The sequence below is a fragment of the Pithys albifrons genome, chromosome Z (assembly GCF_047495875.1).
Source record: "Pithys albifrons albifrons isolate INPA30051 chromosome Z, PitAlb_v1, whole genome shotgun sequence".
NCBI lineage: Eukaryota > Metazoa > Chordata > Aves > Passeriformes > Thamnophilidae > Pithys > Pithys albifrons.
Window position 1 is genome coordinate 15906724 of NC_092497.1, and position 144179 is coordinate 16050902.

General features: G+C 37.7%; 1 protein-coding gene across 1 annotated transcript; it reads right to left on the reverse strand.

Annotated features, from left to right (window-relative positions):
• Positions 1-24172: 24172 nt before the first annotated feature.
• On the reverse strand, positions 24173-93445 carry FGF10 (fibroblast growth factor 10). Its single transcript, XM_071581251.1, has 3 exons — positions 92816-93445; positions 30975-31078; positions 24173-27225 (listed from the first exon to the last, which is right to left on the reverse strand). Exons 1-3 carry the CDS (start codon positions 93144-93146, stop codon positions 27028-27030), a joined length of 633 nt encoding a protein of 210 aa, XP_071437352.1. The 5' UTR covers positions 93147-93445; the 3' UTR covers positions 24173-27027.
• Between the last annotated feature and the right edge of the window lie 50734 nt (positions 93446-144179).

Genomic DNA, 144179 nt, shown 5'->3' on the forward strand with positions numbered 1-144179 from the left:
AACTCAATAGAACACTTCTGCCAGAGTGGCAATAAAAATGACTGTTAATTAAACACATTTATGCTGTGTCTGTAGCACTGAGTGAAAGTAAAGGCAGTATTTGTTAAGATACTTTCACACTGGTGAAACTACAGCATTGTCAAGTTCTGTGGCATTAACATATTATTGATTTACTTTCCTAATAAAATACAGTCATAAAACTAAAGAAAGGTCAAACTAGAATTAACGAAAAAGGAAGTCAATTCCTCTAGAGGATTTTTTGGTAGGTGGCAAGGATTTTTAATGAACTAAAATATTTTTAGCTATCTCTCTTTGCCATGTTCATCTGAACCTGAAAATTTCTGATCAAATATTTCCAGAATTTCCCTTAATTTCTGCAGAGACCTTTGAGTCAGATCTTGAACTAGTCTTTTTCAGTGTGGGATTACATGATACACTGGCATGCTACAGTGTAGGCAGTAGTTACAATTTTCAGAGGGTGTTTATTGTCTCAAATACTTTATTTTAACACATAAAATTATGCTTGCACAAGTTACTAAATCAGACAATTAGTGTCAGATGGTGTTTACTCTCATCACGTTAAGTTAGATATATGACTGTGCTAAGCTAGTTTAATTTCTTGTTAGAAAATTTTATCAGGACATAAAATAAATTATATGGTTTCTGCATATAAATTTGGTCAATGCTAGCTAAAATGGGCATAAATCATTGGAATCTGCATGCCAAGTAGAAAAGAGGAAGACTTGACCATCAGATCATTTCCTCTTTTTTTTTTTTTTCTGAAATCTTTTTAGCCCAGCATTTTCAGCAGTTTCGCATTAGGGTGTAGCCTCAATAGGCCACAAACTTAAATGTCCTCCTGCTGGTATATCTGCAGCCTACCTTTTGTTTTATAGCATCCTTTCCATCATTGATCCTATTTCCAGATCTAGGTATTATGTAGTGGAGCAGAAAATCCTCTACCTCTGGTGTTGTTTGAAACTCACAGACCCAGAGCCAACATGGTAAAATACTGTAATTAAATATGTCTGGAGTTTTTCTCAGATGTCTCAAATGAAACCACTTTTTATAGAATTATGAACTGGAAATTATTGAAAAGTATACAAAGACTGAAAGCAAGAAATAGTAATTGTATTAGCAAAATTAGAACATATTTAAATTGTACTTTAATATGTAAAGTCTATATCTCTGAAAAAAAAGGTTTCTAAAACAAACTACAGTAAATAAGTGCTTTGTGCCTTTGTGTTCTTTTTGATACATTGTAAGAATCCAGGGGTACCATAATTAAGCACCACTTGCCAATATTTTCCAGCACTGTGTAAAGTTAACTGCACATATAAAACATATTGTCTCCTGATGTTGACCCTGTGTCTGTATTAAATGCTGGACTGGTATGCTTAAGGATATAATTTTGTGCAGGAAACCACAATAAGTTCTGTGAATAATTGCAACACAAGATCAAGATTAAAAGATAAAATTTTGCAAAAATAATTTGACATTTTTGTCAAAAGGATTTCTTTAAATACAGTAATTCTAATGATCAGTTCATGTTTAAAGATAAATGTGAGTGAGAGTAATTGACAGTTAGGCTTGATGAAGCCATGACATTACTTTGTCATCTGGCTCAACACTCAACTTGAAAACAATTCTGTTATAATGTTTTACAATTCTTTGAGCCATGAACATTTTGGCTTTTGGTATTAGATAGGAATTCATCTCAGTCTTCCACCAATGTTGAAAAAGTTGTTCTTGAGAACAATTGCCAGCCTTGAAGATCTATATAAGACATGGTTGAGCGCAGCCTGCTTTCCAGTATAGTTTGTTCTAATGAAGAGTTTCTTTCTGATGTACGAGGTCAGAGAAAAAATTTGTTTTATTTAGGCGGCTTCCCTTTGTTTTATTCAACAGGACTCCAGTCCTCGATACAAAGTGAAAGGTTACCAAGACCCCCATGACCCTTGCTATTTTGTGCAAAATTACCTTTGAAATACTTTTTTCTTTTTCTTTGAGAGGGAGAAGAATTGATTTATGGTTCAAATGTTTCACAGACAATTCTAACTGAGTCCACAGCAACAGAACAAGCAACATTGTAATCCATACAGCATGTGCCATCTGTAGAGGATGTAATTGCAATAGTGTTATAAGCTGTTCTCTGTCGGCCAAACATGTGGAACATTCTCTAGATGTTATGTTCGGCTGAAAATGTTTAATGCCGTGGTATTTTGAAATGGGATGAACATCCCGTAACAACGTTCTCATCCTAAGCACTAAACAACAGTATCAAACAAACTATTTGAAGAAGGGCTTGTAAAACACAAAAACTTATAAACCCCACACAGATCTCCTTGGGGTCAGAATGGAGGAGCTGCACTTTAGAACTTTGGTATGAGATTCATGAAATATGTTGAACTGCCTTTAGTTAGATTAATCACATCTTGATCTGAGGACTTAATTCATACCAGTGAGTCGAGCTGGACCAAGGAAATAAAAAATGAGCAACTACTTTCTTTTGGTAGAGGGCAAAGAGCAGAAAATATCCATTAGTCCTTTTGATATTAAAACCAATTGCTTAAAATAGTGTCTAATCCAAGAGAAGTCATAATTTTTAGTAACAACACTTTAACTGGTATTTGTCACCACATAAGTTCCTATGAAGATTATGGACTTTTTGTGTAAGGAAGTAGCACATAATAAAGACTGTACCTTTCCTGAAGAGATTAAAGTCTGCAGACAGTTCTGTCAAGATTTAGCCTTATAAAAGTTAGTATCTAGTCCAAGCTGATACCCAGGCTCCTCTGGTGCCCACTGGGGAGACAGCTGACTTCTTCAAGACACATATTTTAGGCTGAGAGGACATTCTGCAAATCTCAGTGTTAACCTGTACAGAGGTAACTTCATGGATATTTATTCTTAGGAGCCTTGGCTACATTCTTGATGATTCTGCCTGTCACAGGAAGAACATGTTGCAACATGGGAAGAACAGATTAGTAAGAAAGACTTAAACTTCTTAGACGGTTTAACTCTACAATTTCAAAGGAAATCTTTACAGCCTAGTAGATGATTCTATAAGAAATGCCAGTCTTTTTTGATGCACAGAACAATAAAACAGAACAGATTTGAACACAGATTTTATACCTCCTTGGCAGATGAAACTATCTGTAGTTTAGTTTGTGCAGCAAGTTAATGATCAAATGGGCTATAGGTGTGTCTTGGTGTGAGGGGAAAAAACCAAAATATTTACCACAAAGCAGAGGAGAGGATTCCTCCACAACAATCCCGTCACTCTTTATTAAATTTAAGAAAAGGAAATTTAATTAGAAAGTGAATATAAGAAGGATAATCATTCTTAACTTATATATATATGTGTATGTATATGTGTATATATATATATATATATATATATATATATATATATATATATATATGTAGGTATAGATATAACGGTAAACAGACCAGAGCAAACTGCTTCCACAACACCACAAGTAAAAAAAAATACAACAAAAGAGAACAACCCCCAAACCGGTAGGTTCCTCCTGGAGAAAAGCTGTATTTATGGACAGAGTCAGTGTCACACCTTGGCAAGCTGCAGGGTGAGTTCTCAGTCATTTTTTCCAGTGAGGCAGACAAGCGTTGAGCACTCAGATGAATTCTGTCTCTCTCTCTCTGTGTTTTGTCCCAAACGAAGAAGGACAGCTGGGAATGGAAAGCCGCAGCATGTCCCAGAAAGCAGCTGTGACTGACTCCTCTCTCCCGGGTCGCTGCTGCGGTGTGGTGGGCAGCCGTGGCACCACCTGCGACGGAGAGGCCGAAGGGAGAGGCTGGGGCTCCAATGCCGAAAACCAGGAGAAACAGCAGTGGCAAAGACAAAAAAAAGGAACCACCTCACTAAAAAGCAGCAGCAGCGAGGAGCAGGAAAGAAAGGTTTCTCTCGGACAGCCAGCTCATGTTGCTCCAACGTTTCCCCAGAGCTGTGTGTTGCCTCCAAGAACAAAACAGACAGTGCAAAACCCGTTTCTTGCCACACCTTACCTCAGCCTGCCCCCCACCCAAACGATCAAGCAGTTAACTACTTCTTTTGTTAACTAATAGCACAGGGAATTAGTGGCAGGGAGAGAATTTACATCATTTCAAAACTACAAGGTGGGTCAAGAGCACTGAAGAATTTTGACACTAGTCAGGGACAACTAACTATTTTGAAGTACCAGAAGAAAAAATTTACAGCCAATTGTTACTTTTTAAATTTAACCAGTTAAATTACCGTTTAGTTGTTTCTTTGCAATTATGATGTGACAGACAGTGGAGGTTTTTCCCACAAGGGTGGATGAATCCCTGAAAAGGTCATGCTTACAAAAAGTTCTGAGAACACTGTTCTGAGTGACAGATAAGGAAAACAACTCTGCCAGTCAAGGTGTGACTGGGAAGATGTCAGACATTATTTTGTTGATTTGGTTTTGCTGATGTAAGATTAGCTGCCCAAATCCTCAGCTCTTATGAGTTCCTCACACAGAAGAAAAGTATGCTTAGGAGGCAGCTTGAGAGTGACATGGATAACAGTAAGAGGTGCAACACATACCATGGTGGTAATCCTGAGCAGAAAGAGAAAAGTGCCTATTGAATTTGAGCAGTAACCAAATAATGAGGTCACCTATCATCTGCCACAGATATGTCTTGTATATTTTTATAGACATTTCTATTTAAATCTAGCTCTACATATTTTCCCAAGGTTCTATACAACCACTCTGGCAGCTGAGATTTGAGGTCAGAATTCCAGTCCAGTGCCTTATCCACAAGATTATCTTCAAGCTTAGACAGTAGATACATCTTTTGAAAAGTTTGGTCTGTGGTTAAGATTGCAAACAGATTTCCTGTCTTCTACAGTAAGTATTTCAAAGAGGTACAGCTTTTGGTTTGAGATGACACAAGGATCTGGCACTTAACAATTGCCCTTCAGAATGGGAGTGTAAGGTTGTAATAATATATTTAATATAGCATTTCCCCTGCTCTCTCCAGCTTAGGCTAGAAAGAGAGTTTCTTTCTGCCAAAACCAAATAAAATAGAACTTTGACATTGTTTAACCTCCTTCCATCATAGGAGGTTCCTCAATGTTTCAGTGCTCACATGACTAAGAAAATGCTGAAATACAGTTGAAAAACTGGGGTTTCCTGAGTCTCTAATTTCAATATTAAATAATTAAAAACCTAAAGAGTTATTTTGTAGTCAAAGACAGATTTAAATCACATGAGGGCACCAGACTTGACGTCACAGTTACAGCATCAAGCAGGTTTCAATAAGGCACTGTTTATATTCACTAGCCTGCTCTTAGCACACACCAAAACATCAGAGCCTCTGTAGCCTCTGCAGATTTCTAGTCTAAAGATAAGCTGGTCTTCATACTGCTCATTTATCACCCAAACCAAATCCACTGTGTTTTAAAGATCTGTCTCACTTCCAATCCCTTCCAAACTGTATCATGAGTATTTTAACCTTTTGTTTTATTGGAAGAGTGGCATAAAGAGAATTCCAAACTTCATGCAGTGGAAATGTAAGCAGGTGTATTTACAATGTTTTCTAAAATGTCTTGCAAAAATGAAAGTTGCCTTCTTTTTAATTATAAATCTTGCAAAAAGTTAAAGACCTTTCAACTGAGGACTTCCTGCTTTTATTCAGTAGGTTAAAGAAATCTCCTAGATATCTTTTTAGAGTGAAAAAGAATAGTCTATCAGTAAAACCCAGAAAATTAAGAAAATGTTTTTTGTCTGAAATAGTATTTCTTTTGTTTGTTTCTGTGAATAAGGTGAATAGATAATGATGGTCTGTCTCTTCATGTGTGGATTACACTGAAGGATGCAAGGGTAGAAGTGTGTGGGGTGTGAGCTTAAAGTAAAAACAGCCAAATATAACATCACTTATAAAACCTACTTACTAGCTACTCTCTTAGTTTGAGGGAAAAACCAAAATGTTTACCAAAAAGCAGAGGAGAGGATTCCTCCAAAATAATCATGTGACTCCTTATTAAATTTAAGAAAAAGGAAATTTAATTAGAAAATGCATATAAGAAGGATAACTGCTCTAAACTACTATATATAGACATATATATGTAGATATAACTGTAAACAGACCAGAGCAAACTACTCCCCCAGCACCAAAAGTAAAAATAAAAGAGAAGAACCCCCAAATGGTAGGTTCCTCCTGGAGAAGTTATATTTATGGACAGTGTCTGTGTCACACCTCAGCTGGCTGTGAGGTGAATCCTCAGTCTTTTCTCAGCAAGGCAGAGACAAGAGGTGAACACTCACATGGACTCTCTCTCTCTCTCACTCCTTGTCCTTTGTCCCAAATGAAGAAGGAAAAGCTGGGAGTGGAGAGATGGTGATAGTTCCCAGGAAGGAAAGGTCTGCAGCATGTCCCAAAAGCAGCTGTGACTCCTCTCTCTCTCTCTCTCTCTCTCTCTCTCTCCCTCTGGTCCCTGCTGTGGCGGGGTGGGTGGGTGGGCCACAATGCTGTGGGCGACGGTGAAGCTGGAGCGGTGACCAGGCCTGCAGTGCTGAACCAGGAGGACAGCAATGGCAAGAAAAACCAGCTCACTAAACAGCAGCTGTTATGAGCAGGAGAACTGCCTCTCTCTGACAGCAGCACACACAGCTGCAGCATTCAGCCAGAGCTGTGGATGTCTCCAAAAAACCAAAAGAGACTGTGCAAGCCTGTTCCCTGCCAGACCTTCCCCCAGTATGCTCGCCACCCAAAACCATCAAACAGGAATTTGTAGCAGTTGACCATTTCTCTTGTTAACTAATGGCATGGGGAATTAGGCATTTAGTCTTTGAGTTCTGCAGTGGCAGGGAGAGAATTTTTCTTTAACATCCTCAAACTACAACACCACGTAATGACCAGTTCTGAAAAATAGGTAAATAAGCTAGGTGTTCAAACTCATTCCATTGGCCTCAGCTCATTGATCCAGTCTGTTCATATTCTTTCTGCAGAGCCCTCCTGCTCTCCAACAGTTCAACACTCCCACCTAGCTTGGTGTTGTCCTCATCATTCATAAAGACATTAAAACAGAATTGCCCCAAAACAGAGCCCTGGGAAACACCAGTAATGACCAAGTACAAGCTGGAGGAGGCTCCATCCACCACCACTCTCAGGGACCAGCCATCCAGGCAGTCTTTTACCCAGTGAAGTGGTCACCCATCCATGTCCTGAGCAGCCAGTTTCTCCAGGAAATGGTGCAAAGAATTTACTAAAGTCTGGTAAGACAATATCCACACCCTTTCATTTACTGAGTGGATAATCTTGTAGAAGAAGACCAGGTTGGTCAGGCAGAACCTGCTTAGGTGATTCTTTCTGAAAATGTCCTGGCTGAAAATGTCTTAAGTACTTATCAATATATATTTTATGCTGACTTGTCTCTAGATATTTTCTCTTGTATGTGATATGTGAAAGAAGAGCCATGCAAGGCAAATTGATACAGCTATACTAGCAAGTAGGATTAGTAGATAAAAAACCCCCAAACCCAACAAGAATGTATGAGAATAATATGGATATGGTAGAGAAAATGCGGTGCCTATATGAAAAACCTATGAATTAAGTATTTTATTAATATACAATAGCTGTATGTTATGATGCACCATTCTTTCTAAGAAAGAAATGTGTAGTTTGAGCATGTACAGGCATTTCTTTGTCCTTATTTTATTCTCTTTCATCATGAAATTTCTGTTTCTTTCATGAGATCAGTATAGTACTATTGCTGGAATTTTGACTCCTGTGATTTCTGATTTCTTAATAAACACCAGAAAAAACATGGGCATGCTGACGAGCTTTAGAGGGAGCGTTTCAGCAACATGCTCCATCACTTCTGTCCTGAGGCACAAATGCAAACACCTTATAAGCTTTCTAATGCTAAACTTAATTAACTACCTGCTCATAAGCAAGACCAATATTCTTGATTTTTCTTTATTCTCTAATATTAGGAGTACTGTTCAGAAAATGACCAGTTACAACAGACAGGCTAACTACTTACTCAGAGATATTTAAAACACAATACCTTGGATATGTAAAATAGCTCTAGACTGTTATAGATACGGTTAGCTGTCAGACATTGAGGCTTGGCAAGTGTTAGAGCAACATAAACATGTTACATGTGTTACATGTTAGAGTAAAATAACTAAATTAAACACTTGTCTATATGAGGTTTATATGAAAACTGAGCCAATTTAGCTTGACTGTTATATTCTGGATCTCAAGAAGTAAAAATAACTAAATTGTTAGAGCAAGAGTAGGATAGGAAGTAGATAGATGCCTAGATGTCTGTGAAGAGTAAGGTTGGAGGGCAGAGAGAGAAAAGCCTTAGTTCATACAAATTTTGGCTCTGGGTCTAAGTTAGTATTTATTGGTACTGGTTAGATGCTTTCCATGCAGTCCGTGATAAGCTGTGGACTTATAGTGTCAGTGAAACTAAGATAAATTGAGGTCACTGGTGGTTGAAAATTATCTTACCAATTATTAACCGACTACATGAATTGGAAATGGGCAAGGACTGGCTTGGAAAATGCAGGAAAGAAGCTGGAGACATATATGCAATTGAATGTCATTTATAAAAGAGAAAAATACCACTCCAGAATGTTATTTAAGACCATGTCTCTTGTTAGATTTAGAATGTGTTTATTTCATGCTACTGATTGTACTGGTGAGCACTTGTAGGGGAGGGTACACTTTTTCTGAAAGAAGAGAAATTAGAGATAACTTTTAATACATATTACAGATGATAAACAGTTTAGAAAACATGAGTTCTAAGACAGGTATGAAAGAGTTTAATTTGTTTAGTCTGGTAAAGAGAAAAAAGAAGAAGGGCTATGATAACAGGTTTCACATACACAAAAGATTATGGCAAAGAGGATGGTGACCAAATGTTTTCATCTCTGTAATAGGTAGAATGTGAATTAGTTAGATTAATTGATAGCAAGGGTCATTTATATTAGATATTAAGAACAAATTTCATATCAAAAGGCCAGTTCAACACCCAAGCAGACTACCTGAAAAAGCAGCAGAATTTCCATAAACAGGTTGAAACTGTTGGATGAATTTCTGTCAGAGATGGTCTAGATAATGGATCATACCTTAGACAAAAGGTCCAGAATAGAGAATCATCAGTTTTATATCTCCAGCTTACTGATAAAGTGATGTAGTAGTAATAAGTACTAGGCAAACAGAAAATTTTCAGAGAGATTCAGAAATTAATTTCTTGGATGTTTTATTGAATAAGCTGTCAAATTTTGTATGTCACTCATAGTTAATGATTTATAAGGAACAAAACCATCATGGATTGTCTTATTTGCTATATTCCTGCAGTAAACTATGGTCTTCATGGTTAGATGACTAATTTTCAGTCCATTTGCAGGTTCAATGGAAATAAGGACAAGAACTTTTATTCAGCAAACTAGGCATATTGATGATAGGTTTGTTTTTCTTAATGCTTTGGATTCTTTCTGAACGATCTACACACTCTATATTCAAAATTATTGAATTAAGCCATATCCCTGATACAGAGCGTACAAAACTGCAATTACCATCAGAAAGGCATGTGGGACAACCCTGTGGTACAAAAACCAGCCAGTATTACATAATTTCTGGTATAACAATTTCTCTGGTGAACCAGAGAATGAAAGCATTGTAATAGCTAATAGGCCTCAAAGGAAATTCAGACTTTATGAAGTAAATTAGATTTTCTCTAATAAGATAACAAGTTTGATAGATAAAAGTAACTGTGCAGATGCACTATATTTTATAAACTTTCCATTAGGCATCATATCATATTGCAGATAAAAAAAATCAACATTATGAAGTAGCAGTAAAACACATGTTAAATGATATACTGATTGGCAAAAAGTAGTAATCAGAAAAAAACCAACTGAACAGACAGGAGTTCTCTATTAGACCTGATGTCATTCAGGATTTTAATCACTGCCCTAGACAAAAACATCAATTTCTTATATATCTGTATGAACTACCTTCATAAAAAAACATTATGTGGCAGAAGATGAACTAATCTCATGCTCAGACTTTTAACTACGGATGAAAAGACTAGAAATCTTTTATTTGATTCTGCCTAGTAAGATACTCAAGATAATACAGATGCTGCCACAAAAGAAAAAAGTGTCAAACATGATCAGAGGAGGAGAAATGTGAGCAACTGAATGAATTTTCCATGAGTGAGAAACTGGAAGAATTTTTTCTATTCTCAAACATTAAGGGTGTCTTGATTTTGGTCCTTTACAGAGAGTAAAACACTAGCTATCTCTGTGTTTTAGCTATAGTGGAAGAAAGAGTAAAACTGAAACTAGGTTGGCATTAATCCAGAAACCCACAAATTTTACATAAAGCAGTAACTGAGACAGAACTGGACTCATGCTCCTTTCAGATATTCCTGTCGAGATAAGATAATTTTCAAGACAACATACTTTAGTTGAACACAAATTAGGCCATAGTAATTTACAAGCTGAGTGAGGAAATATAGCCACAACAGAAAAATTTGTGAAGAGAGATTTCTTCCTAGTTTCTTGCCTTTTGGGTACATGAAGAAAAACGAACAAGATGATTGCCTTTTTTGCAAGTGCAATTACAAAAAATTTATATAACTGAATATGTATAAAAAACTACTGTTCAAATAATTACTCATGATCAAAGGCACAACAGACATGGCACTGTGGAAGCAGTGGTTCATTAAACAGCGTGAAGTGTTTGCAGTGAATTATTAGATTGTTTCTTGGTCTCATGATCACAGCAGACAGTATGTTAAAGTACAGATAATTGCACTAAACCATGTCTGCCAGTCCACTGTACAGTCAGCTTCCTGCATTTTCTACTTCAACTCTTCTTTGATCTTGACTTCCATTATTTGTTTTTAATCTTTACTCTCCTCTTGCTTTTATTGGTCTTCCTAGGAAACAATATTTAGAGCAGTGGTTCCTTATCTGAACATATGAAACACTGACTACATGAGCTCCATTTGGCCTTTTCACACCATGTTAACTACTTCCATTATGGCTTAAAGTTGCTGTTTCTGCAAAACGTTGTCTGATACTCTGAGGCAACAGAACACCTGCCAAAGTGAAGAACTTCTTCCCTAATGGATTTTCTAAAGCATGTTCAGTGATAGAGATCTAGTTTACTGTGGGTGCTAAACTGTCTCAATGTCCCCTGTAGAAGTGACTGGGTTGACACAGGCTCTGTATCACTTAGCCAGATAATTACACACTGCTGCATATGCCCACAGCCAATGCTGTGGCTTTGTACAGGTTTATGCATTTGCAGGGAAAAGTAGAATTGAGAGTATGTCTTGTTCAGTTCTACCTAGGTGGCAGGAAATCTGTTGTGGATTTCATGCTCAATAAAAAAAAGACAGGAAACGGCACAAGATTTCTATGTACTGCAATAGTACTGCCAGCAGTCCTCTGTTTAATTAGGGCCATCCTTGTTACATGGATCTTGTTTAAAATGTGATCTGGCTCAGGTTAAGAAAATTCTCCATATTTACATAAAACACAATAATGTTCCCAGTAAAATGTTTACAATGTGGACAATCTGTGGGGGACTGAAACAAACAAAAATCACATTTAATTTAATATTTAGAACCCAATAGTAACTTGTTTGGAGGACTGATTTTGAAGAAAACTTGAACTTCTCTCTAAAGCTCAGGAATTGTCCAAAAGTTAAACTGAAACTTTGCTGTGAGGTTCTGCAAAGTTTATTTGACTCATTCTTTCCAATACTTCTTATTACCGCTGCTGTATTTCCATGTGTAATCACGTTTGAATTTTTCTGTTGCTTTTGTGTTATGATGCCTGTCCCAGCCTAGCAGCTTCTTGAAGTGATCCCCTATTGATAAAACTGCTTGAATCACCTTGCTGCATTCAGAGCATACCTATGAGTAAGGATTAAGGCTCTAATTTTGGTCTACAATGTTGATACGATCCTTTTTATTCTCATGTATTATAGTTTTGAGCTAACAATTTGCTAAAATAAGTAGATAGAGGTAAAACATTTTCAACGAGTTTTGTGTGGCCCTAGATGTATCCCCCTCCCCTTCTTGCAAGTCTTAGTTGACACAGCTGATCCTGCCACTCCTCAACAACACTGAGCATTTATGTTGGTCATTAAAGTGCATTGGCAAGAGTTCATGTCATGTTATTTCTCTGAAACAAATTTAGTATTTTCTTCTAAAGCACAATGGTATTTGCACAATTACCATGTTTTTCTCACTGACTTTGTTTTCTAAATTAAAATAATGAAGCCTTGTTTAGATACTATCTTCCAAATGTGTATATATCAATTTACTTCTAATTCCTTCCTTAACCTTTTCAGTAAGAAAGATGTGCCTTATTCTGGAAAGACCATCATGGTCACATACTGCAAGGATTATGTCTTACTGCTGTTTAGCTCAGATGGCAGCTGCACTGAGTCCTTATTATGAGTATTAAGGATATGGCTCTCAAATCATTCTTCTATCACTGAGCTTGGCAGCCATTCATTGTTTTTCTCTCTTTGCCCACACATAAAGAAGGGGGTTCCATTGCGACCTTCCCTCACAGGTCTTGCATGACTTACTGGTATCATGACATTAGCTCTGGTTGCTACTTCTACCTTCAGTATGTCCACAAAGGTTTTGTTCACATTCCTTCCTTTGGACTAAGGAAAACAAAGTAGTCTGAATGAAAATTGGTATAGTTTCTACTTTATTTTCTAATAAATCACTCACTGAACTGTACCTCTTCAATAAGGACCATAAGCCCATCCTTCATAGTATGTTTAAGAAGTATGCATCACAATACTTTGATGATGACATTCTCATCTACTTATTGTTCTCTGTCATATTCCAACATATTAGACAAGGGAGTTCTAAGCATACTGGATCATTAATGTGTCTTCTATTGTTTTGCACCTAAAACAATTGAGTTTTTATAACAGTAGTAGCTGTATCTAACAATTTTACTTTTGCTATGGATATCAGACTGATAGCTGCTAAATATACAGAGAAATGAGAATACCTCTCTTAGTGGCTTTGAGGTACAAGACTTTGTCAGATGGAATCGTTAAGAGTTGTGAACTTTAGAGATGTGTATTATCTTTGAAGGTTGCCGATTAAGCGAACTTTCTACTTATGTTGTAGAAGAAACACTGGTGCTCCTATGGGTCTAAAGAAATAAAATCCATCGAATGAGTTTGGCAGGAAACTACCAAGGCTACAAGTCTCTGCGCTAGTGTGTGTTATTTGTAACTGCTGGGTAAAAATACTATTCCATTGTATATACATTAACATGGACTGAATTAAATGAAATGGCATTTAGAATGTGCTACATATGATGTATTTTATGATATATCAATATCTATTAGTGCTACAATTGACTGGAAGAAAGATTTTCCACTGTTCTCCTTGTATTTTAGTTATGCTGAATACAGAGTGTGAGAAGAAAAAACTGGGTCATTGAGCTGTCTCCAGAATAAATAAAGGGCTGTAACTAATGAAGGGTCAGTATACCATTTTATCAACTACCACACTTTCTTTAAAAATGAATGTAAGAAAATAAACATGAAATTAACACTATAAATTATAAGATGCCATCAGATCAAAAACTTGCATTAAATATGGCACATTTGTGGAAGAAATTCTTCCCTGTGAGGATGGTGAGGCACTGGAACAGGTTACCCTGAGTAGTTGTGGATGCCCTAGCTCTGGAATTGTTTAAGGCCAGGTTGGAAGGGACGTTGATCACCCTAGTCCTAGTGGGAGGTGTCCCTGCGCTTGAGAGGTTGGTTGGAACTAGTTGATCTTTAAGGTCTTTTCTAACCCAAACCATTTTGTGATTTTATTTACTGTTTAATTTATAGTGCTGCTAGTTAAAACTGAAATAAGTAATGTTTCTTGGACAGTATCCATAAGTTAACTGATATTAGGACATAGATTTTGAGGAGGAGTGGGTTCATGGAGAGGTTTATTCACTGTGGCATTATTCTTGCAAGAACCACTGACAAATATTGCAATAATCTATGAAAATTATCTTTCTTTTTTTGGTGTAAGTTACTGAATGTCAAAGGGAGGTGGATACTGAGCTTTGCATATTTTAATTTCTCTTGTCAGTCTTGTTTCCTGCAATTAGCGTGCAATGGAAGCTTGAGTCAGACCCAGACTGCATCTCTCTATAATGGTTAGTAAGATGGGACCAGATACCATCTTGCTGATGTTCCCTGGAAGAGTTTGTGCCCTGTTGAAAAAACTTTTTCTTGGGCTGCTTTTGGTCACTCTAATTCCTTTTATTTAGAAAAAAAAATAACTACTTATTTTTCTTTCCTGTTAAGCACTGTTATACACTTATGTAAGTGAGGAGGCAAGGGTGCAACTGAATGGCTCTGGGTAATGTTAATAGAATCTCTGCATATTACTGGTTTGATTTTGAGCCAGTTGCTAATAACTGGAAGTTATGCCTGCAACTAATTGCCCTGCATTTTCTATGGATTCAGTACATGATTAGTCAAATCATAGAAAATATTGCTGTAAGGAACTTTGGAGGAGATCTACTCCTCCTACCTGTGGCAGAATCAACAATATAAACAATTTCAGATAGCCCTTACATGCTTAAAACTCAGTAAGTTGTACAATTATGCAAATAAATTTCCTTCAGAGTTCTTAGTGTGTAAGAGACTATTCTGTTTTTAACTTGATAATATGTTTTTACATTGACTGGGGCAGTTTTCATAATGTAATTAGTTGCTCTCATCAATGCATGATAAGTGTTAAAGGGGTAATTAGGTGCCCTAGGGAAAGCTACTTTGAAACTGTTTAACTCCACACAAGCAGCAATCAGCTGTTTCCATAGCCGAGGCATGCCAAATGGACATTTTGCAGCTTCTAGGAGACCCCACCAAGGCCAGGGACTGAACACAGTGGCGGACACTGACTTCAGCTCTTTGTAGGGCTGTCTTCACAAACCAAGGAGCCATTTTGGGCTGCTGGTTGACATCCTGGGGAGCCCTTGATGCAAAATTGATAGCAAAACTGGATATTTTCCTGCTTTGGCTGAGCCAGCCTACCTGGATACCAGCTCAACCCACCAACATCATGGAAAGGTCTGCCTGGAGCCACACTGGCCAACAAGCCTCACCAGAAGGAATTTAAGACCATGTCCAGAGGTACCCAGTGGCCCTTCCAGCTCGGGTTTACGCAGGGTATAAGCCCAACTCTTGAACCCACTTCTTGTCTCTCAGTCCTACTGGCCTCTCCTCATTCTCATCACTTCTCCTCATCCTTGCCGTGCTTGCTCTTCTCCTGTCTGCCTCGTCCCTTGTCAGCTACTGTCAATGCTTTGGCTGAGGCCCTCAGAGACCCCTCCCACTGGTGGTGGTAATACACTGTACCTTCCCTACCTCTCTCTCTCCCCTGCATTTCCCCCCATTAATTATTGTAAAAATAAAGCAAGTATCTGATGTTTGAGACTTAACATCAGGAGAGGCATGCCTTAGACTAGTCTTCTGAGTAATTAGTTAAAAGAACAGTGTTACTGTTTCTGATTGGACTGCAACATAGTGTTAATACAGTATTTTTCCAAATATTTAATTTAAATTTCCCTTACTTCATTTTGATAATTTTGTTCTTAACTATCTGTGGTGAAAATAGGGATATTTTAGTTATAAACATAATGGAATTTCCAGCTCAACATGTATCAAAAATCATTGCAACCAGTTTTGACTGGTCTCACCATACTTGAAGAACTAATTTAATTTAGTGTTTCTGAAAACAAACAGCTTCCTCAGTAGTTTTGAGGTACTACCTCAAAACCAGATGAGGTGACATGTACAGGCTGATGTGGAAATGCCCTCCTATGATGATCACAAGCATTGTGGTTTTTAAGAAGAGTTCATTCTCTAGGATTATAAATCCAGGATTAGTTTTCAGCATTTTCCATGGGATACCTCTTTCACTGCAGTTTGAAATAGTAATCTAATCATGTTGGACAGAATTGTGTAAGTCTGTTGTAGTGCCGCAGTATCTCGATTTTCTTGGACATAGATATTATACGTAGAGTATAAACTGAGGGTCTGGCTTTTTGGGATATGTTGTATATATTGTGTCTAAGGTTTCACAAATGATTTATGTGCATGGTCCGTCTGAATGGAGCTGGATGTGTCCAGCTACTGCAGCACTGCTTAAGTGTTGATCTGCATAAGGCCAGTTCCTGGGTGGGCAATTTTTGAAAGTTTACAAGCCAAAATGGAATTACTGACTTGCCAAATATAGTGTAAGAACAGCCTACCGTGCAAGACTAAATCATATTATACAGAATCACAGAATGGTTTGGGTTGGAAGGGACCTTAAAGACCATCTAGTTCCAATTTCACTGTGGTTAGAGGTGCTACTCCCTAGATCAGGTATCTCAGAGCTACATGCAGGCTGGTCTTGAACACCACCAGGGGTGAGGAATCTACAACTTCTCTGGGCAGCTTGTTCCAGTGCCTCATCACCCTTATAGTAAAGAATTCCTTCCTAATATCTAATCTAAACCTACCCTCCTTCATTTTATGGCCATTCCTCTTTCTCATATCACTACATGTGCCTATGTAAAGCCTCTCCCCAGCCTTAAGTCACCTTTTGACATGGGAAGGCTGCACCGAGGTCTCCCTGGAGCCTTCTCTCCTCCAATCCATTCTCTACCTGGTCTGTACTTGTGCTTGGAATTGCCCTGATCCAGGTGCAGGATGTTGCACTCTGCATTGTTGAACATCATGTCTTTTGCACAGACACACCTCTCAAGACTGTCAAGGTCCCTTTAGATGGCATGTCTTCTCTCCAGTGTATCGACTGCACCACAGAACTTTGTGTCCTCAGCGAACTTAATCAGGAGGCACTTGGTCCCACTGTTCATGTCACTGACAGAGATGGTAAAAAGTTCTGGTTCCAATACCAACCCTGACTAATGCCATGCATCATTGCCCTCTACTTGGGGCATTGAGCCATTTTCTGCAAGTCTTTGAGTTCAATCATTCAACTAATTTTTCTTTTCTACTGAGCAGTCTATCTATCAAATTCATGTGTCTCTAGGTTAGGGACAAAAAAGTCTTCTAAAATTTTTTGGCTCTAAGAGTGAGCATGAAAGGGCAGCTAGACCGATAAGCAGAATAATGGAGAATTTTTATAGTACTTCCTTAAAGTACACTTCTAAAGTTCAGCACTAAGAAGCTCAAGTATTTCTTGGGCCAAAACTTTTGTCTTGTATTAAAAGTCCTGAGTGAACAAACTGAGATAACTGAATCTCCCTGAAGTAATTTATAGCAAAATAGTTGAAAAGTTAGAGAAAAATCTAATGCATGTAAAGCTTGACCCCAAGCAGACTACCTGGCTCATAAGTGTTGAGTACTCTGTTCTTACATCTGATCCTGTGTGTCATAGATGGTTTTCAACAATGTCTGTTTGCATGGTGCCACCTGAGAGTTTCCACTTGACTATTTTCACAAGTGAATTATCATCATTATTTGGTATACATAGGATGTGGTGTTGCAAATCTCATGCTGTACCGCATTTCATCTGCAATGAGGAAAAACTATTTGTGTCAGGCCTCTGACAGGAAGTGCAGGGTAAATGTTACAAGAATGGAGGGGAAGAAACACAAGATTGCCACAGATGACTTAAACTCAGTCTCTGTCACTTTCTGACCATCAATAGAATTTGTTTCACATTCTACATGTGTACCTTTGATGTGATTCAAGTTTGTGTGACTTTAATGGGAAGCATGGTTAAGACCCTAGAGCCAAACATAGCTTCTGTTTAACTGCCTTCCTCAATCTGGAGGCTAAGGCATTCATTTACAACTGGATTGCAGCTTTTAATGTGAATATAGGCTAAACACTGCTGCAGGATTATGTATAGAAGAACTTTAACCATTCTGACACTGTACCTTCCCACTGCATCTCCCAATTATCATAGAAAAGTAATAATTATGACTATCAGCATGCCTTTTCTCTCACACTATATCATTCACTTCAGAGCATTTAAGAAGTAATTAGTTAAATAAATGAATGAATTAAATCTTATCTGTCTCTGTCAGGCAAAGGATACAGTACTCATTTAACATGATAAGCAGAGCCATATCTCTTCTTCCAAAGCTGGAATCTTATAAATTAATTTATATTTAAGTGAGCACAAACTGCATGCTATATCAGTAGCACTCAATAAGTCGAATAGGCTGACCATAAGGAAGAGAAAGAGACTGATCTTTCCTTTACAAGGTATTGCTGATATCTCTGTCTCATTTCATCACAGAAATAAGATTCAGTCAGAGACCAGGGTAGGTCATGTATTAGCTACCAACTAAGACAAAAAATGAAGATTGTAAATAATAACAGAGTCATATCCTTTCATTTCCCTTTCCTAGAGTGAACCGTGAAAAAGGAAAGAAGTGGGAAAATATATTTTCATTTGCAATGTATCTTGTGCACAGTAATTGTTATAATTGCCAACCTATCCTCACAGTGCATATTTAACTTTTGAACCTAATTTGCATGTTTACTAGTAAGTATGTGAGTGGATTCAGCAAAGTCAAGGGTTATCAAAACATTTCAGAATCATCTGATCTCGATGTCATTTTCTAAATAGAACCAGAAATGAGAATCCCATGTTTCCCTCAGTGAAGCATTTATGAGTCTTGCTGCTATATGTTAAAGAAGGAAGAAATTACAGGAAATGACCATAACTGGACAAGAAATACAGTGAACAGAGCAGTATGAGTGATGTAAATTTTTGAAAACACAGGCAAGTGAGACTTCAAGAGTATTTCTAACCTAAGAAAATATAAAAATTAGCTGTGCATCATGAAAACAATGGATCAGAGAGATTAATTTTTCATTCCACTCACTGTATAGGACAAGTTCCTGCAAATACAACACTGAATGTTGTTGTTTCCAGTTATTTGTATCTAGAAAACAGAAGCAGATTCAAGTGTAGACCAGTGTTTGTCCATGCTTCTGCAAAGACTCCAAGCAACTGAAGGGGTTAAAAGTTCATTAAGAACCTAGTAAAACAGCTGCATAATCAAAAAAAAAATCATATAATGTAATTTAAATGAAGTCATAGAGCAGTTTGAATAGTTAAATGCTACTCATCTGAAACTTGGTGCACTTCACTTTTCAGTAGTAATAAAGAACCTTTAATATCTTGATTTGCAATTTACTGCATTATCACAAGATAAAAAAAGAGTCTGAACTTTGATGTAGCTATAGACTTCATTTTTATTCTAGTGCGATACATTATCTATATGCTATCAGTCCCCTCAATATTTTGCACAGAACTATAGAGTTGGGTACCTTCTGTGAGTTTTTTTTCAGATACTGCAATTCTCATAGCCTCATATTTGGGCACTGGTCTGATAGGATGTGTACCATCAGCATATCCACTTATCCAATTACATGAGTTAGTACTCATTGACAGTGGAATTGAGTGCACCCTCAGCAAATGTGCTAATCATACAAAGCTGAGTGGTGCAATCAATGTGCTGGAGGTACGGGATGCCATCCAGAGGAATCTTGACAGGCTGGAGAGGTGGACCAATGCAAACCTCATGAAGTACAACAAAGCAAAGTGAAAGGTCCTATCCATGGATTGTGGCAATCCCAGACACACCTATAGGTTGGGTAGAGAAGTGTTTGACAGCAGTCCTGTGGAGGAAGACTTGGGTATGACAGGTGTTGAAAACTCAACATAAGCCAGCAGTGTGAGCTTGCAGCCCAGCCAGCCAATGAAATCCTGGGCTGCATCGAAAGGAGTGTGACCAGCAGGTCGAGGGAGGTGATTCTCCTCTTCTACTCTGCTTTTGTGAGACCATCACCTGGAGCACTGCATACAGTTCTGGTGTCCCCAGCATAAGGACATGGAACTGTTGGAGCAAGTCCAGGGGAGGGACACAAAGTTGATAAGAGGTCTGGAGCAGCTCTTCTAAGAAGACAGGTGGAGAAAGTTGGGGCTGTTCAGCCTGGAGAAGAGAAGGTTGTATGGAGATCTCAGAGCAACCTTCTAGTATCTGAAGGGGGCCTACAGAGAAGCTGGATAGGGACTCTTCACTAGAAACTCTAGTGATACGGCAAAGAATAATGAAAAAAATTGAAAGAGGGGAAATTTAGGTTAGATATTAAGAAGGAATTTTCTACTGTGAGGGTGGTGTGACATTGGAACGGGGTGCGCAGGGAGGTTGTGGATCCCCCATGCCTGACAGTGTTCAAGGCCAGGTTGGATAAGGCCTTGAGCAACCCGGTCTGGTGGGAGGTGTTCCTGCCCATGGCAGGAGGTTAGGACTAGATGATCTTTACAGTCCCTTCCCTTTCCAACTCCTTAACATTGTGATTCTATGATTCAATCACTTAATGATTCTATTTCACATTAATGAGATAGCATACAATGTCACCACTAAAGGTTCTGGTGCAGAATTTCAGGAGTGGAAATTCTCCTCATTTATACTGCTGTATATACTGCTTCCATATAATTTACTTGAGGTTTAATCATGGTTCCTTTATTTTGGTTTTCACGGGAGCATATTTTCATACACTGTTTGCGTGGACGTAGAACATAATTTTTTATTTTAAATGGGATTAGCAAGTGAAAATACATCAATCAGGTATCTGAGATTCACTGTGTTTCATCAGAAAATCCTAAAATTATTCCAAGAAATCTTCCATATAGTTAAACATGAGATTCAAATAGTTGGGGGTGTAAGTACAGTTATAAATCATGATGTCATAGGTCCAAAGCCAGTTAATTTTTTGTAATCTCTTTCTTGCTTTCAATGCCATGGGAAAAAACTTTTTTTTGCACATGTTACTTGAAGTTGCATTGAAACTTTCACTCAAGGATCTTGTTCTGAAAAATACCATTAGTAATCATACATTGACTAGCTGCAGCAAAGTTTGTTATGTGTTGCATTTTTCTTTCTCCAAAATATTAGGAAATTAGGAGGGCGAATTCTGCTACATTGTCTAATTTACTGAACTAAATAAGGATCTTGATATTTCAAAAGGAAGGCTGTATTTCTGACTAGTTTCAAGGTCACTCCTTGAAACAGTTACAACTGCTTGTGTGAATAGAGACAATCAGTTTCAGGAGAGGTATGAATTATAAAGTTGTGCTCATATACTTTTAAAGCTTACTAATCTCTAGTGAACTTTATAACCTGAAATGTCTTTTGCATGAAGTCTGTTCTGTATCTAAAGTTTACTTTAAAAATATAACTACATGGTCTTCTTCTTAACCTGCCTCATTCTTTCTTCAAATACGCTTCCTCTAAATTCATTGCTTCATTCCACTGTATAAAAGTAAAGTGGATTCAAATACTTATGGGAAGAATCTGAAGTATTTGGTTGTTATTAGTGTGGAGATAGTGTACTCAAAGATGTAAAATACTAAAAATATTTAGAAATGTTCAAGTGCTTTTTGCTTTGTTTGGTGGCTATACAGCATGAAAACACAGTCTGTAGTATATGTAATGGTTTTGGCCAGGTGGGCTAATTTTAGGTTTTAAAGTTCAGACTAGGCCTGAAATTGTCAGCTGACTTGAGCTGAGCTGGGCTAGCGAACAGCTGACTTCTTCTAGCCAATAATATTGTATTCTATACCATATTACATCATCTCAAAAGGGGTAAAATCCAGTGTGTGGGAGTGGCTTGGTCAGTGGCTTCACAGCTGTGGTCCCAGCAAGACACTCTTGCCATCCCAGGAGGGATGGGGAGACCCGAGCCCAGAGCACCGGCTTACCGTCATGTTATCTTAGGGAAGTAAAATATTTTTTCTTAGCTTTTCTCTCTGCTTAAGTCTGTCTCTGTGAAATTGACTTCTCTAGGATGATTTGTAATTAAAATGGTAGAATTTGTGCTTACTGGGAAGTGGGAAGTTATTTCTTGTTATAAATAACTTGTGTGTGTGTTATATTGTAGTTTTCTCTTACATTTTCTCTTTTCTGTATAAATACATGTAGTTAGTTTCAGCATAAACCTGTTTAGAGGTTTTTTGTTCCCTCTCCCTCTTCTTTTTTCCCTTAGCTGGTTGTGGGGAGGAGGAATGCTTCCTCTCTGTCTTGGACAGTTGGCGTTTTGCCAGCTCAACCCAAGACAGATAATGGTGGAGATGCTGGGGAGAAAATGAAGGATGCTGCTAAGTGTCCCAGAAGCTTGGCAGGGTTCCCAGGAGCATTGTTATAGAAACATTCCTTGATATGTGCATGGTTTTGGTACATCCAGAACAAATAAGATAAAACAATGTTCTCTTGCTACTGGATACTCGTTTTATTCCTTTTACTGACTGTTTTTGTGAGTTCAAACAGCTTGACTTGTACCTGCTGTGAATGTAGCCACTGCAAGGAGAAGCCTTACAGCCAAAGCAAGCTGTCTTTCTCTCCTGCCTCACCTTGACAAAGAGCAAACTCCAAGTATGAGTCATGTGGTGAACTGTGGTCCTTCCTTTGTTACCAGGGGAAAGACATGAGGAGGTGGGACAGTGCATGTACTTCTGTGCTTGAAGTCCAGCTATGGAAATCAAAACGTAAGAAAGCTAATAAAAAGCTGTCCATATGTTGAAGCAGAGATCCCAGAACAGCCAAGAACAGCAATTAAGCCGCCCTGCCTCCAGCCAAGAGGAGAACAACTGAGTCTACTGGACATTGCTGAACCAGAAAACTAGTCAAGACTGTACCTTTACACTGACCTGTAGATGACAGCCAGTGCCCCTCTGAGGGTGTCTGGACTGATAAAAGAAGATTAATTGAAGCATAGAGAGGCCCATGTGGGCTGTTGGCGTGTGGCAGGACACTGCTGCTTGAGTAGTGTCTGTAGAGATTCATCATGTGGATGCTCATGTGCCCAAAAGCTGAGCTAATGAGGAACAACACACCTGGACTGGCATAAGGGAGAGTTGTTCCTGGCTTGATGGGCCCATGATGCCTCAGGCCACCTGTAGGTGGACGAGGCCGAGGGATGGATTTAACCATGGACATTATTTCCCAGGTTATCCGCTATTGTGAAACCCCTGAGAATGGGATAGTGACCCCTGAGAAGGGGAGGGAGACCCCAGTGTGGGGCCAGTAACCCCAGTGTGGGGATGGTGACCCTAATGAGGGTATGGTGACCCCTGAGAAGGGGATGGGATAATCCCAACGTGTGCCTCAAGGACATTTAACCTTGAGAAAAAAAGGTAACTTGCATTTTGAGTTTTGTGTTGCAGGACATGAACCATCAGATGAAGAAGACCTGAGCTGAACTGGTGTTGGTGTCCAATGATGAACAGTTTTTCCTGCCTGAAGTACCTACCCCATCCTAATGAACTACTGCCTACAATATGGAGGGGTAGAAGACGGCCCTGGAAAGAACGAAGACTGTTTAAGCACGGGAATAGATAGATTTAAGATATGAGTAATGTAATATGGTATGGAATAAGGGGTGGAATGTTATGGGTTTAGCCAGGTGGGCCTAAATTTAGGCTTTAAAGTTCAAACTAGGCCTGAAATTGTCAGCTGACTTGAGCTGAGCTGGGCTAGCGAACAGCTGACTTCTTCTAGCCAATAATATTGTATTCTATACCATATTACATCATCTCAAAAGGGGTAAAATCCAGTGTGTGGGAGTGGCTTGGTCAGTGGCTTCACAGCTGTGGTCCCAGCAAGACACTCTTGCCATCCCAGGAGGGATGGGGAGACCCGAGCCCAGAGCACCGGCTTACCGTCATGTTATCTTAGGGAAGTAAAATATTTTTTCTTAGCTTTTCTCTCTGCTTAAGTCTGTCTCTGTGAAATTGACTTCTCTAGAATGATTTGTAATTAAAATGGTAGAATTTGTGCTTACTGGGAAGTGGGAAGTTATTTCTTGTTATATATAACTTGTGTAAGTGTGTGTTATATTGTAGTTTTCTCTTACATTTTCTCTTTTCTGTATAAATACATGTAGTTAGTTTCAGCATAAACCTGGTTTAGAGGTTTTTTGTTCCCTCTCCCTCTTCTTTTTTTCCCTTAGCTGGTTGGAGGGAGGAGAAACACTTTCTTTCTTGGACAGTTGGCATTTTGCCAGCTCAACCCAAGACAGTATAACAGATCCTTTCACTTTTTATTTTTATTGTGCAGTGTAATTTCAGGTTAATAAAACAAAGACAATGGTTTTATTCTCTAATCCCCACATTTTATTATTATTATTTAAATATAACATACTATACATCGTTGCTCAGTGATTTTTGTATCCCTTTTCTTTACTAAACTCCTCTCCCTGTTTTCCTTTTACTCAGCAGTCTGTTATGCTGAGGGTGACAGAAAACAGAGCTTATGGTTGAGGATCTGGGATACTCTAAAGTCTGCAGTTTGCTCCCACTACAGTGGGTATTACAGTATACCAAACACACAGGAATCATTGATTCCTTCAAGGGTTTTTTATTTTGGTTAATTTTCAGAAACCACTATTCATGTCACAAATGGCTCCTGACTACCTTTGGAAAAGTGGTATTTCCTGATCTTGTCGTTTGAGCAGCATGTTGTTTTGAGTACTACAATAATATTTATGCATAATCCTCCCCTGACCAAGTCATCTAGGTAATTCTGTCAGAAGAGAATTTCATTTGTACTCTAAATGTTCTCTAAGTGGTCATTCAATACTGCATTTGCTCAGGCTCATACTGAAGGTTCAGTACGGGTGGTCCACTAGGACTTGTCAGTTTTAATTACTGATTACAAATATAAACAACAAAAACTTGCTTTTATCATGGTAGTTGTTTTGCCATGAGCTGCAATTACATTTAGAATCTGAAATTCTTATTTCTCTTTCTAGAAAATGTCATTTGTGAAGAAAAAACCTGGAAATAAAATAACATGAAATACAGCGTCAGCTATCAATTAAAAATATGTTGTCTCTCAATGAATTCCCAATTTTAAAACAGCTGACTTTATTTAAGGACAGGAAATATAATCTGACCATTTTGTATTTTATGGGAAAACATTTTTTTTTCCTTTTTTTTTTTAAAAAAAAACAGCTAATATTTAAATAACAGATTAGGATTGAAGTGCTGGTTAAACATTGACTTAAATAAGTTATAGAAGATTCCAACAACACCAGCCTTTATAGAGGTTAAACATTCTTAAAAAGACACATTGAGCAAGGCTCTCCTTTGTACCAAAATACAGTCTCCAAACAATAAAAATAAAACCAACTTTTTCACAAGAAATATTGAAGATAAACTGCAGCATCAATATAATCTTATAGTTATCACTTAAAGTATTTAAAACAAAATAATATTATACTACTTTTGTTTCTTACTAAGACACTGCAAAGGCTTATTTATTTATTTAATGGAATACAATGTGAAGACAGTGGTACAAATTGTTTGAAGTACTGTTTTCTATTTATCTGTTTTAACAAAATGAATCTCAATATGGTTACAATGGTGAGCTATCCAGAGCTCTCTAAAATTACTGAGTAAAGCAAAATGTAAAACAAACTTTATGTACCTTTAATTGAACAGACTTCATACTATGCTTAACTTTGTTATACTGCAGTTGCTCAAGTTAAGCCATGGGACTACAAACACTTCATAAAAATGTGCTGGATATTATGTATTTTGAGCCTTCAGTTACTGTGGTGGTTATGAAAGGCATGCTAAAGCTGGAAACCAGCACATCTTTTCAGTTGGCTCTCATATATAATATACATGTGAGTAATAATCTCTGAAAAATGCATGAGCATAATTTTGGATCTCCTGTCTCTCTGTCCTGAGTTAGATATTGCTCCCACTGTATGCCTGTGATTCTGCAAGTTGGTACCAATGGCAAATAGGTTGAATAAGAGTATTAATTGAATAAGGAGTGCAGGACTATGTTACCTTCTTGATTACCTTTCATAAGCCAAATGTTATACTTAGGAATTACAGACTGCTGTTTAATTTTAACATTTGCAATTTCAGTGACTGTAGCATGGCTGTCCACATCTAGGTTCCAGCCCAGTGTGTGCTGCAGAATATGACACTGATTGCAATGGATTAGATCCTAGCTCCAAAGAGAAATCAAAATCAGATGAATATACACACGGATGCACTGACATCCAAGTACAGATGTGGCCCTTTTTCTCAGTTTCAAAATAGCATTTCATGAAGTTTGTTCTTGAGTGCTGGTAAGTACAAAAATTTCTCCAATATAAAGACACTCAATACCATAAATCCAAGCACTGCTTATTTGATCTTTTGCTTAAGTGCAAGATAGTTCTGGAAAAAGATGTATTATACACTTTAAATTCTTCCTTTAAAGCCTTGTCTAATACATGTTCTCAGAGTACTTTTGAGGTTTTGACATTTTACTCTATCAATCTCTCTGTGAAGTACTAAGAAAAAGGGAAAATAACACAGAAGCAAGTGAGGAAAATCTTTCAAATAAAAAAGATATTTAACATCCTATTAAATAAATAACTTAGAGAGAAATAAAAAGGAATGAATTTAGAACATACAAGCAAACCATACTATTCATTTTGTTAGAACAGTTATACACTACTTTGCTTATCCTATCCATTCTTCCACAAGGCTTCTCCAGAAATGTCATTCTTTGTGCATATGACCCAAGTGCTTCCAGTAAATGCCTGCGTGTCTAAGTGTTCATTGAATCATTAGGCTTGAAGGAGCAATTAAGGACTTTGATATGAGTTAGTATTCCATAAATAGCATTCCCCATGAAGATCACACAACAGATTGTCTTATGTCCATCAAGGTCTGTTGCAGTGATTTAAAAAAAAAAGTTCACACTGGCAAAAAATTCCATCCCCTTTGATCCAGCTTGCATTTTGATTATAAGATATGACAATGAACTAAATAAAGGTATTTCATGTGCTAGCAATAAGTACAAACCCTTCAAAGGCTTCCCCTGCTCTCATTTCAAACATGCAGATGTCTGTGCTATTCTCTGCTTTTATCCTTTAAGAGAACTACCAAATATTCTTGACATAACAGCCTTTCATTCAGCTGCATCAAAAAAGTAGTTTGTTCATCTATGACATGACTACCATGGGAAGAAAGTGAGCTGAAGTGTTTTTCCTTCTTGTTTTCTGTCCTCTCTTTGTGGTTCCCCTCCCATTCAGAGCCACAAACATTTGCCTTCCATTGTGCTTCCAATTTAAGGATGCGTATGTGTTATATCCATTTTCTTCTATTCTTTCCTTCAATTTGCAATCACTATTAAACTCCTTCTGTTAAAAGAAGAAAAAAAATACACATTCAGAACAAACACATTTTGGAATTGAAGCATACTGAAGGCAAATACTTTCTAAAAATGTTTTAAAATGTTTCAATATATTGTATGTGACCTTTTAGGATTTTACAGTGTGTTTAAATGTTTCACTGTGATCACATTATTTAAAGCAACTTCAGTTAGACTGCAAAAAGTGAAACTAACAAAATATATAATTAGCTATTTAGTGCATAATTATAGCAGTGAAATGATATAATTCAGTCAGAGCTGAAACTAAACTTCTCTGTGTTAAAATATAGCAACAATATTAAATCAAATTCACAATCATAAACTCAAAAGTATGAGTCAATCTTAGAATCATTAATCATATTTCAGTTCTAACAAATATAACTCTTAAATATTTTGAATGAGATTATTGATACCATATGTTAAACAAAATATATGTGGCATAGGCCTATTTCTTATTTAAAATAAGATCCTTTAAATCATACTGATCATGAAAAAGGGCTTTGTTGTATGTGTGCAAATCACTGTTACACTGCTGTTACAATGAACAGCCTGTGTATTTTGCTGATCTGAAGGGCGGCTCAGACTAAAAAACAATCATGTATGTATCTTATTGACTACAGAAACTTGAAAGTAACTTTTTGTATGATACTAGGAATTAAAGTTTTCTGGTTTTAAAGGAGAACCAGCTGTCAATTTGTTAGAAGGAATAAAAATTACAAGCATGTGGAGACTATTTTTTCCTATGCTGCTACATGCACTTTTACGCAGATCTACTTTCTACCTTGAAGTCAAGAACACTTTGTTTTCATAGAAAGTAATTCCTACATATAAACCATTGATTTTTAACAAACTGCTTATATTCCATTTAGAAGGCTTTTAAAACTGGAATGTTTACAACATAATTAAATTAAAATGAAAAATTAGTATTTTGTTGTTTCTGCATTTCAGAAAACAAGATGTCATTTTGTAGCTCAGAAATATATCAGAATTTCAGAGTATGCTACACTAACTGCATGCCCTATTTTTAATATATCTATGAACAAGACAAAAAATAAGTCTGAATAATAAAACAATTTTCATTGTACAGGTGAGTATTTCAGAGACATTGTATCTTTTATTACAATCAAAATCCTTAGATATTCAGTTAATAAACATATAGAAAGTATTCACACTAATAAATAAGGATATAAGACTATTTAAAATATACTTTCCACATCTATTAATTTAAATTAGAATTTTGAAACTGGTTAATTTCAGTACTTTGATCCAGTAAGAATTTTGTGCGTATGATTGATATTTTAATCAGTTGCCTACAAGACCACAGTATACATGCTTAATGGAATTGCACATATTTGCACTTAGTTTGCCTTTAATTTTAGGATTAATAAGCATTTGAACAATGTTTGTTGGGGAAGACACTATCAAGGGAAAACTCTCTACAAAGTGACTATTGGTATTGCCTGTATTCACAAAGCTACATATAGATAATTTAATACTTATTCCCTGTAATATGTCACCTCCAGCATCAAGGTATTAAAAAGGCAGATGGCTATCAATCACAGTTCTAAACCATAATAATTTCTCCTATCTGCCAGCATCTTATTTTGTTAGAGAAACCAAATAGTGAGTATTCCTTTGCTCCTTTCTTCCAACCAGTCAGTCAAAAGGAGAAGTATTTGGCAAACATAAAAGCATTCTTGTTTGACTTGTTTTCCTAGATGTAGAACTGTACTCAAATCCAAAATTTTACCCCTATTCTTAGATAGATAACAGAGAGAGAAGAGATGATGTTGTGATGTGGTTAAGAAGTCTTATTGGCAGGCATCTGAGTGCTACCCAGGATTGTCCCGCTCATTTCAAACAAGTTTCAACATAGTCCTGCACCAATGACTATTGTGCACATGCTAAAGAGTGTTTTTACAATTTTTATTGGTTCTGGTATTCATAGCCATCTGCAAGCTGCCACACTGTAGTAATATGAGGCTAACTGCAAACTTTGGGAATATGGGAAAAATAATAACAGAAGCATTCTTGAAATTGCAGAGGTATTATAGAACAGGCTTTGCTAAATCATTGAGTTTTTATGATGTGAATATTGAAGAATTATCTCAGTCAGAATTAAAAGAAAGGCTTTCCACATTCGTATCCTCCTGTCAACACTATTTCTAATACACTATGAATTACTGAATCTTATGGCAGCAATTTCCACCTATGGTACATGAAAGCTGCTTTGACTTCTTTTGTACATATATAGGGTTGTGATCGACTCTCACTATGGCTAACAACTCAGGTAAGAAAACTTGTCTTGGAGTGGCCCATCACAAATTACTAAACTGCACTTTGTAAACTGAGAAATGTGAATTGAAGATGGTGATTTGTGCTAAAACATTCACCTATGTACAGAAGCATACCCATGATCAACAACTGTACTGAGCAACTCAGTATACAGTTATAACTCTCAATGGAGCAGCCCTAAGTACTGAGCATCCTATATTTCTAGCCAGTGTAACACTAGAAATTAAAATGTACATTCACAGAAGTTTAAGAAACATTAATTTGTTCCGGTCTTTCCTTCATGTGATTCTATAACACTCTCAAAGTGTTTAGAAAGTCCCTTTTGAACCAGCAGTGATTAGCCACAGTGCAGATAAGGGAGGACAGTTTTCACAGTTTGTATAAACTACACCCACTCTAGAAATGTTTCCTTAAAAAGGAGGGCCAAATGACTTCAGGCTTCTTGAATCTGTTAAGATTAGCGTTACTTCATTATTTTCACAGAAGGAGGAGGCTTAGCCACGTTACTCAAGGATAAACCCAGTCCCTATCTTGACCTTTTTCTGTAAAGTCTATGGATGTTCTGAACACAGAGCAACCTGAAGATTGGCTCATAACTTCCCCAGGAAATGATAAAACATTGAGAAATTACAAACCAAACCACGTGTAATATTAGAACAATCTGGTGTTCATGTAGTCATGTGGATGTGTGAGGACACATTTGTGTTTAGTTGTCAGATGTATAGATCACATTGCTTTCTATTAAAATATTTGGATAGTTACTGCATTTTCTTGAGTTGTTTTGGTTTTGTTTGTTTGATTATTTGTGTGCTTTTTATGTTTATTTTCTTTCCCCTGAAACTATCAGTAACCCCAAATTGACACAAATACAAATACAGTAAACATGAAAAACTTCCAAATGCTACCCAAATTCTGCTCCAACTAAGCATATCTGCTGATTTGTAAGTTCAGGTCTCCCTACACTGCCCATAGTCTTATCTATCAATTTAAAAAGTCAATTTAAAGTTGACTACTCTAGAAATCTTCTTGAGAGTTGTAGTTTGGTGATTTGATGTGTTTACTCCATCAGCTCAAGTTTCCATGATTTCAAGTATACTTTATCCACCCCACACTTATGGCTACATGTGACTGCACAGCAGTAAAACAGGGAAAACAAGCCTTAAAAATTACATTTTGTAGCACCCTCTCCACTGACCACTCCTTACAAGAAATGTGACTGAAGCAGTAAGCACAATAAAACCCAGACGTTTTGATATGATATGATCTCAGCAAACAAGAGGAATGCTTGTGGAGAGGAGTGATCCTGGTTTATCAGAGGATGAAATTTTGATGAACAACTCATTTCAGCTCTAATTAATAGTAATAGACGTGGGGTTTTAAGTAGTAAAGAGAGGGAACTGTGCAGACTTCTACAAACCATTTGGAAAGTAAAAGGGTACTTACAGAGCCGTAGACTTTTCCTTTTTTGTTCATGGCTAAATAGTAGTTGCTCTTAACAGACTTAACTGCCACAACTCCAATTTCTACAGATGTTATCTCCAATATGCCTAAAAAATTAAAAATTAAGCTATTTAATTACTTTTTTTAGAGGATTTTGTCACTATAGAAGAGACACATTTAATTAGAAGCAGCCAAATTCACTGCTGAAACACACCTGAAAAATGCTAAACTTGTAATATTCTGTCTGGACAAATTGACCAAAAAACTTTGACAAAATTCTTTAAATAATTGCAAGAAAATACATAAACATTGTTTCAATTAACATTTTGTCAAACATGCATTTTAAACCACATACATACTAAAACAGTTCCATTCTTCTTAGCATAGATTTTCCTAAAGTTTATCAGAAGAGACATTGGAGCCAGAGCATTAAATTAAATATATAGCATATGTCAATAGAACGCTATATTTCTCCTAGCCTTCAAAACCCTTGGTAAACAACTAATTCCTTGTAGGACATTTAGATAAACTAAATCTGTTGGTTGCACTGAGCTGATCAATTCACTTTTGGCAAGCGTGTTGACAATTTAGGATACAATAGGTTGAACCCAAATGGCCATGCTATCTTTTTCTTTCAGATATCAGAAACATTTTGTAATTATGATTAATTTCTTTTCCTTTAAAATGAACTGTTTCTGGGACACTGGATAGCTCAAGGAACCAGTAATGGCAGATACAGCATTTCATCTCTGTTTTTTTGTCCAGGAGCATGCTGATTTGAGAGTAATTGAAGTTACTACTAGTAGCAGAGAGCCCTCTGACATCTGGAGCTACCTAAATACTACCAAGCAGAAAAGATACGGCCAGTTATTTAAATAAAAACTCTACACACAATTTCCATAGTTACTTGTATGTAATGTTGGTTTGAGAATTAGCAGAAGATGCTTAGATGGAAATAAGAGGAGCTGATCATAGGACAACTCTATAGTCAAGGAAAACTCAGCAAAGGTAAGGTTAGCTCAGCTGGTTAAAAGCTGGTTGTAATAATGCCAAGGTCACGAGTTCAATCCCCTGTATGGGCCACTGACTTAAGAGTTGGACTTGATCCTTGTGGGTCCCTTCCAACTCATAATAGTCTGTGATTCCTTGATTCTGTGAAGAGTCTGTTAGGACTTTTGATCTACTTAAAGGAGAGGTTCAGGGGGCAACATCATTGCTCTCTACAAGTACCTGAAAAAAGGAGGTTGTGGTGAGAGGTGGGGGTAGGTCTCTCCTACCAGGCCTGTGGTGAGAGGACAAGAGGAAATCCTCTTTAGCAAAGAGAGGGGAGATTCAGGTTTTATATAAGAAAAACTTTTTCATTGTTAGCATTGTCAGGTATTGGGATAAGTTACCCAGGGAGGTGATGGAGTCACCGTCCCTAGAAGTGTTTAAGAGATGTCTGGATCTGGCACTGGGGGATGTTGTTTAGTGGTTTAGGGGTTAAAGTGGTGGTGCTGAGTTGACAGAACTGAATGATCTTGAACATCTCCTCTTCCAACTTAGATGATTCTGCGATCTTCTGTGAACCTTTAATGCTAACTTGTCTACTGTTGCAAAGGAGCTATGTATCATTTTCCACATGTAAGTCAAAGAGAATTATCTCTAATCTCAAGAAAACCTGTGAGGGCTCCTTAATTAGCTTAGATATACCACTGTCATGGCATTGATAGAGACAGATCAGTGAGTCCATACCAGCTGAGGCCTATTATCTTTGCATTATTCTTAGAATATTGCTTATTTTGACAGCAAAGAAATGCTGAAGTTGCTTTCCAAATTTTCTGTGAGATCGTTGTTACAGAGCACTGAACACCTCTCCCATGGAAGATCTGATAAAGTATTTGTGCTCAAAATTAAACAGAGTTAAGTGGACCACCTAAAGTTTTGTGGATGACAAACTATTAGATGGTAAGAATGTGGTGTGAACATTGCTACAACACCATGAGTGATAGAGTATTTTTTGTATTTTCCATGTCAAAAAGTGATGAGAAAAATTCAGTTAATTCTTTCTACAGAATTTTATTGCAGTAACTTGAACTGTGGTACCAATAAAACTAGTCTGGGTCCATTTTCAACATCATCAGTAAGAAGGCAAAAACCCAAACCAAAATAAAACACAAAGAAGCAAAAATTATACTAGCATAACATGTGCTATTATTTTTATGTTGAAATGGATTAAACTGAGTTAGATTTTGCCATACTATCCTTGTAACAGTAACCATATTAGAACATTTCAATTGACTATTACAATTGCAGCCGAAGGAGAACAGTGCTTACACAAGAAACTTATAGTGAATTAACACATTTTTAGTGTCTTGCACTTGAAAGATGGACACAATTCTCTTCAGTACATTACTTAAAGCAACAGAAGTAACCAAATAATTAAAGAAAATTTAGTCATTTTTTTCTGGTAAAGTTTGTTAGCTGTAAGGAGGTCATGAGGAGAAAAGTTAATACATTTACATTATGTTGACAATAGCTAGATTGATTTCACCTAATTATGGTATTTAATTGTAGCCAACTATAGCAGAATTCTTCTGAACTATTATAATTTTGTTATTATCACCACCAATGATCGTGGATTTATCCTCACTGAGTCAGTTCCACATATTTGCAAGTTGAAAAATGTATAATTTTTGTTTGCAATTTTGCATATTTTAAACTCTGCAGTATTTTTACTGGGGGAAGCTGAAATTTTAAGGGATGTCTCTCTTTAAAATTAATTTAGTCTTGATTTGTTACCTCTTGGAAGATGAAACTGATTTAATATTTTGCTACCCTCTGTACATCCCCAAGACTTAACTGTAGTTACATGCTAGTTACAAGCACAGTTACAATCTAGATTTTACCTACATTGCAAATTATTCAATGCTATTTACAGATTTACTCGGGAAAAGAATCTCTCATTTGATAGAAACCTATTGAAGGCAATGGGAATCTTCTCATTGCTTTCAGTGATATAGACACAAATTGCAAAGGTCAACATGAGGTCACCTACTCATCTGATGTGAATCTACAAGAAGTCCTAGAGACTTCCCACAGCTTTGAAGTAGACTGAATTTAAATAAAACTAAATAAAATCCATTTGATGTGAGGGTGAAAAAATGCATTTGATTATTCTTGAAGCATCATTAAATTCAGCAGGACTACATTGATAATGGAAATGGAGGCACAGAGTATGAAGCTTAAAACTACAGTGTTTTCACCATATAATGAAACTCACTTCTTTGAGGGCACAAAAATATCTGTATTTTCCTTAACGTTTATGGAGCAGAGACATGGGCTGTGATTGTACTCCTATACTACTTCAATGAAAGATATAATTTTCATGGGATTTCAAGATTAAAGGTAAAATTTCATATTCTACAGCTCCTGCAGGCTTGGAGGTAAAAGCCTATTTGCACTCATAGATAATATCACTGAAGAGTTGCCAGATCACTGTGGGGACTCCACTGGCCCTATTTAGGAAGGCTATTCTTGACAAATTTTTGTTCTCACAGAAATTCAAAAAATAAGGTTCTGACCTTCCGTGCAACCTGTTCCACTACCTACATCAGAAAGTATTTTGGCATCCAATTTAAATACCTTATTGAAATTTGAGCTATTTAATTTTTTCTTAAACTGTAAACTAACAGAAAATAGACATTACTTTTTTTTTTTTCCTTTGTAGGAACCTTCTATGTATTCAGGAATTATTAACACACCCACCTATCAACTTTCTGACTTTTGATCTCTAAACAAGTCCAGTTTTAAAATACTTTCATTAAAGATTTCTGGTTTTCTAGGCTTTTAAACACTCCTGTTGTTTGTGCCTGCAGCATAGCCAGAGTACTCCTATTTAAATCTTACCAGTGTTCATACAAGAAAGATAATTTCATATTTCCAGCAAAGGATGCATGTTGGAATTTTATATGGTATTTCACCTAAAAAGCAAGCCATATGCTGAACTGCCTATGTAAATTAGTGCTGTAGCCTTAAGAACTAATTAATGAAATTAGAAATGGCTGCTGCCGACCTTCTCAGCAGATGTGCATGGTCAGCCAATTATGAGGGGCTTTGTAATGTAAACAGCATTGTTAGCCAATAATCAGTGCCAAAGTGTCATCACCTGTGGAAGGTTACAGTCTTAAAGATGTATATAAGTGTGTGTGCATATGAATAAAGTGGCCTGTTGCTGCTAACTCCTGTGGAGTCGTCTCTCAGGTCCAAAAACCCGTCTCCCACGGTTACAACTGGCGCCCGAACAGGGACCTAGCCGCTTTCGCAAAATCTGACAGGACCAGACGTGCGATTCCAGTCCGCAAAATCTGAAGAATCCAGACGTGTGGACTCTGTCCCGCAGAATCCGGTTACTTGGACGTGCAGGACGCTGACCCACAGAATCCAGCCCCGGATGGACGTGTGAGTGCCCTTGGAAGAGGAAGGAGTTTGGGAGAAAAGGTCGTCGCCATCAAAGGGCTGGCCGGCACCCCGGACGTGCGGTAAGCTGTAAACTCGCATAATGGAGAACGAAGCAGCTCGAAAGTAAGTTTTAGAATTCCTCACTAAGCGAGAGCGGCCAAGTCCACCGAAAGGCTAGTGTATTGCTTAAGTGGGCTTAAAAAAGCACAATTGCCTCATTGCTCTTAGAAGTGGCAAAAAAGGCGAAAAGTAAGCAATAAACTTGAAAAAAGAACAGAAAAACAAACTGTTAATAAAAGCCAAGAGGCAAAGGAATTAAAGCCAATCTAGCAAAAAGTCATAAACCGCCTTAAGCAGGATAAAGTGGCGAAGATGGTAACAGTCGCGGCTTGGCAGCTGTTATATAGACGCAAAAAGCCGCAACAGCTTTTCAGCCATTGCCTCTGGCTCAGGGGAGGAAAGAAACTTGGCAGTCATCTGAAAACTCTGACAGCGACCCTGTTCCCAGCCCCCCAGCCCTGGCCGCTGCCGCTCGAGTCCAGTTCCCGTCGCTTTCAAGGATCGCTGCACCCCCTCACCGCTCCCGCTCGCCCCTGCTGCCCTGCCAAGGGTTGCAGCATTGGTGCAAAAAAGAAAAACAGCACAAAACGAGAAGTAAAAAGAAAAGCTCTGTATTAGTAAAATAGTATAGCCCCCATCGCACCACGTGGGCTTTGTTTGTACCATCTCTGAGCTCTGCGTGTTCCTTTTCAGCCTGCAAAGTGCTGTAAAGTTGCCGGAAACTGTTGTCTTGACTCTGTTTTGCTTGGTTTCCATCTCTAACGCTGCAAAAGTATTTTTTCCAGCCACACTCCAGCTTGCGTTACAAAAGCATTTTGTGCTACGCAATTCAAATATGACACTTCTTCTCTAACGGGGAGGAAAAGTTCCCCCCCCGGCTCTAAAGCAAGGGGGGAGAGCTTCTCGCATTAGATCATCGGCTATTTCTGTCATGCGCAAGTCTCACAAGGCATTCTGGGAGTTGTAGTTTGGACAGGTAAAGCTTTGCATTACGTCATCAGCTCCTTGCAAGGTCGTATGGGAAATGTAGTGATCTCACAAAAAGCCTTGAGAATTGTGGTTCTAGCATACACCCCCGACGAACTGCAAGCCTGTCTGTTGCAAACAGCAAGTAGCCTCAACGAACCTTCCTTTTGAGACAGCGAGCCTCAAACACCTGATGCCTTCCAGTCACAGCCTTATAATACATCATGCAAGGACAGAATGCAGTATCTTTCTCCAGCAATTCAGAGAGCAGCAAAGAAGTCTAGAAGAAATTTGTTGAACTGATTCTCTGTTAATTTAGCTTTTGTTAAGTGGTTATAAAGTGTTATAAGCATTTAATAATCTAGGGAAAAGTTTCTATTTTTCTCTCCACAAGTTGAAGTCAGCAATGGATAAGAACAACCAATTTCCTCTGACTGAATCAAGATCAGTTACCAGAACATTTGAGCAACTAGTTGAAGCTTTTAATTTGATCTCTCAAATTCAAAATTCATAACACCTGGTAGTAATTGATGTGTTTCCATTTGTTAGTATTAAGCATTTTCCAAAAAGCTCTTTTAAAACTACCAAAGTAAATTAAAACACATAATGATTTTAGTTATACAGCATTAGATTAGTTAAGATATGTTCTTCTTGATTAAAAAATGCAGTTTATAGAAATACTGTTGTGTAGTATTGTTATATTTCTGTTAAAGTTTTAAGTTTCTTTTGGTGCACCAATGACAATGCCTGCAGGAATGTTTTTTCATTTGTTAAGAAAATTAAGTTGTTAAGCTAATAAAATAACTTTTTTAACTTATTAAGCAAATAAGGATTTTAAGTAAAATTAAATAGTGGTTTTAATTTGTTAAAAAATTAAAATATCAAGCAAAATAAGTTAAAGTATTAATTAAGTTATCTAAGTAATGTTCCTTTAGTCCAAGTTTAAGTCATTAGAATTAAGTTACATTTATAGCTCAGCGTTAACTAGTACCCTTCCTATATTAAGCTTGCTACATTACATAACAGCAGCATTTAAGTTACTAGTTCTTATAATTAAAAAAAAAAAAGGAGGAATACTAAGTAAATGATTAAATAAATCTTAATAAAGAAAAATTTAAGTCACATAAGTTGTCATCTGCAAAAGCAATGGAACTGTAAATGCTGTTTGTGGTTCTGCTGTTATGAATGAAGGTAGCTTTAATCTACTGCCAATTCAAGACATTCAGTTTACCTTTGTCAATGTAACCAGAAAGCAAGATCTTTGTGTTAGCTGATCTCAAGTAAGAAACCCTTTTAAAACATGTTTAAGCAGCATTCTAAGTTCAATAGTTCATCAGTGCCTTATAGCATTAATAATGCCAGTATTTTATCTGTTTTAGCAACTGGTGTGGATAATGTTTCTCTTTCAAATTCTTAGTTCAATTCCTTAGAATTAATAAGTAGCTCCGTAATTTAATTAAGCAAGTCTTATTAGTATTATTGCTGTGTGTGTTAATATTATGCTATTAGGATGTTTAAGTGTATTAGACAAGCCATTCTGTAAGCAGTAACCAGACATAGGCAGTTCAAAAAAAAAGGAGGGCATATGTTGGAATTTTAAATGGTATTTCACCTAAAAAGCAAGCCATATGCTGAACTGCCTATGTAAATTAGTGCTGTAGCCTTAAGAACTAATTAATGAAATCAGAAATGGCTGCTGCCGACCTTCTCAGCAGATGTGCATGGTCAGCCAATTATGAGAGGCTTTGTAATGTAAACAGCATTGTTAGCCAATAATCAGTGCCAAAGTGTCATCACCTGTGGAAGGTTACAGTCTTAAAGATGTATATAAGTGTGTGTGCGTATGAATAAAGTGGCCTGTTGCTGCTAACTCCTGTGGAGTCGTCTCTCAGGTCCAAAAACCCGTCTCCCACGGTTACAGATACATGCATACTCATACATTTATGCACACTTCCCTTTTTTAACAGCATAGAATAAAAATGATTCATGCTTGATTTGTGATGCACAACCCTTAGATACATGGGAAAAAGTAAAGCTATAATTCCTCATTCTATAGCAGTGAATTTGACTGCTCCTAATTAAATGCCATACTTTTCATGTGTCCCAGTCAGTGGGCCTCTTATTTATTTTACATTTTCTCTAATTTGCCAATGTTGTTTTGGGTTCTTATTCAGTACTGCAAAATAGTTATGACTATTCCAAGTTTCATAGCAGAAAATGTTTTGAAAAGACCCTTCTGGAACTTGATGGCTCTGCTCAGCCTGGCAGTGAAGTGAAAACCTCCTAATCCCTTTTCCATACTATAAGACTTTGGCATCATGATAGTCGAAAAATACATTATTTTGTTAATACTTTTTTTTTTTTTGAAATTCATAGATTCATAGAATTGTTAAGGTTGAAAAAGATCTCTAAGATCATAAAGGCTAATGAGAAACCCAGCATGACCAAGTCCACAACTAAATCATGTCACTGAGTGCCACACCTACATATCTTTTAACCACCTCCAGGGGCTGCGCAGGCTGTTCCAGCACCTGAGAACCCCTTCCTTGAAGCAATTTTTCCTAATATCCAGTCTAAATCTTCTCTAGTACAACCTGAGACCATTCCCTCTTGACTTAGTGTTTGTAAATTGGGAGAAAAGACTGACCCCTACCTGGCTACAACATTCTTTCAAATAGTTGTAGAGAATGATAAGGTTTCTCCTGAGCCTCCTTTTCTCCAGGCTAAACACCCCCAGCTCCCTCAGCTACTTCTCATCAGACTCATGCTCTAGACCCTTCATCAGCTCAGTTGTCCTTCTCTGGATGCTCTCCAGCACCTCAATCTCTTTGTTGTAATGAGGGGCCCAGAACTGGACACAGAATTAGAGGTGTGGCCTTGCAAGTGCCCAGTACAGGGGGACAATCATCGTCCTGGTCCTGCTGGTCACCTATTGCTGATTCGAAGCAGGATGCCATTTGTCTTCTTGGCCACCTGGTCACACTGCTGTCTCATGTTCAGCTGCTGCTGACCAGCATCCCCAAGTCCTTTTCCACTGGGCAGCTTTCCAGCCACTCTTCCCCCACACTGTAGTGGTGCATGGGGTTATTGTGACCCAAAGGCAGTAACTGGCACTTGGCCTTCTTCAACCTCATACCACTTGCCTCAGCCCATCAGCCCAGCTTGTCCAGACCTCTCTGCAGAGCCTTCCTGCCCTCCAGCAGATCAACACTCCAGTCCAAATTGGTGGCATTTGCAAAATGACTGATCCTGCACTCAATGTCCTCATCTTGATCATTAATAAAGATGTTAAATGGGAACTGCCTGAAAACTGAGCCCTAGGTAACACCACTTGGGACTGGCTACCAGCTGGATTTAATTCCATTCACCACCACCCTCTGGGCCTGGCAACAAGCCAGATTTTTACTCAGAAAAGTGTCCATTTGTCGAAGCCATGAGCAGCCAGTTTCTTCAGGAGAATATTGTAAGAAATTGTGTCAGAGGTTTTACTAAAATCTCAGTAAACACTAACAGCCTTTCCTTCACTACTAAGTGGGACACCCTGTAAGAGAAGGATATCAGGTTGGCCAAGCAAGACTTGCTTGATTGGTTCTTTTGGGTTGAAAATTTCTTAAGTGCTTATCAGCTTATATTTGATGTTGACTTGTCTCTAGGTATTTTGTTTTGTTTTGGGTTTTTTTGTTTTGTTTTTAAGACATATTATATTTACTACCTCAGTTTTCTGAAGAACTGCTTTTCTCACATTTTCAGAATAAGTCTCTAGAGGTTTGTCCAACCTATTCAGGGGAGGGAGTAAATGTTATCAAATGATAATCATCTAGCATATCTCTCCTCTCCTCTCCTCTCCTCTCCTCTCCTCTCCTCTCCTCTCCTCTCCTCTCCTCTCCTCTCCTCTCCTCTCCTCTCCTCTCCTCTCCTCTCCTCTCCTCTCCTCTCCTCTCCTCTCCTCTCCTCTCCTCTCCTCTCCTCTCCTCTCCTCTCCTCTCCTCTCCTCTCCTCTCCTCTCCTCTCCTCTCCTCTCCTCTCCTCTCCTCTCCTCTCCTCTCCTCTCCTCTCCTCTCCTCTCCTCTCCTCTCCTCTCCTCTCCTCTCCTCTCCTCTCCTCTCCTCCCCTCCCCTCCCCTCCCCTCCCCTCCCCTCCCCTCCCCTCCCCTCCCCTCCCCTCCCCTCCCCTCCCCTCCCCTTCAACAATTACAACTAATCTGCATTGACCACATCCACTGTAAAAGCAGAGCTTTCAATACTCAAACTATTTCCAATTAATTTTAATTAGAAACATTTCAACTATCAACTTGAGATTTGTCCTGTAGCTATGTATGTGCTCTCTTTAGAGGTCCCAAAGGCTTTAAATATATTCCCAATAGAACCCAAATATATTTAACTTCAATAAACTGTATTTTTATAGTTTATAAAAGTGATTATTATAAATATGACAAGGCAACAGAAAGTCAACTGATTGTCTTGCAGAGAGACTGTAAAAAATGTAAGTGAAAAATTGCACTTATAGGATTGTGTATGCTAATTCCAATGTCCTATGTTTTTAAAAATGCTGGTAATAACAAGTAAAAAAAATACAAAATATCCTAGAAACTGAGTGAATTTATGTCAAGCGTTGTTACGAAAGACAATTTGACATAGTAACAGATCTGTTGTCAAGGTGTTACTGCAGTGTATCCAAACACACCCTGCAATAAGAAACAGTTGATTTTGGGACCAAGTTCAACTTCTTTGCAGAATGAGGCCAGGATCATTTCTTTGTAGTTGTGTCGTTTGTGTAATAAATTCTTATAAATGCACTTTAAACTTCTGCAGTCCTCTCAATGTTGAGGAGCAGGACCACTGTGCATGTCCTTACACCTTTCAGAGATTATCCCATATATGTGGCAATCCACAGACAATCCCTCCCTTCCTTGTCTTTTCTTCTGTTTGCGAAAATATTGCAGATGAAAAGTTCAGCTGGATGGACTGGGGCAATGACTGAGAGCTTCTGAAACCTTCCACTTCCCCAAATCGTGACAAGAAACTGCTGGGCCTATGAAGGCAGTGGCAGCTCCTGGAGAAGACAGAGCTTGGTGCCATTCCTCTAAACGGACTTTTCAAATTTTGGCCTTGAGGGACCTTCGCTGAAGGGATGCCTTTGACTGGCTTTGGCTTAAAACAAGTTGGTGTTTAGGCATAAAGCTGAAGATATGCTAGTTCAAAAATCTGGTTTTAGTAGGTGGCTTGAAAAAACATGCTTGGAGGAAATTAGAAGATTATTTGGATGTGATGAATGAGTGAGGTACTAAGGTATATGAAGCCACTGCCTGTTTCCAGTCTGTTTCACTAACAACACCTGTGCAAAAGCAAGCTCAAAATATCCCCAAGGACAAGTTGTATTATATTTATAGAACATACTAGTTGTATTTGTGTTTATTGGTAACAGAAGGAGGAAGATGGTGGGGTAATAGATAAAACAAATGTAGGCAACTGAAGATGTCAAGTAAGACTTGCTGTTGAAAGCTTTTTCAATGAACCTAAGTAGTTTCACTAAAAGGCAATCTTACAGACTTTGTGCTTGACATTGGAAGGCAGCTAAAGACACAAATCTCACAATGCATAACATCACAGTTATGGGCAGAAATCTCAAATAATAACCAACCCAAACCATAACATGAGTTTTGACTTAAAAATAAAAATTTATTTGAAGCTAAAATCAGTTCTGTGGTTTTTATTATTATTTAATATTTCTCAAACTGCCATCCTTCCTGCTCTAAATAAGAAGTGAATGTACTGAAAGACCACAAAACAATCTGCTAATGTGTCATATTTAGATCAACTATAGCCAAAATGTGAACTTTCATGTCCAATTCCAACATCTAATGCATTTGGATAATCCTGAAATACACATCCGAACTTCTGAAAGGTTGCAGGAACAGGACCTCTGAGCCTTCCTGCACTATGCTGATAGCATAATATCAGCATAAGATATGAATAAAGATCACATAAAAGACTAATTGTTAGAGCCCATTCTCAGATCCACATGGTCTGCTTTTATGGCTTTCACTTCAGAACATGGTATAAACCACTCAACCAATGGTTCTCTGTAGACCAAATAAATGGGAGGGTGACACCAGTAGTGTACATGTGATGAGCCAATGTTAAAGTTGAAACACAGGAAGGTGGTGTTGGGAGGAGCCCCCTCAGAGAATTTTTCTCACCATATCAACACAAAAGGTTTAGGCTTGGAATCCCAGGACTGAGGAGAAAAGATAGCTGATGACTTTCAGATTTGAGCTTAATAGTGGGGTGGAGGCAAGAAAACAGAACCCCAGCACTTGGGAGTGGGGAGAGGTTTTTCTTTCTTTGCTTCCTGTGTGCTGGTTTGACTTTTTTGGGGTATTTCTTTGGGCAGCTGTAGAAAAGGAGCCACTGTTTGCTCATGAGAGCTTTTTTTTTTTCTGGTTCTGCTCTTTGCTTTCCCCCCTCCATCTCTGGACACCCTGAGCTTCAGAGAGAAAGAGAAAGAAAGAGAGAGAGAGAGAGGAGAGTCATGGCTGCTTCGAGACAGGCTGCAGACTTTTGTTTTCTTTTCCTGAGGACTGATTTAGACTGCAAGGAGATTTCTGGGGATTATCACTACTCCTCCACTCCCAGCCTTTCCTTCTTCATTTGGAACAAAGGACAAGGAGAGAGAGAATCCACGTGAGTGTCCACTCCTTGTCTCTGCCTCGCTGGGAAAAGACTGAGAATTCACCTCGCAGCCAGCCGAGGTGTGACACTGACACTGTCCATAAATATAACTGCTCCAGGAAGAACCTACCATTTGGGGGTTGCTATCTTTTAGTTTTACTTTTGGTGCTGGGGCAGTAGTTTGCTCTGGTCTGTTTACAGTTATATCTATATCTACATATATATGTATATATATAGTAGTTAAGAACAGTTACCCTTCTTATATAAATTTTCTATGTTCCTTTTCTTAAATTTAATAGGGAGTCAGTGATTATTGTGGAGGAATCCTCTCTGCTTTGTGGTAAACATTTTGTTTTTTCCCTCAAACTAAGACAGCCAGCCTCTTAGTGATGCAATAGTTGGAGCTGTTGGTTAGCAAAGGAGCAGTTTAAGTCTAGCTACAAAACTGGCAGGAATCAATTCATCTAGTATACATCCTGACATGTAACAGAAACAGTTCAGGATCACAGTTAGCCGACATTTTCCCCTCTTGTCAGTGAAGAGAGGCAACTTCAAAGAACAGTTCTAAATGCAACCACTCCTTCTGTTAAGTTTCCAAAATTAGATCAGTTAAAGAAAAGGAAACACTGGAAGTGACTTGGAGGACACATCCAATGTGTTCAGACATTTCCTCACAGACACCTTGTCTGTCACTTTCATCACTAACGTGCAAACATGTAATCAGATTTAGCCAAACTGTTAGAATTTTCTTGCAGGAGGGAATGAAAAAATGTTTGCTTCCCTTCACATGGATTTAATTCATGTTGTTGAGATAGGATGGCTACACATAGAGCCAACTGTACCTAGTTCTGCTAATCAGAGCTCAGATTTCTTGAGCTCTGTATATTGAGCCAAGATGGAAAGACATATAAACAGCTGCATGAATGTTGATGGAAAAAGTAAGGGTCTGAACACCTCAACATGCTGTACCCTAGAGCTGCAAGATTTAGTAACTTGTATATTGGACACAGACAGTGTCAAAATTAATTAACTGATATGTTTCTGGGACAGAGGGGTTATAAGTGACAGCTCATACTGACCAAGGAATAATAGTGATTCATATGCCAAGAGAAAAAATGGAAAACAAAACATTCCCATCCCAACCTAGTACATATAGTTAGATGCAGGGTTGTAGTTATATGAGCTGTTGGATCTCTTGACAAAGATGGCTTAAGGAGTTTCAGCCCTCCCTCCCCTCCCTGTGATATTTTTTTTCTAGCCTCAGTGCTGAAGTTCACCAACCCCTCAAATATAACTGTTTGTGGAGCAGCACTATAAACAAAATCATTGGAATTATTTGGCTTGGAAATAATTCTCAATAGAAAACAAATCAACCTAAAACTCTAAGGACTAAACAATCCAAGTTTTTGCAGTCCTTTCTAGTCGTATATGTTTTCTAGATCTCCTATTGCTTTCTTTTTGGTCTCTTTCCAACTGGCTAATTTTTTTTTAAGTGAGGTGCCCAAGACTGGACCAATGTTCTAACTAAGGTCTGATGGGTACTGACTTGAGCAGAATGATTACTTCATGTGTTTATAAGGAAACTTGGATCCCAATTCAAATACTAATCGAAACCTGGCAGCCTATGTATGTTTCCATTTAGTAGAGAAGACCAGGCACTCAAGATTTCTGCCAAATCTTAAATTTCTCTGTCTTCACAGAAACACACAGGAGAATGGAAAGCTTAAAGTGACTAGTACAGCTCAGTAAATTTTCTCAGGGCTGTGTAGGCATGCCTGTTTCAACCTGAGCGGAATACTAAGTTACCTTTCACATTTATAATTATTATGTTCACCTCCTGCATCTTACCATTTGTATAAGATTCAAAGTGAATAACTTCAGCTGGAAGAAATTGGAGAGAGGTAAGGTTGTTTCATGTAATGTCCATCCTGACAGATTAAGGAGAGATAATGCATAGATGGTTGTAATGCAGAAGAAACATTCAAAATGCATGATGACTGCCAAAAGAAGCATCTGCCCATCACCTACAATCTCAGAAACAGCAGGTCTCCACTGCTCAGGCTGTCAGCTGCTGCTCAGTCAGGTGCTTCTAGCAGATACAGTACGAATATTTGCAAATGGGCTACAAATGACGATTCAATGGAGTCAACCACTATTAGGGCATTGAGAGGTATGAGCAGATGGAAGTGCACCTGGGCATTAGAGTGGTCAGAGCATGTAAAAACAGATGAAAAAAAAGACTGTGAGGTATTGTATAGAAGTTGTGATACAGGAAAATCAGTATGCTGCAGATGTCTCTGCTACTTGTCGCTCAATAATTTTTTATCCAAACAACAGGTTTGTCGCCTCCTGCTGAGACTGTCTTACACATAACTGAGGCTTTTCTAGTTAAGGCTGATCAGCTGTACATCAAAATGGGACAACAGTTTCTTTTGACAGTTACATTTCAGCTTGGACCTCATCTCATGTTATGATGGATCCCAACTTGACTCCTCTTTGTGCAAGAAAACAGGACTGGAAAACTATGGTCTATCATTAGTTCATCTCAAATACTTGAGTAGGCATTACATTGCCTGTTGCTACTAGGATCCTTTCCTAAATCTCTATGGTCCTAATGACCTAGTATTGGGGTAAAACAGAAAAATCACAACTTCTACAGGCTCCTCTTTAAAATACCATGACTAATGTTTTTCTGAAATTATCAGATGTTTTAGTGTTTTGTCTGCAAATCAAAAAGTTGCCAAACACAGCAATCCACAACATTAATTAGTTGGTTCTAATGGTTCATGTCTGCCTTTGCCTTACATAGGAATCCATGGTATTTTAAAATATGGGATCCACATGTTTATAATGAAAGAATGCTCCTGGACAGCTACAATGATCACTCTTTTTCACATAATTCCATTTGGTGGCAGTTATTCATCAACAGTTTCAGCAGTTTTCTTTTGCAATGCCACAAATATTACTAATATTACTTGATCATAACAATCACTTTTTAAAATAAACCTTATAATGACTGTAGGAATGGAATGAACATGTGAGAAGTGTAGATTAGGGGAGCTGTATGGTATGGGTGATCATTATTAAAAAAGTGGATTCAAACTATTTCACTATATCTTAAAACTCCCATCTGTTTTTTGTCCCATGTAGCTTTTTTTCTCCAGAAAATTTTTTTCTTAACTGGCCTGGGCGTGATCAAGTAAAAGGCAGGTCTCTGATCTTAATACTTACATTTACATAGTTCAGAGCAATGCTATATATGATTTAAGATGACGGGTGATAGTGAGTAGTTCATAGCCCGATATGTACTTTGCAAACAAACTACTGTCTAAACTTTTTCTGGCAAACATTAATTGACACATGACAATTGTTATTGAACAGCCTTGGAGCAAAGAAAGGGAAATTAATTGCAACTAGTTAGTATATGAGAAGACATTAAGGCCAGCAGTTTAGCAGTTGAAAAGAACTCAATGACCTCTGATCACTAACTCATCACTTTATTAAATAATTTCTTTTGCTTTCCCTGGCATAAATAACTCCATGCACTTAATTAATCCTAAATTACAACCAATCAAAAGGAAACAATTCAGTAATTGTATTATTCTTGTTACAATGCTATGTGACTAGCTTCTCAATTTTTAATGCTAGATTTATACTTTGTCTTACCTATTCTGTACACTTCTTTCTTCATCAAAGGTATTTAGTAAAAGTCTGTAACAAGGTCTATACTCTAGCTCATGTAGGTAAACTACAGCCTGCTACAGCGCAAGCACCTGATATATGTCTTTCACAGTGTTTCCATCTTTAATACTTGACTGTCTACTAACCTAGTCAGACCTGATCTCTTCAGACTTCTAGTACAAACAGTTCTTTTTAAACTTTGATGAGCACTGATAATTGCTGTCTTCTTAAGCATTCATTCAACACCTCATCAAAAAGCAGGATGACAAAATCGTCAATCTTGCACAGAAACTTAAAAGGCTGCTCTGAAGAGCACAATCACTTCACACCCTTCTGCTTTCACTATCTTCAAGTCTCCTTCTATATTGTATCCCATCTTCCTTGCTGACATCTTCAGATAGCAGCGAACAAGTGTGTTTTGCACACAGGATTAAGTGATCTAATTGCATGTGCTTGCAACCCATGTCTCGCCCTTTTATACAAACTATGGTTCCCAGGCCTGTGTTGCTGGAATCTTTTTGGTTTTCCTTTTCCTTAACTATGTAAGTCTTGTGCACAAATACTTATAACCTACGCATGGGACATGTCAAAGACAATATGATTCAGAAGGATTGATACATCATTTCCACTTTTTCTATAAAGCAATCTGTATTTAAATTGGCATTTCTGCTCACTGGAGTTTAATGGCACAAAAATCACACTCAGCCAGCCAACCTTAACCAGAACCTCCCATCTGTATGCACTTCTGTGTCAGTCTCAGAGACACTTTTGCTTATACCAGTTGCTAACCTTGCGAAGAACACATGTCCCCAGGCCATTTAATGAAAAGTGTCTGACAATCATACTCATACCTTCTTGGGCTGGTCTGGTGCATCCCTGAGATTGCATGGTTCAGTTTTCCTTAGACTGCTACCTCTAGAGACTTTACCCATATGTCAGACACATCTGTGGATCCTGTGTTCTGACAGTCTAATATATTGTGAAGTCTGTGTGGTAGCACACCAGTTTGTTGTTAGCATATTGTGATGCCAGTGTCAGGTAGACATTGCCTTGAAATATGTGGCTTCAGTGTTGAAAACCAAAGGAACTAAGACTGGCTTGGTGTTGTCTATATGGTCGCTGCAGTGAATTATCCTGAAAATTTTGTGGAACTTGATCCCAGAAGTAATAGTTCATGCTAAAAAGGTAAGTGTACACTAACATCTGCGGTGCAAAACAGGAGTCCTGGATCCAAAAGCCACCTGGACAGCTATGTTATTTGACAGTGTAGACCAGTGGACAGCTATGAAGAGGAGCAGCTGAAGAACTGAACTGCCATATTTCTGTATGATCAGACTTTGCATGTGGAGACAGAAACTCCTGAGCAATGTCAAAGCAAAGGTGCGCGTGGTCCTTACACAGCCTGTGCACAGACATTAAATGTAAAACTATGTATAATGTCTTATTCCTTGCACACGAACAAACTCTACAGTTATACTCTAGGAAGCATTGATCTTCTATACACATGTTGTGTGGATAGACACCAATGAATGAATGAATGAATGGTTAGAAATAGTGGGGGAAACAGTAGTAATTTTTCTCAGGAAAGTAATTAGTGAAGTCCTGGCATTGACTGTGCTCAACATATTCTTTAATGGTTCACAGTAATGTTATGACAAACCCTGCTGATTATACTAAATTATTCAGGGTACTAAAGTTGAAGGTACTAAAGTTGAAGAATCTGAGAATAGCTGCAGAAGACACTCAGAACTGAAGTTTATAAGGCAATAAAATACCAGATAAAGCTCAATGTAGGTGAATGTTGTAAAGAGTGGTGCATACATCAATAATAATGTTAGGTTTATGAACACAGGATCATAGAATCATCTGGGTTGGAAGATACCTCTGAGATCAAGTCCAACCCTTGATCCAACACCATCATCATTAATAGATCATGGCACTCACTGCCACATCCAATCTCATCTTAAAAACCTCCAGGGACGGTGAGGCCACCACCTCTCTGGGCAGGCCATTCCAATGCCTCATTACTCTCTCTGGAAAGAATTTCTTTCTGATATCCAGTCTAAACCTCACCTTGCAGAGCTTATGCCCGTGCCCCCTTGTTCTACTGCCGGTTGCCTGAGAGAAGAGACCAACCTCCACCTGGCTACAACATTCTTTTAGATAGTTGTAGAGAGTGAGAAGGTCTACCTTGAGCCTCCTCTTCTCCAGGCTAAACAAACCCAGCTTCCTCATCCTCTCCCCACAGGACTTGTGCTCAAGCCCCTTCAACAGTGTCACTGCTCTTCTCTGGACCTGCTCCAGCACCTCAATATCTTTCCTGAACTGAGGGGCCCAGAACTGAACACAATACTCAAGGTGTGGCCTCACCAACACAGAGTACAGGGGAAGAATCACTTCCCTGGTCCTGCTGGCCACACTATTCCTGATACAGGCCAGGATGCCATTGGCCTTCTTGGCCACCTGGGCACACTGTTGGCTTCTGTTGAGCTTCCTGTCCCTCAGTCCCCCCAGGTCCCTTTCTGCCTGGCTGCTCTCCAGCCACTCTGTGCCCAGTCTGTAGCGCTGCATGGGGTTGTTGTGGCCAAAGTGCAGGACCCGGCACTTGGCCTTATTGAACTTCATCCCATTGGAATGTGTTACAGAATGGCCTATGGTCCAGCTCTCTTATAACAGAGGTCTTGGTCTTATGATAGATATTAAAAAAAAAAAAAGAATGTACAGGAGAGGAGTAGGGAATGTTTACGAAGTGAAAAATACAACAACAAATTTTAAATCCATCTGCACGTGCATTTTGAACATAAATGCTACCCTAGTCCCTCATCTCATAAAAGATGGAACAGAATTAGAAAAGGTACAGAAAAGGACAACATGTATGATCAGAAATAAGGATTAACTATTGTTTGAGCAATAACTAAAGTGTTGGGCTTCTTTAGGTTGAATAGAAATGGTTTCAGTAGGAGGAATTTACAAAACCACAGGTAACCTTGAGAATATTAAGAAGGAGCATCTATGCACTGAATCTTAAATGAAACTATTGGCCAGAAAACAAAAAAAAAATTAAAACAAAAAAAGTGAATTTCTTTTTGCAGTTACTAGATTTACAGCAGGAATTTCAAGATGTCAATTGAGCTAAAGAGCAACCAAAGCAATTAATTCAAAAAATGCATTCCTAGGACAAGGAAATCAATACTACCATTAGCCTTTGAATTGCCTACTGATGGAGACAAAGGAAACAAGAGTAGGCAGTTACCACTGTATACGTGTTCTTCTCCTGTTCAGGCTTCTGCTACTGTTACTGTCAGAGACAGGAAACCAGACAGACCTTTAGTATGAAGCACTGGAATTGTCCTTTTATTCTTACATATACATCCCTCCATACAGAGAAATGGAAACAAGCAGAGAAACAGCCAGCAAAGATTTGTCAGGAGCAAATATAATTAAATCTAATTTCATTTTATAACAGCATATCAGATCATATCATGAGAAGAGCTGTGTAGGTTTTTGACACAATCAGATCACATTATCATAAATACACTTGTTTCATATAAATATATTTTAAGTAGGGTGAAAACAGGCAAGAAATCTGTATTTAGAGAATAGCTCTCAACAATTCACTGCAAAAAAAATGGAAAGAAGTGATGAGGAAATGCAAATACAGGATGAAGAAGAATGAGATAACCATTCTGCAAAAAAGTGTCTGGGTGGCTAGTGGTGTACAATGTGGGCTTGAGGGAACAATATGAAAAGTAAACAGCTTCCTAACATATTTAAACTTGGTGTAAATGCAACAGAAAATCCTTCCTTCCATATAATCCAGCATTTGGAAGAATTCAACAGAGCTCTATGTTCATTTCAAGGTATGTCTAAGGAGAGCAACCAGCATGGTGATAGACATAGAAAATAAAATTTGTAATTGAAAGATAAGTAAAGTTATATATACTGTGTATCTTAAGAAGATGAGGTTTGGGGAAAAAAGTGCAATAATAACTTTCAATTACTTAAAAATTTCTGGGAAGAGGAGGGAATGTTCCATGAAAGAGACAACAAAAATAATGGGTTCAATAGCACAGAAGAGTAAGAGACGATGTTAAGAATAATAAGATTTTAATAATGGTGGTAAAAACTCTATTCATTAAAAATGCTTTGGAGTGTGTGCAGTGTTTAAGAGCAGGTGATAAAAGTGTCCTGCTGAGTTGACCATACATATGCTGTGGGACAAGGGGATACATCCCATGATCTCTCGAGAATTGTTCCAATCCTATAAAACTGTGATTCCACACATAGGAATTCAATCAATTGTATCTGCAAATGTTGGCCTTACACTATAGTACACTATTCTGTACAGTATTTCCACTTCAGGAAACGTATTTGCAACATGCATGGTGTGTAACTGATTTTTGGCTACACAGAAACCAGTCAGAACTACTGTATGGTATTTTTGACCAATGTATTGGAATTCCAGAAGAAATATAAAGAACCAGTAAAAGGCCTAGCCAGCAGAAGAAGACAGTTCAGATATGTGGTGGCCCTAGGCAACAGTAGAAATGTGATCATTTAGACTTTTCTCACAAAAATTTCAAGACCATAATTGTTTCACAGTGCATTGTCTTTATAAATTATTCATATTTTGAATGTCTTGCCTTTAAATGTTAATATTATGCCTCTCATCCTCATATTCTTTATATGCTTATTTTGTGCTTATTGATCCTAATTAACCTGATTAAGCGCAACACTAACCATATTCCCTTTTTGTTTTATTAGAAAACATTCAGACACTGTAGTCAGTGCAGTTTATACAAGAGACATTGATTTCTGTAATGAAAAGCATAATTATGACCACAGTACTAGGCCTGTTACACTGAAAATTGAGGGGCCTTCTACTTTAAAAGAAAATAAACAGTGAGTTTGCATACTGCTAAATCCAAGAGTTTCCATAGTGGGAAATCCTATAAACTTGAGATTCAGCGTCTGAAAACTGGACTCCCAACTGTAGTCCCTAAAAGACTTACAAAAGATTCCTAAAAGACTTCTTTCAGGCTCATAAAGAGTAAATATTTTACAAAGTAAAGCATGATGATACCACGTAAGAAAATTTCATTCTTAATGTCCTTGTTCCTCTGTTCACCTCTATTGAATTATTTTCTTTCTATTCTTTACTCTCTGGTGCCTTTTTTTTTTTTCTCAAGCCCACACTGTAATCTCATCCTCTCTCCTTGTACACACTAACACAAGAACGTGATAGAAAAGAGTAAGTTGAAACATATGACAAGAGAATCACTTCCTTTAATCTTTCAGTCTATTTATTTAGTTTATGTATTTTGCTGTTTTAAAATATGTGTGTGCCAAGACCATGCTTTGGGAGCTCCTTGCTGTGTTTAAACTAACACAATAAACAACAGTTACAACAGTGTTGAATCTATTATGCATCTGCCCAATTATAATTCACTTTCATGCAACTACAGAGCAATTGAACTGCCTGACCCTACTCAGTCCCACCAGTTACACTGGCAGTTGCCTATGAAAAAAGAAAAGCCTCCAGAGAAAGCAGGCAATAAAAATTCATTCTCTGATAGGAAAGATGGAAGAAAGTTTTGTACCAGGATAGAAATTATATTGCAAATATTTTCTTTATTGTAACAATAGAGTACTATAATTTGGCACTGTTTGTGGTGATTTTTAATTTCCACATCCCACATATTTCATGTGCATAGTGATCTGCAAAATCATTAATAAGACAGAGATGATGAAATTCCAATTGGCAAACTACTTTCTCAGTTGTCTACCATCAAAGTGGAACAGTTCTGGTACAAGGGAATCTGGCATGTTGCCTGAAGGATCTCAAAGCTTTCGGTGCCAGTGCTGAAAATGTCAGCTGACAAGACCCAGAGCCTATTGGCCTTAGAAATCCCTTCTAATTGATCTTAAGTCTTTAAATATCAATCTCTGATGTCCAATGAAACAATTCCAACACTATGGAGCACATAAAAGGAGATCTGTGACCACATTCCCAAAGACAGGTAGGATACCCACAATGAAGATGGTAAGTTTCCAAAGGCTAACATAAGTTTGTGTCAGACCTACCCTTCCTATTTAAATCCCGTTTCAACAGGATATGTCAGAGAAGTTAATAAGTGACCAATCTGTCCCTGGTCTGTCACACTAGTCTGTCACATTTGCAGCTGCTTCACCCTTATTTGCTCAAAAAACATCCTAAGTCCAATGCTCAGAAATAGAAAGATTTTAATGGGTAGTACACTCTAATTAATGAAGCCTTATCTCTTCTTAGACGTGTAACATGTAGAACAGGTAGAACATGTAGAACAGGTGATCAGTACTATCACAAAATATACTGTTAATAATCCACTGGTTCTTAAGCAATTCCTTGTTTCTGTGCTACTACTAACAAAATATAAATAGCTCTGAAAACTGCTCAAAATACATTCAGGCACATCTGTAGCCTGTGGTGGATTAGATCTACCAATTTTCTTAGCACAGAACTAAAAATTTCTCACTTCTCTGATTGCTTGTCTCGTATGTCATAGGAGCTACATCTTCATTTACATGAAAACTCTGAGCTATAGGTTAACAAATCTGAATGAACATTTCCAGCATATACAAAAGGAGAAGACAACTAATACTTAAACTTCATTTATTCAAGAAACCTGGCTCATTGCTTAGTAACAAGTGGCTAAGGGAAATCACTGAAGGATTTGTTATAATGTCTTCCCACTCTACCCTCATAAGCATTTTTTATTATGTATACTAAAAGCAGGCTATTACCTGTTTAAATGTTAACAGACATGCCTCTGAATGACATTTCCCCTTATTTTTTATATACTAGCATGTATATTGCAACACCTGGAAAGAGTGTAACCCTCATTCCAAGACCATTAGCTATCAGAGCCAAGATCAGCTTGAGAAGCCAGTAAACAGTTGATTCAGAGAACTGACTGCTTTGCAGCAGTGACCTAGCAGAGTAATAGCAAAGCCATCTGAGTTCTATTGTCAGTATTTTATACGATGGAACCATGATAATTAATACAAACAAACTTTCCTAATTATCTTAAATTATCTGAATATCAGTCTGATTCCCAGTTTAATGATTCCAGTGTTGTGGGATGTAGCAGAGATTTCTAGATGCCTTTTCAATTCAGACAGTAATTTAGGCTGGAAAAGATTTTGGAGGTCATCTGGTCAAAACCTCAGAGGCCAAATTAAAAGTGTTATTATGTTGTTCTATTTCTTCTTTTTGTTATGTATGTTATCTCTGATGTGGCTGTCTTGGGAAAGAGTTAAGGGACTCCTTCGACTAAAGATACTAGAATTCATCTCAATCAATGGTGCCTCTCCAAACTGGGTGTGCCATATGCAGACTGAAAACTCAGTGGAAAGCACTGTGGTGAAACTGGCATCAGATTCAGAATCTGACCCCAATTCCATTGTAAATGAATTAGAAGTATTAGGCTCAGAGAGGACCACTGACTTTTGACAAGGTGGCTAATGGGGCACTGTAAAACATATGCAGAAGACAGTGACAGCTGATTCTGATTTCTCTTCCAACATGTGGATTATGTTACACTCACCCAGGCACTAAGCTTTCATCTCAAACAGTTGTGAAGGTGAAGGCTTCTGAGGGTCTCATTCTCTAATTATGCCTGACTTAGAATTCACTTAACTTAGACTAACACAGATAGGAAGTCAAGTTCTGTTAGCTGTTCCACCTTTCACCTTACCACACATCTGGGAAATATTCAGATCAAGATCATAACCTTGCATTTTGGCATTAGCTACCTAAAAAAACATTAAGATATCACCAACAATTTGCCTTTGACTGGGAAAATTAGAAGCATATTTGAGATGTAAACACTGTTGTGGCATTAATATTGCTGGTAATGATTAAAGGCTGCTACTTTAACTGTAATGGAATAAACCAAAGCTGACAGTCTTAGTCCACGCCCATTTTCAATTTAAACAAGGTCAGGAAATCCCAGTGGCATATCATATTCTGAATGAGGAGGAAAGCCAGGAATATTTAGAGATGAGTATTTTCAATGAAGTCTACAAATGGAAAACAGTATGTGTGAAGTACTGTAACAAATTTATGGTTATAAAGCAGAAGTGAGGATAGTACCCATCTTTCTGCTGCAAGAGGCCTCTCTACCACTTGAATTTCTAATTTTTAAACAGGCTAGACCTATACACACCCTTAGAGTTGCTGCAATAGAGGGCAGCATTGATTAGTGAATTTATTAGACTATCATGACGATAATTATCACTATCTTTCAAGGAAAGATATTAGAAATCAGAACCTGATAATATAAGAATTCAAGTGGAAGAATACCTTGGGCTATCCATATGCAGGAATGGGGAGACTCAAACTCCCTTTCCTCTACTGCTTCCAAGTCAAACTACAGAATTGAAGTCTAAGCTGGACCCAGGTTGGGTAGGACTTGCTCTTACAATCTTACTGGCAAACCTTGCTCACTTGTTTAGGTTTTATTATTAAAAAACAACAACAACAACAACAAAAACCCAACAAACCCCTCAAACAAACAAACAAAAAAACCCAAGAAACCCACAAAAACTAAAACAAACTCAAACCCAAAATATGACTTCCTAATGTAAAATACTCAGAGATGTAGCAGTGAAGCTAAACTGTAGAAGCTAAAGTCAGGACACCTCATTAAGAATGAAAGCACTTCAATCAAAAATTTTATTTGGGATTCAGTACCACCTAACAAAACAAAAAAAAGGAAGACTTTCTAAATATTGATGTCTAACACAAGATTAAATTTTATCTGGGTATATGATTAGCCAAATATTACATAAGCTAAAAGTGGAAGTTTGCAGTGTTAACTGTAGGAAATGAATAGGCTGTAGTAGGAAATGAATAGGCTGTAGTATTTTAACTGTCAGACTAGATGTCATTCACCTTTCTGTACAATTAAGAACTTTAAGAATTCTTGTATAACAGCCATTCATTGTCTATTTATTACCTTTTCTTTTTTCTCCAGATTTGTATTTTTAAGCTATAATTCTTGATAAAAATGAGATTTCCTTCTCGAAACAAATGTTTCTTACTGGAGCAAATTTTCACATTAATAAGCAGAAAAACAGTAATTCTGTGAAATCATGAAGGTGTATATGCTGCTAAAGATTGTGAAATGAGATACAGTAGACATTAACAAAAGCATCTGTCTTACATGTTTAGTTTCTGAAGTCTTTGATGTTTTTCAAGTACCAGGAGAGCCTTTTCCTCCTCTTCCCCATTGCAGTACAAGTTCAAAGAAAATGTAACAAAAAAGCTGAATTGTAACAAAAGCTTTTTAGCAACTTTGAGCTGCCACATACAGTTTAACAATTATTAGAAATTATATAATATCTGAGCTAAGTTTATTAAATATTTTTTGTTAATTGTGTCAATTTATCTGCCACACAGTGGTGGGAAAAAACTATAGATGTTTGGGGACATCAGGAATATACAGGCTGCACACTGAATATAGGATTTACTGTGAATAAAAAATTTCTATAAATCAAATGTAAAATCCCCAAGTTTAGGCAGAGAAAAGCAGAAAACCCTAACCCTAAGCAGGTAAAAAATTTGTTCAAGATAAAAATACCTATCTTATCTACAACCAAATTTGAGTATCATTGCTTCTCATGAAAGTGATACATATAGCGCATGTATGAGGGAACTACTAAATAGAGATAACACTCTAGAAAGCGTAGAAATAGATGCAAAATTTGAGGTAGGAGTTTGCATGATAGACAGAAATTAAAATACCACATGTAAACTGAATACAGACCATCTGAATCCTTGGAAACCATTGGTATCTCGGACTAGAGAAACTTGGGTAACATCACTTACCAGAACAAGTAAAACAGAACTACAAATATTTTGCAACAATTGAGGTAGCAGAGAGACTTTTTTAAAAGAAAACATGCTTTATCTGCTTTTTAAGACATGTCAGAGTATGCAAGTGCAAACCTAACTCTGTGAGCATCTAGAAATCACAGAATGGTCAGGATTGGAAGGGACCTTAAAGATCATCTAGTTCCAATACCTCCATGGTGATAATATCTTTATGCTAAACACAGTAAAAGTATAAAATAGGAGAAACTTTCCTCGGAAAAAAATGTGATACATATATACACAATGTAAGTATGTAAAAAGTATGTGTGGATTTATGAAACATATAAAATCAAATATATTATATACTGGTTTCAGGATTTTTGTATCAGATACACTGTAACGCCTCTATAAAGGCATTACATTCAAATTGAACAATTTAAATAAAGCTCTGTGGGCTCCAAGCCTGCATAGGAGTTTGTCATCATGCCAGCGTGTTAGCTCTGCAGAGTGATTCAGCCCAGAGGCTTGATTGCTATTAACTCTTAGGCTACCTTCTTCAAAGCTAGTTTAAAAAGCTTTGTAGTACCACAGGGAAGAAACACTTTGTCACTTCTCCAGAGCAAGGCTCACTCTTTCTATTTGACTAATTCCCTCTCTGCATTAGATGCTGTCTTTTTGTGGGCATTGGTACTGTTGAACAGTGATGTTTCAACTTCCTATCTTATTGTGTCTTCAGACAGTATTTACAGATTTGTATCTGGTTGTAAAGGCTAAGTTGCCACAAACACTTGCACATGATGTGTTACTTACAATACATCAGAAAAACAAATGGCTTTTAAATTCAGCAACAAAATGTAGCTGATAGAGGTCATATCTTCAGCTATGCACCTGCAAGTGTCTACATTTCTCTTGTTCATGACATTAAACTGCATGTAGGGAAAGGTTTTTTTCACATGTATATTTCTGTATGTGTACTAAACAGAAACATATTAAATATTGCATATATATGTACCTTATTATGTCTCAGATGTAAAACTACAGACCCGACAATATGAATGCTAGCTAATGATTTAGTTTATGAAGACTTTACTGAGCATTTCACATGTAATTTAGAAATAAAGTCCTAAAAGCTGAAGTACATTTAACTGGATGCAAAATCTGTGGGGTATTTCCCATCTGAAGCCAAATCACTGCAAAGCTATCAAATCATTCATACTCTCAAATTGTATTGAACTCGCATAAACTAAACTAGCTAGAAGTCAGGATTTTTGATGTAGAAAATTATGTAGAAAAAGAACAGTTAAAGGATTCTACATGCAGCAAAGTGATAGTGACCTCCTGTAAATAATTCTTGTAATCCAAGGGTGCAGGGTGAATTTGTTTCCCTTAAAATTTGATATATTTCAGCATAGGCGTGAGACACCATTCATTTTCCCTTCTTTTATTTCTACCCACAAGACAGATGTCAATGTTGCCTAATGAATAGATCTTGTCTAAGCTATTTCCCATCTGGAAGCAGGCCAAGCTGAAGCAGTAGCAGATAGAATAAGAGAATTATGTTTTTCAGAAAATATTCCAAGCTTTTCACTAACTATGGTCATCTTTTCAGCTTAGCTGTACTTAGCCAACTTTTAGCAAACATCTACGAAAAACATGATTTGTTCTTGGTGACATCAGGTAACATGTATGTTTACATCTATATATCCCTAAGACAATAATATCTACTACTAATAATGTAGATGACTATTATGCTCTTTAATATATTTTTCATCTTTCTCCAAATGATAGAAATTGTCTGCCAGATGTCCCAACGTATGATTCTCTGTATAAGTAAATAGAAACATCATCAAGTGACATAGGAGAGAATAAATAATAAAAACTGAAATTGATGGTCTGTACTCCAATGTGCACTTCAGCACAGGGCTGAAGTGTATTGACACAGAACGCTCATGGACTTACTGCAAATATACCACCAATGCACCACCAAAAAATAGGTCTCTACAAGAGACAATTCATTAAGAGATCATGATGAAACATTTGGCTGACTTTGTTGAAGAGGAATTGCTAAATGTAGTTATGAAATGTAGTGTGTGACAATGGATGCACAAAATGGCTGGAGTTTATAGATTTTCTTCCTGTGAGGCACAAGTGGGCCTGGGAAATACAGAGATGACAGCAGTTTTCATAGAGATGTGTCAGTTATAGTAAAATCTCAAGTTTGTTCTCTGACTTCTCCACATAAAATACTTTCACTTTGCAGCCTGGAAGTCTTGCCAACACTGGAAAAAATCTTACTTGAAAAAGCTTCATATTCCTGAAAACGAACTGAGTTATAAAAATCAGAATCAGAATTTAGTGCATATTGCAGCATTAGTGGATAATATAGTACACAAAAAACATTTACACTTCATCCTAGAATTTCCAAGGCAATATTATTTTGTCTTGTTTATTACAGTAATATTCCACTTTGGGCAGAAAATGGGCACACAAGATAAATGCACAGTGACTTTTAAGACTGGCCTAAATCTAAACAGTTCACTCTTGTGCTAAATCTATTACCACTAAAGTTAATGTGTTATTTCTTTCAATACGGTATCCCTCTATCCCTTTAGAATATTATGCCTCCTTGGTATCGGTATCTACTGATTGAACACTTGGTTCTTAGGTATATCAAGACATACTACTTTGATTGTAGTGGGGTATACAAGTCTAAATGCACTGTTGAAACTAAAATCACAATATTATATGAAACTGCACTTGCTAATGATGTTAGGTGTCAAAGACTTGAGTGGCAAATCACGTAGGTGAAACACCTTGCATCAGAGTTTCAGCAGAGAAAACCAATTCACCATGATTTATTCAACTTATTCACATCAGTAAGTCATCCATACAAAGTTAAGAAGTGATTGGCATTTTGAAAGACAATGGAATTTGTAACACAAAACAAATCAATTACTAAAAATAAGTGTCAGAAGATGAGTTCTATTACTTTTTTTAAAAAGACAGTAATCAGAATCAGCCAGTTTAGTACACTAACTGCATACTCTTCTTTTGCTTAATAAATTAGTTAAAACTAAATGCAAAGCATGTTTTGACAAATTTTTATGCTTGCAACATAATGTGCTTTTTATGTTTCCAATATAAGGTCGTTTAATATAATTTAACTAACAAAACAATGTTAAATTATTGGGTTTGAATTTTTTAGTTACATGCTGATCGCTTTCCAAACGTAGCTTGACAAAAAACATATGTAATTTATTATCTTGCAAATAACTAACTTATCATCCACCATTTTCTAGCAAAACCAAAAAGAAAAATTATGAATTTAAGTAACTGTTCATGAAGTCATACAATTATGCACAATACCAATCTACAGATACTTTGTGGTTAGCAAGAGGAGTAATAAACAGTACCAAGCAGTGAGAATCAACAACATAACTAAAACAACAAACACAAAATTATTGTTCTTAAATTAAGCATTGCTGTTCCATGCTTAAAATCACAGTAATATAAAGTAGCAGTGGCAGTAAATCTGAGCCAAGTTACTTGTTGTGTGAAGCAACTGCATCATATAATTATTTCATAAATGGATAAACCTTAATTCCTGCTTAGCTTTTGTTGAAAATGCATTTCAACTTCCTGATAGTACATTAAAAAAATAAATTTCAGCAAAATTTGTAAAGGGTCAGTTTTTTACCTATTTTCTTCCTTATCATTAGTCTCTTAGTGTAAACAGTCATCTTGTCTCTTTCCATATCTATAGAATTACTCCTTTTTATCTCCCTGCTTAGATATATTAACAGAGAGGTTTTAAACCCTCTTTCAGCCTTTCTTTCACTTGGTTAAACAAGCAAGTTTTTTTTTCAGACTCCCTGCTAAAACTGTCTCTCCACTGCAGAGCGATCCATAGCTTCGTGTCTACCTCAATTCCCATTTCTGCCTTTTTCTTGACTAGAATAATGGATTTTATTTCAGATCATCTCTTAACAGTGCCAGAATGGAACAACCATTTCTCCACCTCCACAGGAACTCTCTAACACAGAACACTGTGGGTTTGTGTTTATATTTTTCATGGCTGCATGGCATTGGAAATTCTTATTCATGGTCTGATGAAACTGTATGCTGAAATCCTGCTTACAGATTATTTATTAATAATTGTCTGTAATGAATATTCTTGTAGCTACTCCATAATAGTATGTGGAGTAAATTTAAAGGGTACAGCTAAGAATTATAATGTGGTTCAGCATACATAAAAAGGCTGAAAAGGCTGGTGACTGTTACATTCCTGTTTCTTAAAGTACCCCAGAAGATCCCCATTCTATCTTTCCAAGTTTTAATGAATAAAAATTATTGTATGCTTGGAATGGATAACAAAACATCAAATTTCTTGTTTTGCCTCAGAGAGAAGCATGCATCCTCCTGAAAAATTATCCTGATAGCAATTTCAACATGACTTTGAACTCATCCTTGCCAGCATCTTAATCTGAACACAGTTTTATCTCAAAAGGCCCTACTGGACAAATAGCTGTCCTCAAAGATTTTCGTCTCTGACATCTGGAGGAATTGCAGAAAGCCTTGTGTATATTAAGTTCAGACGAAACATAATTACAAGATAAGAGGAATCATTTTGTCTCTCTCTCTTTTCTTTTTTTCCCCTTGTCTGTATCATCCCCTACTTGCATGTGCATTCACCCTGTAAATTTCACAAAGACAGCAAGGTTGTAATTTTATTTCCATCTGCTGATAAACAAAGACAGACTGTGATTCTTTACAGTGTCCACTTGCTTGCATAGCACATTTTTTTTCCCTACAACACGAATTAAAGCATTTTTTTCAGAAAAGCACTTCTTGGTGAGCTGTTCAAAGGACATAAGGCCTTATAAAAGCAGCTTTTATTAAAAAAGTGGTGTCATGAGACTTCTGTCCTGTAGTAGCTGGCACACCTGCCTATTACATGTTCTTTACTGAATGTAATCAAAAAAAGAAACGGGATGCTTTACCACTGGCTATTATCAGGGGGAAAAAAAGGCTAAATTTTATAACAAGCAGTGTTGCGATTTCCTTCTGATTCAGGAAAAGGAAGACTACTCTTAATAATTCTGATATAATGTAAAAATCATAGTAAAAAACTGCTCTGTTCTTCAAAATTTACTTCAAGTGCATGTAAATAAATAGAAAATGGCACAAAAATTTAACATACATTTTCCGAAAGGCCATAAGGTTAGAGTTATCTGATAGCTTTTTCTTTGATGACTGGTAGGGGTTTTTTGTGGAGAAGGAATATAAATGGGATCTCATCTATCTGGCTGGACTTCAGGATAGTTGATATGTTTTCAGTGCTTTCAAAAGTAAGTTGGACAACAAAGCAAATTAAATTTGATTGTGAGACATTGAGAAATCTCAGACATAAAAAGCAGTAGTAGTATTTAGGAAGCATTTTATGAGACTGGCAAGTGGAGACGTGGGAGGTAATTTGATCTTTTAAAGAGGATACATTTACATTTGCACATCTGGAGTACTCTAAGAAACTGTACTTAAAACAAGTATTCTATCAAGACAGCCACATTATCTGGAACTACATTTAAACCTGATTTTAAAAATTGCATTTAAAAGTTAAGGTAAAAAGTAGCTCTTGAAAACAAGAGGCTTAAAAATAAAATAAAAAAAATAAAAGTAAGCTCTATGAAACTTTTTTCCTTCTCCTCATGTCACAAAGAAATACCTGCTTTTTAATATCCCATTATCAATGTAGGAACAAATATCACCCATCAAAAATAATGATTTACATGGGAGAACTGAAATTCTCACTATGAAATTAACTGTTATCCTCCAACTGTGAATCCAGAGTACAGGGCAGTATTTTTCAGTAATATGAGAAAATAAGGCATCCTCAGTTTGACATTCAATAGGGACCAGATTTAAAGTTCACTGGAGTCAGTGAAAATGTTTCCATGAACTTCAGTCTGGATCCTTTAACAGCACATATCTCAGTGAAGCCCATTTCCTCACAACTCAAATTCAACTCTCAATTAGATATATATTACTTTATCGCAATCTGAAAATATACACACAACATAGAAAATGTCTGTAAGATAAAACATAGCAAAATTATGTATTAATGTATGTTGATGATCAACTATATCTGTGCCAGATACACTAAACAGTTGGATTTTTTCAATCTACAATGAAGGACATATTTTTTCTTTGAAGAAAAAGATTATAATCACTCTATCAACAACTCTCAGCAAACATATACAAGGGGACATTTTCTATTTGACCCCTAAAAGGGAAGTATTTGAATACCAAAAAGAAAATAGCAAAATATTTCCCATTTTCAAAGACAAGCAAAAGCTTGAGTTACTCAGTAAATTAAAGAGATCAAAACCACATCTACTTGATATCAAAACTGCTTCCCTGGAATCAGTAGAGAATCCTCTTTTATACCACTACAAGTTCTTATTCTGTTTATTAATCCTTTTTGGGTAGTTTAAAAAGTTTTTTGGATATGAGGTTGTTTTGGAATTTGTGAGTGGGATGATATGTAAAGGCATTGGTGGTATGTAACAGCCTAATGAAATATTTGATTTCTGGAATTTCAGTGATTTAGTGACTTTGGGATTCTCGCAGCTTCTGTCATTTGTTGAACATTGCTAGTAGTCCACAAAGAACTAATGATCAGAAAAATGTTTTATTTCATTATTTCTGTAACACCAAATTAAGAGGCTACTTAAAAACAAAAACACACACACAAAAAAGACCTCAGTAATTTCAACCAAACTAAGCCTGAAGTCAAGGCACACAAGAATCAGTCTCAGATTTGTCAGTCTGCATATTGCTAGGCTATTGTAGTAACTATTTAAAATAAAAAGCCCCTGTAAGAAAAAAGTGAAGGTTTCCCTTGCTGCTAATGAAGTAATCTCTACTAAGATATGCTATGCACAAAGACCACCCTTGGGATGCCCCTGCTGTGACTATGGGGTAGGGGATGGGTGCACTATTTTTTTCAGTGGATTATTATTTCTGAGATAAAATCTGCATGACACTTTTAACACTTGAAGATTGTCAAAGTTAGTTCAAATGTTGCTTTAGGAGTACCATTATTCAGAAATCAGTGCATTTCACTCTAGTTAGATGTAAACTGGCCTTAATCCCACTAAAGTCTATGGTAAAACTATAGCTCATTTGAAGGACAACATTATCAGGTCCTGCAATTCCAGCTGCTACTTCTCTCTGTGGTGTAATACAACAAACAGATGCATAAAATTTGCTGAGGACATGATATTGACATTGTCTCTTTTAGAAAACTAACTTTTGCTGACTTAGGAAAGAAAATTAAACAAGTATATTTTGTTACTCTGTCACTGATAAGAAATTGCATCACCGTGTCATGGAAAGATAACTTTGATTTACATTATAGAGAAAATGTTTGCCTTGGATTTAAGAAAATGTTTTCTACAGCTTCCCACCAAAAAACCAATCAGAACTATGCTTATTGCTTTCTCTTTTAAGGTTTATCCTGAAAATTTTCTTTTGAAATGAAAAGCACTAAAATGTATGAACTGCTGAAATTTCTGCTTCCCTTGCAGCCAGGTGCAGTATTTAATATACTGCCATTAAATTACTCAAGCAAAGAGAGGGTCAAGGGTCTTTTCTATTGCATTTCAGTGTTCCGTTCCCTTCGTTGAGTCTAACTTTTTGAGTTTTCTCCAAAAACCAGCCTGATTTTATGCCTTTTAACAAACTTGGCAAATGTGCCTGGCGCTCAGCTTCCCTCAGAGCATGTTGCAGTTGTTCTATTCAATCTTCACTTATACTAAACATATAACTAGAGAAGCAAAACTTTTGTTCATAAAGCAGGAACAAATTCCTCATTTTGTAAGCTTAAGCTCTTACAATTATTATAACAAATTCTAAAATCCCCAGTCTGATGAGAGTTCATGACATATCCTCTTACTGCTCCTGTCATCCCTATTGTTTCTAAAGACACAGGTGAAAGGCTTTACTTGTAATGAAAATGTCTTTTTAAGTGCTTGTATAGAACCTCAAAAACCAGCTCCTGTGCTCCCAGAATCCAGATTATTTCTATGAAGAAAATTGCCCCAACCACTAAGAAATGAGAAACCATGAAAGAACAGCCTGACATCTTTTAAGTGTACTTTCAAAAATATTCAGTACTTCTTTTAATGAGAAGACTGAACCAAGATAATGGAGAACCTTCCTCAGGTCTTTAGCTTACAAAACATACATATTTTAAGCCATTTTTCTTTCAATTCCAGCAGTAGAAAATCAAATTCTTTTACAGGTTGTTTACTTAGGAATTCAGTTACATGCACTAAGTGCTGTATTATGTACTTTAGGTGGGAATGTTGACCTGTTGGAGGGTAAGAAGGCTCTACAGAGGGATCCAGACAGGCTGAGGACAACTATAAGAGGTTCAATAGGGCAAACTGCTGAATCCTGCACTTCTGTTACAACAACCCCATGCAGTGCAACAGGTTGGGAAGAGCTGCTGGAAAGCTGCCCAGTGGAAAAGGACCTGGGGGTGCTGGTCATCAGCAGCTGAACATGAGCCAGCGTGTGCCCAGGTGGCCAGGGCAGTATCAGCAACAGTGTGTCCAGCAGGACCAGGGCAGTGACTGTCCCTCTGTACTGGGCACTGGCAAAGCCACACTTTGAATTCTGTGTTAAGTTTGGAGTCCTTCACTCCAGTGAAGACACTGCAGTGCTGCAGCATGTCCAGAAAACGAGCTGGTGAAGAGTGTAGAAAACATGTTCTGTGAGCAGCAGCTGAGGGAACTGGGGTAGTTTAGTCCACAGAATCGGAAGCTCTGAGCAGACCTCACTGCTCTCTGCAACTTCCTGAAAGGACGCTATCCACAGGTGCAGGTTGGTCTCTTCTGCCATGTCTCAAGTGAAAAGGCCCTCCCTAGAACAGAAGCGTTATCAATCTCCAGGAGCAAGAAATCAGCCAAGGAAGGCAGGCAGCCAATGTGGCTTAGCTGGGACATGCCAATCAAACTAGCGAAAGAAGCAAATGCACAGACAGTGGAAGCCAGGACAGGTGACCCCAGGGAGAGTGAGATGAAGTAGAGATATGTGGGGATGGGATGAGGAAGATCAAGGTGAGGCTGTAACTAAACCTGGCAAGGGACATAAAGAATAACAAGAAGGGTTTCAACAGGTATGTTGATCAGAAAAGGAAGGTAAAAAAAAGATGTAGCCCCCCTCGCATCCCACTAAGCAATGATGGAAAACAATAGATAAGCCGAAATACTCAAAAACTTTTTTGCCTCAGTCTTCACTGGTAACCTCTTCTCTCACACCTCTTGAGTGGATGGACAGCAGGATGGAGACTGGTGTACCAAAGTCCCTTCCACTGTAAGAGAAGATCAGGTTCGTAACCACCTGCAGAATATGCATAAGGCTGTGGGACTCAATGAGATACATCAGAGAGTCATGAGGAAATTGGCTGATGTAGTTGCTTAGCCACTCTCCATACCTCAAAGTCATGGCAGTAAAGGGAAGCCATAGGAGACTGAAAAGAGGAAACCTTCTACCCATCTTTAATAAGGGTAGGAATGAGAATGTAGGAGCAACCTAGGTGTCAGCTTTATCTCTGTGCCTGGAAGATCATGGAGCAGATCCTCTTAGAAACTGTGCTGAGGCACATAGAAGACAGGGAGGTGACTCAAGACAGCCAGCACAACTTCACCAGGAGACAGTCCTGCTTGACCTACCTAGTGGCCTTCTGTGCTGGAGTGAACACATCAGTGGTGAAAGGAAGGGCTACAGATGCCACACATCTGGACATCTGTAAGGCCTTTGACACAGTTCCTCAAAACATTCATTTCTCTCTAAACTGCACAGAAATGGGTTTGATGAGTGGACTGGATAAAAAAGCGATTGGACAACCGCATATAGAGGGTAGTGGCCAATGGCTCTGATTTCCAAAGGACATCAGCGACAAGTGGTAACATCAGTGACAAGATGTGAGGATGGTGAGGCCCTGGCACAGGTTTGCTTGAGAAGTTTTTGTTGCCCCAGCCCTGGAAATGTTCAAGGCCTGTCTGGATGGGATTCCGAGCAACCTGCTCTAGTGAAAGTTCTCCCTGCCCGTGGCAGGGGGATTGAAACTAAAAGATCATTAAGGTTCCTCCCAACACAAACCAATCTATGATTCTCTGACAAGAGGAAATGGCACTTAGTTGCACCAGGGGAAGTTCAGATTAGACATTAGAATTTTTTAATTTTTTTTTTCACTGAAAGAGTAGTCCCGAATTGGAGTACATTGCCTAGGGAAGGGGATGGAGTCACTGTCTTTGAAAGTGTTCAAGAGGCATCTGGATGTGGCACTTGAGGATATGGTTTAGGGATGACTATGGCAGTGCTGAGGTGACAGTTGGACTCAATGGTCTTGAAGGTCTCTTCCAACCTTTATAATGTCATGATATACACTTCCAACTAATTTTAATTTAGAACTTTGGTTTTCTAGTGGTTGGAAACACAAGGATAACTTACTGATGTTAACAAAAATTAAATTAATTATGAACTGTTACAGACTGATTTGCTTTAATATACTGTATTACATGGTACTATCCGCTTCCTTTTTTGTTTTTAGCTGAAACAGTATCCATTAGGGTGAGCCGAAAGTAGTATCTGATAGTATCTGAATGGCAGGGCTTAGCATTTCTATCCAGAGTTTAGAGTCAAAAAATCTCTTCTCCTGTTTTGTTGGTACTTTTATCATGCTAAGCAGTAGCCCTTGTAAATAATAAAATACAGTAAGATGATAATGATCATGTAATTTAAGCACTTAGAGAAGAAGAATACTTTGAAAGCAATCTTAAAATTAAAAACAGAAATTCAGACTTAAGCCAGATGATGCCCATTGGCTTGCCATTGTGAGGCTTCTGTATGGACACCAATACTTCTAACAGGTTCTACATTTTTACATTAAATCATCTTACAACATTATTAAAAACTACTCATTTAGAAAGAACTTTGGTCTGCAGGTATGAAACATTCAATGAGCTCCATGAAATTAAGAGAAACTCAGCACAGCAATGTCTACAGTGTACTTAGACCCTAGGACTGTGACAGGAATGAGATAATGGTATTCCAGCCAATTCCACAAGGGAAGAGGAGGTAATCACCTGCTATCTTCAGCCACAACATCTGCCTTTGGACCAGGCTGCAATTGAAGGTCACAGTTGTGCAGTGAGTGCCTCTTGCATCCTAGGTCTCAAGAGGGGACAGGATATATGAACCATGCCTTCCTTATTTTGCTTTTCCACCAGAATATAATAACAGTATTTCCTCAAAATAGGAGAATAAGTGGTATTTGTCAAAAAGGCATCTTCTAAATGAGCTAAAATCTGTCTGTACTGAACTGAAACCAAAATACTTCTCAGACCCTTGAAGCATATTAATAGCAAATGACAGGTATGTATCTCAGATTCCTGGATTCAGCCCATGATTTAACAGAGCAAGACATGTGACACTCAGTCTGGTTCTAGCCAATCTTTCTACAATGTAAGACATTTTCAAACTGGTATTTATCAATTTCAGGATGACCTCATTGCTCTCATACTCCTGTGCCATGAATTTCTGAGAAGTGCTGACTTCAGGGTTGACACAGATGCCAAAAGCTGACTGCTCTCTGACCCCCACTATGTACACAGAGCACTGCAGTGCTGTCATCTGCAGGAGTCAGCCAGAGGACTCTGCTTTTGTTGGTTCTTTGCTTTCTGCATGGCTGAGGTTTTCAACCCTCATAGTCACCAATTTGCCTCCAGGCTGGAGTTCATAATTAAGGTCTTGGTGCCAGGATTTTGTACATTCTATTCTGCCTCTAGTCAGGATGAGGAAACTTTCAAAATAATTATCCAATTTTTAAGACAAAAGTAATGAATGAGTATCCAAAGAACTGTAAGGTTCAATATAGGCTATTTCCTCAAGCAGTTAATACAAACACCAGGCCTACGTTTAGCAGTGATTAAGATTGAAAACTCTGTAATGTAAAAGAGAAATAAATCTGTATTGAGGAAAAGTGCTGTGGTGGGAAAGCTGCCCTCTACACATTACCACCCACAAAGCCATATGGGGATTCCATGGATAAATATCTGACTGTTAATGAGAGCTGGGTGGGAAATCGTCTCTCTAGGCCGAGACACATTGCAAGATTTCAAAACTGTTCCCATTCTGCACCATCGAGGCTGACCAAGCCACTGCCACCAGAGAAATCAGATAGATGAGCATCTGTGTTCAAAGTAAAATATGTTACAGAGCAAAAGAGCTAGTGACAAGATAGGTTTTAAAATCCTGAGGGTTAGGAAAAAACCTAAATTAAATACAGACTTTCTCATCATTAGAGTCTGAGAACAAAATTTGAATTGGAAACACCTATCCTGATAGCCTGGCAAAAGTAACATACAAGAGAATGGACAAAGCCCACAAGAGCTACAGCACACTTCCCCTTTCTCTTTTCAAATGCAAACTCTTTAGTGTGATAGCATCTGGTCATTGGATCATTTCAGATGGAATATCACTAGACAAATCCAGAACACCACAACCAAGCTGGTGTCCTATGTCCTGCTGCCTTCTTTCCTGATGGGTCTGTGACAAGAGCCTCAACAAAATCTAACTGTTCCAATGTATGCTCTTGATGAAATTCCATTCCCAGGTCAAAGGAATGATGATGTGAGGTTCTTCAGTGCCTCTCTACTGTTTTCTAACTTCAAGCAAAATTTTTCATCATGGAATGCCAACTACAATACTAGACACTCCATGAATTATTTAATACCACATCTTACAAAGGCCCTTGATAGATAAATCCCATTTTATATTATTTACATACAATCAAAAATTTTCCTAAAAGAAAGACTACATTTAGACTGATATGGGAAAAAAATTTTTTTGTAAGAGCTCTACAAGGCTACTATCTGTGAGAGACATCTGTCACAAATCTATGATTTAATTATTGATATCAGATAGCCCAAGAATGTCTGGGAGCAGAACAGGACATAAACTGAGAATGATACAGACAGCAGTAATGCTAAGAGGTGAATTTTTGGCATTTTAAACAGTTTAAGATGGAAAAAACCTGACATTTGGAAGACTACACAGAGAAAAATGATGACTTCACTTACCACACTATTACTTCAGCTAATATCTAAGACTATTTCTCATGTAGACATGTAAGCTGATTTTTATCCTGCTACATCATATTCAAAGCACTGCAAGACTTTTATGGCTTCCTGTGCTTCCAGAACATTAATTAGCCCATGCTGCTACAGCTTTGAAAATTTGAAGCACAAATATTAAGTATTACTCTCTTCAACAGGTTGATTAGTATTAAATTTAATTTCACAGCTTTGGTATTTCATATAACAGACATATAAAATTCAAGATGAAGAGGTTTTTTTGACTGGTGAAGTGTGCCTGTTCTATATTTCTTTGGCAGACCTTCTACCAAGAAGAAAACAATACTTTTTCCAAGGCCTCATGATTTATATAAAGAAAGAACAGTTTTCTCTAAGGATAAAAGACATTTTGGAATGCTGTGTTTGAAGCCAGTGCTGCAGCATCATTTCAACTAAATGTTCCTCCTGTATATATAGGAAAGGAGCCATCAAAGCACTCTGATGAACTTGAGTGTCTGATGTATACAGTGCAAATATTTTAGTAGCAGTGAAACACTGTCCAGCTGTCTCTTCTAAGCTTTCAATCCAGTTTAGCAGGAAGCCAAATGGTCCTCGGCTGCTACATAAATTTGGTGACATTTGAAAGAAGTGGTGTGCTCAGTTGGACAGACAGGTTTTGCATGGGAATATGCCGTATTAAGAAAGTTATAAAGCAGCTGGAGATTTAATACAGAAATCTGTGATGGATAAAATCCAGGGCTACTGGCTATGCTACTGCCTGCCCTTAGTCACACCATCTCTATTCAACCAACACATGCAACATATTAACAATGCAATAATTAGTACACATTCCTGTCTGCTACTTAAAACTTCACTCCCAGATGCTGCTGTGGTCTGATCTCAATTTTATTACCTTTGATGATTCCCTGCACTTCGTAATACCAGGCTCCATTGCTATTCATTAGACGCAACAGTGACAGAAATGCCCTTGTTTTTATTTCATATGGCTAACTTCTGTAAATTACTGCAATTCCTTCCTCAAAATCCCCTGCAATATATGTTCATGCATGTGTTTATCGAGGCAAAACAACTGCAACCAGGAGAACAAAATCAGGCAGCTAGATAACAACAAAAATGACTTAAATAAAAAAAAACCCCCAACTTAACCAAACCCAAAGCAAACTGAAATGAAAAAAAGCATAAGTAAACAAAAAACTTCCAAACCAAACCAAACCCAAAACAACAAAAAAACCTCTCAAATGAAACCAAAACACCCCTTAAAAACCCCAAACAACAATGAACTCTAACAAACCCAGAAAAAAAACCCCAACCAAACAAAAAAGCACTATTTTGCTGTAAACCACCATGGGTAAGACAATGCCTTACACACAGCACTACTCTTTTCAATTCTTACAGTTTCTCTACACCTATAACACTACCAAACACCTACCGCTGGGCAGTCAGACCCGATCACCTTATATAAATATAAATATTTCTGCTAAGGAAATGCTCATAATCTCTGTGTTAGTGGTGATAATTTTGTTTACAATTAAAGAACCCAGAAGTCTTTTTTTTTTTTTCATTCTAGGCCTTGTCCTGCCTTTCCTGTCTCTTCCTAATTATTTTGTTGCAATGTATGTGACCAGTGTGAAATTATTTGACATATTTTTCTGGACAACAACTATAAATGCTTGAATAAATGCAAGAAGGTTTGCACATTTGGGCATGATACTACCAGTGAATACCCAAATGCATCAAAGATTTTAAAGTCCTTTTAATTTAAAATAACTATGAAGGAAAAGAGTTCATAATAAACCAATCAAGGTTTGCCTTGGATCAGTCAAAAAAATAGTATTTTAAAACATGTTTATCTGCCTCTTTTCGTATTGATACAGCAAAATTTGCTCCATAAAACAGAGAAAATTCTGTAATTACCTACTTTGCAACAACTGGAAATATTCACAATAAAGCCAGAAATTGTGAAGCCTAGCAGATGTTGACTTTAATGAACATCTTGGGATTGAGTTGTTGCAAGTGTTTATACAAGTCATTCAAAAAAGAACAGAGCTGGTATTTTTGTCAGCATGGAAATCTCTTTAACAGTGAAACCCAAACTAGCAAACAAATGCTGAGAAGAAAAGAGGAGTATATATCTAGATTGACAGCATAAACCCTTTACAAGGGCCAACCTTGATTTTTGGACAACTCTGTTTCAATCTGGCTTAAGTACATTGCATTTTCAAATTTTGATTGATTTCTTTTGCCTAGAAAACTGTCTAATTTCACCTTCAATCTTCTATTATATTCCTAGCTACAATTTCAATCTGTCTCTTTTTTTCTGATGTGTATTTTTACAAGAGTGTTATCTCTCATTGCATAATGAACACGAATTTAAGAATGATGCACTGGCTTAACTTTTGCTACATATAATGAGCAATTTTCAATATGGACATTTCACATCATGTTCTGTTTCCAGATATATCTGATACTGCTCTACTTACTGATGAAATAGAATAAACACAAAAACAACAAGCTACTCAAATTCCTCGCATCAGATGACGACTAATTAAGTGTTAGTGTCCATGAAGGGTGTCAAACCAAACAAGGGACGAACAGAGCTTGTTTGTCACACTCTTAAACCTACTTATGAAACGTATAACTAGTCATCTTGATAATGGAAATATAAACAACAAACAACTCATAAAAGTTGGGGTGTGCAGATTTAGTCCAACTGGAAGTGCCTAGGCAACTCACAAGGACACTGACACTGATCCTGTAAAGTCCTGTCTTCAAGTGATATCCAAACTCAAGAAAATTATCTAAATGGCTACAGCAGAGTTTCATATAAAAGATGAAATCCTTAAAATTGTACATGTACTCTATTTGCAAAAAATGTAAATAGCCACATTCATTTTGAAAACCCAGATCTCATTTGATGGAAGATATTCCATGGGCCAACTTCTACACTGAGCATTTAACTCTCCTTTTCTGACTTGCACTATGAGTTAAGAGACCTTTCCCCCAGTTCCCTGAGAACAGCAACAACTACCCTGTTCAAAAGGGATGTTGATTATGGAGGCTCTTATTTACAGGGAATAAAAGCTCCACTGTAGACTATTCTATTTCAAAGCAAGCTCTTTCCAAGTTGTCTTCTTTGTAAAAACTACTATTGCATAGCAGTTAATTGCTATGCACAGGCATTATTATATCAACAGCTTAGTCTGTTTCAATAAGAGAATTCAATTCTCCTTTCACCCACTCTCCCAAAGAACAACATGAAAATATAAACTCAATTTAACAACACTTTGCCAAAATGTAATAATTTAATTAACTGGACTACCTAACACTCTTTTATTACACAACATACTAAATTATACAAACATAAGTTTTGGTGCGTGTGTATTTTAATTCAAAACCAGAGCTGGACAGTACAATTCAACAATTGGCAAATCACAATCTTATCTTGGCTTTTGTACTAGTGTCCCAACAAAAGTAGACCTTTACTGGCAACAGCCAACAGCAGAACTCATGTCTTTTCCTTTTCACAATTCACAGTATCATGTTGGCATTTGTTATACATGTCTAAGCACATTTTGACTGCTAAAAATGTCCCACATCATATCTCACTATAATGGCTGTTTTATGTTATATTTTTGTATCTAATCCACTTTAAAAAATGTTGATCCAATTATTTTTGGTACAAAATAATTCCTTAGAAATTCTAGTAATTAAACCTAGCAACCTGGAGAATTTCTTGAGTGTCCTATGATTTTTTTTCTGTGATCTCATATAGGCAAATTTGAGAGAGCTTCTATGCAAGCAGTATCCAAGTTGCTTCAAGCATACAAGTCATATCAAACAGATTTAAAAGATTATTTTGCTGCTGCTCTGAAGAAGCGGGAATGAGGTGAGACAGAAGTGAATTGCCACACTTTGAACTCACTGGCTGACCTTCCAACCCTTTCTCAACTTGTTCCTGCACACTCCAAAGCATAAAGCTGCCTCTTCTCTTCAAAAAGAGTAAAGCAAATAGTGTTGGAATGTAAGAAAATATAACAAGAGATAAAGGGAAGCAGCTACTTGTCCTTTCATTTCTTCATTTTGCATAGGAGGTAACTGATTTCACTGGAGTTTGGTCTGAAATACAATAGTCTTAACGCGAAACATGATTGTCCTGAGGACTGTATTTGCTGGTAAACTTCATGCTGTTTTTAACCTACCATATAAATGGATTCTATTAAAAAGAGAGCAATGATTTATCAGCATGTTTACACTGCAGTCTTGACAACACTTCTATTTAATCAGTATTATTATTTTCCCAATGAAGGTCTGGCTCTATATAGAAGATAGCAAAATTATTTCTTAAATTTGAAAAGTATCCTCACAGAACCTCAAAAGTTCTTGACAAGTACAATACATCCAGGTGCTCTACTAAATTTTCAAGCTTTTACTAAAAAAAGGAAGATTAGATATATTAAATAAAAAGAAAGGTTTTAGAAAGCAACAGTTTAGCAGTCAAATATTTGTAGGATAGGTAGGAATCTTTTTGCTTGTATATATAAAATAAATATCACACAGAGGATGTGCAGCTGACCTACAAATTTATTTGAACGTATAAATGACTCATGCAAAATGTACAAGCGTTCATTGGCTTCAAAATGCAAGTGCAGGGGCTGGGCAAGTGCAGCTCTCATGCTTTGCTAATGATGGCTTCTCCCAGATTGTTTATGTAGTGTGCTGAGAGTGTCAGCTGATGTGGAGAGTACTGGAAACTTTCAGGCATAATTAACCTCTGCAGCCTCTTAATGTAGTTTCACCTATAATCCACAGGTCCATATCAGAGAAGAGCAAAGAGTTTGTTCAGGCACAATTGAAACATTTCACAGAGAAATCGCTGATTAAAGCCAGATGTACAGACAGTAAAAGAAAAGGAAAACAGAAAAAAAAAATAGTCATGTGGTGCCCATTATCTCCATTTATCAGCTGCAACAGCCTACGCTTTTTCTATGACGTCTTGACGCACCAGAGGAGAACTAAGATTAGCTTTGGTTGATATACACATTTTAGAATGACAGGAACAGGTGGAATCATACCTAAGGGCTTCAGAAAATATGATATTGAAAAGATTTGTTACAGTGTGGAAAACCCACAATTGTCAACACATTGTTTTCTCCCCTCATCAACATGACACAAGAGATCTGTATTATGTCAAATGCAAACACACAGTCACACAAAGTGACCCATGGGCAGGTTTTTGCAAGAAAATCAACAGTTCTGTCCACAGCGTTATGCCATTATGGGTATGGGCTGCAATTCTCTAGTATTTCTAGTTCAATAAATCTTTGTGACAGAAGCTACCTAAGCACTGGCTGGAACTGTCTATTCCTTCAACTGTACAGGCATCAGTGCCTTGAGCTTCAAGTACTAACACAGACATTTTATAAACTGTCAGACTTCTTGCCTGGATCAAGAACTTGGACACAGGCCTGTGAAGAACACAACATAGTCATTCTCTGCCTTTAGCATCATGTCAGTGAAGAGCTTGATTATTTTGGCAAAGAATACTACAACTATCTTCTGAGGACTTATTGTTCATTCTCCAGTTCTTTCCTTTTTTTCAAATAACTAAGCTATAGATGGAACTTTTATGACCAAACATGATTTTATTTGAAAATACCACTAAATTAATTTTGTTTCCCCATAGGAATAATGGGCTTCAAGCACATTTTAAATTTAATGGTCTAAATATTATAATAATTTTTTTAAAATTTCTTAAAGACATAGAGGAAAATCTGGTTAAACTTATTATAATTTTTTTAAAAATCACTTTGTACAGTTTTTATGATATATTTCTAACTGATTTCCAGAAAATGTTATGCTTTATTTAGACTGACATTATTTTAGAGTTTGATTTTGTATGAAAGTCTTTCTCAATATTTCATATTCACTTTAATTGGAAAATGATTCGGCATTTCAACACATTTAAGAAAGTAGGGAAAATAAGTTCCCTCCCCAAAACATCCATAAAACAACATTCTCCTTTCAAATTTCAAGAGGCCTTATAGTCGAATCAATGAGAGTAAAACATTACATGACAAATGTCTTAAATTCACCTTTGTCTACATCAGCTATATTTGGACTATCACTCTTGACAGAGTACTTCAACCTTTCCAACAATTTGCCCTGTCAAATACACTGCAAACCAGGCCCATTTCTACAGCCCATAGTTATTTTACTAATTGGGCAGAAAGCAGCTGTTGCCAAGTGGCAGAAGAGGGTGGAGGACTACTAATTTTGGTAATCCTGGTATTCTTTTAGGTCTGAGACATCACACACAGTTTAAGACCTGGCACCCAGAAGCAGTTCTTGAAACACAGGAGAATGAAAGAATTATCTTAAAAGAGCTACAGTCTGGACAGATCTAACCAGAAAACCCGACAAGAAATACTTCAAATTAAAATGCCCCAGAAAAGCTATTAAACCAGGGTATGGAAAGCAAGATAGCTGTGCATCCAGGGTGCCACACAGGAATTTCTATGCTCCACCACATGGGGATGAAGCTACATTTCCTTATGTTCAGAACTAATAGGAATACAGTGGTCTGTGTCCTAGCACACAGTTCTCTGTTTGACAGAGTATTTAGCATATGAAGTTTAACAGGAAAAAGTAGAGAACACAGCTGCCCCCTATATGTACTTTGCAGTTGTAAACTGTAAAGAATAAAATCTTTGGGTCAGTTAAAGGCACTGCTTGGGCAAAAGAACTGAAAGAGCACTGCTATCACAAAATCATAAAAATTTTTAAAGTTCGAAAAGACCTCAAGATTACCGAGCCCAAGTTTTGATCAAACACTTTGACAACAAAACCCCAGCAATAACTGCCACATCCAGCTGTTTCTTGAATACTTTCATGAACACTTCCAGGGTTGGTGACTACAACACCCCTTTGTAAAGCCTGTTGCATTGCTTAACCAACATTTCAGTGAAGACATTCTTCCTCTTCCTCATGTCCAACCTGAACCTCCCCTGGCACAGCTTTAGGCCATTTCCTTGTCTTGTTGACAGTATTTTTGATTTTTAAAAGTAAGATTTATTTGTAGCCCCTTAAGGAGTGAGACTATAGAACAGCCTACAGCTAAGGGGCATGGTGAGCAAACCTATCTGGTGTTAACTGAATTTGTTAAACTTCTGAATAAATGTATAAAATGAACACTGGTGATAACATAAGCTGTATGAAAGTTCCCAGGAGTTTTCTTTGGTTCTGCTTTCCTGTGATTTGACACATTTTTAACTAACAGACACACACCAACCAAGTGTAACAAACGCCTATGGCAAGGCTGTGCTTGCAACAGAGCTCACCAGTCATTGTAAATCACATAGCAATGCCATTTCCATTCTGATCCTGGGACACAGGGCCTTCCTGGACACTTTTAAGTGATCCACCAAAAGTTGATGGTACGGTAAGAAGTGAGGGAAAGATAGATAAAGTTGGTTTGGTTTGGTTTTTTTTTCACTTGTTGAGTTCACTGGCTACCTACTACATGGCTTTACAGAACTTCTCTGTTCTAAGCCAAGAGCCACAAACCTCTTCCCACCTACGTACAGCTTCCAAACTGCCATAGACAGACGTTTGTAGGCAGGGGAGGCCATCTATGAGTAACCCATCTGGTCTATGACAATGTGTTCTGGAAGTGTGGCAAAGATGTCATTGATAGCATGCATAGGCTGCTGCTCCACAGGAGCTGTCTGCTGAAGGTACCAGTAGGAATGGTTCCAATATCGTTTTGCCTTTGAAATTTATGTAGATAATGAGAAGACAAAGTTTCTACAGTAACTGGAGGGCACAAAAAATTGAGGATCTTATTGTGAGAATTCAGAGTGCTCCTGCCTCCTCATGGCATCTTGCAGCATAAAGAATTATTTTTTAATTCTTCATCCTTTTTATCCTGCAACTGACCTTTTCCTTTGGCTATTTCAGCCTTCTGTAAAGCTGACATGTACAACTTTTTCCAGGATTGGCGCAACTCATAAAATCAACTGATATTTACTCCTGGACTAGGTTCTAAGGTGGCATTATTACTTTAATAAGGTGTTGAGATGATACTCTTGATGAAAATTGAAATTACAGTGCGAATAAATTGACTGCTTTACATTGCCAATTTCAGAGAAATACTAGGAGTGTATAATTGAGGTACTGAGATTCTGCACAGGGTCAAAACTCCATCCTCTCTCTTCAGAGTCTACATGATTTTGGTAATTTTATTTCAAACATCACTCTTTTTAACACTCCCTTTACTTTTTTCCCTCTAAAACATCTCATATCTCTTTTATGAATCATGCCTATATGGAAAAAAATCCATATCAGCCACTCTTTATGTGATTTCCCCAGATGGAGCTTAGCTGCCCTCCAAACACTCCAGTGTTTACTTCCTTTAGGTAATATCATCCAGAATGGCTAAAATCTTGTATTTAAGCCATAAAACTGAGATGTGTGATTTTTCCTGGGGGATGTTTTGAAATGCTAACATGAGCTGGTGAGATTTAGTAACCTCCATCTGAGGACTCAGAACAAGTTGCTGGAGGGCTGCTCGTCTACTCACTTCTGGTATTGATTCCCTAATTGCAGCAGTCTCTTTTAAGACCTGTTTTCCCTGTCTCACTGTAGGGAGTTTTCTTTGGTTCCTGTGTGAGTATCTTTCCTTCTATTAAATATATCCTAAACACCAACCTATCCCTACAAACTAAACAATATAAAAGGAAGCAATTAAAACTAAGGATTTAGAATCCACATGCAAAATCTGCTCATTTTCAGACTGTGTACTTGCAAAAGGACAGACTCTTTATGGATGGAATCTGTAGTGAATACATTAATAGCATTTTAAATATTCATCTTTCCTGATAAAATAAACTTCGTTCCCAAAGATACGTTATGGGTTACATGCAACTGATGGGTGTTTTTACCAAGAGAGGACAGATTGCAAACTCTCTGTCGAGACAGAATTGTCTATTGTCTCTACTCAATCAATTCAGTGGACTTTTCTTCTACTTCCTGCATCTCTAACTAGAGTTAAATTTGTTATCTGATTTGTCATATATGTACATCTACATTGGAGACATCCTCTGCTATACAAAATGGATAGTATTACCCTTTATCCTTCAATTCCCATTTCCATTAAAAACAAGAACATCATCCTTTTTATTGTGAACACAAAATAAAGAAGAGAGTAGAAGTATCAGTCTAGGGATTCGTGGTGGAATAAGCTTGAATAAAGTTGTAAGACAAAAACCTAGTCTTCAAACTCTCTGCCTCAGTCCCAGTTTCCAAAGAGGAAAATAATACAGGCATATTTCAAGCTTTGATTAGTGAATATTTGTAGACATGTAAAAGTCTAGCACTGAATAGCAAACCTAAGATCTATAGCAGATTTCTAGGTTTTCTGTAACATATGAGAATTTAAGTGCTTTTTACTTTTTGTTTTGCTGCAACTCAACAAAATTTCAGCCACTACTATACCAAAAGTAACCATGGAGTTATTGTTTCCAATATTGCTACAGTAAAACAGTCTGTTGACCTAACATAGGACTCTGTAATTCTGTTTTTTTCTAAAGAACTCTTACCCAGTTGAAAAGTTCACCTTACCATATCAGTTATTTTTGTTTAGAATATATTAACTTTTTGTTCCTAATGGAAGCCAGTTAGAAAAATGAGGGTGAGAGGTTAAACATACATCTAGTCTCCCTGTTTAACATAGAGTTTTATCTTTTGCATGTTGCTGATGATAATTTGGAAGGGTGGAGGAATACTAAGGACACTTGTCTATTTTTCTGTTATGAAAACGGCAGCCTCCATTTTTCATTTGACATATGAAATAGCTCTGCCATAAAAACCTGTGCTTTTTGCCTTTGTTGGAGCCAAGAAAAGGATGCGAAGAAACAAGACAGATTTTGCTTGAGCTGGTAGGACCAAGTAGGCTATGGCAAGCAAGCATGGCTCTCATTATACTTAAGTGAAGGAGTCTGTTTGCTTTAAAAAAGAAAGGGGGTAAAAAAGGGAGAGATTAACAAGCCACCAAGGGCCTGCTGTAAGATTTTGACACTTTTAGTGGCCTGTGACAAAGGACTTGTGAGTATCAGCTCTCCTTCAAAATCAGAAAACAAATCTACCATTTTGGATAAGGAATGCAAAAAAAACAAACAAACCCCAACAACAAAAAAGCAACAGCAAAAAGCTCTGCTACAAGGTCATGCTGACTAGTACTCATTGTCAGTGGAACAAGAGAACAGATAAATTCTTTAACTGACTAAACTCTGAAACTGCTAATAGATATCCAGGAGTCTCTAACATTGTCATAGGTAAAGCATATACTATGGTCCTTCTGAAGGCATTAGTATGTCCAGTTACTAAAATAATGACACAGATTCCTACTTACTCTCAAGAGATGTTCCAGCCCTGGGGTCAGCTTTATACCTCCCCTCTGGACTTATTCCAACAGATAAATGTCTTTCTTGTGTTGGGGGCAAAATGTAAGTGCGCTCTTCAGTTAGGGCCCCCACAGATTCTTTGGAAACTTTATCTTATGTACTTCATAGTTGCCTTGCCACACAATTTACTCTTGTATTTTCAGTATATCAGTTTTGCACATAGAACTTCTGTATCTTGGCACACAAAATGTGTCTATAAATCATGACCTTATTTATTTATTTGTTTGTTTGTTTTTAACTGGTTCTTTGACAAGCAGAAAGATTCTGAAACCACCACAAAGAAATATTTAGTAGAAAACCCAAGAATATTAGTACAAGAAAATGCCAGACTGTAGTTTACTCAAACACCAAAATTATGTTCCCATCCCCTTTATCGACTTGAATGAAGAATAAAATAATGAGAAGTATTAAATGTTTTTATCTACTGGATTTCCTGCTAGATATTTCTTGAGTCTGCACTGGTGTGTGAGCACAGGTATGTGCACCTCACATCTGTGACTGCCATTTAAAGGATTTTAAACTCTGATTAAGGTTTGGAGGTCTCTGGGTAGCAGAGCTGACTAACATTTCCTCCATCCACACAGTGGTTTGGTTTTTTTTTTTTGTTTTGTAGCATTGTTAAATTTAATAGTTCAGACAGCACTAAAGTTTGTCCTGAATATAAGCACAGGGGTTATCTTTTTTAAAAAAAATCATTTTGGATAAGGGAGTTAATATAATTCAGTCTGTACTTAAAATTTGTATTAGTCTTTGCTATGCCCTAAGTACAGCTGGGAACAAAAAGGTTGTGTCTTGCTGACCTTTATGGTTCACTCTGTACATTTATAAAATCAGCAAAACCAAAAAAGGGAAGAGTTCTAGAGGAAAATTATTGTAGATATTTTACAACAGTGTTGGTCTCTAAATCTTCGTCTTTGCAAAATGTTTCCTGTTTCATAAGCAGAATCAGCTGTAAGCAGAGTCCACAAATGCATGTGTGGCAGAACTGAAGGAATAAAGCAAGCATGGTGAATTTTGAGCAAATCTGGATAACGCTTTGAGGAATTATTTGGTGTGTGGTCTGAGGCAAGAAGCCACAGAGAGGCGGAAGTTAATCTTATGTACTCCCCAGCTGCAGATATGTCTTTTTGAGAGCTGACTGCAGCAGGAGAAACTGAAGAAATGACCAAGAGACCAGATTAATACCACATGAGCCAAGTGTCAGCCTCATTATAAGTGTTTTCACTAAAGTTGAAAAGACTTTAACTTGGGATGGCTGTCATTTCAAAGCAAAGTTGTGACATGTAAAAGTAACTGTAATAAATTAAACTGAAGGAAAAATGTCTGTGGCACTAAAGGGGAAGTACCAATAATTTAAAGAAATGGTAGAAAAATAAATAAAACTCAAACAAATAATTCCTGCAGGTTAACTCCGATACACCAACAGCATTTCAAGGAAATTAAGGCACTCCCAAAAATACCTAATATATTAATACAATAAATATTGGGTGGCTATCTTGCTCAGATTTCTTCAACTGATAGGTCTGACAGTAAAGAATGAAATAACAATTATATTTCAGCTATTTAATCATCAAAACTATACAGATCCTTGAGGTAAAGCATCTTAATGTTAATATCCACAAGGCAAAAGAAATTTTGGTATTGCTTGTGCTTATAATGTCCATGCAGCAGAATCAGATCTAGAGCTCAGCTTGACAAGAAGACCAAATTTGTGCCTCCACCCTTTGGTTAGGAGCTATTTTGCCATTAACTTTTGTTTTATGCTAAGCAACAAATCTGTTGAGTAATCTTGACAGAAGGCTTGCAACAGGGGCTATAGCATATTTTTTTTCTGAAACATTTTTTTTTTCAGTCAAAAGACAAACAACTAAGTCTGCTAGAGTTAAGAAGTAGCTTATTCCTCCCTGTCCTGTATGAGGACAAAACTGCCCTTATATCCAAACCTTTCAGTAGAAAGAGAATGATTACCCTCTGGGTGGACTTTTTCTGCTGGCACTCATCACAATGTTACTGGTGTGTTTCACAAGTAATTTGCTTTCATAACACCCTTGCTCATGTAGGAAGTACTGCTATCATTTTATAAGCAGCAAAGAGACAAAGAGAAATCAGACAAAAATATTAACTCTTAGAAATTTTGAGGTATAATGGGTAGCAAACATATAGAGCCTGGTATTTCCCAATATTTTATGGCATACCTATACTAGAAGTTTAATTCCTGCATACTGCCCTTGTGCCAAATTGTCCAGTCTTCTACCCTCTACTTTTAAGCACATTCCTCTTCTGTGTTAGTCAACAATCACCAGGAGGATCATGGGGAGCTCCAAAGATTCTTCCAGCTCCCTTTATTGCCAGAGTATCTTCAGAGCACATGGTGAAGGACACGAGCCTTTATTTCTCACAATCCTACTTCATTATCCCAGCCTATATATGTTTCCCATCATGATCATTAAGAATCTTTCTGAAGTTCAAATACCCCACAGGCTCTTCTATAAAGAAAACTGATGTAGACTTTTGCTTTCCCAATCAATCTAGTTTCAAACTCAACTGAGTAGCTATTCTATGAAGTATTTTGTTCAGATGAAAAACATTTCCTTATCCAAAATCCTACAATAAGGTATTTAATACATTGCATTTACTGATAGTAATCTTCTTGTCTTCCACACGGTAATCTTAAAATGTTTTTAGTAGTATCAGTGAGTTCAGCCTTGTAACTCCTTAATATAAAATTATCATCAGCATTCAAGCAATCAGAAATCACTGTTCTTGACTGGTTTATGTCATATGACAAAAGGAAGCACCAAGGAATAACTATTGTACAGCTGCCACATAGACTAAATGCCATGGGATGTACAGGTTGGATTCCAATTACCACTCCCCAGGTTATTCAGGCATACGAAGCTGTGAAAGCGGAGATTTTTTAACTTTTCTTTTCTAGCACTGTCACCCTTTTCCTGTCCTGCAGTATCTCCCACTGCATGTTAGTAACAGCCAACATCATTATCAGGATGGATAGAATTGTCAGTCTGCATGATCTCAACATCGCCTTCCATCATTCTTGGCCTAGGACTAGAGCTGCCCATGAAGCAAAATCCAAGAGAAGCAGCAGAGCTGTTTATATAGAATCCACTTTGGGTCTCAGAACGGGCACAATTTGCACCTCTCAGCGCTAACCATAATAACTTATGCTTAAACCACTTAGGCATATTAGCTGCTTAAGTGGTTTAAGCTAGTCATTGCACTAAGAAGTGCACATTGCTATGTACACTCATGAGTGTTTGGAAGCAGAGGTGATGCTCCTCTATGAATAAAAGTTATCAGATGTGGCATTAAATGTTATTGTTCATAATGATCACTGTACTTGCACATGTGCTTTCAGTAGCATTTTCACCTCTAAGATGCTGAAACAATCATAATTTCCTTCTATTTTTACATGCTACTCACTTTGGAAGCTGTTTCTGTCACAACAACTTGAAGTGAAAAATTTTAAAGAGTTTACAGTGGTTTGTACCTCTGAACACCCAATGAAACTCAACTTGTAATAACTTTTTGCCCCAGTTTACATATGGTGATGCCTTAGCTCAGCCCTTCAGCTTAAGTACATACTGCTGATCCAGGTACTTGTAAGCACCAAACCCACACATGCATCTTGCATCTTTTCAGCATCTGAAAAGACAGCTGAGCAATCAGGCCTAGACCTTGAAGCAGACTAACAAAAAATAAACCCAGCTTGGCTCATGAGGTTAGCTCTACACTCTTCTGTTATTTCTTTCCATGTTACAATTAGTTTTGCAGTTGCAGATCCTCAGTGTGTAAGAACTTCTCTGTTGCAGTTAATTAGCACAGTGTTTTGACAAAGGAAAGGTGTCCTGTCATCAGAATGAGAGCTGCATGCACCACTCTGCTTCCCCTGAGACAGGGCAGAAGGGCAGAGTCAAGCCGTGAGCCAAGGTTACAGTTCAGGGGAAGGTTTTCATTAGCTTGCCTCCAAGGACACGTGTCACAGGTACTATGATAATTCCTGTGGATAAGAAAGGTACTTCCAGATTGTCCTGTGCAGGATCAGGAGATGAACACAACAATCCTTGTGAGAACCTTCAAAGTCAGGGTATTATATGGTTCTGTGATTCTGCGGCATGGTTTATGCTTTTAATGCTTACATCCAGGAAAAATCATAGGTAGAAAGTAAGTGTCTGGGAAACACAGAGAAAAAACTTTGTTGTGTTGAAGGTAAAAGACTGTTTCAAGGAAAATCAGGAGCCTTTAGCATTATAGAAATTTATGAAAGGAATCCTCTAAAACTGCAGTCTTATAAAATCAACTTCATATTAAATGCAGTCACCCCTATTCCATTATAGAACATATATATATATACATACATACAATTGTATTTTCTACTAACAAACTTGGAACACTGTAACTACTTCAAATCTTACAGATAAGCTTACAAAATGTGACATACTTCTTAACACTAAAGAGATCAGTCACAAAAGTACTCTCTTTCACCCTATTTCATCCTCCAAAGACTAAACCACTTAGAATTCTAGAGTGTCTTGATGTCCTTAAGGCATATATTTCTCATAGCAAATACAGTGCATAATATTATCATAGTGAAAAATTTCAGAAAAAACAACCAAACAAAACGCCAAGAGCTTGTGGTTCTTTCACATATCTTCTTACTTTCTAAGATAAGTTTGCCCACCCTTCTGTTTCCAAGTAGTCCACACTGATGTTGGCATCAGGAATAAATATTAATCCTCTTGAAGAGGGTAATGTGAAGAAGAGAACTCCAGAGCATGTACCAAACAGTATCTACAGAATAGAGTCAGAGATAACACAATAAAAATGACTGGGAAGTTGATATTCCACCACTGAACACACACTTTAATACAAATTCAAAAGGCATCTTAATGGCTTCATAGCTTCAATCTGTGAGCAAATGGATGTTACAGTGAGATCAGACAGGACAATTCAACATCAGTGGCAGTTCACAGCTGCCAAAATGGGTAAGACATGCTCCCCCTCTCCCCACTTCTCTCCCACTCATTACACATGCTGCCTCTATTTCTTTCTTGTCATCCTTCCTAGTGCTGCTCTGGTACTTGTCACACTTCCCACCCACTTCCTCTAATGCAGGCACAATATCATTGATTTATACCCAGTCTCCACTTAACACCATGCCTTAATTCCAATTAAATAACATCCTGAATGCTTCCAAAATGCTTCAACATTTCCTTCTCAAGTCCCTCACATGCTGACTACAGCTGCACAGCTGTGCATCAGTAACCTAAAAGAAAACTTATATTTCATTTATTTCTATGCAATGTTTGAATATCTATGAGTTGCAGAAAAAAAAAAAAAGCAACGAGATTCCTCAACCATTCCCCCACCCCCATTTTCACTTCTGCTCCCCATGTAGGAAGAGTGGTCAGGAACTGCAAAAATGGACTAAAGTTTATTCTTCACATATGTTTTCCACCATGAAAGGAGCAAGCATCATATTGCTTTTCAAAATCAAGGTTTATGAAAGATCTGATCTTTATTTTTATATAACATTCATGATCATTCTAGTATCAAGCAGTAGATCATTCATTCTTCTAGTATTTGAAGCTTTTCCTCTTTTGCACACCAAAAATTATGGAAGAGGGGGAAAAGAATAAAACTATTTGGTGTAGTTTCAACATTTGTTTTCTTCTTGAAAGTCAACTTCGATGTGTGTGAAAATTCCTCTTTAACTGCAGAAGATATACACTACTGACAGATTATTTAGAGGTAAATGTGAAAGGGGACAGGCTAGTAATTCTTTAGGCTAACTATAAAATAGGCGAATGCTTTACAGCTGACATGGTGAGTATATCAACCCAGTAATTGGATGCACGTGTTAGTAGCAGTAAAAAGGCACTGTCCAGTTGTCCACCTTACATGGGAATCTACTTTGAGTGTATTCTTTGATTTACTGTTGCAATTAGAACTGAATGTTCAAAGAAAGAACACAAGTGACCTAATTTAAAAAGAGTGCCTTTAAAGCCACTATTTGTGTGTGACTTGGCTCACTTGTAATAATTTCTTTCCCCTCAAACTTTCATTTCTTGCACTGTACTTATGAAGTAGCATAATCAGTTTTAATAGTCTGCTCAGCTAATGAATTCAGTTTCAATATACATTCAGAGATTAAAGATTAAGCCACTTCCTCCTAACTCCTACCCTTGAAGATCAATTCTCTTCGTAAACACAGAGAGCTTTCCCAGGCTTTTTCAAAACTTCATGAAACAATGTTTCCTGTCTCCTTTTTACTATGTTGTACCCAACAGGGATGTTTTAGAACAAACTGGCACATGAAACTAGTAATTAATAGAACTAGGAAGGGATCCTCCTAGTTAGCAGAACCAATGGCTGTAAGTACCATTGACTATGTTTCTGTCTTAAAGCATCGGAACAATGAAAGGCTGCAAGACAGCAAAAGATTGCATCAAAGGTGTCAAAACAAAAGAAGGAAAATTTGTTTGACAAGTACACACAATTACACCAGCAGCGCCAGTGTACCTTTCAACTGAGAAACAAACATGTGCTAAGCTTAACTAAATATGTCCTCCATTCCTGATCTAACAATTTGGTACTCCTAGCCCAAAGCAAGCAAAGGTTGTTTTTCCATGCAGCCTGACACTGACACTGGTTGGCAATGCTGACAAACACTCAAACTGTGCTGTTCAAAGTGATGAAGAGGTCTGTAGATGATAAACCCCACAATACTAGGATAAGGTAGTTCAGCGTCTTATGGCAACTGCAAGTGGTAGCAAGAGTTCAAAAAGAGCAAACAGAAATTTCAACCTTATGCTACTTTGGAGAAGATGAATTTGTAAGATCTTGATTCTGAAAGCTGTCCAGAAAATTAAGAAAAGAATGTTTTGTTATGTCATGTCAATGACAAGAAGGGAACACTATAAGAAATCCCAAGCTGACTGACTCATGTTTCTGCATTGCTGACACTATTTCTATTATCCCAAATATTAAGCCTAAGAATAGAAAGACAATATTATTTACAAATTTTTTTCCCTATTTAGAATCTTTGTTGTGCAATTATATTTTTTTCTTAGAGGAAAAGTCAGTAATAGACACGACATGAGTTGTTGCCTTGTGTTCATATAGGTACCTGCTATTTTTAAGACACACAAGTTAACAAGATTTGCTCATAGAAGGGTTTTTCTTTTTCCAAAATGAAAAACTCTGTGGAATAAATGAAAACTCCCCTATTGCAGGATCTGATCTGACTCTTATTTGAAGTGAAAAGGCCCCTATTCACACACACAGCTCAAAGACATCTGAAAGTCATCTTAAAATGCCTTATTTCAAAACAGAGGATCTTAACCTATGAGTGAATGCATCCAAGATGTTACAGAAGTGTAAGCACATTCTATAGTGCTCACTCAGCTAATGCCATCTTCAAGGGAAGTTTTGACCAAGCCGCTACCTGTGAACCCTGCCATTATCACAGAAGAATGGCATCCACAAGCCTGTATGGTCCTTGTTTTCTTTTTTTTCCTGAGGGTTTAAAAACAAACTTTCGTTTCTGCCTAACTCTTCCTATTTGCTTTTTTAATTTTTTTTTCTTAAGTGGCTATAAGTTAGATTTATGAAGACAAAAAGACTTCTTACAACTGTGTATTTTGAACAGATTTATGGCAGGGCTACAGTATCAGCATGGAGGGTCCACAAGGCAGGAATGTAGCAAGGGTAACAGGAGAGTGTCATGTAGACATTAAATAGTACAATTCTTTCCACATTCATAAATCCTAAGTGCCTACGTTTTTATACTAATGGTTATAAATTACATGTGTTCCAAAAAAAACCCAAAAACCACCAAGACTTGAAGTTAGAAATCATCTCCATAAGAACCTATACATTTTACAATAAAGAACCTAAGTTTCAAATTACTTCAGTAAAAACAGTATTATTTCGTATTTTCAGTATTTTGATTGGTAAAACAATAAAATAGAACTCTGTGGAGAGTAAAACAACAAAACACATATGTCTGCTAATCAGTCTTTGGAAAAACAGTAAAAAGTTCTCACATTAATTTACAAACACCATATGAGAAGGAGTCAATAATTGCAGTTAGCTTACAAAATGTTCAGTGGCAAAAAAACATATTTTACCAATTATTTTAATCTGCTTGGAGCTTCCTGGTAGAGTCTAAGGCACCTATCACACTTTATTATTTTGTTGCATGTGAGGTGTGATCAAAAAAAAAAGAGTATCAAACTGAGTTGATCAAAACACATTTAATACTATTTTTATATACCCCAATATACAGCACAAATCTCTGTTTATCTATGTATATTTGCAGACAACTAAAGTCCTCATTAGGAATGTTCAGCACTTCTAGAATTAGAGTGGTTGTTTACAGTCTTTTGGGGTACAGAATGAGGCTCGGAACTTTCCTGCTTTTACTCACTATGTTGTTAAGCTGATTCCATGTTAACTAAAGGACCAAAGACTATCAGGGACTTCAGCAGTTCATAAAGCTTAGTATAAAAGATAATTGCATACTCAGAAGAAAAGCCTGGAATAGTTGAGCTCGTGGGAAGTAGCTAATTATTTCTTGCTAGCTCCCCTGTAAACACTCTTACTCTACAATTGCCGTGCCTTTTCATTGCTTGGATTAGTCCACTTGGGATGCTCAGAGGGCAAATTAATAGAATATCTGTTGGTGTAAGCCCTTTTGGCTTTGCTTGAGCTAAATTTGCTTATACACTTGAGGATTCAGATCCCCTCTTTTCCACCTCCTTCGAGCAGAGGTGACACCAGGCAGTGGCTGTGCCGCCATCTACTGTAGGTTTTGCATAGTACTGCTTGGTCCAAAGCCCGCAGAAATCACTCCAGCAATTCTTTCCACTAGTATCTAGACTCAGTGACATAGACTTCTTTCCCTAAAAACGTACCTAAGTAATGGCTTGATCCTGAGTGTGCTTAGGCAAAACTCCCTCCACAGACAGCAGGTTAGCAGCTGTTAATTAAGGACCATGCATTTTGTTCCCATTCTTCAGCTAATAAGTTCTGCCCTGTAAATTTGAAGTCTGTGTGCTTCATAGTGCTATTACCAATTGCATTAAAAGTCAATTGAAAATACTATAGCACTTAGAAATACATTCAAATTTTCTTGAAGCAGCTTATCATAGATCATATAACCTTAATGCAAGCCATCCATTAATTTCAGTTTCACTATCTTCAATCAAGAAAGCTGTCTGAGTGCAAGAGAAATCAGAATCTGCACTCACGCAATTCCTTTTTAATATTAATATGTAACAAGTTTCTTTTGGTGATTTCAGGTCTCAAGTTATAGGGAAAACTTTCGTAATTGCTCATTGGAGGATTTTTGGATTTGTTTTTCTCACAACTAGTATGTAGGCACTACAGCTCTCTTTATTTGTGCATGGAAATGGCTCTGTCAAGAACAGGGGCAAGGGACTTCACAGCTGTGGTGCTGTAGGGCAAACTAGTAGTTGCATTTTGAGGACCAATTTCCAGATGTAAGGAACAATAAAACAAAACCTAAAAAGTGTCCTACATGTAGCAAGCGATAGACGCCCTTCAACTATGCCAAATGCTGCAAGTTTCCCCAGTCTCCTTGACAGAACAATCAGGAGCCACCTCTGTTCCTGCTACCCTAAAGGTAGAGAAAGGGTGATGGAATAATTCCAAGCAATCAAGTTGAAATCCATCTTCCAGAGTAAACTCTAATTTAGTCCACCCTACAGAATATTTACACAGTAAATCTATGAATGCTGCTTGAGCCATTTAAAGACTGGAGACTAAATTCTGTTTTCTTAATGTTTATTCTGACTTTCTCCAACTGTTCTTCTTACTTGACAGTGCTTAATTGGCAGTGAGCCATGAAAGCTGTTGTGCAATTACATAACATATCACGGTCTTACAGACCTACTGATAAGGCTTTACTGCAGGATAAACAGATTTAAACATTAGCATATAAGAAAATTAGCCTCCAAATTAGAGTACTTCAGTCTTGTGTGTCAATAGGCACTTTTATTTGTTTAGAAAAGCATGGTTTTGTAGAGAGAAACTCATACTAGAGATTAAACAGCCTGCAGTGTTAAACAGGCTACAATTTAGTGGCCTGTCTGGCTAACTTTACGCATGGCAGAAATCTATTCACATGCCATTACTTATTTTAGACCATATGAAAGAGAGACCATATATTTGCATGGAACCAGTGCAGCTGGGTATTACAGTAATATTATTACGGCATTGCTATACGTGAAGTTATGGAAAGGGTAGATTTAGTGATTAATTGACAACAATTTTCTACACAAACACTCTTGAATAAAGGTACAGTAAATATATTTTTAAATTCTCTCAGGTTATGAATTTTTACAGAAAACACAATTTCACACTGCATATTACAATAACTGTTAATGAAGAACATAGAACTCTGATTTCTGCCAAGGAGACTGTAGTTGTATTGAAAGATTTTGTACACTGGGTCTGACTGTGATATTAGTGCAGTAGGCAAGTTGCATGTTTTAAGATGATGGGAGTCCTTCATTACACATAATCCTAGTGATAGGATACGATTATGTATACTAAAGGCATTGTTCTGTTTTTATATGAAACAAATTCTCCTCCCTTTCAGCAGATGCTCTGCAGATGTGAGAATAACCATGATATCACTGAAAAGGCCAATTCTCTTTCTGATACACTGACTGCAAAATGAGGAGACACCACACATCCCCTCTCCCACAGTTGCATGGGGTTGTTCCTGCATGTAGACTGAAAAGGTAGGAAGATGTGTGTGTGCTTTTCAGTGGATTTTCCCTCTTCTTGGCAAGATCTCACAGAAGTTCACGCACTTGTACAAATCTACTCCCTGAACACTTCTGCTGCCTAAGTGGGACTGCTCAGGCGAGCAGTCACTTTTCTGAATACACTACTGTCAGACTGGGCACCTTACAGCCTTTTTGGCAGCAGTGATCTACGCGGAAGGGTTGGTGTTCTCAGAAATGCACACAAAACTTTCAGAATCCCATTTTAGGGGAATGATGTTGTTCTCTTCTGAACCCAAAAGTAATCTGAGAAAGACAGTGCTAGGACCTCATTCCACATGAATTTATCAAAGTCAAGCCTTCCTCATAGCTGTTTTTCAAGAATTTATCTTTCTATGAAATACAGAAAAGGAGCCAGTAAGAGTCACCGTTTTTGACATCTAAAGCTTTTACAAACATTAGAGTGCATGATAAAGAATGAAGCTGCAAGGTGGAGCAAGTCTAGCAGTGACATATGACACTGCAGCACTTTTCTCACTGTTTGCAAGCCTGTATTACGAGTATTTACTAGAAATACAGCTGAGTTAACAGCAGTGTCTATCATACAGAATGGCAACCTGCTGAAGCACTCCAGCTTTTACACATCAGCTAACAAGGGATCTACTTAAATCACTTTCAGTTATTTTAATTTAACAGAAGATTTATTCCCAGGTTTATCTGGATTTATGTAAAACAATCCAAGAACCAAAATGTGGTTCTTCACCAGTGAAGAAAGTCTGAGTTTTCTCCAAGGGCAGCAGAACTTACTTTCTCAGCATGCTCCTAGAGGGGAACGTATTCACTTACAAGCTGCAATGCAATATATTGTGATTTACTACAATTATTTCAATCTGAGATTGCACAGGCAGGAAAACCAAATAAAGTTCCCATTTCTAACACTAACAGCAAAAAATACATTACCAAAAGCATGCTATCACCAAACGCTTAATAAGTACTACAGAAAGGTCGGAACTTCAGCTATGGAGACAGCTATATGACTTTAGCTCTGAAATGATTTCATTAAAAAAAGAAAAGCAAGAAAAGGACAATGAAACGCGTGTGAGGTCTGTGGGAAGGCAGCCCCAGATGTTTACAATGGAGCGAGTAGCAGCATAGCGGCGCTGCAGCCGAGGAGCCGCGGGGCGCAGCGCGGTACCGCCTCCATATCATCACGAGCAGCAGCGCGGTCGCGCACCGGCTCCCAGATTCGTCGGGGACCCCCGTAGCGGGGAGCGGGCCCGGACAAGACCTCGGCCCGCAGGGAAACAGAACCCTGGCCCCGGGCTCGGAGTGCGGGGCAGGGGCTCTTGTGCGGCTCGGGGAGAGGAGCGCGCGCGTGTGTGGGTGAGGGCAATCGATTAATTGTTCCAATACAGCGTCCTCGTCAAGGCGCTTTAATGACAGAAGATAATGATTTTCAGATTCAGGAGACAATGTTTCCCCCCTGCCCCATTTCCTTGCAATCTTTATAATATGCTCTTCTGGCAGGCGGAGAAACAAACGGGTACTCTGCGAGGCCATTTGCAAAACAAATGTAACGGGAGAGACCCGCAAATACACGGGCTGGCGGGGAGCGGCGTCCCGGAGGAGCCGAACTGAGCCCACCCCACCCTGCCCCGCGCCCCCTCCCCTCCTCGGCGTCACCTCTCCCTTCCCTTCCCTCGCCAGCCGGGGGCTCTGGCTCTCGGGGCTGGGGGAGCCGCTGCCCCGGAGCGCCGCGGAGCCGTACTTACTAAAGGGGCAGTTCTCCTTCTTGGTGCCGCTGACCTTGCCGTTCTTCTCGATCTTGAGAAAGTACTTGTTGTAAGAGTAGAGCTTCCTCTTGCGCACGTCTCCTTGGAGGTGATTGTAGCTCCGCACGTGTCTCCCCGCACTGGAAGGAGAGGAGAAGGACGAGGGGAAGGAGGATGATGATGAAGAGTTGGTGGCCTCCGGGGACAGCATGTCCTGGCCGAGGTCATGGCAGGTGACAAGCACAGAAGACACCAAGAAGAGCAGCAGGAAGCAGCAACAAGGCAGGTGGGAAAAGGCTGAGGCACCATTTGTCAGTATCCATTTGCACATTGTACTGAAACTCTAGGCGCTGGAAAAAGTCTTATCAAATGAAACATACTGGAAGGGTAAAACCTGGTAAAAGGCAAGTGGAGAGACGGTGGTTGCTGCTTCTGGTTAGATCCCTCTGAACTCTGATCTGGCCTGAAGTAAGTGCACCAACATCCATAACTCAGGGGACAAATCGCCTCAGAAGTTGCTGCCTTTTAATCCTTCGAGTCCTCCCTCAGCAAAAAAAACTGTTGGCTTGTTTTTTTTTTTTTTAGAGGGGGGAGTGTTGCTGTGGTTAATCCTCTTTCCTTTTTCCCTTCCCCACCCCCCCCACATACACACACACTCCCCAACCTGGTTTGAGACTTCCCAGTAGTTATTTTGCTCTCTTCCTCACTCCTTTCTTCACCATCTTAGATGCAGAAAGGTCTGAAAAATAGATGACAGCAAAGTCAACAACAACAACAATAACAAAAATAAATAATAACCAGTAGAAAGGGGTGCCGGAATGGATTTTTTACACATACACCTTTACATACACACGCACTCACACTTTGTGACTTTGCACCTTCTTCTGATCCCTACCCTCTTGCCTTTTTGCAAAACCCAAAGCAGTTGCACAACTCGTCCTTTTCTCACTGACAACCCCAGAGGAGGAAGTTTCTTTGTTTTGCTTTGAATTCTCCAGAACAGTATTAAAAAGAAAAAAAAAATCCAGAGAGAGGGGGAGAAATCCCAACTTGTCCCCCCGCCCTTCCTTTCCTTTCCCTCCCCCTTTGGTTGTAAACAGGTTGGAAGCTGTAGCCTAAATGTCAGCGATTACAAGTCAGAGGTGGGATGTGCCTCTGGTGGTCAGCCCTTATTTGCAGGGGGTCAGGCAGCGGTGGGACATCTGAAACCTTTTTGCAGCTGGAGCGAGCGGAGCCTGCTGCGGAGGCAGCCCCGGGAGCTGCCCTCGCTTCCTCCCGGGCTGCGGCGGCTGCGGCAGCCGCCGCCTTCGGCTCGCTGCTAATTGCTCCTAAAGCGTTCTTCTCCTCCGAGCGCCGGCCACCAGCATGGCTTGGAGACTCATGCCTTACTAATTTCCCTGTCTTCCAAGCTGAACCAATCCCCTCGAGGGAAGCTTCCCTCCCCCTTCAGTTTTCTCCCCCTTCACCCCCGTCTCCCCTTCCCCCCCCCCAAAAAAAAAAAATAAACAAACCCAGGCAACAAACCCAGCAAACGAAAAACACCCAACAAAAAACAACCCCCCAAATCCCCAACTTGTTCGCTAGCCGAGGGCTTTATTCTATTTCTTTGGCAGTGAAGTGATTGAGGAAGAGCCACCTGGAGCTTGTTGCCTGCTAGATCTCCCCCTCCCCCCGCTGGAGGAGGGGTTGGGTGGAGAGGTTGGAAAGAAGTATATACTACAGGCAGACCTTAGAAAAGCAGATTATATGCTGGTCAGAGAGAGTAAAAAGGGAAGACACATAATTAGCTTCTTTTCCTTCTTTGCCAGCTTCCATGGAGGTCTTTCTCCCTCCTTTAATGAATCACTGATTTCTCGCTTCCGTTGCTGAAATAAAAAGTTCACACTTTAGCCTGCTCTTCCTTTTAAGCCTCTCAAGATTTATTGTGTCTCTTTCCCCACCCTCACCCTCCTTGTCTCAAAAGAAATCAGGGCCCTAAATGACCATTTTCTAATTGCTAACATGAGTCGTTTACTGAATCACGCGTTTGACTTCAAAGCAAAAGGGGTTTTATTGGCATTGCAAAGGTTTCTCTATAAAATCCGTCTGAATATTTTGCTGTTTTTTCAATTTTTTAAAAAACTAATGTAGTTTCCTTAGCCAGAAAGAACCAAGTTTTCCATTTTCAAGGCTATTTTCAGCAATTTTTCAAGCTATTATTTTCCTGGAGGGGCATATGTTGTTGGTTTTTCCCTGTGATTCCATCTCTCCTAGTATATTTGTCATTTCATATATTGAATGTTATGACAGATTCATATTTTCAGCCCATCACCAAAACGTCAGCTTTCCCAGGAATTAACAAGCATCTTCCACATGATATACTATCTTTTTAACACCAGAATAAGCCATCAGGAACTGACAGGATACAGGCAGCATACAAGGCATTAAATGTTGGTCAGTGTTAAGCATTGTAAAATAACTGTTTTGGAACACCAAGTGGGTGAAACATTTGGTGAGAGATTGGAGTAGCAGAGAAATGAAGAGGTACAGAAACACAGCGTGTGGATCCAGAACTTTTTTGAAATAGAGGCAGTTAAATAATGCAGATCAGTGGAATGCAATAGAAAACTGCCTATGCAATTCCATTTGGCATTTAGAGCAAATCTTAATTTAAACAACAGAAAATGCAGAAAAGCACAAACAGTTCTAAAATTAGACAGATTCATTTGATTATGATGTTAAATATATTGTTAACTCCACAACAGAAATTAGAAATTATTTTCTCCAATTATGGTGTTTGTTCTGGAGAGAGTTGGCTCCTAAATTTATGTGTTTAGCTTCTGGGGGTGACATTTAAACAGCCTTAAAAATGAAACCATTTAATGTTAGAATCAATATGTTTTACGATGTTGTTTATGGTACTTCAGAGTATTTATTCTGCATGTATTTGCACTGAGTGCAAAGCATTTCAGAAACCTCAAGTCTGATACAGTCTTTTGCCAAAAGTTTTTCCTTTGGTAACTAATTAAAAAAAAAAAAAAGGAAAAAAGAAACCAAAACAGACAAATACAATGTAAGGCAAAACTTTCTTTTCTGGGAATGTCTGACAGCTTACATGTATGTCTACAAAGCTGATGTCAATGTTTTATAGCTGCCTGGGTCATGAAGAATATAACACATTATTTCTAAAATTGAAGTTCTTTTGATTCCAACAACTTAAATCATAAATAATTACTATAATATCTTAAAAGTGTACAATTCTAGGCATCTTTATCCACCCCCCCCCTCCCCCCCCCCCCAATTCTTACCTGTCAAATACTAGAAAATAAAACGAATTGGGATTTTTGATCTTTAGTGGAAGGAAGAAATAGTTCAGGGGTCAAACAGGTATATTTAACCCTGGAAAAATAGGTACTGTCTTGATTTACTCAAGAAGAATTTTGCTTAGACCTATTTCTAGCTCATGACTACCTGTATATTGGTTGTAAGATTTTGCTGTTAAGAACAGAAAATTCAACATATATAGAATTTCATATAAAATCTGCCTCTGGCAGGTGCAAGATTCAGGGCAGTACGTTAAACTACTGCAACACATAGAGTCCTTTTCTATCCTGTGTGATGACAAGGAGGGCATTTACAAAACAGAGTCCAAATGAAAAGCTGACATAGCTTTTTAGATTATATCTCATTCTTTTTTCTACTTTCTGTATAGCCTTTCTTTTATAGCAAAGTTGAATCCCTAAATACCCCACTACTTTGTATTGTCAGGTCACATCTTAGGTTAGCCTGAGAAAGCCTGAGAAAAGTTCCACAGGAAAGATGCACTATTTAACGGAATTCAATCTGTCCCAATAGATTTGAATCACTAACATAAATGTATGAATGTAGATTATATCTCTGTAATGAGGCCTGAATCATTCTCAGTTACTTCAAAGGCCTGAAATTCAACCTTCCTTTTTAGCAGCAACAATCAGACCTTAATGGGTTTCTTTATTAATTGTTCCATTGCTAAGCTTGAAAAGCAGCTACCTTCAGTAGAGGTCCTAGACTAGAAATGGTACCTGCTGCTTATAAAACAGTGTTTCTGTTTGGCATATTACCACTGTAAAACTCTGAAATATTTCCTGTGCTGCAGTTTTATAAATGATGAATTACACTGACCCATCCAGAATGAAATAAAAAAAATACTTCTAAAAAAAAAAGTGTAAAAAAATAGGAAGAGTTTTCTTTTTGAGCTGTTTTCTTTCTAAAGAATGTTTGGGGAAATTAGTTGCACAGGTGAATTATAATGAAAAATGGTCTAAACAAAATATTTTTTAAATACTTACAGCAATAGTTTATGTCATGTTTTTGTACTTTTATCAGCAAGGAGGCATATTTCAAGGGTTTTTTGTTTTGGTTTAGTTTTTTCCCAGTTGAGTAGATGACTTAAATGAAAGAATAAATATTGTAATGTGATTGGAAAAGTGTTTGCCTTGCATAATTTCCCTTAGTCAAAGTCTTATCTTTTCTGATATTGTAAATAAGTTCTGTCTATGTCTTTGAGTGTTAATATAATTGGCTTGCTCTCAGATGCCATCAACCCTTAAGTTTGGATTGCTAGATTGCAACCATGAACATTTGCTGCTCACAATATGATGAGGGATGCACATACATCTTTCGGTCATGGGACCCAATCTTGTTCTTATTCAAGGTGTTGGGAAATTTGCCAATGATTTCATTGAACATGATTTTAGCCAGAAGTCTCACTGTCAGATAGGCAGCTCTGCTAGAAATGAGGTGAAGAATGTCAAGTGCCATCAATGGCTCAGATATCTCCTTCTGTCACTTCAAAATTACATAATTCGGTAGTATTGTAAAACACTGACTCACAGAGTCAATTATGTTGTAAAAGACCTCTGAGATCAAGTCCACCGTATGACTGGACACCACCATGTGGTGAAGTGCCACATGCAATCCTTCCTTAAACACCTCCAGGGGCAGTGACTCCACCACCTCCCAGGGCAGCCCATTCAAAAATGGAATCTCTGTCAAGAAATTCTTCCTAATGCCCAACCTAAACCTCCCCAGGCACAGCTTGATGCTATGTCCTCTTGTGCGGTTGCTGGTTGCCTGGGACAAGAGGCCCCCCACCTGGCTACAGACTCCTTTCAAGTGGTTGTAAGTTGTAATAAGGTCACCCTTCAGCCTTTTCTCCAGACTAAACAACTCTAGCTCCCTCAGCCTCCCTTCAAAGGACTTGTGCTCCAGACCCTTCACCAGCTATGTTGCCCTTCCCCCCACTCAGTCCAGCACCTCAACATCCTTCCTGAATTCAGAGACCCAGAAATGGACACAGGACTTGAGGTATGGCCTCACCAGTGTCCAGTACAAGGGAAGAATCACTTCCTAGTCCTGCTGGTCACATTATTTCTCATTTAAGTCAGGATGCCACCTGGGCACACTGCTGGCTCCTGTGCAGCTGCTGTTGACCAGAACCCCCATGTCCTTTTCTACTGGGCAGCTTTCCAGCCACTCTGCCCCAGCCTGTAGGACTTAATCTCTGAGTTACAAAGAATAGGCTATGACACATGGTGTCCACAATCACCAGACATCAATCAGGCAAGTTGTTTGATTTGAGGTGTAGTGGTACTTGCTGAAATATTTACAATGTGGAGTTCAGGTCCAACAACAACAAGGACTGAAGCCCATTGCACTTAATTTAAATAAAGTATGTCTTAAAGCTAGAGAAAAAAAATACAATTTCAGGACTTTTTCTTCAGAAAAATCTGCAAATTAACAACTCTATTTGTCACCATTACATGTGCCTCCATGCTATTTAAAAAGTGTCAAACTACTAATATTATTCCAAGATTATTTATAGAATTATATCAAACTGCTAAATTGTCAAAGATCAAGACTGAAAATGGTGTAACTCAGATATATGTAAGTAGCAGGAGTAAGACATATAAAATCAGAACACTATTTTAGCTGCCTTTAGTGGGATTTGGTAGTAAGAGCATATTCCTTATCTCCTTTCCCAGGCAACTGTCAATAGGGCAAGAGGACACAGTCTTAAGCTGCTGCACCAGGGGAGGTTTCGGGTGGATATTAAGAAGAAGTTCTACACAGAGTGAGTGATTGGGCATTGGAATGGACTGCTCAGGGAGGTGGTAGAGTCACCATCCCTGGAGGTGCTTAAGGAAAGACTGGATGTGGCACTTAGTGCCATGGTCTGGTTGACAAGGTGGTGTTGGATCGTAGGCTGGACTCGAAGATCTCAGAGATCTTTTCCAATCTCGTTGATTCTATGATTCCATGCACACTCCTTTGCAATCAAGTATCCAAAATGAGAGAAACTCAAGCAGAGTTTAGCAGAGATTAATAAAATGCATGTGTTGGCATTTCTTTTTTATTTCAAAACCACTTGCATTTCTAGGTCAGACATAACAACAGACACAAGCAAAATGTCTCTGAGAAAACCAAAATGTAGTTCATCCAGAGCTGGTTCCACCCAACCTACAGAATTACTAGTGAGAATGGCCGAGTACCCTGCCCAGGCTGAGGCTAGTCCTTGAGAGGAGTGAGACACTACTGCCTCCCCGAGATTGGGTTGAAGAATGAAGAGTTGGCTGGGCTAGCACTACCACTGGTGATAAGTAATGATTAACTGGATTATACCCTGTTTCACGTTTTTCTTTTGAGGAACAGAAACAAAATGTAGCAGCTCCTAGAACTGCACAGGTCATCAACTTATGAATAGACATATAAATTGTGCGACGAGGAGGGGTTTGCCTCATTACTTACATTAATAGGATGTGTTTCTCTCACATGGAAGTATTGATAAAACTTTGAATGCTGTGTTCAATCAAACAATTAAGAAAATGCTTTATTCTTCTTAAAATGCTAATTATAGTTATTCCATCAGAATATGTTTATAGTTATGCCTGACAAAGAATTTACTAAAAGATGTATGACATTTGAAACTATCTGTATAATTTTTGTTTGATAAATACAGCTATTAAGAAAACAAGAAGAAATAAATAAAAAACCACATTCTGAGAAGATCATCAAGAGGAGACTACTGACCCTCAGGCACTGAGCAGAAGTGCCATAAATAGCTGTGTTGTGTGGGTTGGACACTGACCATGTTTAGTAATGGTCTGCTGGCAGCCAGTTTTGCCTACTCTGCGGCACAAACCTAATTAAAAAGGCAATATTTTCAAGAAGTATCTTTATTCATAGAGAATTTGTTCTCCTCTTTCACATCAAACTACCATGAATGTGAACCACTTAGATTCTCATATAAATATGAGTTAGTGAGAACAAAACTGCCAGGAACTGCCAAGAGGAGGCAAATGTCCTTTAGGCCTTTGCAGATTTTTTTTTCTCACTCATTGTCATCTGAGCCTACATTTTCCATGAAGAAGCCCATCCAAGCTTTGAGGAAATACTTTGTACATTCTGATATACCCTCCTTTCACATAAACCTATACACCTGTGATTATTCTGTGTAATGCCAATGCTAATGGTGTCCCCCCTACCATACTGTTTTATCTGCCTATTTATAAAACCTTTTCTCGAGATATGCTATAAACATTGTCACTAATCCAGGATCTAAACCTTCAGCCGGAACAAGGTGTTAGTCCATTTGTGGCAGTGAAGCTTCTGTTCTCTGGAGGAATCTTTCCAGAAACAGATAATTTGGTGCTTAAGTGTCACCTTTGGATCTTTGAATGGTATCTGTTAATTTACTGGAGAAGGGACGGGATGTAGCTTACACAAACTCAAAAAAGTTATACATACTTTTTCATAAACGGGCATATGCCCAGAAAGTTCCTAACTATCCAGGATCACAATCCTTTTAGAAAGGCAACAAAGACAAAGCTCTGCTGTGCTCCTCAATCCTTCTTGAGTGCTACTGAAAGGGAGTGAAGAAGTCACTTCTAGCCTTTGCTTGTGGAACTATTTGAAACAGAGCTGACAGCGAGGAACATCAGCCCAACAGCTGAACAGGCTTGCCTCACCACAGGCAACCCGGGTAGCCAGCTGGGCTCCCTCTGAGCTAGTTAATAGCTCACACATTGCAGAGCGAGCTCACACATTGCCTCGTCTTTGTCAGTTAATTTGTAGCAGTCACTGGGATTACTTCTGTAAGTAAGCACCTCTCAGCGTGAGGAAGCATGATGGAAACGAGCCCTTTTCTAGCAGAGAAGCCAGGGCATGGCTGGAAAGCAAGGGACAGCTCCCCAAGCCTACTGCTGTTCACACAGTGCTGGAGCTGGGGCAAGAGAGGCTGGTCAGCTGTCAGCATGCTGGACATGGCATCATCCAGGATACTTCTAGCACAGTATCTCTGATAGGATACATTCCATCTGTGTTTCCACATAATTGCTCTGCAAGGTTGGACACCACCTTTCCTAGGACTATACTTTTCACATACACATGAAAAACTTGTCTTATCAAAGATACTATGAAGACAAAAACCGAAAGTGGAGTCAGCTCAAACATACAGGATTTTTTCCCAAGTGCTGCGTAGCTTAGGGTACACTACTACCCTTAATACTATTCATAGGAACACAATAACTAAGATATAATTGCCCAGCTAGATACACTCTGACTATTGAGTCCTGGATTCCAGTAAGAACTGCCAAGCTTCTGCTGCTTTCTAAGTTCTATATCAAAGAACAAGTCCTCCAAAGACAGATTATTGTGATCTTATAAAAGATGATTTTCATCTGTTATAGGGTGATCTCCAGCTGCTGATTATGGTCTTGAAAACGCAGCTTAATTAGTTTGATATTTATTAGCAGATTGTTTAGCTTTTTATTAAGATCAAAACACAGAGACAAAGGACAACAATATGGTATCTTCTTTCCAACATTATTTTAAATGTTTGCAGCATGTTAAAGATTTAAGGAGCTCTCTGAAGAGCAGTCATCCATTCTGTGAGGCTTGGGGAGATTATTTTTCTTTACAGCATATGGGCAACAACTGGCCACACAGATCCAAATTATTTCAGATCTTACTGCTGCCAGTTACTGATGATAATAATTAGCTTCTAACTGCCAGATTTGGTAAAACTGACATCACATTTCACGTATCCTACATGTAGTTCAAAGCAAGAAACTTTGAAAATAACACACTTTTTTTTTTTTTAATACCAGTAATTGATAAAATACCTTCTTTGGATATTTTGAAATACTAACAAAACTGCTTCAGGTCTTGTGAGTTTGTTTGTTTGTTTGTTTGTTTGTGGGGTTTGGTGAGTTTTGTTGGGTTTTTGTTTGTTTTGTTTGTTTTGTTTTGATTGGTTTGGTTTTGGTTTTTGGTTTTTTTTTGTTTTTGTTTTTGTTTTGTTTGTTTGTTTTTGTTTTTGTTTAGGGGGTTTTACTTGTTTTGTGTTTTGGGCTTTTTTAGTGCAACTCAGAGGTGTGTACCCCCTAAAGCAGACTGGAATTTTTGATACCAAGAGGCAAGCAATGGAATCCTGTGTATATGGTGTAAGCTTATCCTGAGCATCTTTCAAAAGAATACAAGAACTTCCTGCTCCCAGAGAATGGAGGGAGGAAGCCAAAGGAGGGACACTTCCCTTTCTTTTTCTTCTATTCTGCTAGTGATGTTGCCTTTCCTCTGACATTCCTTTCAGCCTTGAATCATCAAGTTATCCTATTCATGTGATTCTGTGAAAAGAATGTAATCTTGGACCCCTTTCTGTCTATCTAAATGATATAAATATGAATAGCAATGAGCAAGTTACTTAGTTGTGGCAAATGTTGACTGTTTGCAAAAAGCACTACTTAGATTCAAAATGTTACCTGAGCAGTGGAGAGCATAGGGAAAGTCTGAATAGGTGGGCCAACCTACCATATCCACAGATGATGGAAGGGAAAAAAGATTTGCTTAGTTTCTGAAGCATCTAACATTAGTGATTTTAGTGTCTTCTGAACTTCTGTGACTCCGTCGTACAAACAATTTAACAAAACAGTGACGACCCTTGCTTCAGCCTGTCTCAGGCTGGCTTTGCTTATTGGTGGTTAGGTCAGACATACTCCAAAAAGTTGAAAACTCTTCAACTAATCAACAGTTTTATTATTTACTTGTTTAATTACATAGTAAAGTGGCAGGTAAATATTTCCTACAAAAAGCTCTGGGCATGGGAGAGAGATAGTTAGGTTCATGGTTATTGAATGGAAGTGAGAAAAAATTTAAAAAGTATTTACAAATAGTATATTGATTCAGACCATACAATTTAATTGCCAAACAGTCTTTATAGTCATGGTTCCCTAGGGATGTGCATTCAACTCAATCAAGAAATCACATCATCAGATAAACCATGATAAGTCAGCTCACTGAGGACAGGAGGAAGAAGCACCCAAAGCTCTTCATTTCTCTACAGTTTTCAGTAAATAATGCTCCTTCAGAAGTCTGAGGGAGCTTATGCATAGGTGCAGTGGACAATTTCTTCCCTAGCGGGCCCCAGCAGAAACGTCTTACTGTTCTTTTGCAATTGCTTAGTATCCTCAGACGGCAGCTAGGGAGTAGCTATACATGTTCCAAAATGCAAAGTTGTCCTTGAAGATCTGTACTAAGCACAGTACTGCAGACTTTGAAAACAGCCTATTCTATTCCTGACATGGAGCATCTGCAGAGAAGTAAAGGCTGGGGTCTTGTCTCCCCAGTATTTTGATTGATGACTGACACACATACATGTCATTTCTGAACACTGGATGGAATTGGGAATAGGGAGTGGCCTGGCACCAGAAATGACTATGTCTAGCCTGGATTTCTGACTAAAGCAAACCAATCAACATCAGCTAATGTGTGAAAAGTGTTGAACTCTACGACAGGAGCAAATATGCAAGTTATTATCTGTGAAGACGTTATTACTGAGATTAATGTCAGAGAAGTAAATACAATTCAACTCACAAAATCATGACATAAAAAACAGTATCCATAAAGAAGACCCTCTAATCCATCAGAAATCTTAAGAAAAACTGGGCTTGCCCTGCAGAACTTTAAGCCCTTTCCTGGCCATCTAGAAAATTTCTCAGACAATACAAACTGGGATGAGTGGCCACTACCTCAGGGTTTTGTGCAGCCCTTCAGAAGGACCCTCAAAAGGTTGGGGAGATGGGAAGAGAAGAATTATCTGAAATTCAGCAAAGGCAAATGCAGGGTCCTGGATCTGGAGAATAATAACACCGAACACTGGTACAGGCTGAGGTCCAACCTGCTGGAAAGCAGCTCTACAGAGAAGGACCTGAGGGTCCTGGTGTCAACAAGCTGTCCATGAGCCAGCAGTGAGGCGTTGTGACCAAGGCCAGTGGTGTCTTGGTGTGCAGTAGGAGGGCATCGCCAGCAGGTCAAAGGGGCTGATCCTGCCCCTCTACTCAGCCCTAGTGAGGCCACATCTGGAGTGTCCAGTTCTGGGCTCTTCAATACGAGAGAGGCGTGCAGCTCCTGGAGCAGGTCCATCTGAGGGCTACGAACATGATTAAGGGACTGGAGCATCTCTCTTGCAAGGAAAGGCTGAAGTGAGCTGGGCCTGTTCAGCGGTGAGAAGAGATGACTGAGAGGGGACTGAGAGGGAGAGTGCCAAGAGGGTGGATGAGGATCTTCTCAGTGGTGCTAAGCAATAGGGAAAGCGACAAAGGGCAGAAACAGATGGATGGGAAGTTCCACTTGAACATGAGGAAGAATTTCTTTACTATGTGGGTGACTGCAGACTGAAACTGATTCCCCAGAGAGGTTGTAAAATCTCCATCACTGGAGATATTAAAAACCTGTCTGGATGGAATCCTGGGTAACATGTTCTAGGTGGAGCAAGGAAGTTGGAGCAGATGACTCACTGTGGTCCCATTATGTGTGATTCTTATGTCTATATTTAAGCAGCTGCATATCCCAATAAATTTCAACATGACAGCATGTATGTTCAAAGTTACACATACGTTTAAGTAGTCTTAGGGCAGATTTAATCAGCATTTCCTACTCAGACTTTCAGCTAGTTTCTCAAGTGTTGAGGATTTTTTGTAGAAATCTGGGTATCAGGAGTGAGATTATCAAGAGTTTTAAGGTTGTAACAATTACCCAAAATACTAAAAAAAATTATTTTTGAATGGCATTTTTTCAAGTATTTTCATGACTGGAAATAATGGTACCAAAGTAGCCATTATGTATCCTCTCAGGAGAATGACTTTCTATGGACACTATGGACACAGAGTTCAGTGCTTTTGGTAAACATTGCAAAGAACTGGTAGGTTGTATGATCTTTTTCACAGAAAGTTTCAAAAAGAAGGTAGAAATAAATTTGTTAGGTTATGTGGAGCTGATGTAGTGCATGGATCAGTTTACATGTTTGCTGGATTCTTTTCCTATAATTTTTGTGATTTTGAAGAAAGCAGAAAGATTTCAATTAAAATTTAACAAAATGCTTGCATTACTAAGTGACAGCTTCTGTAAAACTGCAGCACAAGCAAGAACAGGGGAAGCTTTCTCATAATTTATTTTCCATTTCTTTTTATAAGGATCCTCTCTGTAATACTCTTGTTCTCTAAAACTCGGAGAATAAACAGGACTCAGATTTCAATTGACTCTGGGCAGCTGACTTCAACAGATTCTATGTGGTTTTCCTACACTGACCAAACTGCAGAAAGTACATCAGTGTGTGGCAATTCTAGAAATTCCCTGGAAATTCCCAGTGTAGACTAAGGAAGACAGTAATTATTGCTCATTCAATGTATGCTGATTTTCTTTTTTTTCTTTCTTCCTGTATTTTTGCTGGTGTAGTATAATTGTGTCATGCTTAGGTATCCACTAAGAATTTGATTTAGCATTTTGTTTTACACAGTGCACTAAATACCTGTGAAACATTATGAGTATTTGATCACAACTTAGCAAAAAAAAAAACCCAAGAACATGATAGCAAAAGGCTTATACTTTTATTTCTAATCCTTAGGGTTTTTTAAGCTATGCTAGGCTTTACTCTCTGGAAGAAAAGAAAATAAAAAATAAATTAAAATAAAATAAAGAAAAGAAAAGAAAAAAAGAAAAGAAAAGAAAAGAAAAGAAAAGAAAAGAAAAGAAAAGAAAAGAAAAGAAAAGAAAAGAAAAGAAAAGAAAAAGAAAAGAAAAGAAAAGAAAAGAATGCTAACAATCTTTTACATTCTGGGATTAAAATTTTCCCTAGATTAAAAATGACATTTGCTTTAAATACTGATTTTTTCCCCCATAATAATTGCTTTGTGATTTTGATTTAGAAAGACAAGTGAACAACATTTATAGTCTTCAAGACTCACTAGTGCATTACTGTAACATATGAATAACTTTGCTGGTTAAGTGAACATTTGTAACCAATTAGTCTGAAGAATGCATCCTTACAGCTGAGACAAAGAGGACCTCATCAGTTACCCTTGTTCTGCTGTCTTGGGCATTGGTCTGCTATGGCAGCAGAAGTAGGAGCTGTGTGTCATGCACCAAGGCATTTAGCTGGGGATGATGGTAGCAGACAGTAATAGGTAGAATAAGTTCCTTTTACTCTGATGGTGATGAGCCAGAGGAAGGAATCTTTTGCTGGTGATATTATCAGCCTTCATAGAAAGGGGATAGATAGTCATGAGATGCTGTCTTACTCAGAAGGGCTGCTTCTGTCATCATGCTATTTGTCTCTCAAGGCTACATTAACAATCCAGGTCCTGTAAATGGTCCTAGACCAGTTCTGCAGGCTGTTTACTCATAAAGCTTCTGCCAGTTTTAAATTGTGTCAAAAATTTAACTGTGTTCATTGTATTCCACCAGATTTTGTGCTGTTTTCTGTCTAGATAATGGATAGAAATCCCAGGGAATTACACCAAGAATCACATCATCAAATATTCAGCATTTAAACAAATAATTCAATAATAAGAAGGTGGAAGTTATACTGAATCAAACTCCAGAAATGTGTGTGCATGCACACACCCTCACTCTCCACGCCTCCTACCAACAGCTTTTTGCAACATTCTAGGAATTAGCAGCAATAAATATAGCCATGGGTTAAGCTACTAAAGAACCCAAACTAGAGATGTACAGTGTTTGACCCAGATTAGTTACTGATTATATCTGGAATGCCATTTCTTACTGGAAAGTGCAAGATACCTCAAACATATATTTTTATGAGAAAATGTATGAGTTACAAAGTTGGAATCTGAGCTGAAACATGGTAGGAACTGCCAAAAAGTGCTGGGTATCTGGACCCATTATCATGTCTGCAAGTGAGCACTGATTCTGTGCAATGCAACTACTGTGATATTCTGTTCAAAATAAAGTATTTCAGCATTGTGGTTGCTCATCGTCATAGTCTCTTAAGTGTCAGATACTTAGCTCCTGTAGAGGAAGCTACAGCATGATGCATCTAATTTATTGTCCACATATCTAAGAGAAAGCATTCTGACCTGGTTACCACTCCATTGGAGACATAAGCGTTGTTTCAATACCAGGGAAAGATGCCTTCTTCTGATTTGAATTTATAGACACTTCACATAAATCTTCCTTGTCCAAAAGAAGGTAGGAAGCAGCATGTTGAAACAAGTCTGAAAGTACAAGTGGTGATTGCTTTTCATCAACAGTTCTTACTAATGTGATAAGAGTTTTTGTTTCAAATCCTTCTTCATGGAGAAGACTTAGTCCTATTTCTGCTGTCCAATAAAGTGCTTAAGCCATATTAGGTGAAATAATCTCACTTTCTTTTCTTAATCAGTTTAATGTAATTTTTCTACTTTGCATGCTCTTGTATTAAAAAAAAAAAGCAAAAAAAAAAAAACCAAAAAAAAGCTGTGTCCCAGGGCTAAAGCTTTTCTTCTAGAAGATCCAAGTTTCAGTTATTGCACCATGGTATGTTTATGCATTTTATGACTACCTAATGAAGAATTAATCAGCAACAGTTCAAGCAGGCACTAATATTCAAGTCTGTCTTCACATGGGCTTGACTGTTAACACCCAATGAATTAAAACCCTCATAGAAATAAACAGGTTAAGTTTCAGGATTCCAGCAGGACATGTGCTTACACCATGATACTAAGTATGTACCAATGTGTAGAACGCTTGGTCTTGTCCAGTTTTAGGTGCTTAAGTGCTTTTTAACAGACTAGAAGCTGATCTATAGTGCCAGGGCACCTCTGTTGAAGTCTGAGCTTTCTGTGAATCTTAAAACAATCTGTGAACCTTAAATAGTCTCTGAGCAAAAGCTTGCAAAAGTTCAGTTGAGTAGATGCATAAGGCTGCCTTAAATCTCATTTTGAATTCTACAAATAACCCTGAGTTAACATTATTTGCCCAAGGATAGCATCATGAGTATAAATTTTATCCCATGTGCCCAAAATACATTTTGCCTTCAAAAAGGGTAAGATTAGAGTACAAGATGTAAACAATACAATTAAACTATGAGAGCCTTACCAAGACATCACAAAATGCTCTTCAATGGAAGTCTGTGTTACATGCCATGGCACTGAGGTACAAGCTGTGCAAGCGACTTGCTGAAGGCAGCTCAGAAGGCCAGTAGTAGAAGTAAGAGCAACCAGAATCCAAGTCTGCTGCTTTATCTATGCTGCAAATTCTTTCTTTTCATGTGGTGTCCACTTACTTGGGATTGTAAAATAGCTGACAAAATAGAACATTTCCCTTGTGAATATTTATCATTTGCTCTTTTGCTTGTCTGATGTAGTTTAAAATTTTAAGAAATCCGCATTGAATTTGCTCGTCTATTTCTCAATTACATTTTTCTTTTAAAATTATAACCAGCTTCGTAGCTCTTTATCTTTGTACATGGTAGACTTTCTTTAAAATATGGAAGAAAATTTACATGCATTATGGATAAAGATTCCAGGTTTTTCATAAACACTAGAGCCAGGAGTCACTATCATGTCTATCAAATCCATCCATCTGTTGTTCCAATATGTGCTACAGAAAGTTCCTCTTTCGCTTATTGCTTACCTATCTTCCACATAATTTCTGGTCTGGAAGTTTATGAATTTGTACAATAGCCTTAACACCCCTCCCCCCCAGATATTTGTACAATGAAAACATGTTCCAGTTATTCAGAAGTGAAGCAATTGGTATCTAAGCTTAGGATATTTATTTTTGGATGAAATGTTGAAACCTCTGTATTTTATTTTCTATCCTTGCTGTATTTTTTGAATTTTAGTCAGTTAAAAAGAACACAAACTTAGCTGAATTTGTGTTCATAGCCAACAGATGCATTCAGAAACAGATTTTATGTCCCTTTGGTGTTTGTGCCATAGAAACTGAGTTTTTAACTCTGATGAAAGAAAAATTAGTTTTAATCCTACAGATTACTGGTTTTTTTCTTGATTGAAGCTAAAGATGGCAAAGTGATTCCTTTGTAATTTTTGTGTTAGAGTATCAAACCTGTGGAAAATATTAATGTCATACAAAGTGAGTGTTTACATCTGTACATCACTGGTCTATGCATTAGTCAAAATGTTGCGTGGATCAGATCTTACAGTGCTGACAGTTTTTTTATATGCCATTTTCTTTAGAAAAACACACTTCCTAAATTTTGTGGAAAAATAAAAAAAAAGAATTAAAGTAAATGGACGTGTCTGGTTTTATGGGTTTTTCTAGAAGTTTGAGAGATTAGACTTGAGTTTTATTTTCTTCCCATGAAAACGTTAGAGAAGAAATTTCTAAATAGTGAAGACCAAACAGCCAGCTCCTCTTCATTTAAAATTCTTGTTTTAAGTTTAAATCTCAGCAAACATTAAAAATAAACCAAAAAATTCCAGAAAGAAAAGGACCTTGTATTAATTCCTTTCTAATGCATTTGGCTGGCATACAGCAATATGTCCCAAGAAGGTGCTGCTGTCACAACCTTCATGATTTAAGTTCATATATTGAATGAAATGGTACTCGTAAAAACAAGGCTGTTTAGAATTCCTGAGCCAACAGCCCCTCACATCAGATGGAAAAAGGTCTCCATTATTATCTGTGGTTTTGGATCAGACTAATAGGGTGTTAACTTGAGGTTCTGTACCAGTCTTTGCAAGAGTAGTGACCAGATTGCAGATCCCAGCCTGTTAGTTGTTGCAGTAAAGTAACAGATCTGTTGATGAGCTTTTACATCTCTGTGCCAATCTCAAGATTTCAGAGTTTTCCAGTGTTTGGCTTCCCTGCTCTCCTGTTGGTGTTGGCCAAGGACCCCTGTAGCTGCAAGAACAGCAGCCACAGAAAAGGCACTGACAGGGAATCTGAAAGATTTGGAAAGAAATTTGTTATGAAGTATGTCTATTTTTACCCTCCTACTCTCTTGTGGGTAGTTGATGACAGATCAACTACCAAGCACTTTAGTAGAGGGAAAGAATCGCTTTCTTTCTTAAAGATTGCCCAACACATTACAATATGCAAAAAGTTGTATGTCCCTATAATAAATGACAGGTTTTGTCCTTCTGAGAGACTGAGATTTCCTGAGTGGGTAACACAAGCAATTGGCCTTTAAGTACCCATTACACCTTCATTAAAAATTGAGAGAGAGAGAGAGAGAGAGAGAGGGAGAGAGAGGGAGAGAGAGAAATAAAGTTACAAAAGCTGTTACAGTCCAAGTTATCCTTGAACCAATATCACAGCCAAAGGGTATAACTAATGTGCATATCTTCAGTGTAGGACTTTTAAAGAAACCTGAGACCATGCTAATTAGGCAGCATTTCCAGGACAGTACATATAGATCTTTGGAAAGATTCAAGGTACTGGAGGTTGGGTACACCACAGTATATGCTATTTCTTTCACTATACATTCTGTGCTGACAACCTAAGAAACATTTTTTTAATTGATTTTTCAAAACACTGCCCAGCTTTCTTTGCTGTGCTGGCACTGTTTGAGTCAAAATAGCCATGCAAGCTTGACTCATTCTGTGAAAGTTGCAGATGAAATTGCCCAGCTTTGGCTGTGACATTGGTGTCACTGCTGCCTAGAACAGTCCCTTAAAGTATGTGTTGTAATTGATGGCTAGATGTTTTCATTGATCACAGAATCATGGATTCATAGATTATACCACATTGGAAGGGACCTGTCAGGATCATTGAGTCCAATTCGTGGCCCTGCACAGGAACATCCCCAAGAGCCACACCATGTGCCTGACAGCATTTTCCAAATGCTTTGTGAACTCAGACAGGCTTGGTGCTGTGACTAATTCCCTGGGGGGCCTCTTTCAGTGCTCAGCCACCCTATGGGTGAAGAACCTTTCTCTAATATGCAACCTAAACTTCACTTGACACAATCTCATGCTGTTCCCTCAGGTCCCGTCACTGGGATCAGTGTCTGCCCCTCCACTTCCCCTCATGAGGAAGCTGTTCTTTTCCTTTAAAATTCAACTTTAACATGAACGGGGCAATTTGCCCTGTAGCTGAAATGGGATTTCCTACTCAAAGAGGCACTTTTTCTTTCCAAATAAACAAATAACTAAACAGTACCAACACAAAAGGCAGTTGAAAAACATCACATATATGGAGCTTACTAAAGGACTATAAGACTTTTTTGATCCTTCAGCATGGACCTCTGAACTCAACAAAATAAACAACCCAGATTATGTCCTAATTGCTCTTTGTAAGCAGAGCTGCAACACCTGGGTGTGCGGTTTCCCTTTATAAATTAAAAGGTCAAGCTCACCCCTCCTCTGTTTAAGAAAACATCCTGTGCCTATGCTCTCAGTGGCCTTAGGCAGCTAATCAGTTTTGGGCCAGTGGGTTAGTTGTGTGTGCGTGAGCATCTAGTTTGAATATATTACACCCCCTCCCCCCACCTTTTTAATCTGTACTAGTTGTTTCCTTTACAAACATTCTTGCTATTTAATCATTAAAGGGATGATGGTTGACAAATGGGAGCATACCCATATAAAGTCCTGAGCTCTGCAGACATATGACAAGTCTTCTGAATAAACTGATGTGATGCATAAATAGCTATATTAGTGTATACAAGGGACCTTGCCTCCCTAGGCCTATAAAAAGAGACTCACACAGTGGGTATGAATTCCCAGCCACACTAGTATGCTGTAACAGAAATAAAATAACAAGGGAAAATAAATGTTTCTTAGAAAGAACACAGCAAAAGGTTAAGATATTAACTTACATTTAAATGGTAAATTGAAATGCGTGAGAAAACATTCTTTGAGTTAACACCTCATAGTGTTTCCTTTCTAGCATGCTTGATATAACCAGCTGAGAACAAAAGGGAACTTTGCAAAACATCTGCCAGGTTTCCATCCTCACATTTTCTGTAAGCTCTTTCAAAGTGCATGCTGTTCCTTTCTATTGGTGGGTCTAAAGTTAGAGTGATTGTACTTGAAAACACATAGCATGCTGCCACCATTTCTTATTTATTTCTTTTTTTTCTCTTACCAAAGGTAAAAACATCAGACTAATATGTTGACAGTTTACTGCTTCACTTCTTTACATAGGATATGCTGGTCTTCTTGAAAGAACTGCAAATACGTTATATTTTATAAGTAACTATTCTTACAGAGTGGATTTCCCGTTAGGATAAAATATGTTTTGGAAAATAAACAAGTAGTCCAAGTCCTGACATAGAAAATGACAATATCATAAATATGTATTTAGTACTTTAATCTTACCCCAGCTGAATGCTGAGTCATAACTGAAGCTCACAAAACTTAAGTAAATATCAGCTGTAATAAGTAGATCATATAAAGAATGACTTTTGACTGACAAAAGGCATGTGTTCCTTGAAAAAAAATAACCTTATTATATATATATATCTAGGCAAAGGATTTTTCTATAGGCGTTCTAACAGTTCAGTGATTTTGAGGTAGTTGGAGGGGATGTTATGTTGGCTGCCAAATAGTTACATAGACATAACTTTAAGATGTGAGCCAGATGCAGAATGTATATTAATCTGTCTTCATTGGTTTGTTTCATACGTTTTTCTGTGAAATCAAAGTTTGCTGGTAGTGTGTCATAGACTGGCCACTTTGGTTATTTGAACTGGGTTATTGGACATCTGTACTTGGTGGAGTTGGTTTTGCTCCAAATGTATTTGTTTAAATCCTTGCATTGTGTTTTTGTTTCTACCCCAACAAAATTTGGCTGGCGTGAGGAAAGAATTTTCTTTCATGAACAGAATGACATAGGGTATTGCAGGTTGTATCTTAAATTTAGAGTTTTAGAACAGTGAAACTTTTCTCCGGGAACATCCACACAAAAATGCACAGGAACAGGCAAAAACAGTGGAAAGTGAAATCTGTTTAAAACTCACTGAGGCTGTAATTATGTAATGATTCTTCAGAGGCTTTAACTGAAAGATTAAAAATCTTATTAACATGCCTGTGATACACCTAATCCATCTGTTTTATTCAATATAGAAATTATTCTTAACTATGGGGATAGGGTCTATGCCTCTATCTGTACCTGTACCTGTACCTGTACCTGTACCTGTGTCTGTGTCTGTATCTGTATCTGTATCTGTATCTGTATCTGTATTTATACTGTTGTACCAAGGGGCTACTATGGCAGGACTTGTAATAATATCTGACTTGTCTTTCTCTGAGCTTCTTATGCTACAGTGTGTTCCCATCCTTGTTTGCATTCAAGTTCTTTATAAAGGCTTGCTCCTAACAATGACAATAATTAATGAATGTGTTTCAAGGCTTCCCAGTACATCCTGTCATTTCAGAGCCTGTCTTCTACAGTGTAGGCTCTGAGAGGCAGTATTTCTTTTCATGCTTTGTCTTATGTAATGCCAAGCAATTCATTCTATTCAACAAACAATAAAAGTGTGTGAAATTTTGCTCACTGTTACACTTTGCAAATCTAAAGTCTTTTAACTCCACATAGAAAGGAGCAAATGAATATATTTACTATGTCAATATATACCTGTGCAGAAGTGTATTGAATTTCAGAATGAGGAATTCATTTATTAAGCCATTCAAAGCAAATATTTCTCCTTACTGGCATAATATTTTTGGGGAGTTATTTGAAGCATTCTATGTACTTTATATTGCTTAAGAAGTAATAGAGTTATAGAGTCATTAAATAGTTTAGATTAGAAAAGACCTTTAAGATCACCTATTCTAACTGTAAACCTAACACTGCTGAAACCACTACTTCTATACATCTTTTAAACACCTCCAGGGATGGTAATAATACCATGTCTCTGGGAAGCCTGTTCCAGTATGTGGCGCAAAGCAATTTTTCCTAATATCCAGTTTAACCATCCCTGGTGCAACTTGAGGTTGGTAATCATATAGAGCATTAAGGTTTCCCCTAAGCCTCCTTTTCTCCAGGCTAAACACCCCCAGCTCACTCAGCTGCTCCTCATCAGACTTGTGCTCGAGACACTTCACCAGCTCTGTTGCCTTTTTCTGTACATGCCCCAGCATTGAAATATCTTTCTTGTAGTGAGGGGCCTAAGACTGAACACAGGATTCACTTCCCTAGTGCTGCTGGACACACTACTACTGATATAAGCCAAGATGCCATTGGCCTTCTTGGCCACTTGAGCACACTTTGGTTCATGGTCAGTCACTGTTGACCAGCACCCCCAGATCTTTTCCCACTGGGCAGCTTTTCAGTCACTATTCCCCCAGGCTGCAGCATTGTCTGGGTTGTTGTGACCCAAGATCAGGACCTGGCACTTGGCCATGTTGAACCTCAGACCACTGGTCTCAGCCCGTTGCTTCAGCCTGTCCAGATCCCTTGGCAATGCCTTTCTACCCTCCAGCAAATCAACGCTTGTGCCCAACTTGGAAATTGTTGGTAAACTTACAAAGGGTGCACTTAACTTCCTCATTTAAATGCTTGATAAAGTTGTATCCCAGCCTAAACCAGGCAAGTGGGTTAAACTATGACAGGAACTTCTCCTTCACATGCTCCAGGAACCTCCTAGACTGTTGCCTCTTATTTGTATTGTATTTCTAGTAGAACTGGGTAAGTTGAAGCCCTCATGAGAAAAGGGGCTAGAGATTGTGAGACTTCTCCCAGCTGCTTATAGAGTATTTTATCTTGGTTGGGTGCTCTATAACAGATTCCCACCAGGGTATCTGCCTTGTTGGTCTTCCCCTGATCCTTACTGATAAGCACTCAACCCTATGTCACCATCATTAAGCTGTAGACCATCAAACAGACCCTAACACACAGGGCTACCCCACTGCCTTTTCTTCCTTACCTATCCTTTCTGAAGAGTTTGTAGCCCTCTGTTAGGGCACTTCAGTTGTGCAAGTCTTCCTACCACTTTTCCATGAGGACAACTGTGTAATAATTTTCCTGCTGCACAATGGCTCGTCTTTGTTGTCCATGCTGTGTGCATTGGTGTAGTTGCACTTCCTTTGGACTATTGGTGTCACCCCTTTTTGGGGCCTATAAGCCCTAATTCCTATGCCACAATTTTTAGGTCGTTCTCTGGTTTCCGAATATCAATGACCCTTGCTGTCACATTGATCTCCATCCCCTAACTCCCCTGAGACTGTAGACTGAAGGACTCTGCTGGCACACTGTCCCTGTAGCATTGGGATGCCACCTCCAGGCGTATCCCTAGTGAGTTGGTTTCATGCCTTTCACTATTGAAATCTATTGTAAAGCCTTTTCAATAAGTTCTGAAGCTTTTTCAATGAGTCCTGTAACTCCTGCGCTAAGATCCTTTCCCCCTTTGAAACAGGTGTACCCCATCTGTTTCCAGCAGACCTGGTGCCATAAAGATTGATGTGTGATTCAAAAGCCCCAAAATTCTGCTGGTGACACCAGGATTGGAGCGAGGTATTGATCTGCTGGGTCTCCCCAATTATTTTCTCATCATTCCCTGCAAATGGAAGGATAGAGAAATAAACCACTCATGCTTCTGATCCTTTAGCCAATCGCAGGAGAGCCCTGATGTCTCTCCTGATTGCTCTCAGATTTCCTGTTGCAACTTCATCACTGCTTACCAGAAAAATAGATAATAATCTGAAAGCAGTACCAGAGTAGGAAGATTTCTTGTCTTTAACCCAAGCCCCAGGCAGTCAGCAGTCTTCCCTAAGAAGTGGGTCCAGTTTGTGTATTTGGACTCTGTTCCCAGAAGAAAACCTCTGGCTGTTCCTTCTTCCCATTTTATCATAGCTTCACACTGTCCATGTGTTATAACCCAACACTGCATGAGTAAATGCAGCCCTCTTCTTCCCAGTCTCTGCTGAGCTCTTTCAAAGGCTAAAGAATTTTGTCTGACACTTTTATTGTCCAGATGGTTTCTGACGTACAGATGTTATATTTGGTAATACACTGATAATCAAAACATGTCTTGTTGCTCACTTGAGGGTTACAACTGGATGCATAGATCTATTGCAAAGCCTGATAGTTGTAATAAATGTTAACTTACCAATTCTGTAAGTGCACAGAGGTATTATTGGTTTGTTGTTTGTTTGGGGTTTTTTTCCTAAAGATACTAGATGGCACTGCTAGTCCATGCTTTATATTGAACAGCTGGGTTTCATAAAGCTAATTCTGCAGCTAAGAAAAGGGTATTACTTAATTTTGACAGCTAGTGCATTCTGAGAAATACACACCATCAGGAAAACAATAATGTTTCCACTGTAAGAGTATTCAGGTTTAGGTGTATAAACTCTAGTTAACTGCACTCAAACTTGTACAAATATCCCTGTGTTTGGATTTTGTCCACTGTGTTGCTTCTTCACGTGCCACCTCATTTCATAGTTTAGTTCTGATAACGTGGAATTAGTTAGATATTTTAATTTTCTGTTCAAATTGTTGGTTGGGGTATTTTAAATGATTTTAAAAAAAAATTTAAGAACTAGAGATAATGAAAAAGTACAATTATTTTTTTTTCCACTGGAATAATTTTTGTCAAAAATATTATGCCGCCCATGTTGAAAGTAATAAAATAATTATTTTGCAGTTCTTCAGAATATTTAAGGATCCCTCTAACTATAGTTTTTTTCATTTTATAATTTTACTGTAAATTCTGGTCTACTTTTTTTGATATACGGATTTGATGTCTTTATCTGCCAACAGGTAAGGGTTTCATTTAAAAAAATACATTTTACAACAAAAACTCGTGGAGGAAACAAAAAAGCAATCTTTGCAGTAAAAGACTAGTAACGTGCAAAGTCGCTCCTGCTGCATAAAGATTTGTGACTTGAAAAAGTTTATACAATGTTATTGACTATTCATTCTCTGTTTAGTTAGTATCAAATTCCCTTCTTTTGTTAATTGTGCAGAAAGCTTACAAAGAAACTGCAAATTCTCAGCCTTTTGGGCAGACAGTTGGATATCGTGTCTAAGCGTTAGGAGCAACCAAACGGAACCTGCTCCGTTCTGACCACTGGCTGGGTCACTGGCTGGGGCTTAAAGACTCACCTGAGTAACTCGAGAAATCCCTTCAATCTCCCCTTTTGATTTGGCTTTCACACGCCAGTACTTTTTATTTCTTCTCATCTGTCTGCTATCATGTTAACAAGCAAAGGAGAATCTCAGCAGTTCATTGACAGCATAATAAAATGGGATTTGAATTTCAGTATTTGAAGAATGGCTTGCTTTTAGGGTTTTATGCTTTTGTCTCATACTTGTATTGCCCCAGTGATCAAAAAAGCCCCAAACCCCACAATGTACGTCATAGGCCCTATGAATTGCTCATCTAAGTTGTCCAGTCATAAATGGCAGAACATGTAGTAGATAACAAACTTATTTCTCTATAGTACTGTATTAAACAATGAATATTCTGTGTGTCTTTTTTCAGGTAATTATTTTCTGCTAGACAAAGCTAAAGATGCAAATATAATTCAACACAGTTGAAGTATAGCCCTTTATTAGGGCACTCCATTTGTGTGAGTCTTCCCACCACTTTTCCATGACGGCAACTGTGTAATAGGCTTCCTACTGCTCAATGGCTCATCTTTGTTGTCCATGCTGTGTGCATTGGTGTAGGTGCACTTCCATTGGCTTTTGATCCCACCACCTTTTGGGGGTTATAAACCCTAATTTCTATGTTACCATTTTCAGGTGGTTGCAGGTAGCCCAAATACATTCCAGTCATGAATTAAGTGAACTGTTGAGGTGAACCTGGCCGTGTGTATCTGCATAGGAAAACTCATAATACCTCTTGGAAACCCAATGCAAATGTAATCTAAGATTATTGCTTTGAAAATCTGTACTAAGTGATGCTCTCAGGTGAATACTGTGCTAAATATTTCATGACTGTTGAGAGATGTTGCTTGACAATGATGTGTTTAGTTTCTAGATGAAAATAAACACTGCTTTGTAAAAACAAGGCAGGAGTGAACACAGGTAGAAGATTACTTCCTGTTGATGGAACAACTATTGTGTACTGCAGTATCAAAACATTTCCAAGTTAATTTACTCTACAATATTGCAATTTTTAAATTTTTTATCAGGTTGCATTATTTCAAGATTCTTCTGTATATATTTAAGTAATTCTAATGTATTTGATCTGAAAAAAAAAATGAGACAGATATCAATGTGAACACCAAATGTTGTGGCATCTATGGAAAAACTCCACTTATTTATTAATCTTCAGGTTTTATTCAAAACTGCAGTTCTCCAAATCTGCTGGCTACAAATACACTGATGTCTACTAAGAGAAACAGTTATATGTATTAGTTTGTCAGCTGTTCCTAATTCTGCATAATTTAGATACTGTGAACAGGAGAGGTGTGCATTATTTATCAATAATGTATGTGTGGATTAGTTTCATGTGAGAGAAAGCTGAGTAAGTAAAACCACTATAATATGCTCCATCTATTATTAATCAGTGCAACAGAATAACTCTTGAAGTATGCCAGTATGCATCAGTAACAATTTTAGACTTGTGGCTATTCTGTACTGTTTGTGATCCATGCTTTAACAATTGTGATGTTATGCCTAAAAATATTGTAATGTAGGATTTGATGTGTTTTTTTTAAAAATATAAATATTTATTCAGTTTGCCTATTCTAATTTTAGTCTATGTCAGCAAGGGAGAATTTCAAATTATTGCCTCCATTATTCAGAAACTCCCATAATATATTAAAAGCACTTCCTAAGAATTTCATTAGCTTCTCGTATAAATGGGGTCTGAACAGGAGGCTTCCAGTGGAAGGTCAGGTCTAAAATTGGCAAAGACTGAGGACATCTTAAGGAAGCTGCATTCCACTTATCAAACAGGTGCCTGGAAAATAACCCAGAATTCATATTGGTTCCATACAGAGGAAAGCTCAAGATGGAATCCAAACCAGATTAGAATCACCCAAGGTAGACTAAGGGAAGTGTGCTGAATAAAGTGTTGCTGACTGCTGTATCTTTACTCTGATCTTGGATGTGTTATATATTTCAGTCAGGATTTCAAAAAGAGATCTCAATTTGAAAACCTTGTGGATTGCCAAGTGGGTGGGACACTCAAGTGGCCATCTCATTAGAGCTGGGAGCATGCCCTTGTGCTGAGAAGCAAGTTTCCTGCAGAAAAGAAAGGGTGAATTTGCTTGCTTATGGAGTCTTTTCAGGAGACTGGAGGTGGTACACCACACTGAAAAAAAGCGTTTTTGCTTCTTGCTGTCCATCCACCTCAATAAATTCCTAGTTTGGATTTGTTTGTTTAATGGAACAGCTTTATTAAGTGGGTCTGAAACCAGCGATTTCTTATCTGTCATAATCATCAGACTAGCCAATACCTGGAGTGCTTTGGCATTTCTGGGGACATGAATTCAAATGTCCTGAGATAGAAAATTATTTTTTTATAGTGTGCATGTGTGCTCTGATCTCTTAAACAGGAAGGCAGTTATACTAAACATCTTTTGAATGAAAGGAGTTGTTATTGCATTTTATGAAGATCCTGCTTCCACTGGTATTCAGTAGACATTCTCAGAGAATGAATGCTTGCTAACAGAAATAGGAAGAGTGACAACAAACACTGAGTTCTTACCTACATCTAAGTATCAATGTCAGAGATAACTGTCCTGTTGACAACAGAGTGATTAGAATCTATAGCATAATTCTTCTGAACAAGTCTTGAGAGAAGGGAAGTTGTGCCTGAGCTCGTTTAACCACAGTGACATGATCTCCCTTCACCACAGAAAGATTCCTTATGACAATTTCAGAATGGAGCACCTGCATTGCACACCCCCACAGCTCAGTTGAAGGGTCTTGGCTTCAGTATGTTCATTCTATATCTGGCCATGGGTAGTTTAAATAGGGAACAGTAATTAACACTTAAGAAAGAAGCTGCTTAGTCTGTTCCAATCTGGAAAGAGATATTCACAATAATAAAGGCACTTCAGAATTTAGGAAGTTGTTGAAGAAAGATTTCCAGGACTATTATTTTGGAATCAAATGCCTAAATTGCTCTCAAACTAGCATTAAGCACCTTAAGCTTATTTTATTAGTTTTCCTATTTATTTCAAGATTTAAGTCTAATGCTGAAGGCCTGATTTGGGCCTGATCTGCCTGCCTTGTCGACGGACATTTGCCATTAGCTTCAACAGAGGCAAAATTGACTTTCATTTGTGTGCACACATAGTAAATCTGAGGTATCAACAAGCCCTTCCTGACACTACAGTACTTTTGGAAAAACTGTTTCATTTTTAGCCAAGTTAATTAGTTTCCAAGTGAGTAGGATGCTTTTATACCCTCTTAATATTCTCTTTGCAGTGTGTCGGTTGCCTGGGGTTGAAGTGTTTTTGATTAACTATATGCGATAATGAAAACCATGAGAATGACCTTATGCAGAAGTTCTCTCTTTCTGATGTTACATATAACAGAGCGGAAGTCTTAACAATATTTAACACACAGCTTTTCCTTTCCTCGTGCTCCTTCCCCAACACCCTCCAACCCAGAGCTCCAGCTAATTATGGAAGTATTAGAAATGGTTGTATACCAAGATTTTAGTGTTATATAAAGTGTGTCCAAGCAGAGAATGTGACAATTTTTGCTGGTAAAAAGGGACAGCATAGTCTAATAAGAGACAAAGCAACTGCAGTGAGAGCTGCTTTGCTTACTGTGATGTCCTGCAGTGTGGTCATGCATGACAGCTGAGCACGAGTATGCTTAGGGCTGGTTAATGAAACAAGTGGGATGCCCTGCTTCGCTTGAAAGTTTGTTTGGTTTTTGGTTATTTTGACTAGCTGTTGTTGGATCTTTCCGTCATCCTGAAGCCTGTGAAATGGATTATAACTAGCCTGTTGGGACTAAATAAAATGGAAAAATGCTAGAGATTGAGCAAGTAGTAATGACTCTCTGCTCTGCATTCTGTGTTATAAACCTAATTTTTTGTGTTAATTCCATTGCAAAAATTCTTTTGGATATGGATGATTCTCATGTTAAAACACGCATCACAGGGTGTAGTCCCTGGTAAAGATAAGAAAAGATCTGATTCTTCTCCCAGGGAAACGAGCAGGAGTTTGCCAATTTCCTTTAATTAGGGAAGGACTGAAATTCTTGAAAGAAGGACACAGCCTTAATAGGCAGGCATGTTTTTCTGTCTCACATGGATTTAAATTTGTATTAAATAGGTGAATTACAGCCTTTGCAAATATTTTAAGGCTATGAAGTTTGTTTGAATCAAACTAAAAATCTGAGCCTCTTCCTATGTGAATTCTGTAGACTCTTGGGAGTCTTGTAGACTTCCAGCCTGCCCTATTGTGAGTTCTGAACTCTTGACAGAAATTATTCAAGCTTACTTTGGTGGTGCACAGGATGGCTTAAAGAATTAGTTGTCTAAAAATAATTGTGGCTCTGCTGTTGAAATATATTATGGAGAGTATTAAACTCGCTGGATATTGTTATACGTTGTGTCAAGAGGACACGACGCAATGTGGTTTTTACCCTCGGGAATTTTGCTGCAGACTATCACTGGAGCAGCAACTGGAACCCAAATATGCTACAGAAAAATATTTGGGTATATATTGTACATCTTTGTCATTTAGGTTTTTTTCAGGAGCATAACTATGCCCAAAATGGAACAGGGGAATCAAGTACAACTGAAGGAAGTTGAGATCAAAAAAAACCTGTTGTAGATCATAGATTTGAGCATTGCATATTACAGCTGAATGCACCCTTATCTTTAACTATTTAGAAGTGAAAATAATTCTGCAGTAATTGAAACTGGTGTATTTACTCCTGCCAGGACCATGCTATTAAGGTTTTGTAAATATTGCTGTATCAGGCTGAGAATGTCTATTAGCTTGTTGGCTTGTTATAGTTAGGGGAACACTTTTGTTAATATATATTTTGTCAAATGGCTGAATATTTAAGTGCAAGACTGTATGTAATCACCCTTCTGGTAGTCAAAAATCAAGAAGGTATTAAATAAAGCTGACATAGCCACTGTCAACACCAACAGAAGGACAGTGGGTAGTAAAACAATTAGATAAAAACTGGTTCCACCCTTTAAAAAGAAAACAACAACAAAAAACCACTCCTCTCCTTGTCTCCTGAAAAACCTTTTTTTGAAACTGTGTGGTTATCTCTTCCTCATAAATGTTCTACTAAAAAGGTGCTAAATTGAAGGGTTTAAATTGACTCTCCATACATCCAGATTAGTGTTTCTCTGAAGTAATGCCACCTAAATGTTCAAAGGAAGAGCAGTGGCTTTGAAAAGGTGTTTGGGATAACTGTAATATTAGGTTTTACCACAGCAGTATCCTAATGGCAAACAGACACATCAGAGCATGTCACCTTTTGGCAGATAGCTACTGAACTTATAACTTGCAACCCTATTGGCTCTGTTTGGGATTCCAGAGTATGCATCTGTGTGGAATTTGTCTGGTTGTGTCCAAAGATCATTGCTATGAAAGTTACTGGGAAATTCAGCAATAATTTTTACAATTGGGAAGAAAAGTAGGAGATCATGCCAAATATGACTACAAGCCAATTTCCAATTTATATTTAAATATTAGCAGCCTGATACAGCTTTAAACCTTTTAATACTTTAAAAATCAAAAGTAACATTTTGTCAGATGTGAGAAGCATGAGTCAGCTTTCTACTGGCTAATTGCAAATGGCGCAAACCGTATTTTAAGAACATTTGTGACTAATTTAATGTTACTTATTTGTTTAATTAGATGACCTTTAAATCCGAGCCCAAATTATTTTATAAATATTTAGCTTTCCAATATGGCTATATACAGATATCAGACTTTTGATAGGAACCATCTGCAACATTTGAACTTTCCATTTGCTGAAATATTTTTTATACTTTTGCTTTCTTTCTGAAAGCAATACTTTGTTTTATAACCAGTATTAACAATGTGGCAGTTAAAGGAAATCCCTCCTTGATGGCATGATACAGGCACACAACTGAGATGATTAAAGTCAAGGCCAAGCATGGATAACAACTACGAATTAGTTGTAAAACTAATAACTCATAACTGCTAAATTAATAACTAAAAACTGCTAAAGTTCTCTGTAGGTTATGCATATTTTGGAAATGCAAGAACTGTAGAAGGCAGACAAAATTACACACGCAATATACCAATTTAGAGATAATGGTTACTCCTGAATTCAAGTTTTATACAGTAAAATGTCTGTATTACATGAAAATTATTTTGAATTAGATAACTATTACTTTTTATAAAGGCTAGAAAAGCAACCCATGACTAGAAAGATTCTAGTGATAATGGGTTTTCATCTATCAATAAGCAAAGAAACATCTTGCCAGAAGCTACTCATCTAAATCAGTAAGAAATCTTTCAGTCTCTTATAAGACTATCTTCTATCTTTTGTGCATTCTATTGATACTCCCATTAACAATGGCATCTGAATTTAAAATATATTAGATGAACTATTTCTTACTGTTTCACCTGTTCAAGTTAGATTTAATAAACCAAAATATTCCAGTATATTACATGAGTTGAAAGGTATGTATTTCCTGAAAATAATAATTAAAAGGGCTTTTGTGTTTTCTCTAATGATGTTTGTATATGTTGCTGTTAAATTTTAGGGTAAACATCTGCAGATTTTTCTTGATGGTGGTGATGTCAGCTGCACAGATTAGGACTTGATCCTGCTAAACTGCTCAAAGAAGTACCATCAGTGAAAGGTGCTTACCCATAAGCCATGATTTTCAGAATAAAACCATCTCTGTTTTCTGAATGGATAATGTAAATTGTTTAATCTGAATAGCTTGTGGCATGGAGCCACTTCATATATAACTCATAAATGATATTTGACACTAAGCAAACTGTTGCCCTTAAAGTAACTGCTAACATTAGAAATGAAAGAATTTTTTGTAAAGACAAACATGAAAAGGAGGCACTTGCTCTTTCTCCATCATATGCTTTTGTTATATTTTCAGTTGTGATGCTGATATTTTGTAAAAATACCAAGGCATTTCATTACACATTGTGGTAATATCTGTGTTTGTTCATGAAAAACTCATTTTTAATGTAATGTGCAGTGCAGGCATAGAAATCACTTTCATGAACCGTGTTTTGAGCTTAATGCACCCTTGGGTTTTTGCTGTGTTTTGTATTTCCCATGTCTTGACTTTATCAAAGAAACTCCTGTGTCAGCCTCCTTATGCATATGTTTATCTTCTCCAGGTTTTGTTATTTGCAAATAGCTTCTGATTCTCTGGTCTTGATGAGCATATCTGTTTAAAAAGTTGGTGTCTGGAGCACCTTTGCAACAGTCTCTCTAAGCTTATCTGCTAGGTGGAAATTTACATATTCTTACTAATGCAAGTAAGAATCCTGTTTTCCGCTCACACTGAACACTTGAGTGGGCAGAGGGAGCATTGTAAAAGGATGAAAAGCTTTAGCATACTCACCCTGCAGGGCAGAGGATACGGAAGATCACAGCTGTCTCTACCTCTTGTATCTGGATCTTTTTAATGTCATCAAGCAGTGAATCCTCTGTAAGTGTAGGCTGGATTTTCCTGCTGTTAACAGGCCTCTATGAACTGAAGTTCACCAAACTTTCTGCAGATAAGTAAACTCAGCATTATGCAAAAATTTTCTCTAGAGCCGAAGACAACAACAAATGGGATAGTGTTAGCTCAAGGACCCGGGGGAGCTGTTTGATGTCTGCAAATTGACTGGAGTGTGAACGTTATCTCTTGGGGGCTGCCCCTCCTCCCGCCCATAACCTGCCCCTCTAAGAGGGAGGCAAAGTTGCACAGGCTGCAGCACTGTGGTGGAGAGGCATGGCTGATTCTTCTGCTGTCTAAGCCACAGCAAGCTCTGCCTTTTCTACCTGTCCCATTCTTGTTATCTTTCATGTGAGATGAACAGGCTGGATTCAGGGAAGAGGAATGCAAAATTCCCTTACACAGGATAGAATATATAAGTAAACAGCCAATGTAGAAAGGGAGTGCAGAAGAGGTGTGGGAAAAGGACAAATCAAAAATCTCTCTGACCTCACCCCTTCACTCCCTCCCTCAATTTTGAATTATTTCTTTGTTTTATTTGATGCTTAATAAAGAAGGAGCTCATTTTTATGAAATGTGTTCATGATGAATCTGATACCTTTCTATTGTAGTGTATTATACTTTTTGTAGAGGCTGTGGAAACCTGTGAATGCAGTTTGAACAGATATCCTATTATAATAAGCTGAAACTGAAATGCTTGGGAAAATAAAGCTTTAGTATCTACAGATTTCCATGGATCTCCACGTCATGAAGACTGTCTGTCTATTATTAGAGGATTTTTTCATTAACTTGCAGTATTTAAGAACATCATTGTTAATAAGCCAAATCACATTGCATGCCTAATGTCAAGTGTTTTCAGAATGTCATTCAATTTTCAGTAAGAATGGATGGCAAGAATTAAATGTAAAATATTAGAATTCAGTTAACAAATTGAGCTAAATGTAGGAGATTAGTAAGCCCAAGGGTATTATGGAGTGACTGAGGAATTGCAATTGACTACAGGTGGAAGTGTTATGAAAGTGATACTGCATTAAGAAACAGCAATACCAAGACACTAAAAGAAATTTCAGAAGATCACATGATAAGGGATTGGCTTTTTTATCCCCCTTGTTGCTGTGTTGCATTTTTTGGAAATCAAATCTGGTCGTTTATCTGTGAAACAGGGAAAGGATAGTAAGAGACACTTGGATGCCACAGTTTAGTTATGTCAAGATGTAATTTCTTCCAGATGAAACTGATGCACAGATATAAAAAATGTAAAAGCATGTTAATGGCATGCTTGGACTGCAGTTTCTGACTTTCAGTTCTCTAAAGAAATAGGCATCCTGTTTCAGTGAATTCTTGTTTATGCATCCTTGTACAGCAGTGATGCCTGCAAAGAAAGGGGGAGAAGGAAGGTGTGAAGGGTATACTGCAAAGAAAGAATCAACCATATATTGTTACAGCAATCATCCTACTAGGGAGTAGGACAGCATGAGTCTCAATTACCAAGGCATAGGACAAAGATTTTAAAATTTTCTCAATAAACAATTCCTCATACAGATCTGGAGCCTTTCTAAAGGATTTCCCAGAGCTTTTTCAAATGAATTCTCTATTGAATGTTTTCAAAGGTTTGATTATCTTTAACCCTATGTTGAAAGCAAAAGTGCCTTTAAAATATATATGAAGAACTGTATCTTCTCTAACAGTATGTATGAACTGAATCAAAACAGAAAAGTTGAAATTACTTTGAGACTAAAATAGCTCATGCCCTGAGTTTGCTAAAGAATGGATTAATGTCACACTTTTGTCAAATAGTACAGTGGTATTTAATGATGAAGAGTTATTTTATTTGAAAAAGGCTCTGTTCACAGAATAGTGCTACCTAGCACCATATTAGGACATTAGTTTATATGGCTGAAAGAAAGAATGTGACCTATTCACCAGCCCTGCTTGCCGCAGAATCCTGGGTTGGAAGTCTTCCACCCAAGAGTTGGCTACACTTAGCTCTAATGTCCTTGTAAAATGCCAGAGTCAATGTAAGATGGGGGTAGTTTGTGAGTGTCTTTTAATTTCTCCCAGAAAAGCTCTCTATTTTAAGTCTGATTTTGCAAAAAGGTGGTCAAGGGATAGAAAATAAGTCTGGTGTTTGTAATGCAAAAACCTGTTCAAGGTTTCAGTGGTGGGTTTCGTGGGATGTAGTATTTTGGTACAGACCGTTTATTGAGACATAATTTCTCTAAGAAAATTAAACAGGGTTTGGATGTCTGAGTTCAGCTCTGATTTGATATCCCTGAAATCAACCTCAGATACTTCAGTTCTTAAGTTTTCCTTAGTTAATTTATGATGTTGTTGACTTTTAAGTGCTCTTGGCCTGTTCTGGATCATGAAGTTGGAAGTCTTTTAGCCACTAAGTAAAAAATTTCTCCTGGAACTGAAAGCTGCTTTCCTAGGGGGCTTACTGGAATTGAAAGCCAGTTTACTACATTTTTCCAGACATCACATCTGAAAAAAAAAGAGTGAGTTAGAGAGAAAAATATAAAAGATTGTAAAACAGTTTTGAAAGAACTATGTTGCACATCTTTCTATTTTAAAAGTCTAGGGTTTGAGAAATTATTTTTTTTTAATTAAAGGGGGTTTCTGCTGTTTATTTCCTAATATCTGTTGGTGTGAAAGGGTGAGAAAAAGTATATCTGTCACCTATCAGAAAATAAATTTAAAATATTTCCTCAGCAGCAGTTAAAAAGTTCTGAAGAATCTAATTCTGATGTCATTGCAACCAGATGAAGTTTATGTAGATGCACAACCATGACATGCTGTTTGTTGAGTAGAAACTTTGAAAGATGTGTAAATGAATGATGAGTTTTGGGCATCTGTCTCCTGGAATAGCTTGGAAAACAGTGAATGGCATGTACTTCTAGTTAGAAGTAAAAATCGCAAATGTAAAGCCTGAGGAGCAGTAAGTTTGTCAAAACCAGGTTAATGAATTTAGGCTTTTGGTTTCACTTGTTTTCAGGAAAGTTCCTGATAAATTCTCAGCCTTCCTTTGTGTTTTTCATATTTCATAATCGTTTCTTACCTGTCTAGCTAGATGACCCCCAAATGTTGCTTCTTCCCAGTTGACATTGGCATTTTCTGGTTTGGGTTTATTTCTGTTTTCTAGCTTCCTTTGTAGATTTGTTTTGCAGAGTTGGGTGGTGTGGGATCCACACAGCTGCAAAATTAACACTGCTATAATATCTAATTTGAATACATCAGATAATGCTGGAAGGAAGAATTAAACTGGTGATAAAAACTGCTAAGAAAGTGAAAGAGAAGCTTGCCAGAAACAAATTATCTAATTTTCAATGTGAGAAGAGAACAAGTAGTACTACAGATTGTTTCTTCATCTATTCTGTGACCCTCAGCTGTTATCCTTGTGATTTCTTTCAGGAAACTCTTTGGTGACAGTACAGTTTGAAAGAGTATAAATGAAATTAACAAAGAGCAGAACAAAAGTTTTTCTTATGAAATACCATCAAAATCAGAAGGCTGGCTTCTTCTTCTATGGAATACCCAACTTGTTAGACAGCAGTCTCATACACATACAAACTGAACATTCAAAATGAGGATTTTTTTTCTCCAGACTGTGGTATTTTTCATCTTTTTTCTTTTTCTATGGTAGGTTTTCTCCTTTTTCTTATTATACTCTAGATAGAAAAGGTAAATAGGAAAAGCACGAGTAAGGGAATGTTGGTGCTGAATTGACTCAATATCCTCACAAAGAGATAAGAAGACACAGGTTTAAATCAGAATTTATGGTAACATTCCTATTATTTAATTGTTGAATCTTGTGATTTGGTCAGATGTTTTGAGGGCTATCTAGATTTTTTTTTCCACTTGTTACCTGCCATGTGCTTAATCATGCTAAATAAAAGTGTTGCCACTGACTTGTAGTTAGAAATAAAGGCTTGGATTTATATTCTCAATGAATTCTTTGGAGGCATAGAATGAATATAGCTCTGAAGGAAGCTAATAAATTTTCCTTATGTTTACTAATTCTGGAAGCCAAACTCTAAATATGAAAATATGAATGGCTAGCAAGTACATGTATTATAAATACTGGTTCCATTTATCACTGCCTTCTATACATTTCCCTTTGGAAAGACTCCTGACATCTTTGAAAGTAAAACATTACACAGGCCAGGTGTTAATAGCCACACTAAGACAAATTCAGCTTGTAGTTCTATCAGAATAAATACAGAGTTATAGAGTTGTCTTTCAGGAGGCCCTGGGGAGAAACAATGCACATCCTCTGAGACTTTAGAATGATTCAAAATGATGTTGTTGTTCTTTAAACATTAAAGTGAATGATGAAAATGAGGAAATGAGTGCTGGCCAGAGGTTAGCAAGAGGCAAACAGTGTACAGCCATGTCCATGCAGCGATCCTGTTTTTCCTCCTTTGCTCATGACCTGCAACGCCCTAAAAGCTCTAGTCCTGGATCTCTGTGGAAAAGCAGTTACAAGCTGTGCCAAACTGTGTGATGCTTTTGTGCTCTGAATACATGTCCTCCAGGGTCTAGGATGAAACCACCACATTCATTTGCACTTGAGTAAAAACTACATTGTTTTTGCAGTTATTTGGCATCATGTTCAAAAAATATAAGGTCAAATTCAGCTCTAGTGTTGCAACTCAAATGATTTAAATGGCATTTTGCCCACCTACATCAGAGCTGGATTTGGCCCATCATCTGGATCTACTTAGTGAATACTGTGCTAAATGTTCAATGCCTTGCACAGGGTTTTAGTTATGTGCTTACCATTGAATTAAATGGGAATTGTATTCTTAGGATCTTATCCAGATTATGAGACTGTAGGATTGTGAAGGAAACTGTATTTTTTGTTAAAATTTGTGCAGCATTAGGCACAGTAGAGCTTAAATTAATTTTTAAAATTAATGTATTTTAAAATTTTGCCTAGATTTATTAGTTAGTGGGTATCTGCAAAGTCTTGATGATCAAGGTAGCAGCACAATAAGTCAAAAGGATTCAGGAATAGATTCATTACTTGTCACCATGTGTTGAGTCAAAAGTGATCAACTAGTTTTGGTTATATTTGTTTTTCATAGAAAATTATGTTCTCAAATGAAGTATGTTTTTGAAGTGCATTTCATTTTTCTAGGAAAAAAGCTTTACTTTCTAAAAGTCTCTTAGGATTTGAAAATGGTTTCATTTTTGATAGTCAAAATGTCTTCCTTTGACAGAGTAAACTTACTGGCTGTAACTCACCTAAACCAAGTGCTTGACATGTTCCTCCAAGATCTTTATAAAAACAATACAGTGATGAAGTGATTAAGTCTTGGAACGAGTTTCTTCCCCCCCCCCCCCCCCATTTCTAAAAATCTGATTTCTCTAAGCTTAAAAGCTTTCTAGATGAGAAATTAGCACAAATTTTTGTATTAGAGAAAGGAATCTACCTGTCTTACTGTCCTTCCACTCTTGGTTGATCCTGTTTCAGATTTCATTAAACCAAATAAAAGTAATGATGTGAAAGTGCTAGTTAAGGCACTTAGCTTCAGATTTATCTAGTGGTTGCTTTCATGTAGTTGCAATTTGACTATCATGTCTACTTCTAAATTCATCAATGGTGTCCAAATATCTTATAATTTGGGACACGGTTTCATGATGTAGCCTTTTATATGCTCTAAGTATATATGAAAATATTTGTGCTGAGTCTTTCTCTACCCTGTCTGGCAGCTCCATCACTGAGTGTGTGAGGAATAAAAGAAAATATGGGATAGGGGAGGAAGGATATGATGGACATGTCAAGGGTGAATTCTGCAGCATTTACACATAGAGAATACTGCTTAATTATGGCAAAATGCTTCTCTAAAGTCAGTGAAACAATGTACGAAAAAGACCATCTCTAAATGAGATTGCTCAAACCAAATGAAATGAAGTAAAAATGCAAGGACATAAAACTAGTGTTGGATTTTGGCACTGAATGCACTGACATGAAATTAAAATCTTTGCTCTGTAGAGGAGTATTCTCTGTATTCCTGAGGGATAAATGGTTGAGAATACTGAGGCTGACCAGGAATTAGTCAGAAACAAGACCAAAGATCTTGGGTTCATTGCAGCTTATTCTCCAAAGTTAATCACAAAACAAGAGCTGTGAAGCTGATGTGAGTCAAAGATCTAGAAGGTGCCTTGGAAGCTGAAAAAGCAGGAAGCAGCAATTGTAATTAACTGAAAACTTCGGAGATTTGATCTGCTTCATCACCAGGGCCAGCCACAGCGTGTTATTGACAGAAATTCAACCTGTAGGTTTTTATGGTTTATCATCTAAAGGTAAAAAAAACTAAATAATGAGCTGATTAGACAACCTTTACAGTAATAATTTTTTTAAAGTATGACTGAAAGTGGAGGACATCTGTTGACTCTGGTCCCACCGGTAGTTCAAGACACTTTATAGTTTTCTTCTGTAGCAGACCATGTAAAACATTGGAAACAAAACACATAAAATACTTTATTCTGACTATAATTAGAGTGAGGAAAACCTCACTGTGGAAAGCTCTGGATTCTCCAGTAAACAATAAGCAATATAGGACAAGTTTTTGGGAACATAAGATGTTCTCAAGTACTTCAATTATTTCAACTCTTGATATGGAAGAGGATAGCCATTTGTTAGAAACTGGAAGAATTCTAAAGGTATCCAAAAGAGTGTTTTCAGTTTAGAGTTCACACTTTTCAACAAGAGGAAGCAAATTTAGAGTAATGTGATCTGTGCTCCTGCACCTCCAATCACAGAACATACTATTAGAAAGGGCTAGGAAATTTCTTCAAGACTGGAAGAAATTCATCATTTTGAGGACAGAGAAGACTTGTGTACAGTCTGGATGACTGGGCAGTGGTGTTGTAATACCAACTAATTGAGGGACTTTTGACAGGAACAGCAAAACGAATTTGAATTGGTGAGGAAAGGATTTTTATGAACTAGATTGTATTTAAATTTCAAAACTGATCCTAGTCACTTGCAGCTTCTGTATGGGAAATTACTTTCATGCAATGCTGAAAGTTGCTGTGGGATTTGCACTTGAATAAATTGAGCTTGATTAGTGTAGAGTTTGAAGGCTGCAAATTAAATACTTAAAGTCTTGGTGAAGACTACAAATGCTAGAACATATAAATAATATTTTTTTACTTTCCTAGTGACCTATTATCCATTAGTTTCACAGATCTTATTTTGTAATTTTCCTTTCTTATGTCTTTATGAGAAAAACACTGATAATTATCAGTCCTTTCTAGATAGCTGTTGCAGCGTTGTTACATCTGTCTTAAGCAAAGTATTCCTGAATATAACACAGTTCTGAGTTGCAAGTAAAGAGAGTAGAAACACAAAAGAAATGAAAATAATTATGTACCCAACCAGGGAGCAGAAAATGCTTGGCTCTTGATTAGAAAGAGTAGGCAGAAAAAGAATGCCAAACTTAGACCTTTTTGGAGAAAACCTAGCCCAGAAATTAAGAAACAAAACACTTTTTACTTGTCGATTCCCAAAGAAAGAGCTCATTTCTTTGTTGTGGACCTGGTGCAGAAATTAAAGAAACAACCCAGAGGGATAAAGAGGGAATTTAAAACTATCCCAGTGAGTTTTTTGCTTAAAAGAGGATGGCTTGTGGAGAACAAATTGCTCAGAACTTGAGAGATTTCCTTGCAGCTGATAGGTCTGGCTAAAAGTTGCCAATGATTTCTATCAAAGAACAAACAATGCTCTCTGGAAGAGGTTTAGCAGGGAACTAACAAAATCTAGTCAGAAGACAAGCTATTTGGATTCCAGAAGTTTGGAAAAAGATAAAACTTCTGTAGATAATTTTCTTTAAATTAAGAGTGGTACAAAATGGGCTGTAATCAGAAATCTTGGTATCAAAATCTACCAGTTTTTACACCATTGACTTTCATGTATTTTTTCTTAGTTCCAGTGGGGTAGAAGGAGGTTAAAATCTGCTTGTGCTAGTAAGATGCTTTACTTGTCCTAATGAATAATTTCAATTCAATAAGCAAGAACTGTAAATGAAGCTGTAACATTATAGTAGGTGAAGGTTTCAGGTGTGATTTTGTAAATGTAACCATCATCAGGACTTATAAATGTAGTAGGAAATAACTTCTTAGGTTATATACTTCTAGAGGAGTATAATGTACTAGCACTGTCATCACTGATTTGCACTCAACAGCTTTTTAAATTGAACACCAGTATTCTTTTGAGCACTGACTTAAGAGAGGCGTATGTCTATGCTTTTCAGATATGTAAATTTAAAAAGCATCTGGTTGTTTTATATTTGCTCTCCAAAAATGCATCTAAAAAAGACTGAAAGCACAATGGTCAATACCAGTAATAATTGGAACTTTTACACTAAGTAGATAGTGGAATCATGCACATTAGGGCCCAAAGTGTTGCATTTTCAGAAATCACTTTCAACCTCCACATAAAATTCCTTCCTAAACTTTTTAGATACTTAATAGCTATATAAGTACTTGCACTTACATAGCGTGTAATGACAAACAAAATAAAAGTGGAGATAAGACTGGTGGTTTTCTAGAACTCCTTTCTTCCAGCAATTTATCCACTTGACCAGCACAACATAAAGCATTTTTATGACAAATAGCCTTTTCCCTATACCCCTAAACTAGCCTTCCATTTTTTCTTTTACTAGATAGCTTTTAATTTATAAATCTCATTATTCCAGTTTTGTGCAAGCTGTGTGTGTGAAATGGAAGTCTAATACCTCTCTCCCCTTCTTGTCATCTTTCTCCTGAAACCCCAGAACACCATCACAAAGGTCCTGCCTTCTCAATAAGCATTCCTATTTGGACACAGATGTCTGGCCAATGCTATTGTACCCTTAAGCCCATATAGAGCATCTTGAATCCCTCCCTCCTCCAAATAAGCCACCTTGTCTTGGCCTCAATGCCATATGCTGAACCTGAAGAGCAGGTTCCAGTGCTGGTTGCATTCTTGCAGCAAAAGCTTCAAATTGCAGTTTGCCAATAGGTGACCTCTGATGCACACAGCGGTGCCATAGCAGGTGTCAGCTGGAACTGCTGGTGTAGAAGTGTTTGAACTCAGGTAATCCATCAGCAAGGCAGTTAAATGCCTCCCTGACATCCGATCCCGTCAGATCTTGGAAGCTAAGCAGGGTCAGTCCCAGATTAGTACTTGGATGGGAGACCTCCTGGGAAATGCCGGGGTGCTGTAGGTTCTAGTACTGAGGATTTCACTGTCACTGTCCAAGCTCGCTTGGCCGTGACAGATGAACCTCAGGACTTAAACGGTGGGGCTGGTTCTGCGCACGCTGAGCCTCACCTGAAAATCCACTGCGCAGGCTGGAAGGGCACACCCACGTGGGGACAGCCCTTCCCAAATCTTCGTTCGCGAAGCTGAGCCACACACACACACACAATCCATCAGCACTGTTTGGAAAACTCTGTGAGCTCAGCAAACCAGTTTGGAAATGTTCCAAAATCTTTGCTTGTGGCAAGTTTTTCGTAGCTACCAGTCCATATAGAAGAATGTCTTCAGTTCTACTTAGGTTGGATGGTTCAGTGTAGGAAAGGCATATGAAAAAAAAAAATAAAGGTTGTATAATTAACAGACCTATTCATATCAGTACTGTAATATATGTGCTTTCTTGAATAAGTATTTATTTAGTGTTTTTAAGATAGTTCCAAAAGCACTGTGATGTGTAACTAATAGTACAAGTTTGTATTTTAGGTAAAGGAGTAGTTGAAGTATATATTCTATTAAGTCCTACAGTAATTGCTTCATAATTCTTAGAATTTGAAGTGTATTGCTAATACTTAGGCTAACACCTAAGTTTTGTGGTTATAAGCACAGTTCTCCTTTTCCTAAGTATCAATTGTACCTAATATTAAGTGTTATAATATATACACATAAATTTTTTCTTTTTTTTCTGCCCTGAAGTTTAATTAGCTCTTTTTGCTTCCCACTGTGGCAAGAAAATAGAGAAAGTCCCATTCCTTCCCGTGGAGAGTGATTTCAAAGCCAGATACATTGCTTGACATTTCTTAAAGTTGCTTTCTCTGTTCCAAAGCAACTTAATTTACAGCTTTCTATATTTACAGTATTTCATAAAAAGAATTTGTTTTCGGCTTAGTTGAATAAAAGCTGAACAGCTTGAAGTGAGGTATCTTCAAAGTCACAAGAATATTGTGCAAATACTTCAGAAAATCAAATAAAATAATCATAATCAATTGTTGCTCAACTGTGTTTGGATCCTACAAGATAAACTGATCAGACATTGCAAGCAAAATGCTGCAAAAGCTGGGGTGCGTTTATTGGTGCTCTTTCTTCTGGACCATAATTGCAGAGATTCGTATTCCAGCTAGAATAATTCCGAGAACTGCGTGAACAAATTTGAACAAGTCTGCTTTTGATGGTACTTAAAAAGACATATTCAAATAAGTTTTACATATCTTAGGTTTGGAAAGGTTAAACAACCTTGTTAGTATTCATGACTGTGAGTGCTCAGCTTTGTGTTTCTACTTTATCTTGGCAGCCCTCTTCTTGTAGTTTTGTTTTTCATGATGCACTGCTTCATGTTGCTAAGAATCTCTGTCTTTTGAGAAAAATACAGGAGGAAGAGAAGACCAGTATGTCTCCTGAAAAATTATAGGTATCAGAAAATTTTAATATTAATATTTCTGCTGCAAATTCTATATAGCCAGAAAGACAAAGCTTACTTTTGCTTCATGATTTTTTGGGAAATCTATGTGTTTGCTGCTTCTGTATCCTTTTCTGACATGGGTGTGTGGTCTTCAAAGATCTTCTTTTTTCATCTTTACTTTGTCAGTGGTCATAACTTTGTAGCTTTGTGTGCAGAGGACACATGATACAGGAAGAGGTATTTTTTTTCATGTCACTGTTCTTTTTCTTCTTGCTGCTCTTTCCTGCTTAGGCCATCATGGAGTGTCTGAAGTTTCACCCAAAGGGAACAAAAGGTATGCCATTTTTGTCAGCACCCTTGACTGGACAAAGGGATAATACAATCCCATGTCTGCTGTGTTGCATTAGATGCTCTTGTTAAAGAGGGGCTTTAAAGTATGAATGTGCTGTGGAGAGCAGTCAGAGACACGCAGCCAAGGAACAAGTGCTGTAAAGGTAGCCTTAGCCTTCCCACTAATGGTTAAAAATCTGTAGGCCTGAGAGATGAGTTTTGATGAGGATAGCCACTTGGAATCGTACTCTCCCAGAGGGCCTTAGTGCTTCCTTTCCTTTGAATAGCAGGTCAGTTTATATTAGTGAATATAACAGCAGATTATTTTGATAGGTCTTCTTTAGTCTTCTAAGCTTCAGCATGAAGAGTATTATTTTGTTTTAGAGGCATTCTATAATTTTGGTGTTTATTGGTATTTGTGGCTTGCATAATTAAAATGATAGATTTTAATAAGGATATAATTTCAATAATTACTTTGACCATTTGGTAAAGGATAAGGTAAGTAGGATAATTTCTTTTTAGTGATCTTGGTAGACTCAGAATTTATACTAATTTTCAATCTTAAAATTGGTTCTATGTGGAACTAGCTCCAAAGGCCAGAGAGATATGCATGTGTTTATCTGCTGTCATATAGAGGAAGGGAAAACCTGAAAAATGACAGTTTGAAAAAAAATTTTTACAAGCTGTCACTAGTTAGAAAAAAATGAAAAGTCCTTAAATTTGTGAGAAAGGAACATAAAATAACCTTAGTTACTAAATTTTTTTGTTTGTTTTTTATTTTTTCAATTTCCATTTTTTAAGATCAAAGTTGGGGTTCACTTCTGAATCTTACAATGGCTTCCTCTTCATTAGGCCACAGTAGTCATGCGTGGAGACCTCACATTTGGTGAAATTCTGACACAGTTAAACCCACTGGAGCCCTGATCCTCTTCTGACTGTAATGACACCTGTAAGCCAGCATCATGTAATTTGTATTTCAGTCTTGACTTTCCATGCACTACAGTGCAGAGGGGTAGAAAACTAGAAGGATTTTATGACAATGTAGTGATGTTGCCTTTGCAACTGGTATCCCCCAGGATCAAGCTGCCTTAGTTTCCTAACTATCGCTGCATCTCTGTATGGGAGGACTGATGTTTCCATCCATTCGATTTCCACCATTTGTGGTCCCTGCTACTGCAAATTTTTCAACTCAAAAAGAAGGCAGGTTAAGATGAGATTCCAAATAATTGCTATCGGAAGGATATATTTCATGTCTGTCCTAAGAACAAACAACATGGCATATGCAGTTATGTTTTTCTTCACTCTAATCCCTGAATAAACAAAATTACTTCTCCCGTGGTTCACTGGCTCCTGTGGGGCTATGCATTTGATTTAGAAAAGTATTTTTGCCCATATAGAATTTGAGTCTTAGTGATCTCCTTGTGATTCAAAATTATTTCAGTCCGTCTGAGTGTATTTACAGTTCCAACTAATTCTTTGCAGGTTCTTTAAACTGCATTATGTAATGTGTGTTTTTACTTTTATTGCTCTTTCTGAAAGTTAATGTTCCTGTTATTGCTGTTCTGAAAATAAAACATCTATGTAACAAGACTATCATATTTTACAGTTTTAGGACAGTCTCAAATGTGAAAAGCATGTCAAGGTGAATTGCATAACAGAATGAGGAATGCAGACTTCATCATTGTCCTCATGGGAAGAAAATAATCATGATGCCTAAAATGAAGCCAACTGAAGTGATCTTGGAAAGGGCAAGGGAAGCCTTTCCCTTGACTACAGATCCATTGTGTTCTATAGTTGAACAGTTTGAAAGCTGACTGCTTTCATGAGCACCATTTCAAACTGCTTATTGAAACCTCAGGTCAAATGTGGGAATGTAACTTTCTTTTGGTATGCCACTGAAGTAATTTCTGAGGAAACACACTCTGATTTTGGAACAGTGGGTCCTGGAGAAAGATATCTGAAATTGTTGGAGTTTCTTAGGGATTTTATTAAGTGAATTGGAATTAATACTCCAGGAACTGCATCAATAATGACATAGAGTCAAACTCCAGGAACCAACTAAATTTTACATAAGATTGCTGTGAATTTCCAAAATGAATCAGTGCAAAGGCCATCCAGTCTTCTATATTTGTCTTTTTTACTGACCATTTTATAGAAAAGAAAAAATAACTTGGGTTTTTGTTCTGTTTTTTAGGGGTCAGTTTTGAAGCTACAATGGAAAAAGAAAATGAAAAAGAACAGAATAAGCCAACAGCTTGCAGGCATAGAGACAGACTTTATCCATGGTCAGGAGAACTTAATGATTTACTAGTTAAATTTTTGGCCACTGCCAGAAAATGGAATCAGGTTTTGATATTTTAAGAAATGTGCAACTTCTATGAAAACCATTGCAATAGTCAGAGAACACAAAAATATCTGTCTTTTGTTGACAAAATGATCATTAGATCATATTACAGATTTTTTTAATGTATTTCCTGTTGTTGGTGATAAATCTGTCCAGTTACAACTAAGATAGAGCTACCTCAACATAGACTTTATTCAAAACCTTATGCTAAGTATTTTGTGTAGGTTGTCCCTTTATTTATCTATAGGATGAGTGTTACAGATCCTGCTCGTAAAATTGTGGCTCTCCACATTCGGTTACTGCAGTCTGTAGTTTGGGGTTTCAAAGTCATCTCTTTGGGGGGGTTTTGTTGTTATTTTTCCTTACTTTTTTAACTTAGAGACCATAGCTGGACATAATAGAGATTATTAAATATTCTATCTTATTATATGCAGAACAAAAACTATTTTGTTGGGTAAGAAAATGGATGGATGGGTGGATGGATGGTAGCACTCAAAAAATTGTGGTCAACAGCTTGATGTTTTAGTGGAGACCGGTGACAAGCAGTGTTTCTCAGGGATCAGTACTAAAACCAGTGCTCTTTAACATCTTTGTCAGTGACATGGACAATGGGGTCAAGTGCACCCTCAACAAGTTTGCTGAGCACCTCAAGCGATGTGATGTGATCAATACCCTGGAGGGAAGGGATGCCATCCAGAGGTATCTTGACAGGCTTGAGAGGTGGGCCCATGCAAACCACATGGAACTCAGCAAAGCCAAGTTTAAGGTCCTGTATCTCAATCAGGCCAATCCCAAACACAGGTACAGGCTGGGTGGAGAATTAATTGAGAGCAGGCATAAGGGTAAGGACTTGCAGATGCTGCTGGATGAGAAGTTCAACATCAGCTGGCCATGTGCACTCACAGTCCAGAAAGCCAAGTGCACCCTGAGTTGCATCCAAAGAAGCATGATAAGCAGGTTGAGGGAGGGGTTTCTGTCCCTATACTCTGGTCTTATAAGACTCAGCTTGGAGTACTGTGTCCAGCTACACTCAACATAAGAATGACATGAACCTGCTGGTGTGACTCCAGGGAAGGACTGTGAAGATGATCATAGGAGTGGAGCTCTTCTCCTGTGAAAAGACAGGCTGAAAGACTTGCGGTTATTCAGCCTGGAAAAAAAAGAAGACTCTGGGGACACCTTGGAGTAGCCTTCCAGTACTTAAAGAGGGCTACAAGAGAGCTGGAGAGGGTCTGTTTACAAGAGCATGCAGTATTAGGACAACAAGGAATGGCTTCTGAAAGAAAGTAGATTTAGATTTGACACTTGGAAGAAATTCTTTACTGTGAGAGTGATGAGGTGTTGAAACAGGTTGCTCAGAGAAGCTGTGAATGCCTTATGCCTGAAACCATTTTAAAGCCAGGTTGGATGGGGCTTTGAAAAACCTGGTCTACTGAAAGGTGTCCCTGCCCATGGCAGCTTGTTTGGAAGTAGATGATCTTTAGAGATATATTCGGTTGAGTTGGCAAAATGTCACCTGCCCAGTACAGGGTCAGAGCTTACCTCCCCTAAGTGAGAAAAGGGAGAACAAAAAATCTAAAACTTAGAACGGGTTTATATATTTATACAGAAAAGAGAAAACTACAATATGACACACACTTACACATTTATATATAGCAACAATCCTCTACCTGCTACCGAAAACAGATCTCATCACTCCAGATCCATAAAGCACCACAAAAGACATCCAGCAAGGCAAAGGAAAGAGAATAACAATAAAATGTTTGCTTCCCTGAACTAAAACAAAATGCGAATTAGTAGCACAGCACAGCAGGACAATGGGAGCATGTCCTGTCTCTGCTTCAGCCATGATGTCAACTGCGAGAACTCTTCCCAATCTACCGTATTTATATCCCAGTTTGCGTCATCTGGTATGAAATATTTCTTTGGTTGCCTAAGTCAGGTGACACCTGTCTTTCCTAATTTACATAACAATATCAGGGCCTACTAAAATTAAGGCCTACATCTAGGCCTAAATAAAATTAAGGCCTAAACTACTACAGAGGTCACTTCCAACCCAAACCATTCTATGATTCTGTGACTGAGTCTTTGGAAATGTGAAGATATCTGTTGTCAAAATGTGGCTTCTCAGGCTTCACTGGGTTGCAATTCACAGTGTCAATCAATTTCATAGTGCTCTACAATCATTATACATTGCTTCTGAGCTCAGTCTAAAAAAAATCATCTGTCTCTGCTAGGGTTTTAGAAAGTCCTCTTCTGCTCCCTCCGCTACCATCTACCATTTTGCAGTGATAGGTCCAAAGAAATGTCAACAGGAAGCTAGAGCTGAAGAGTTAAATACAAGATCTCTTTGAATTCTTACTCCCAGGCCCACCAGAAAAACTGAACATTCTGTTTATCAAAAATCTCAATTTTTAAAAATTGGTCTTGCAGTTCAGGCTCTTTCTTTCCTCATTTCCTCCTTTCCTCCTGCACTTCCTCCCGCACTTCCTTCCTTTCACCCTTCCTTCCAAATGCCTTCCTGCCTTCCTGCCTGCCTTGCCTTCCCTTCCCTCCTTTTCCCTTTCCCTTTCCTTTTGTTTTCCCTCTGGACATACTGTATTCTAGTTGTGTATAGGGATGAAAAAGTAGTGACCATATACACCTGACTCTCTGCTTTAACTATAATAATTTGAATTTTACTAATTCTACCTGGACCCAGTGAGAATGAAGCCACGTGAATGCAGAAACAATTGTAGAATATACTGTCAAGGAAAACGGAGTGCATGCTTTGGTTAGCATGTGCTGAACTTTATACCATTGTTTCTGCTGTCTGAATATACACAAAAGTTAAATCCCCAAGTCTATTTAAATTCTGGAGTCCATTTCAGTTTATCAGTATGAACTTTTGGATAGCCCTTTTTATTGCTTAAAGGAAAAAAAATCAATTGACTTAAAGCTGATTAAAATGTATAGCAGTTCTTTTTTTTTTTTATAAGCAAAACCATACTGTAACACCACATTGGAGGACTCCTGCCCTCCTGTTTCAGTTAAAAGACTAATCATCAACTTCAGCAGTGCTTTATCTTAATAAAGGTTAATCAAGTTTTTCTGAATGTACTGTCAAGTAGATTAAGTTCAATTGTTGTTCTCTCCTACATAGTATAGTTTAAGTATACCTTTCTCCTCCATATGTTAAAAAAAAAAGAAATCTAAGAAGAAAGACGTAGATCTCTCTCAATTTTTATTAAAAATAAAGCATTATAAAGGACTATGATTAAATCAATCAATTCTCAGGAACATCCTGGACTGAAAAATTCAAATAACATAAAAAAATCAAATATAAATCAGTCTTTATGTAGTGAAGAAGTCACTATAGTGATATTACTGCAGGTTCCTATTTACCCTCTGACTGTAGAGATATGTGTCTGGTTACACCTGCTTGAGAAACCTGAACTAAAATAACCACAAACAAGTGAATAAATTTGAGATGCCTCATACAATACATGCTAGTGCTTTTTGTTGTAAAACTAAAGGAAATCTGAGTCATTGCAATCTTAGAATGTAATGCAGACAAATGAGAACCAGACCACTAAACATGAAGCCAAGTACATCATTATAGGCTGAGTAATGTGAACAACTTACATAAAGTATGGCTGAAACTCATGGTTTAGCAAAAGACCATCACCCTTAATTGCACAACAAAAATTAAAAACGCATTAGAGTCTGCAAGTTGTCTGTCAGGAGCAAGAATCTCATCAATTGAAGTAATAAATATTTAAGGAGGGCAATTTTTCATTTTGATTTATCTTTTTTTTTATCTTACCTTTCTTATGTTACGAATTCCGTTTCATTTATCCACTTGCTTCTCCAAAATCGGGAAGTAATTTCACTTTGTCTTCACCTAGTCTTCATTTCCAGCAAGCTTTTCCAGAAAGCTTTTTCAGTCCAGGATTTTTAATTAAATCCTGTCTCTCTGAAGACCTTTTTGGTTTTACTAACAATGCTCTGTCATGAGTTTACTGTTAAAGTTCCTCCTGTTCTGATCCATTGGTTACATATGACAATGATCCAGGTGATCCTAACACACTTGTGAAAATAAAGAAGTGTTGTTGGTAGCTCTAAGGTCCACAGGACTTGTGATAACTTTGTTTCTACTCTTCATTTTAAAAAGATGAAAGTCAGTTATCAACCAGCTCCGCTTGATGTTAGTTAACATCATTATTAAGCATTTGCTGTCTTCACTGGATGAAGTCAATCACTAAGAAGCACTATTTATAAGATGCACACCCTCATGATGAAATAAACCACAGATTATCAAAGGCTTTAGGGATTTTAGAAAACTCTGGATGAGACTGTGAATAAAGAAGGCATCAAACTGAGAACAAAACTTTAATCCTGAAAGGCAGTGTTGTAACATCTCCAGTGTGCTGTTACACAGCCACATTAAGAAACTCTCACTTCTCCTTAAGTTGCCTCAAAGACCATGGAAATACTCTGATGGCAGGAGGTACTAGACACTGAAGTCTTCCTAAGAACAAATACATCAGGAATTTTTCTAATGTACATTTGAAGTGGTTGGCCATGAGATCCAAAAATGTGGAGGCAGACTATCGCATAAGACATTTAAGTGTTGTAAACACTCCTGTGGGAGTCAGTTTAGGGGTTGTTAAGATTTTTAGGGATAATCCTAAAAATGTGAAAAGTCCACTGACTTATGATCTCTTGATGTGCCTAACAACAACAGAAAATGGTAGAAGATGATTTACAGGGATGTAAGTACATTTGAAATGTACTAATTTCAACAACAAGTCCAGAGAGTTGAAGAAAAGCGAGCCTTTTTTAAGAGTGAGCCACACTAAATTAAGTCTGATGATTGTGGGGTGAAAACATTCCTTGGATTTCATAATCATAGGAGAACTCATCATCACAGTTAATGTAGAGAGGAATATGTTTGCTGCCATGATGGATATTAAGCAGAACAGAACAGTCTCTAAGCAGTAGCTAGTTCAACTTTTTACAGTTCAAGTTTTCCAGTTCCCATTTTGAATACCTTCAGAAGCAGCAACAAATCTAATCTCACCTCTGAATTGTCTTCCTAAAAAAAATTTCTCATAACAGACACCGTGGAATTCAAGTGGGAGACAAGACATAGGGACTTGTTGCTGAAGAGCTACTTGGTAGAAATGACATAATATTACAGACTTGATACAGCAGCTATTTTTCTTTATATCCTTACACCTGCTGTATCGAAGACTAACTACTTGTTTTTGGAAGAGAGTTCAGATCTTGGCTTATTCTTAGCCTTAAAGCAGAAGCTCTTGCCCAGTTCAGGAAGTGTGGAGTCCAACCTGAAGGAAAAGTGGGAGGCTTAAAGCAATCTTACTCTATTTAACGGAGAGAATGAGGATGAGCTTAGAGAATAAAAGTGTATATATGTGTGATTGCCACTCAGATATTTGTGAGGCCATCTTATCTAGTGACAAAAGAACTTCTCCACATTAAATCATCAGATGGTTGACAATACTAACTTGCATGAAGAATACTAGAATGAACAACTTGTGTTACTTGTAGGTAGCCCTTAACGGAGCATGCCTGGATAAATCCTGCTAGGCTACTGAAAGCTTCTGCTCCAGTGTATTGGCAAACTAGGCATTTCCCCTTCTTCTGCAACTGGTTCTTAGTAACAGCTGGTACAGGTATTCTCTCTGTATTTCAGAGAGAGAAGATTTGATACTATTGATTAATCTCCCTGAGTCCCAGATATAGCACTGAGTGAAATATTAGAAACTAGAAAACTAAATATAAGATTTTTTTAAAGCATTTGTTTTCCACGGTGACTGTTCTTTGAACTACATGAAGAGCCAATCTGACAAAAATAAACTCTGAGTTTAAACTAAAATACCAGCAAGGATTTCATTATGTCAATTCTGATTTCACTCACTTTCCAAAAATTACAGAACAATTATTTTTTCTGTTTTAAATGCCAGTTATCATTCCAGAGATGGATGACACTGAACTGCTTTCCAAATTAAATTACAAAAGCAATACTGGAAACTAATAACTATGGCAGTGTTGTTATCCAATGTTATGAATTTGTCTGGATATTTTGTAATGTATGCCTCTAATCCCTGCTTGGGTTTCTTGGCACCGGAGAGCTGCAAAGAGCTAATGAGAATTGAAACACTTACTGTGATTCCACTGTATTCTTATAGACAGTAAAAGATTGTGAATTAGATAAAATTAAAAAGTGAGACTTTACTGTAC

Coding starts and splice junctions, on each gene's coding strand:
- FGF10 (XM_071581251.1), bottom strand. CDS start 93,146: ATGTGCAAATGGATACTGACAAATGGTGCCTCAGCCTTTTCCCACCTG. Junction 31,079..92,815: donor GAAGGAGAACTGCCCCTTTA/GTAAGTACGGCT, acceptor TTAATTTTTTAG/GCATATTGGAGATAACATCT. Junction 27,226..30,974: donor AAGGAAAAGTCTACGGCTCT/GTAAGTACCCTT, acceptor TTCTTTTAACAG/AAGGAGTTTAATAGTGATTG.